At 44.0% G+C, this 144,179-nt stretch overlaps 1 protein-coding gene and 1 long non-coding RNA gene across 3 annotated transcripts; one reads left to right on the forward strand and one right to left on the reverse strand.

Annotated features, from left to right (window-relative positions):
- Nucleotides 1–10,395: 10,395 nt before the first annotated feature.
- Nucleotides 10,396–45,041, reverse strand: LOC116978629. 2 transcript variants are annotated; one of them, XR_004413484.1, is made up of 4 exons: nt 44,876–45,041; nt 13,196–13,261; nt 12,578–12,753; nt 10,396–10,663 (listed from the first exon to the last, which is right to left on the reverse strand). It is a non-coding gene; the product is annotated as an uncharacterized LOC116978629 (long non-coding RNA). The 2 variants fall into 2 exon arrangements; XR_004413483.1 differs by lacking the exon at nt 44,876–45,041 and having other exon boundaries at nt 13,196–13,444.
- A 342-nt stretch (nt 45,042–45,383) lies between these two features.
- On the forward strand, nt 45,384–82,360 carry g3bp1 (G3BP stress granule assembly factor 1). The gene is made up of 12 exons (XM_033029915.1): nt 45,384–45,646; nt 48,981–49,097; nt 49,963–50,044; nt 53,410–53,583; nt 59,456–59,546; nt 73,779–73,872; nt 76,582–76,762; nt 77,155–77,256; nt 77,890–77,992; nt 79,291–79,419; nt 80,619–80,737; nt 81,186–82,360. The coding sequence occupies exons 2-12, from the start codon at nt 49,003–49,005 to the stop codon at nt 81,444–81,446; spliced, it is 1,431 nt and encodes a 476-aa protein (XP_032885806.1). The 5' UTR covers nt 45,384–45,646; nt 48,981–49,002; the 3' UTR covers nt 81,447–82,360.
- The last annotated feature ends 61,819 nt before the right edge of the window (nt 82,361–144,179 follow it).

Raw genomic sequence — 144,179 nt, forward strand, 5'->3', positions numbered from 1 at the left:
CACCACAATGAATCGCAGCATATGAGTGCACAGATAGGGTGGCAAAGAGTTCCACTTCACACACAGGGGGGTGCTTTCACAAGTATACTGTTGACGACAGACACTCTCCTTAGTTAATTGTCTAGCATTATTCATGATCACTTATGCCAACACTGCAGATATAATCTAATTATTTCTTCATGGGGTTGTTCAAGTCCATCTTCCATTGTTTATCATGGATGTAATCTAGTGTTGTGGCATCATCAGTTAGGCAATACATTTTAGGCATACGGTTGCCCACATGCTCTTCTACATTCTAAGGTTGAGTCTTGGCTTAATGGCAATGATAGGGCGAAGGGTATTACAGACCATGGGGTCATAAATTATGGAGGACTACAATTACGTTGTTACCTATAATCTGCATCAGTACACACCACCAGACCCAGGGCCAGCTTCTTCCCCTCTGCTATCAGGCTTCTGAATGGTCCTTCCATAATCTTGTTTTTTATCTTATTAACCTCTATCCCATTGTGGACATTGGACTTTGTCTATGGAACCAGTGCTCTGCAATACTGAGAACTATATTCTGCACTGTATCTTTCACTTTGCTTCATCTATCGTACTTGAGTTTGACTTGATTGTACTTATACATAGTGTTGTGAGCTGATGGATAGCATGAAAACAAAGCTTTTCACCACCTTTTTCACTACGTGTCAATAAAAGACCCAAACCTATCTCATGAAAGTCATGTTTTGAGCAGCTACATGCATTCGAAATATGTCCCATTTAGCAGCAGGGGGTGGGTGTGAATAACCCGGGGGGGGGGCGAATAACCCGGGGGGATATTGACTGCATTTTTGAGGCAGCGGGGTGGGGGATGGGGTGGGGGGTGTGAATTACCCAGGGGAGGTGTTGGCTGCCTTTTTGAGCTGGGGTTGCCACTTCTTCTCCACGCTGGCTTTGGGCCTGGGGTAACTCACACCCTTGCTGTTCTCGCCACACACATACTTACCCATCTACCTCGATTTCTTCCCTCGCTTTGTTCACTTTTCCATCACCCTACCCCCACACCTTGTTCATTCTGTCCATTATCCCCTTCCCATCTTATTCCACATATCATTTACCAACTTCTATCGCAGATCCCCATTGTATGACTGAACGCTGGTACATTCTCCTCTTCCCTTTCGGATCTTGTTCCCTGCTGATACTACTAGATCTGTTGAGTTTTTCCAGCATTCCAATTTTTGTACCAGGTTCCAGCATCTTTGTCTCTTTTGCCTTGGTATTTCTATACCCAGTGGTGACAGCATGTGGGAATCAGGAAACTACCAAATCCCATTGATTCAGCAGTATCACATTCACACCCATCTTCACTTTCATATTCAGCTAAATCCATGCAGGTACCTTCAGGTTTCCAGTTCTTCTGAGAATTCAAATAAACTTTATAGAAAAAGATACACTGAGCCAAAAAATATAACACAATTTCTATAACTGAAAGAGTTTACTCTTAGTGGCATTGCATTTTGAATTAAGAGTAAATTATTGACACTCTTGGAATAATGCCAACTATTGGAAATATTACTGAATCTATTAAATGCACATTCAGAATAAAGGCAAACTAAGAAAAAACATATAATTCCTCACAATCCAATGTTTTATCCAGAAATCTGTACAATCACATACCAATGTTTAATAACCTCACAAAAATACAAGATACAAGATACATGTATTTGTCACATGCACCAATTGCTACAGTGAAATGTGTTGTCACCATACAGCCATACGAATAATAAAGAGCACAGAACACGATAGTCTTTAACACAGACATCCCCACACAGCGGGATCAAGGTTTCCCACTGTGAGGGAAGGCTCCAAAATTCAGTCATCCTCCTCTGGTGTCCTCCCGTGGTCGGGAGGCTCCCAAACCCCCGATGTTCAGGCCCGCTCGACGGGGTGATGGAAGTCCGACGTTGGGACTGGACATCCTCAGCGGCTTGGGCAACCGAAAACGGCCACCTCCTCCGTTGTCCACGGCTCCCGAAGACCACAGGCTGCGCCGGGCGGAGATTCAACGCTGGCGGCCCTCGGCAAAGGGTCCCAGGTCTCCGCGATGTTGAAGACAGCACCGGCCACACTGGGAGCTCTGCAGCCCACAGCTCCGATGTAGATGCAGCAGGCTCAACACTCCGGAGCTTCAATGGCAATCCCAGGTAAGGCATCCCCCCCTCCGAGGTGAATCCAGCGCTGCGCTATCGCAGCTGGAGCTATGGTCCGGTCCCCGGCAGGAAAGGCCGCTCCAATCCAGGTGATAGGCCGCGAGGAAGCGGGCGATAAGGGGGGCGAAGACGCGACTCAGAGAATAGTCACGTCCTCGCCAGGAAGTGACTGGGAAACGGTTTCCCCCTTACCCTACCCCCCTCCCCCACATGGAAAAGTTAAAGAAACTAAAGAAACATACTTTTAAACTAATAGACACAACATATGCAGGTTCATTCATATTGATAAAAGTTATATGAATGAAAAGTTAGCTATCTGTCTATCTGTCTGTCTGTCTGTCTGTCTGTCTGTCTGTCTGTCTGTCTGTCTGTCTGTCTGTCTGTCTGTCTGTCTGTCTATCTATCCATATCTATCTATACTATTACTAAAACTCTCATCTTGATCACTTCTGGTCTGCGTTGTATTTAAATTTGCGCAAAAACGGTACCTTATATCGCTAGGATTTTTCGCCACCTTACTCGCCGTTCTCCTCTGCTGCAAGCGCACCAAGTTTTGTTCCGATCGGTGGAATATTACAAAAGTTATGAAGGTTTAAAGTATCGTAAGATGAGCAGTTTGGTCTTATTGTTTGTCAGTCACCATGAAGGTAATGGCCGGTTCTCACGGTGCGACCTGACGCAAGATGTCACCAGAGTGAAGTGGTCGTGGTCCAGCACGAGTTCCGCACGATATAACGGGGGGTAGATAAAGAGTTCCCACGGTACTCGACAATTCTGTCATTTGTGCGAGTGACTTGTCCGTCTCCCGATCTTTCCCGTTAATCGTGAATGAACATCGTGGACTGTAGTGTAGTTAATCACGTGGCACAAATGATGTCACATTTTTTCACACACTATATAAATATCCTCCGTTCGTAGAATTGGCTCATTTGCAGACATGCCTATACAAAGTTGGTTCGAGTACAGGCTGGTTGTTATTTTCATTGACGTGCTGTATGCATTAGCGCAACATGTGCATCGAAAACGCTTGCGTGAAGGCAGAAGGGTGAGATTAATTAAAAAGAGAATTAAGAGGAAGTCTCACTGGGTTAAGCCCATGTTTCAACGGAGACCTCAATTAGGACAATATGAGCAACTGCTTAATGTGCTGTGCGAAGAGGATAAAAGTGCATTCAAAAACTTTGTCAGAATTTCACCCGAGCTCTTTAATGAGTTAAAGAATAATTTGGGACCTCTGCTGAAGAAGACTGACACTGTAATGAGAAAGGCACTGGAACCAGGGTTGCGCATAGCAATCACCCTCCGCTACTTGGCCTCAGGCGATTCTTATAAAAATCTATCTTACAACTTTCTTGTCGCCACCAACAGCATCTGTGGTATTGTCCGAGAAACCTGTGAGGCGATCATCCAATTTTATTCAGCTGAAGTGATGGAATGCCCCAGTACACCAGATGCGTGGAAGAGAGTTGCACTGGCGGTGGTTGATTATAACTACAACTTCCTGTATGTGGATGTGGGCACACCTGGAAGTGTTGGTGATGGCCGGATTTGGAAAGAAACCTGGCTTGGAAATAAAATGGAAGGTGGAACAGCAGGCATGCCTGATCCAGAACCTCTGTCAGGAGAAGACAGCCCGGACATCCCATATGCGATGGTTGCTGATGAAGCCTTTGCACTACGGCCCTGGATTATGAAGCCATATCCACAGAGGAATCTAACTAGGGAACAGAGGATCTTCAATTACAGGCTGTCAAGGGCCAGGAGGGTAGTAGAAAATTATTTTGGCATCTTGGCAAACAGATTTAGATGCTTGCTCAAGACAATGGAGCAGAGGCCCAAGAATGTGGAGAGTATAGTATATGTAGCATGTGTTCTGCACAACCTGATCTGAATGAGAGGTGCAGCTGCTGGATCAGCAACATCCATCCAGGACGGTGACATAGTGGACAGTGACACAGGGGAAGTAACACTAGGTGCTTGGAGAAGTGGTGCGAACAAGTTGAAAATGGTCTCACTGCAGCGTTTGAAAGGTAACTCGGGGACATCCAGTGTGAAAGAGCAAAGAGACCATCTCTGCGCTTACTACAATTCACAATTGGGGAGTGTGCCGTGGCAGGACAGCTATATTGATGGGTAGCCGACCACAGGAACACTACTGCATGTTATAAACTGACTTCCTAGTGTTGTCCTCTGAAAAGTGCTTCCTATAAGATGTTCGTCCGCAAAACCTGCCGTTTAGAACATTGCATTGTCCCTTTAAATGCCTGAGTTCACGCTTGTAGCGGAGGTTGATGGATATAATGTGTTTTAAATAATCTCGCGTGCCTCATTTGTTGTATTTCGTGTTTGCGAGGCCCTTTTACAGACAAATGTTTTGTGTGATGCATCTCCTCTCAATATGTGACAGAATTCGTCTTCTTATATTGTCAAATAGGAATAAAGACTTTGTATCACATTTACCGTGCTGATTGTCTTATTTCATTTTCTACCAAGAGGTGAAGAACACGTTTAAATAGCTGAACATTTCAGGGTCCTGCACACCCAAAAATGTAAATGAGTGAAAATGTGATTATATCACCTCCATTAAGGTATTTTGTGTTTCAGCATGAGAGGGATTATAACATTAGAGACATTCATCTTGTAGTGATGTATTAATGACGATTGGGGAGGCAATCTCAAATCCACCTTGATCACCCTCTCCCTGCTCCAAGGAGCCCACAGGCAGTGGTATCTCTGGCATCTCCTCTTGCCTCTCCACCTGTCTCTCTTGCTGAGTCTCCTCCTCATTTACCTGCATGGCTAAAAACTTTCTGACTTTCTTTGACCCCTTTCTTTGCGCTTTTCTGAGAGGCATCTCTGCAAGTCTTACTGTGAAAAAGATTCTCAAACAATGACAATTAGGTGGGACGTCCTCGATGGACACATGGTCCATTGGCGATATTGAGACCACCTTTTTTATTCACCTTATGTCCCCTCTGTCAAGCTTCCGGGTTTACCGTTCGCAGGAGTTCCCACGGTACCCGCAAGAGTCATTACGGATATCGCACGGATATCGCACTGGCATCTGCGTTCATACAATGTTGCAACGCTCACCAAAAAGTGCTCAAGTCACTCTTGGAGAAATTCAAAAATGTTTGAATTTTCTCCCGACCTTACAAAGTTACACGACTACCTGCCGTTAGCGCCACGGAGGTCCTCGGTGGTCCACGAATGCCGTACTGTTATTGCAGGAGGTTCCCACAATGTTAAACTCTTGTTAAGTCTTGCGTCAGGTCGCACCGTGAGAAAGCCCTTTTTTTAAATTTTTTATTATTTTTATTAGAAGTACGGTAAATTACAATAATACACAACACATATATCTTAATACATTTTTTGTACCGCTTCATTTTTTTGAGCTTTAAGAAAAAGATAGAAGTAAGGAAAGTAAAGAAAGTGCGCAAGAGTCGTGAAGTGCAAGAGAGTGTTGGGAAAAGAAAGCCCCTTAGAAAAGAAGTTAGAGAAGGAAGTAAAGTAAGAAAGTAGACCCTAGAAAAGAAAGAGAAAGAAAGTAGGAACAATCGCTCTATTATAACATTAAACTCCGCAGAAAGGGGACTACCAACCAAGTCTGTTTTTGTTGTTTTACCTCCCATTGCCAGGTCCTGATGCCATTTATTTATTTCTTTATTTTTAAAATTACTATTGCACCTCATGCTTGTAATAGGTCCATAAACGTAGACCACGTCTTTTGGAATTGGTCTGCTTTACCTGCTAAGAGGAATCTCATCTCTTCCAGATGTAATGTTTCAAACATATTTGATGTCCGCATTTTTACTGTTGGTGTAGGTATGTTGCAAAGCCTACCTGAAGCGTCGCTGAAAATCTGTCGCTGTGGGTGTGCACGATTTTGGCGCCGTTTAGAGGGGACGGGTTTAAAACGCGATTTTCTCTAGGCTGTTCAAATCGAAGATGTTCAGCCTAGTTAATTATTAATGAAAAATCGCTGAAAGACCCCGTCGCAAAAGCTATTATTAGTTTTAAAGGCCTCGTATAATAGTTATAGTAGTTTTAAAATCAATCTCTAAACCCGCGACCACCAGAAACCGCAGGGTCTCATAAAGCAAACCACAGAAGGTAGGCTGTATATTTTTACATTAAAAAGGGCTTCTAAAGATCCCTTTATACAAAGTTTAATATTGCGAGCAGCTCATTTTGGGCCCATTATATCCCGCAGTATTTTTCTCGGCATTTGGGGCACAAATCTACCGCAATGTGAACGTTCCAAACCAGCGCGTTCCACAGGGACCCACTGGAAAGCTGATTTAAATGGGCATTTATTTACAGCAATTGAACACTAAATTCCTTCCATTTGGTCTATAAATTAATGTAAATGAGATTTAAAAATCATGTTTTATTGTGAATTATTTGTGAATATTATTTGGACATTTAGGCTATTTAAAAATGTTAATCATTTATTAAGAAATGGATAGATGTTTAGATCTAGTAATTGAAGTCTGAAATTAGCTACAATTAGGTAACTAACTAATTATATGCTTTAATTTCAGGTCATCCAAGTAAGATTATTTTATATTTGTTTCAGAATGCTTCAATCTATGATAACTGAAAATTTCATTCAGTTCTCTTAATTTTTAAGAAAGTTATGGGCTTTTGACTGTTCACGATCACAGCTTTTTTGTTATGTCCATAGAAAATCAATAGGGAACAAGATGCTCATTTCCCAGTATGAAAATGGCCATAACTTTTTAAATACTTGAGATATGAAAGTGAATTAGGTGTCAAATTAAACTTATTTTTATGCTTTATCTGATGGGATAAATTGCAGACTTGATTTTTAACATCTCAAAATTTTGTAACATTGCTAGTTGGTGTGGGCGCATTTTTCCAGAATTTAAGTATGAGCTTTTTTTCCCATTATTAGCCCGTAATTTAATAAATTCTTCTGATACACGTTTAATTCAGGAATACCTTCCGATATTCCAAAAATGATCCATTCTGGTTTTGGTACCAGTTTTATTTTAATTAATTTTGAAAAAATATCAAATATTCCATACCAGAATTTTTGGATTTTTGTACAAAAAACAAAAGCATGCGCTATGGTAGCTTCTTGACACAGACATTTATCACAGATTGGTGAAACATTAGGAAAGATTTTATTTAATTTAGTTTTTGAATAATATAGTCTATGTAATGTTTTGAATTGGATGAGCGTATGTCGTACGTTGATCGAACATTTATGCACCTGTAGTAAATGATTATCCCAGCTCTCTTTTGAAATTTTTATAGCTAATTCTTGTTCCCAGATTCTTTTAATTCCATCTGTTGTGGGTATTTCTATGTTTAAAATGATATTATATAAGTACGATATTAGATTAGCTGATTCCGCCTTTGTCTTCATTGCTTCATCCAGTAAGTCGGAAGGCATATTATGATAGTCTTTTGTGTATTTTTTCAGATAATCACGAATTTGAAGATATTTAAAATATTGGTTATTTTTCAAATTATATTTCAGTTGTAGTTGTTGAAATGATAGTAATTTTCCCAATAAGGTATTTTGTGTTTCAGCATGAGAGGGATTATAACATTAAAGACATTCATCTTGTAGTGATGTATTAATGACGATTGGGGAGGCAATCTCAAATCCACCTTGATCACCCTCTCCCTGCTCCAAGAAGCCCACAGGCAGTGGTATCTCTGGCATCTCCTCTTGCCTCTCCACCTGTCTCTCTTGCTGAGTCTCCTCCTCATTTACCTGCATGGCTAAAAACTTTCTGACTTTCTTTGACCCCTTTCTTTGCGCTTTTCTGAGACGCATCTCTGCAAGTCTTACTGTGAAAAAGATTCTCAAACAATGACAATTAGGTGGGACGTCCTCGATGGACACATGGTCCATTGGCGATATTGAGACCACCTTTTTTACTCACCTTATGTCCCCTCTGTCAAGCTTCCGGGTTTACCGTTCGCAGGAGTTCCCACGGTACCCGCAAGAGTCATTACGGATATCGCACTGGCATCTGCGTTCATACAATGTTGCAACGCTCACCAAAAAGTGCTCAAGTCACTCTTGGAGAAATTCAAAAATGTTTGAATTTTCTCCCGGCCTTACAAAGTTACACGACTACCTGCCGTTAGCGCCACGGAGGTCCTCGGTGGTCCACGAATGCCGTACTGTTATCGCAGGAGGTTCCCACGATGTTAAACTCTTGTTAAGTCTTGCGTCAGGTCGTACCGTGAGAAAGCCCTTTAACGCCCGTTCTGGCACCCGCTGTCTCGCGGGGAGAATAAAGCTGAAGCGGACTGCGAGCGAGGGGCTGTGTTCTGCGAGCGAGGGGCTGTGTTCTGCGAGCGGGTGCGGCGACCACCACGAGGACCCGGGTGCCGATGTGTGCAGCGGGGACGAGAGCCGGTGAGTGAGTCTGGAGCCGGTGAGTGTGGTCAGAGCCGGGGCTGGGAGCCACTGAGCCTACAGACCCCACACCTCCCCCCCCCCACCAGCACCACCCCCTCCGCCCCCACACCACCCATCCCCCCCACACCACCCCCTACCCCCCCACACCACCCCCTCCCCCTCACAACACCCCCTGCACCCCCACAGTACCCCCTCCCACCCCCCTCCCGCATCCCCCCCCCCACCGGCCCCGGCCCGAAGCCGTCCCCCTTCCCCCAGCTACAGAACGCTCCCGCTGGCCCCCACCTGAAGCCTCCCCGTCCCCAGCTGCAGGACAAGCCCAAGAATCTATTCAGCCCTCAATGTCCATACTAGCCCTCTGGAAACCAATCCCTTCGGCCCTCAACACCCATAATAGCCCTCCTGAAAGCCCCCACCCCACTGGCCACTGCCTGAAGCCAGCTGCAGGACACTCACCCCACCTGCCCCCGACAGCCCCTGACTGAAGCCGACCCCCTCCCCTGGCTGCAGAACGCAACAAGGGACGCAACAAGAAAGAATGGACTGAATAAATCTCTTTAACATTTAAATTGTTGTTATATTTTAAGAGTTATTTACATTTTAAACTTTTATAAATCCCTTTGTCACTTTCCGTGCCCGTCAGCTGCACCTGTGCAGTAATACCTGCGTGTTCTACGTCACAATGGGAACCCAATGGGAGGGAATGGCTGCGCCACCGGAGAGCCACTAAGAGTGGATGGGGGGGGGGGGGGGTTTGAGGGGGGCATGGAGTGAGTGCTTGGGGGGGGGCGGAAGGGCAAGGGATGGACTGGAGGGGGGGTGATGGGAGGAGGGGGGATCAGGGGCGTCACAACGGGAACCCGTCAGCCGCGCCTGCGCAGTTGGGGGCTATGCGTGAGTGGTGGAATATTAGAATTGGTGAAGAGGTGGAATATTGCGTTTGGGGACCCAATGTGTGAGAATGGGACCCAATGGGTCCCACAGTCTATGTTCCCATAAAATTACACTTTTTGCTACAACATAGCACTACATCAAACTCTGCAGAACGAAGAAAGCCCAAAAGGATTATGTTGTGAAGAATACAACACAGTCTCCTCCCATATGACGTCACCTCACCCCTTTTAAAGCTCTTAAAGATAGCAGAGTCAAGGATATGGGGAGAAGGCATGAACGGGGGGGGGGGGGGGGGGGGGGGGGGAGGGGGGGTACTGATTATGGATGATCAGCCATGATCACACGGCTCAAAGGGCCGAATGGCCTACTCCTGCGCCTATTGTCTATTAACATATCCTACTAGTCATTTCTCACTCATAATAATCTCTGTAATGCATTTGCACAAACTAACTAAAATGTTCCAAGCAAGACCCACATCATCACCTGTCTTTAGACTTTAGATACAGAGCGGAAACGTTACAGAGACGTTACAGCCCACCGAGTCACTATCCCACACAATAAGGACAATTTACTATTTTACTAAAGCCAATTAATCTACAAATCTGTACATCTTTGGAGTGTGGAGGGAAACCGGAGCATCCAGAGAAAACCCACACGGTCACAGGGAGAATGTACAAACTCTGTACAGACAGCATCCGTAGTCAGGATCGAACCCAGGACTCTGGCACTAAGGCTGCAACTCTACCGCTGCGCCACTGAGCCAGTAGTCCTTATTCGCAGTCCATGTGAAAAAATGATTCTGTTTCTTTCTGTGCTTAATGGATTTGTAGATCTAAAACTTACAGAATGTATCAAGACTCAATAAATACATAAACATTTCATGCCTCTGAATTTGCCATTTTATTTTCACAGTTGTGGAAACAAGAAAGTTTGTTTATTCAGAGTAGTCTTGATTTGTTGCTACATCAGATGATGGACAATGTCAGGGAGGTATCATATCCGACAACATGATGAAAAATTTCAGTTAACAAATTGTGACAAGTGTCCCAATACCAGACCATGATTTCTCAGAATTTTTGCTTTCTTATTTAAATGATGGTACCATTCTTGTGTCATTCCTGGTGGTATATTTTCATATGCTCGTTGCAAGGTATTTCTTTTGGGCAATCTATAATGGACAAGAATCAAAACTTAACAGAAGATAAAGCAATAACAACATTTAGTTGGCTACTAAATTTTAACGTATGGTATTTCTTTCCTTTTCCAACTTCATGCTCTTGTGGTTAGATCGGTGTAAATACCAAAATATAACAAAATTGATGTTCACTTTCCAACTCTAAGCGATTTTAAGTCCATTTATCTATACTTGTTAAAGCTTACAACTGCAGATATTGGAAATCTAAAATTAAAGGGAAATGCAGGGCAGTTAAGATTTGTGGAGGGAAGGAAGGGATTTTATGTTGCAGAGGAAACCCATATGGGAAGATGAACTTTCTGCCCCATTGTTCTGGACTTCGCTGTGCAGGAACTGAGGTTTTTCTCCGTCTACATCAGCGAGTCTTTCTCCTTCGTAAATGCCTCAGTCAGATCTTCGGTTCATTTTCCATAGGCACTGGAACATAAAAAGTCTAACCAAAGCTAAAGTCTGAATAATATAACTTGTCTCAAATAATTTATGTAGATCAGGATATTCGTGAATTCTTGCTATTTTTGCTATTGAGGGAATTCTTGCTATTGAGGGAGTGCAGCGTGAGTTCACGAGGTTAATTCCCGGGATGGCGGGACTGTCATATGTTGATAGAATGGAGCGGCTGGGCTTGTATACTCTGGAATTTAGGGGAGCTTATTGAAACATATAAGATTATTAAGGGATTGGACACGCTAGAGGCAGGAGACATGTTCCTGATGTTGGGGGAGTCCAGAACCAGGGGCCAGTTTAAGAATAAGTGGTAGGCCATTTAGAACAGAGATGAGGAAACACTTTTTTACACAGAGAGTTGTGAATCTGTGGAATTCTCTGCCTCAGAAGGCAGTGGAGGCCGATTCTCTGGATACTTTCAAGAGAGATTTAGGTAGAACTCAGTCAGGGGATATAGAGTCAGGGGATATGGTGGAAACGGGGTACTGAATGTTGGTGATCAGCCATGATCACAGTGAATGGTGGTGCTGACTCGATGGGTCGAAATTCCCAAATGGCCTACTCCTGCACCTATTGTCTATTGAAGTTCACTGTATTCACCTCAAGAATATTTTAGCTTTCCTGAATCGCTATTCCCAGAAATGAATGAAATGGGCCAAATGCGGTGTAAGCAATACAGCACGGTAGCATAACTTCTATCACTTTGTATTCTAACTCCTTGAAATTACTTTTTTTTAAAGTTAAATTTGTACTAAATTTTTAATACTACATGTATAAAAAGGGATACCTTATACTTTTACACAAGGAACTCCACATACATTTTTCCATGAGCTACTTACTACTTTAACCTTTAGAAACTGTCTAGTCAGATTTTTAGCGTGCTTAATTCCTAAGAGAAATATTTTAATTATGTTAGAAAATGACATTATTGACTCATGAATGGATGCCCAGTTTTCTGGGGGTGGGTAAGGGTTTATTTGCGCGCACTACAAGTTTATACAAGGTTCTCCTCCATAGTGAAAAGGGAAATTGTTAAAATTTGAACATTCTGGGTACTCTTCTATTATCAAAGATCAGTTGAATCAGTGGAGTCCTGAGAAGAGCTGGATTTGCTTGTGGCTTGAATAAATTGTTGGTATCCAAAAATGAAGAATACCAATATTGCCAATATATTGTATACCAATATGCTATAAGCAGGAAGATACAATGGGGCTCCAGGTTCAAAATTCTTTATGTCGCTATCTTAAATATTGCAAACATCTAATTTAAAATGTGCAAGTCAAAGCTCAACCTAAATTAGATATTTTATATCCCTATTCATGTTGTGCAGCAAGGAGATATGGCTTCTTCTATCTTTTTATTAAATCTTATAATACAGAACCAACCTCCAATTTTCTTTAACATCAAATTATACATGAACCTTTCTGTTGACATATTCCTGACCTAGATTTGAAATCTTTGTTGGGTACTGCTTCTGTCTTTTTGCTGAGAGGTGTGGATCTTTCTGAAATTTCTGAAGATAGAGTTGAACAGAATGTTGTTGCTTCTGTCCCGCCACTGGTCTGTGAACTCCCGGTAGACTCTGAAATGCTTGAACCGTCATGGGACCCAGATTGTCTCTAGAAGGAAAGGAATTTCTGAAAACATGGCAATGTTCTCCCAGAACACGAGGATCACATTAGTTTGATTCTTCACACTGACGCGTGTAATAGCATATAAAAATTAAGAAAAGTTACATGGTATGTTTGTATGAATATTGAATTATCTCCAGATAACTAATCAATGTAATGTTTTTTTCTTTTTTTAATTTGGTAAGTGAACCACACGGTCTTTTTCCAATTTTTTTATTTATTTACTTCTTTTTTTTTCCCCCCTATCTACTTATTTTTTAATTTTGATTGCTGTTTTTCTTACTTATTTTTATTCATGGTGATGGTGTTGCACTGTTTTGTATAAATCTCTTAAAAATCAATAAAAATTTAAGTGAAAAAGAAAAGTTACATTTTAAGATAGTACTGTATTGTATATTGAGCCCGAGTTACAGCACACAAAATAGTTTACCTTTGTCTGACATATCCCAGGTACTTTGCTTTGCGATTTATCTTTATTGAAATTGTCTGCAAAATTCTGCACAGAAAACAGATAATTGGAACAACATTAGTGAGGTACCTCAATGCTAATTATCACAAGGATGATTTTTGGCAGTTCTTTGTTTAAATTATTCATTTATTAGAATGTGTGATTTACTATCAAAGTCAGTACTGATTATCCATTTCTAATTGCCCTTGAGAGGTTGGAGGTGAGTTGCCTTTCTTCAACTGCCAGTCTTTCTGACAAAGGTATGTACACAATGCTATTTTGTTTAGTTTACTGACTCCAATAGCTATTTAGACTACACTTCTTCCCACCCTGCTTCCTGTAAAGACTCTATCCCCTACTCCCAATTCCTCCGTCTATACCGCATCTGCGCCCAGGATGAGGTTTACCATACCAGGGAGTCGCCCTCATTCTTTAGGAAACGGGGGTTCCCATCTTCCATTATAAATGAAGCTCTCACAAGGGTTTCCTCAATATCCCGCAGCTCCGCTCTTGCTCCCCCTCCCTCCATTCGTAACAAGGACAGAGTCCCCCTTGTCCTTACCTTCCACCCCATCAGCCGTCGCATACCCCAACATGTTCGCCACCTCCAACGGGATACCACTACTGGCCACATTCCCATCTCTACCCCTTTCTGCTTTCCGCAGAGACCATTTCCTCCGCAACTCGTTGGTTAACTCGTCCCTTCCCACCAAACCACCCCCTCCCCAGATACTTTCCCCTGCAACCTCAGGAGATGCAACACCTATCCCTTTATCTCCCCCCTCGACTCCATCCAATGACACAGTCTTTCCAGGTGAGGCAGAAGTTCACTTGCACCTCTACGAACCTCATCTACTGTATCCTCTGTTCCAGGTGTCAACTTCTTTAGATCGATGAGACCAAGAGCAGGCTCGGCGATCGTTTCGCTGAACACCTCCGCTCAGTCCATCTTAACCTACCTGATCTCCCGGTTGCTCAGCACTTTAACTCCCCCTCCCATTCCCAATCTGACGTTTCTGTCCTGGGCCTTCTCCAATGCCAGTGAGGACCAGCGCAAATTGAAGGAACAACACCTCATCTTTCGCTTGGATAGCTTACACCCCAGCGGTATGAACATTGACTTCTCTAACATCAAATAGCCCTTGCCTTCCCCCTCTCTATCCCCTCCCCCTTCCCAGTTCTCCCACCAGTCTTACTGTCTCCGACTACATTCTATCTTTGTCCGGCCCATTCCCGACAACTCTCGTTTCCCTTATCCCTAACCAGTCTGAAGAAGGGTCTTGACCCGAAACGTCACCCATTCCTTCTCTCCAGAGATGCTGCCTGTCCCGCTGAGTTATTCCAGCACTTTGTGTCTACCTTTGTTTCGTTTAGAGATACGGTGTGGAAGCATAATCCTTCGTCCCACCAAGTCCATACCAACCAATGATCACCCGTTCACACTAGTTCTAGTTTATCCTACTTTCGTATCCTACACACTAGACAATTTACAGAGGCCAATTAATCTACAAATCTGTACGTCTTTGGAACGTGAGGGAAGACTGGAGCACCCAGAGAAAACATTCATGGTCACAGGGGGAACGTACAAACTCTGTACAGGTAACACCCATTGTCAGGATTGAACCCGGATATCTGGCACTTTAAAGGCAACAACTCTCCTATTGAACCACTGTAGTGATCTGTTGGCTCAGGAGTTCCAGGATTTAGAACCAGTAATAATGAAGTACTACAATACATATTTGAAGGAAAACCTACAGCTCCTACGTATAAACTGCCCTTGGCCTTCCAGCTGGTATAGGCACGGAGATGCTGTAGAATGTAATTAAGTACATTTTGAAGGTGGTACACAGTGCACCCCATATATGCCAGCGATGAAGGGATTTAATGTATAGGATTGGAGATGTGTTGTTTTGTCATGAATGCTGTTGAATTTCTTGAGAATTATTGAAGCTGCACTCATCTGTCTGGTCCAAGTATCTGATGGGGTCTGGAGTAGAGTGGTCTGATAAAAACAAAACTGGGCAGTAGTGAGCAGATTATTGGTGACCAAGCACTTTTGTTGATGATTGACAGTAGACTGATGGGGTGGTAGTTAGCTGGAATGGATTTGTCCTGTTTCTTTTGTATAGGAGCCTATGTTGTAAATGTATGGGAACATCTTGGTTAGCGATTCTGATACCAGACAGTAAACCCTCTTTATAACGGACCACGGGAGGGAGGGGTGTAGGAAGGATCTGCAGATGCTGGTTTACACCGAAGATAGATACAAAATGCTGGAATAACTCTGAGTCGGGCAGCATCTCTGGACAAAAAGACCAGGTGACGTTTCAGGTCAAGACCCTTCTTTATACTGGGAGTTAGGGGAGAAGGAAACTAGAGGTATGAAAAGGAACAGAACAAGTCAGAGCCGGCACCGATGACCCAGGATCCCACAATGGTCCACTGTTGGCTGTGGAGGAAATGATAAGGAAGAGATACCAACAGTGAAACTAGTAGGATGACTGGGGTGGGGGAGGGATGGTTAGAGAGGGAATGCAAGTTATTTGAAATCCAAGAAATCAATCTTCATATCGCTGGGTTGCAACGGAATGGTGTCCGTTATTGCCGACTGTCCGCTCTAACTGAGTAAGTTATTATCAATGTTTAAGTAGTGGAAACAAACTATTGCAGTTGTTGGTTTATAGGACAAAAGTATTGCAGTGACAGCAGGTCAGGCAGCACCTCTGGAGAACATAGATAGGTGAAATTTCAGGTCGGGACCCTTCTTCTGACTCTTTGTCCAGAACTGGGCCTGGTACCCAGGTGGGTTGACGGCCCCAGCTTGTTGGTAGCTGGGGGAGGGGCGAGGATTGGCAGAGTCATTGGTCATGGCCCGCTGACGACCAGAATTCAGGTAAGGGTTGCCGGTGGAGGAGGCAGCAGCAGCCGGAATGGGAACAGCGGCAGTGGTGACAGAGGCAGCAGCAACATGGGCGACATAAATAGGTCCATTAAAATGTGGGTTTTACTGTATTTACTTATGAGTTTCTGCAAAAATTATTTAGAATAATATTTCAGCAGTAAAGCCTCCTTATACATTAAACTCTCAACATGGGATGCCATTTCCAATCAAAAGTTTAATTTTGTCCAGCTGAACTTTCAACTTAGAATTTTGTGTTAGTGGCTACTGATGGTTGTTACTCAATGTATCTCTTTTAACTAATCAGAACTTGGTTTGGTAATAGTAAATAAGAGAGTGAACAATTATTTTGCTCACTAGGACCATTGCTTTCCTTGTAACAAACTTAGATAATGGGGCACTATTTCAACATTTGCGATGGTAGTAAATGTGGATGGATAGCGATAAATAAGTTGGTAGAATGGGCAAAAAGGCGCCAAATTACATTTAATAGAGAAATGCGAGGCCATAACATTTATAACGGGGGTGGCGCAGCGGTAGAGCTGCTGCATTACAGCGCCGGAGACCCGGGTTCGATCCCGATTACGGGTGCTGTCTGTACAGAGTTTGTACGTTCTACCCCTGACCACGTGGGTTTTCTCCGAGATCTTTGGTTTCTTCCCACACTCCAAAGACATACAGGTATGTAGGTAACATGGCTTGGTATAAGTATAAATTGTCCCTAGTGTGTGGTCAGCAAGGACTCGGTGGGACAAAGGGTATGTTTCCACACTGTATCTCTAAATTAAAACTAAATTCAATAAGACCAATGATGATTAGCAATATAAAGGATACAATTCTGAAGGGACTTAAGAACAGAGAGATTTGCATAGACATGTACATATATCTAAAGGCAGGACATAAACCTAAGGTTGGTGTTTACAAAGAAAAGCACTGAGTATAAAAGTAAAGAATTTACATTGAACATTACAATGATCACAATCAACATAGTACATTCAATTCTGGTTATTTTCTTGAAAGCCTAAAAGAGGCTGTACAAAACATTCAGTGATGATGAGGGACTTCAGATACATGGATAGATTAGAGAACATTTGATTGCTTTCCTTAAGGCAGAGATATGATTTCAAAAAGTGTCAAAAATAAGGTTTCTAGACAAAAATGATTTGAATCAATAAAAGATCGAGAATTGGACGGGTTGCACTTGAACTCGAGGGGGACCAATATCCTGGCGGGGAGATTTGCAAAGGCTACTGGGGAGACTTTAAACTAGAACGGTTGGGGGAAGGGCTCAAATTGGGAAAGCTAGCCGTCAGTGTGTGAGGCAGGAGCCAGAGAAGGGTAGCACTCTGACCCAAAATGTAGGGGAGAAAGAAGAAAAAGACAATAAACAGAGAATAAGAGAGGGTAGGTTTCTTAAATGTGTATATTTTAATGCTAGGAGCATTGTAAGAAAGGTGGATGAACTTAGAGCCTGGATTGACACCTGGAAGTATGATGTTGTGGCGATCAGTGAAACATGGTTGCAGGAAGGCTGTGATTGGAAACTAAATATTCCAGGATTTTGTTGCTTCGTGTGTGATAGAATTGGAGGGGCAAGAGGTGGAGGTGTTGCATTGCTTATCAGGGAAGATATTACAGCAGTGCTTTGGCAGGATAGATTAGAGGGCTCGTCTAGGGAGGCTATTTGGGTGGAACTGAGAAATGGGAAAGGTGTAGCAACACTTATAGGGGTGTATTATATAGACCGCCAAATGGGGAGCGAGAATTGGAAGAGCAAATATGTAAGGAGATCACAGGTATTAGTAGTAAGCACAAGGTAGTGATTGTGGGAGATTTCAATTTCCACACATAGACTGGGAAACACATTCTGTAAATGGGCTGGATGGTTTGGAGTTTGTAAAATGTGTGCAGGATAGTTTTTTGCAGCAATACATAGAGGTACCTACTAGAGACCTCCTGTTAGGAAATGAGACGGGTCAGGTGGCAGAGGTATGCGTTGGGGAACAGTTCGGGTCCAGTGATCACAATACCATTAGTATCAATATAATTATGGAGAGGGTCAGAACTGGACCTAGGGTTGAGATTTTTGATTGGACAAAGGCTAACTTTGAGGAGATGCGAAAGGATTTAAAAGGAGTAAATTGGGACATTTTGTTTTATGGGAAAGATGTGGAAGAGAAATGGAGGCCATTTAAAGGTGAAATTTTAAGAGTACAGAATCTTTATGTCCCTGTTCGGTTGAAAGGAAATAGTAAAAATTGGTTTTAATGGGAAATTGGACACTTGGATCGGAAAAAGAGAGAGATCTACAATAATTATAGGCAGCATGGAGTAAATGAGGTGCTTGAGGAGTATAAAGCATGTAAAAAGAATCTTAAGAAAGAAATTAGAAAAGCTAAAAGAAGATATGAGGTTGCTTTGGCAAGTAAGGTGAAAGTAAATCCAAAGGGTTTCTACAGCTATATTAATAGCAAAAGGATAACGAGGGATAAAATTGGTCCATTAAAGAGTTAGAGTGGACAGCTATCTGCAGAGCCAAAAGAGATGGGGGAGATATTGAACAATTTATTTTCTTCGGTATTCACCAAGGAGAAGGATATTGAATTATGTGAGGTAAGGGAAACAAGTAGAGTAGCTATGGAAACTATGAGATTCAAAGAAGTGGAAGTACTGACACTTTTGAGAAATATAAAAATGGATAAGTCTCCAGGTCCTGACAGGATATTCCCTAGGACATTGAGGGAAGTTAGTGTAGAAATAGCAGGGGCTATGACAGAAATATTTCAAATGTCATTAGAAACGGGAATAGTGCCAGAGGATTGGTGTACTGCGCATGTTGTTCCATTGTTTAAAAAGGGTTCTAAGAGTAAACCTAGCAATTATAGACCTGTTAGTTTGACGTCAGTGGTGGGCAAATTAATGGAAAGGATACTTAGAGATAATATATATAAGCATCTGGATAAACAGGGTCTGATTAGGAACAGTCAACATGGATTTGTGCCTGGAAGGTCATGTTTGACTAATCTTCTTGAATTTTTTGAAGAGGTTACTCGGGAAATTAATGAGGGTAAAGCAGTGGATGTTGTATATATGGACTTCAGTAAGGCCTTTGGCAAGGTTCCTCATGGAAGGTTGGTTAAGAAGGTTCAATGGTTGGGTATTAATGGTGGAGTAGCAAGATGGATTCAACAGTGGCTGAATGGGAGATGCCAGAGAGTAATGGTGGATGGTTGTTTGTCAGGTTGGAGGCCGGTGACTAGTGGGGTGCCACAGGGATCTGTGTTGGGCCCACTGTTGTTTGTCATGTACATCAATGATCTGGATGATGGTGTGGTAAATTGGATTAGTAAGTATGCAGATGATACTAAGATAGGTGGTGTTGTGGATAATGAAGTAGATTTTCAAAGTCTACAGAGAGATTTATGCCAGTTGGAAGAGTGGACTGAAAGATGGCAGGTGGCGTTTAGAAACATAGAAACATAGAAATTAGGTGCAGGAGTAGGCCATTCGGCCCTTCGAGCCTGCACCGCCATTCAATATGATCATGGCTGATCATCCAACTCAGTATCCCGTACCTGCCTTCTCTCCATACCCTCTGATCCCCTTAGCCACAAGGGCCACATCTAACTCCCTCTTAAATATAGCCAATGAACTGGCCTCGACTACCCTCTGTGGCAGGGAGTTCCAGAGATTCACCACTCTCTGTGTGAAAAAAGTTCTTCTCATCTCGGTTTTAAAGGATTTCCCCCTTATCCTTAAGCTGTGACCCCTTGTCCTGGACTTCCCTAACATCGGGAGCAATCTTCCTGCATCTAGCCTGTCCAACCCCTTAAGAATTTTGTAGGTTTCTATAAGATCCCCTCTCAATCTCCTAAATTCTAGAGAGTATAAACCAAGTCTATCCAGTCTTTCTTCATAAGACAGTCCTGACATCCCAGGAATCAGTCTGGTGAACCTTCTCTGCACTCCCTCTATGGCAATAATGTCCTTCCTCAGATTTGGAGACCAAAACTGTACGCAATACTCCAGGTGTGGTCTCACCAAGACCCTGTACAACTGCAGTAGAACCTCCCTGCTCCTATACTCAAATCCTGTTTAATGCTGATAAGTGTGAGGTGCTACATCTTGGCAGGACAAATCAAAATAGGACGTACATAGTAAATGGTAGGGAATTGAAGAATGCAGTTGAACAGAGGGATCTGGGAATAACTGTGCACAGTTCCCTGAAGGTGGAATCTCATGTAGATAGGGTGGTAAAGAAAGCTTTTGGTGTGCTGGCCTTTATAAATCAGAGCATTGAGTATAGAAGTTGGGATGTAATGTTAAAATTGTACAAGGCATTGGTGAGGCCAATTCTGGAGTATGGTGTACAATTTTGGTCGCCTAATTATAGGAAGGATGTCAACAAAATAGAGAGAGTACAGAGGAGATTTACTAGAATGTTGCCTGGGTTTCAGCAACTAAGTTACAGAGAAAGGTTGAACAAGTTAGGTCTTTATTCTTTGGAGCGCAGAAGGTTAAGGGGGGACTTGATAGAGGTCTTTAAAATGATGAGAGGGATAGACAGAGTTGATGTGATCAAGCTTTTCCCACTGAGAGTAGGGACGTTTCAAACAAGAGGACATGACTTGAGAATTAAGGGACAGAAGTTTAGGGGTAACATGAGGGGGAACTTCTTTACTCAGAGAGTGGTAGCTGTGTGGAATGAGCTTCCAGTGAAGGTGGTGGAAGCAGGTTCGATTTTATCATTTAAAAATAAATTGGATAGTTATATGGACGGGAAAGGAATGGAGGGTTATGGTCTGAGTGCAGGTAGATGGGACTAGGGGAGAATACGTGTTCGGCACGGACTAGAAGGGCCGAGATGGCCTGTTTCCGTGCTGTAATTGTTATATGGTTATATATGGTAATTGGAGGATACATATTTAATTTAATTAACAAAAGAACCAAAGTTAAAAGCGGAAAACCTTAACACTCAGGGGGTCATTACGATCGAGAAATCACTGCCTGAAAGAATCGTGGAGGCAGATTCTATTTCCCATCTCAATGAGGTTTGGATAACTAATTGCAGGAAACAATGCAAGACTATAGCAAAACAAGCTATGGTTTGGGATTGACAGTGTAGCTCAAAAGGCTGAATAGCCTCCTTCTGTGCTGTAACAAATCCATGATTTTGTTATATTTTTATGGGATATCAGTGACTGTTAATTGAACAGGATCACTGACTCTGCAACACTATCTACAAATATTGCAACATTTTGACTGGCATACCAATTCTTCACTTTCAGATTTTTTTAAATGCGTATTCTAATTCTCTTGTGCTGTAGAGATGTTTGGGTTGATATTATCTGGATAAATAACCGACATTTAACCATCATTAACTTTGATGAACTGTCTTCACAACTCATTTACCCATGTATAGTTGAAAACATATCCAATTTGGCATTATCAATCCCTATTGGTATATTAACATGAATGCGATTGTTACCTTTATTTTTTTCCTGGGATTATCCATGTTTATCTTGTATCTAATATACTAAAGTTTTGGTGAAAAACTGCCCTTACATTTTCTTCTGAAAAATTCCCTTTTGCAATCTTCTTGTCAAGAACCCGTTGTCTCCTTAAAGACTCCATGTGGAATGCTGCCATTCTCATTCAATGGGGCAAATAGATCTGGACATGAGCAGAGATGAACTGTAACTTTAACTGCACATTTATTAGTTAAGTAACTGTTAGCTACTAAATCCAAGCTTTGTTACTCTTGCTTATTTTCAGATATATGTAGTCTCATGGCAACTTATCAGTTTAAACAGTTCTCCAATGTGTGTTTGATTGTTTGGCTATAAAGGATTACAGTAGTGTTGCTGAATGCCTGCAAAGTTCATAGAAAATACAGCATCAAATCAAGCCATTCTGACATTATGTACATGCTAATTATTTGAAAGAGTTATCGATTAGTAACACTCACTTTAATTTAACAACGAAGCTCTACATTTTATATAACGTTCAAAAATTGTGCATAAAACGTCTTTGATGGAACAGAAGATAGTATGTAGAAAATAAAAGAACTGTAAATGTTGCAAATCTGAAATTAAAACAGAAAATGCTAGAAATACTCAGCAGGTCAAGTCTTATCTGTGGCAGAAACAGCTATGCTTCAGGTTGTCAGAATATGGTCGCAATTGCCTATCATCCCCCCCCCCCCTTATCTAGCTCTACTTATCATCTTCCAGCCTCTATCTTTACCTTCACTCTCCCTCCACCAGGTTCCATCTGCATATTTGTCTCCCTTATCTAGTCCCACTTATTACCTTCCAGCCTCTATCTACTTCCTCCCCCTCCCGGCTCCAACTGCTCATCATCTTCCGTCTCATCTGGTTCTACCTATCGCCTACCAGTCCCTAACCTGCTCTCTCGATTCTCGGTCCTGATGCAAGGTCCTAATCCTGAAATCTTGATCATTTCTTTTTCCTCCACAGGTGCTGCTTAACACACTAAGTTCATCCAGCAGTTTGATTTTTTGTACTGAAAGAAGAATCTGCATTCAACAGAACAAGAACCAGGAGACCCTGGAATTAAGGTAATGGTCAGAACAATTAAAAATGTCAGGAGGAAAATGTCTTGTTACGCAGCAATGTTTTGGGTCTGGAATACAAATGTTAAGGGTAGTAATGGAGACTTTTCTACAGAAAGGACAGAAAGGGAACGGGTGGCCACTAGCCAGCGTAGCAGTAGGCAGGTAGTGCAGAAGTCCCCTGCAGTCATCTCCCTCCTAAACAGATATACAATTTTGGATACTGTTGGGGGAGATGGCTTATCAGGGGAAGGCAGCAGCAGCCGCCAAGTTCATGGCACCGTGGGTGGCTCTGCGGCACAGGAGGGGAAGAAAAAGAGTGGAAGGGCTATAGTAATAGGGGATTCAATTGTAAGGGGAATAGATAGGTGTTTCTGCGGCCACAAACGAGACTCCAGGATGGTATGTTGCCTCCCTGGTGCAAGGGTCAGGGATGTCACGGAGCGGCTGCAGAACAGAACATTCTGGAGGGGTAGGGTGAACAGCCAGTTGTCATGGTGCACATTGGCACCAACGATATAGGTTAACATTTATAGTCATCTTTTTTTTATATTATGACATTAACTACACTCAAATGCATCATTAATTGTAAAAACTTTGGGATCTGAATGGGTCTAGAGTGAGGGATCTTTAAGAAAGACCGTCAAAGATTATCGTAGAGGGGAAGGGGCTGGTCTAGTTGATATGCATGTTACACAATGTAATGAAAATGAAAATCTTCCAAAAAAAAGTTTACGGCACTCGGAAACAGAATCACGAATGACAATCTTCACATTACTCTCCTAGTCATGAATTGGAATAGGTAAGATTAGGTAACTAATATGATTTTTTAAAAAGAGTGATGTCAGAAAGAAGGTTTGGATGACAATAGCTACATTTGTCAGGAAACTGGGATTTTTTCTGCAGAGTCGGGTTACATCTGAACAGGAATAAAGCCAACCTACCAGTGAAATTGCTGCACAAAAAAGTGCAAAGTCATATAAACCCAGATGGAAAGGAAATGGGAAATTAAACTAATCAGAACAAATCAATCACAGAAGGTAGCAACGAATGAGGTTAATTTGTTAATAATATGAATTTAGTACAATGAATTGCATGTAGAAGAAATATGAAGTAGAGGAATAAAATTAACTGATAAATTAGAAGACCAAGATAGGCACACAATCTATTTATTTGGACAAAACAATAAAAAAGGTGCAGCATTAAGTTGATCAAATAAAGATGAAAACGCAAGTATTAAAATCCTCATTCTGGAAAATAAATCACAGAAATTAGACACAATTGTTTCACAGGAAGATTAAGATTTCCTTCCTTGAAGGGAAACTTGGCTATAACTTGCATACATGTACTTTTTAGGAGGGGCAAAGTACAAATAATGAAGCTGAGAATGTTTGCTGTAGGATGGGCTGTATTAAACTCTGAGCCTGCTTATTAATCACACTCCAAAATATGAATCCTTTTGCAGCCTGTTCCTGCCTGACCAAGCCAATTTATTTTCATCTTAATTCTATGCAGTATCCTCTCTTTCCATCCACATCCTGTTAATCATTTGTCACTTCACTAAGAATGTAAAGGCCCTGCATATGTTTCTTCTCCACGAGGACAACCATGGGTTCACTATTTCATCTTCAAGAGGCTCAAATATTCCCATTTACCATCACCCTCCTTAAGATCTGATGTTGCAGATCTCCTTTCATTTTTAAGAGTCCCCATTTACCACCAGCCTCTTCCACCCATATGACGATCTGATGTTGAAGATCGTTTAAGGTATTCACTACCTACAAATGAAAGGTTCCAGGCACCCATGTAAATCTTAGATGTGACTTGTCTAAATGTGACCAATCTTAGCCACTTTTCTGCACCCTCTCCTTTTTTGGCGAGTTGGATATTGACCAATATCTATCATAAGATCACCAACAACCAAAGCTACTTTGATCATAATAGTTGGTAAAATTAAATTCCATTCTCTCAGTTTCTCAGTATTCATTGCATCTCTTTGATGATGCTATCACCCACATCAGTATTTCAGATTTGTTTTCATTTTCCTTTGGGGTCCTGAATTCTGCTTGTCCATTCACACGTCAGGTCTCTCCCTCATAATTCGATACTCTTCTTATCCTCAGCTACTAATCCATCAGCCGCAGAATTCAATGCCGCACCTTCTGACATTTCTGTCACTTCCAGAATGAAAACAGGATTTAAAAAATCTTCCCATTCCCTCCTCTTGTAACACTCCAGAGAGATTATTCTCTTTGAAATATTTTGTCTATTCTTCAAGCAGCCTCAACAAGCACGTTACCTCTCTCTGCACCTATAAGACCAGAAGACACAAGTGCAGAATTAGGCCATTCGACCCATTGAGTCTGCTCCATCATTCAATCATTGCTGATCTATTATTCCCTCGCAACTCTATTCTCCTGCCTTCTCACAATAACCTTTGACGCCCCAACTAATCAAGAAAATAACAATCTATACTTAATAATACAGGAAGAGATGAGGGTTGAGCCCTTTCAACTCCTCTCTTGCAAGAAAGTAAAAATGCTTTCCATATTCGGGAAGTATTTATTTCCTTTTCATTTGATTTAGTATATTTTATTCACTGCTCATAATATGGCATCCCACTAGCAAGATCAACTGCAGAGTAGTTGATTGCTTTGCCAAGTACTTCTGAGCAATCTTCAATAGTGAGCTTCAGGCAGCTTATTTCATTTTGAAGCACTCTGTCCTTGGAAATTCCAATTAGCTAAAAGGAAGTCTGGGAAACTGCATTTTGCCTTTCCTTTAGGCATCTTCTGATTACACAGATCGTCCAATTAATGTTGGTAACTCCGTGTGAACCTAACTGTATCTCTGTTACAATCAGTGAAATCATGGGAAGCCGTGTGAATATGCATACATCTCAAACTTCCTGAGAGGAGCAAGTGTGGAAATCCCAGACTTCCTGCGAGGTACTTGCTGGGAATTTCCTGACCACGGTCTCATGTTGGATACCTAAAAAAAATACAGAGGTTAGATTTGGCACAGGTTCATCATTAATTTCAATAGAGGGAAACAGCTGAGATCTCATTATAGGTAACCTTGTCAAGGGCAAGTAAAAAAGAACAAAAAGTACCCATCACCAAATGGCAACATCATGTGAATGAATTATTGAAAATAAACAATTCATAATAGCTGAACTCATGATCTTCAGTCTTGTACCAATAAATATTAAACTATTACATTAGTATATCTTAAAAAATAAATCACAACCCCAGATTTACTGAGCAACTAAACACCAGAGCTCTCCTGGGTAGAGAATGTAGACGTTTTATTTTGTTTTTTTTGCGATACAGCATGGAAACAAGCCCTTCGGCCCACCAAGTCTGTGCCGTCCAACAATCACCTGTACTTCTTTGCATCCCTATTCCTAACGGCTGATTCAAGACACCATAGCAATCAACAACTCTTCATCACACCAGTGAAGTTTATGTTGTTGTATTTATGCTGTTTCATTGAGAATCAGCAGTTTCATTGAGTTCTTTATCTTGTTTCATTGAGATCTCCTCTCCTGAGCTCTGGAGAGTAGCATCCTAGCCCGCTTATCCTGTCCGCACCCAACAAACCCGACATCCCAGGAATTAATTTAAGCTATTACAGCATTCCCTTTATTAAAATAATATACTTTCTTTGCTAGAGAAGCCACCACAGCTGTAACAATATTCGAGGTGCAGACTTACTAAGGCCTTACATAATTGGAGCAAGGCATCTCCACTATTGTACTCAAATCTTCTTACAATAAAGACCCATGTTTGGCTGAACACAAACATCTATCAGTCTCTCATCATTTAAAAGAATTCAAACCTTTTACTTTACCTACCAAAATGACCTGACAATCTTCCATATTATATCCCAGCTGGCATGTGCTTATCCATTAATCTAGCTTTTCTATAATCCACCGATACTTCCCTTCATCCACAGTGCCACCCAGTATCATCTGCAAACTTTGATATATTATAAAAGAACACAAAATGCTGGAGTAACCCTGTGGATCAGGCAGTATCTCTGAAGAACATGAATAGGTGACATTTTGGGTCGGGATTCTTCTTGATGTGGGGGGGGGGGGGGGGTAGGAAGGCGGGAGAGAGAAGAGGCAAGACTAAGCGTGGCAGGTAATAGGTGGAAACAGGCGACGAGGTTTATTGATGCAGATGATTGGAACAAAGGCCAGAGATAACAGGAGAACATCTGAGGCAAACTGATTGAAGAGTTACAAATTGTGAAGCCAGGAGGAGGAATGACGGGGGAGGGGAGATATAGGTAGAAGTCTAGATGGGGTACAGGGGAGGTGGGAGAGAAAGGGGGGATGTGGGGGAGACACTTGGTCCCCTCATCTAAGTCACTGACATAGATTGTAACGGCATTTGTAACAGATTGATCAGATTTCCAGCATCCACAGAGTTTAAAAAATATATGTTTTATCATATCCTCTCATTTTGTTTAACAATCTCTTATGTGACACTTTATTGAAGGCCCTCTGAAAGACCAGGTATACCATTATCAATTGTTTTTCCCACCCATTCTGTTAGCTATGATCTCAAAGAATTTTAATAAATACTAGACCAAGTGGGACCTGTTGGGCCCGGTCCCCCAAGGCAATATTGCACCACTGCTCCTTCGCCCCAACTGCGCAGGCGCGACTGATGGGTTCCCGTTGGGGGGCCAGAGATCCCCATTGTGACGTGAGTAACAGCAACCTTCCCCCAACTGCGCAGTTGCGGCCGGCAAGTGGGAGCGCGACTGTGACGTTTTTAAACTTTAAAATGGCAATAACTTGTAAAATATAAAATCAATGTGAACGCATCTCACTCTCACTCTTCAGTCCCCTATTCCCTTCCTCCATTATCCTCCCTCTCCTCACCCTCCACCAACCCTCCTCTGCTTTTTCCACTCACCCCCTCCCTCCCCTCCTCTCTCTTCCCCCAACTAATCGACCCCACGTTGGGGGGCGGCGCCGGCGCCGACGCTCTCCCCACATGGAATCCGGACCAATCGGGCGTTGAGAAAATTGATTTTTTTTAAACAATAAAATCAAACTTTAAAATAACCTAAACACAATGTTAGTTGTCAATGAATACGGAAGAAATGGATCAAAATGTTGTTTTTATATTTGAATAAAATCAATCTCAATGATAATCGTGTTGTCTATACATGACTAAAATTTGGATCTTGTGCTCTTCCGGTTTACGTGGTTTTTCTATTTTCACAAAAACGGTACAGGATAGAGCTACGAATTTTCACCATCTTACTCACCATTCTCCTGTGCTGCAAGTGCAACAAGTTTTGTTCCGATCGGTAGTATATTTTAAAAGTTGTTACGGGTTTAAAAATCTTAAAATCACGCATGCGCAGATTGTTCTCGTCTCCTGTCAGTCCACGCCATGCAGATTGGTCTCCTCTTCTGTCAGTCAACGGCACACCCGAGTGTGTGTGTGTGTGTTACTCAAACTTCGCTCAAACTGCTCGGCCACCTTGCAAGCCGACCCTCCCTCCCTCCCTCTGCCCACTCCGGCTCAGCCTCCACTCGGCTCGTCCCCATCCTGCCCGACTGTCCACTGCTGCCGCTTGGTCCATTCCCGCCCTGCCCACCCGCCTGCCTGCATGCCTTCCTACCTGCTCACTGCCGCCGCTGGGCTGCGGGGGGGGGGGGGGGGGGGGGGGGAGGGGTGGAGTCGGTGTTCGTCACGAGTTTCGACAAGCTGGTGGAGAAGATCTCCTCCAAGAGGGCCGTGAGGGTGAGTTACTGCAGCGGCGGCAGAGGAGACGGATGGTCGCAGCTATTCACCCGGGGGGATGGGTAGATGGGACCGTCATTACAGCAGGGGGCGTGCGGGGAAGAGGAGTGAGTGAGGGAGCAAGAAACGGGACCAGAGCCTCCACTAAACTCCTGTCCCCCCCCCCCCCGGCGGCCGGTGGTGGGGGAGATGGTAGGCAAGTAGTACTGTGAGGAGGGGGGAGAGGAGGTTGTGAGTGAGGCGGGAAAGGCCGCGGTGCAGGAAGGGGTGTCGCCATCCCGGCCGTGGCGTTGATTGCACTGGGGGAATGTGTTGCGTTGGGGGAACGGATGAGTGGTGGAATATTGCGTTGGGGGAGCAGACCGAACGGGTCTGCACTTAATCTAGTTTTTTTTTAATGCAATTCTAAATGAAAATTCTGTTTTTTCTTTAAAATAAGCTAAACACAATGTTAGTAGTTAATGAATCAAATGAATCCATTTGATTAAAATGGATATTTTTTAATAATAAAATCAATCGCAATGACAATTGTGTTTTGTTAAATGAAATAAATCTTGTCTTTAATGATTTGGCAGTTTATCCCCTCAATCAATCCGCAGCAGCAGCAGCTCGACGGGAAGAAGGACTGGGGGACAACAAGCTCGATTTTATCTGGAACAGCGACCAATCAGGTGTCGAGCTGTGCTCGCCCCATGTGGGACCCGGACCAATCGGGCGTCGAGCGTGAGGTCGGAACTGTAAAATGACTTGCTTGTCACACAAAGTCTTTTACTAGATAACTTTATTATAAGCACTACACACACTATGCACTAGCTGTCCGTGGTCATCACTGGAGCTAGAGAGCGAGCTGGAGGTGGGGAAGCTACAATTATACAAGAGACAATGGGGAGTGGTTAGTAGTGGTGAGGTCACTATGTTAAAGGAGCATGCACTGATCTACATCCTTCCTCTTGGAAACAAAAGCATTGCACTTGCACAGAGCGACCACGGCTCATACGCTAGAATTAGAAACCGCGCAGGGAACAGTTAAAACATATCCTGATACAGGCTACTCAAACACCCCGTAACGGACAGGCGGCTTGACCAACCGCCCAGAGCGGGTGCGCAACCCGCCTTCCCCCTCAACCGCAGGAGCCGCAGGGACAGAGACGGGAGATCCGGGTGAAGAGCGCCCAGGGGAAGGAGGAGAACGGGGAGGCGAAACAGGTACACTCGCAGGTGAGGCAGGAGAAGGAGGCTGGCGTGAGCGGGGCACAGAGAGCTGAGAGGGCAGTTTCCGGGGCATGCGAGGAGTGACAGGGGCAGGAGGAGTTTCGGGCAGGGGGAAGGGACAGGCGGTGAAAACGGGTCTGCGGGAGGCGGAGCAGGCTCGTTGACAAGCAGCAGGTACTGGCGGGACCGACGGTACACGGTGCCCTCGTAGTCAACCAGGTATGACCGGGAGAGTCAGCATTGCCAACGACAACGGCCAGCCGGTGGTGACCGGAGGGGGACTGCATCCGGACAACCTGGCCCGGGAACAGACGGGGAAGGAGACGGGACGACTTGTCTAAGGAGCGCTTCTGGATGGCCTGCTTCTCGATGATGCGCTCCTTGACAGCGGCAGGGCTCCGGACCGTGGACTTGAGGGATTGCTGAGAGACCGGGAGAGGGCGAGTGGTGCGGGACATGAGGCGCTGGGCAGGCGAACCGAGTGCGGGATCCCGGGAAATGTTGCGGAGGTTGAGGAGGGCAAGGTAGAAGTCAGAATGAGAAAGCCAACAATGTTCCAGCAGCTCCTTGGTGCTGCGGACAGCGCGCTCCGCAAGGCCATTGCTTTGCAGGTACTCGGGGCTGCTGGTGATATGGCGAATGTTCCAACGGGCGGCGAAGGCACGGAACTCTGCGCTTGAAAATTGGCTGCCGTTGTCGGATTGGAGAGTCACCGGGGACCAAAAGGTTGAAAAGTGGCGGCGAAGCTTCCCGATGACGGCAGCAGACATGAGGGAAGGCAGCTGGTCCACCTCGAACCAGCTGGAGTAGGAGTCCACCAGGACCAGGAAGTGTTTGCCACGCCATTCGAATATGTCAGTGACGACAGTCATCCACGGCAACTCGGGAGCCGGCTGCTGCATGAGAGGTTGGCGCTGTTGATGAGGCAGGAGACTGTTGCAGGCAGCACAGGCGGAGACCCTGTCCCGGATGTCCTGAGCCATGCCCGGCCAGTAAAACTGGCTTTGGACCTGGGACAAAGTGGCCTCAACCCCGGGGTGGCCGTTGTGGGCGGTTTGAAAGTAATGATCCCGCAGCGAGGCCGGCACCACGATCTTGTGACCCTTCACCACCACGCCGTTGTGCAGCACCAATTCATCCCGAACCAGGAAGTAGGGCACGGCACCAGCCGGCAGGGAAGAGCGTCGGTCAGGCCAGCCACGGTGGATGACGCCTGCAAGCTGTTGCAGGGCAGGATCAGCGGCAGTGTGTTTGACCAGGGACTGCATCTGCTGGGAAGGAACAATGTTAACGTTCAGTACCATCAGGTCAGATGATTCGTATGGATGGCGGGCAACGGAAGGGAGCGGCGCACGGGACAATGTGTCGGCCACGAACATATCCTTGCCCTTGCGGTACACAATCTGGAACGTGAAACGCTGGAGCTGCAGCATCATCCGCTGCAAACGGGAAGAGGCAACATGGATGGGCTTGTTCAAGATAGAGACCAGCGGCTGGTGGTCAGTTTCAATGGTGAAGGTGTTGCCCAGAATGTAGTCCTTGAATTTGGAGCAGGTGAACACCACGGCAAGGAGCTCCTTCTCGATCTGAGCGTAGCGCTGCTCAGCAGGGGTCATGGTGCGAGAAGCATAGGAAACAGGCAGCTGCTGGTCGTCATGGAGCTGCAGGCAGGCGGCACCGAGGCCGAACTGAGATGCATCGCAAGTGAGGACAATTGGCCTGTTAGATCGAAGAACTTGAGAGTCGGGGTGCGTGCGAGCTTGAACTTCAGGGCCACGAATGCCGACTGGTGATGCGGGAGCCAGACCCAGGCATTGTCCTTCTTGATCAGCTCCCGCAGGGGAGCACTGAGTTCGCTGAGGTCGGGTATGAACTTCCCCAGGTAGTTGACCATGCCCAGAAAGCGCTGCAGGCCGGGCACGTCGGTGGGAGCGGGCATTTCGGTGACCGCTGCCGTCTTCTGGGGGTCTGGCTTTAGACCCCCGGCCGTGAAAACGTGGCCTACATAAGTGACTTCCGGAACGCGGAACCGACACTTCTTCGGGTTGAGTTTGAGATTGATCTCACAAGCCCTGTCCAGGACTTGGCGGAGGTGCAGGTCGTGCTCAGCGACGTCCCTCCCGTACACCAGGATGTCATCCACGATTATAGCACATGGCAACCCGGCAAACAGCTGTTCCATGGTGCGCTGGAAAACCTCGCTTGCTGAGTTGATCCCAAAAGGCATGCGGAGATAACGGAACCTGCCAAAGGGTGTGATAAAGGTGGTCAGGAAGGAGGGACGTTCATCCAGGGGGGTCTGCCAGAAGGAGCTCTTGGCATCTAGGACCGAGAAGACTGTGGCCGGACCGACCTGTGCAGCGACGTCCTCCACTGTCCGCATGGGGTAGTGCGGGCGTTTGATGGCAAGGTTCAGGTCTTTCGGGTTGATGCAGATCCTGATCTCGCTCTTGTCCTTCTTGGCAGCGACGACCATGGTGGAGACCCACTGGGTGGGAGCACTCACCTCCTTGAGGATGCCCGTGGCCTCCATGTCACGTAGTGTGGACTCCACGCGGCCCTTCATGGCAAAAGAAATGCGGTGGGCCGGTCTAATCACCGGGTTGACCCCCGGGTCAACAACGATTTTGTAAGCACAGGGCAATTTGCCCAGAACGTCATCAAAACGGTCGGGGTACTCGCTCAGGGGGTCCATGGGGGCCTGCACCAGGTGGATGTCGCGGTGGAAAGAGACCAAGCCAAAGTCCTGGCATGCACGGGCGCCCAGCAGGGTGACGTTTTCAGAATCCAGCAGGAGAAAAGTGAGGGGCCGAGAGGTCTCAAGAACTGTACAGATAAACATGGGCTTCCCCACAGGGACCAGAGCACCTCCCCCATAGGCATGAAGGCGGGAGTCATCGGGAGTAACCCTCTCCCCAGATCTTATCTGCTTGAAGAGGCTAACAGACATAACATTGGCAAAAGCACCAGTATCGACCTTCGCAGGGAAGGAGTGGCCATTCACAGTAACATGTACAGAGGGATCCGTTATCAATGCAGGTGCACCCAAAAGCGAAAACACAGTTGAATCACCATGGGAGGAGCTCGTATCAGAGTCAGGGAGTTCATCCGACTGGTACTGGGAACCAGGCGCGCTATCAGAGTCCACAAGGTTGTTTAGGCTCCTTCTTGGAGCAGGGACAGGTTTCCCATGGGATCGACATGCCGCAGAAAAGTGGTTCAGCTTCCCGCAGAAATTACAAGTTTTACCCTGCGCTGGGCAAACGTTGAATTGGTAGGAAGAGAAATTGCAATTTGGGCAGCGACGAGGGGTGACCTTAGCGGGCGCAGCGGCGGTGCCCTGGCTTGGCGGGCCATTGAACCGGCGGCGGCCAGCAGCACCGGTGAAGTTGATGTCCTGGGACACCGGTTGAGATACGGAGCCAACAGCAGAGGCCATGCGAGCGGCATGCATAGCTTCCCTTAGCATTAGATCAGGCTTCATCAGGAGCTCGTCACGCAGCTTAGAGTTCAGGAGACCGTTGACCAGGACATCCCTGATCATTTTGTCCGGGGTTATCGTTTCAAGGCGGCACCGCCGAGCCATATGACGCAAAGAGGCAATGAAAGCGTCAATATGCTCACCGGGAATCTGACGCCTTTGGAAGAACTTAAAGCGCTCATAATGTTATTGGTAGGGATATCGCAGAGGGCAGTGAATTTAGCCATTAGACATACCGGGTCGCGACGGTCTTCACCAGGGGCGAACTCGAACGAGGCATAGTGTTCCATGGCCTCCGGACCAGCCAGGTTGAGGAGCAGGTGAGCCTGTACAGCAGGAGTGGCATCAGGATGAGCGATTGCAATATAGTGTTCATAGTCGTGCTGGAAGACAGTCCAGCGGTGGACGATGTCCGTGTCAAAAACGAGCGTGTCGGGATGACGACACGAGTTGGACATGATAAAAAACAGGGGGGTGGGGACACAACTGGGAGAAAGCAAATAATAAAAATAAAGCCGATGAATAGGAGACGCGAGTCTACCGCTGTGACACCATGTAAAATGTGGTGGAATATTGTGACTTGCTTGTCACACAAAGTCTTTTACTAGATAACTTTATTATAAGCACTACACACACTATGCACTAGCTGTCCGTGGTCATCACTGGAGCTAGAGAGCGAGCTGGAGGTGGGGAAGCTACAATTATACAAGAGACAATGGGGAGTGGTTAGTAGTGGTGAGGTCACTATGTTAAAGGAGCATGCACTGATCTACAGGAACCAATCAAACGACCAAAGGTGGGGGGGATGAGGTAGATCAAATCATATCGACCCCACGTTGGGAGGTGGCGTCGGCACTCCCCCACTTGGAAACTGGACCAATCGGGCGTTGAGCGGGATGTCGGAGCCAGTCAATAAGCCCCATGTTGGGGGGGGGCGGCGGCGCTCAACTCTCCCGTATTCCCCCCCCCCCCCCAACCTACGATGAAAATAGTGCTATTGTGTACTGTTTTGGCGTAGTTTCGGGATCACACTCATTACGCACACAGACAAACAAACAAACAAGATGAGAGTTTTAGTAATATACCAGACCAAGTGGGACCTGTTGGAACTCACTGCAAGTAGCCCATCCCCCCGACACACTGGTCTGTGAGATGCCATTGTGACGTCATCCCTGCAACTGTCCGAAACCTCTCATAGCACAGTAATGGGCCTGACCCACTTTGGCGATTTTTCAGTGGATTGCCGGCGATTGTCAAGTTGCCGGCAGTCGCCTGAAACACCAGGAACTGGAACGGCGACTGTCAGAGTTGAACACACACACACACTCGGGGGAGGAAGGAGCATGGCTCCGGGCCCTGTCTGTTTCCGTGTCTGTGTCCAGCATGCTTTAATCGGGGACAGCAAGTTTTTCTATGTAAATGAGACACCATTGTGACGTGTCGGCGCTCACCTACCTGACATTGTAGCTCTATCATGTACTGTTTTGCCGCAATTTTAGGCCATCACCGAATCAGAGATCACAAACACGCAGACAGGCACACACACATAGTAACAAACAAGATGAGAGTTATAATAATATACTAGACCAAGCACTGACCCATTAGCTCTGCCTCCCTTAACGCAATATTCCACCACAAAAATGGCGATCCCAGCCTGGCAACCCTCCCCCAACTGCGCAGGCGCGGCTGACGGGTCGCCGTTGTGACGCCAGAGATCCCTGTTGTGACACGTGTCCCAACTGCGCAGGCGCGGCTGACGGGGCCCGCAAGTGGGAGCGCAGCGGGTCCGGGGGGGGTAGAAAGTAAATTAATGTTTTTAAAGGGAATTACTTTGTCAAATCAAACAAAACTTGCTACTGCACACCCCAGTCGAATGGTGAGTAAGGTGGACCTAAAATTGTTGCGCTATCATGTAGCGTTTTGGCTGTATTTTGGGAACATGCATATATACAAACAAATATACATACAAACAAATATACATACAAGATGAGTTTTAGTAATATATACTAGACCAAATGGGACCCGTTGTGTCCAGCTCCCCCAAAGCAATATTCCACCACTCACCGATTTCCCCAACACAACCCGTTTCCACCACTCACTCATTCCGCCAATGTAACCCGTTCCCCCAACGCAATATTCCACCACTCACCTTCTTCTTCTTGCATATGGCGTGTGCACAGCCTAAAGTTGTAGGACAACTTGTTCTATTTGATCTTATTTGATTGTGCACTCCAGGTTGATTGCATTCGTTGAAACAGGGCGGACCATGTGAAGGTTGCAATTTCCCACCCCCACCGCTCACCCATAGCCCCCAACTGTGCAGGCGCTACTCATTTCTCCTCATCCCCCATCACTCCCTCACTCTCCTCTCCCTTCTCCTCCTCCCCTTCTCCACTCACTCCCTCACCTCTCCCTCCATCTCCTTTCCCCTACCCTCAGTCACTCCCACCCACCCTCCATAACCCCTTAACCCTCCCTACCCCGACCCTTTGTGCCCCGTTCCCCAACGCAATATTCCACCACTCACCCGTTTCCCCAACGCAACCCGTTTCCACCACTCACCCATTCCTCTAACACAACTCGTTCCCCCATCGTAATATTCCACCACTCATCCATAGCCAACTGCGCAGGCATGGCTCACACATTCCCTCCCCCTTCTCATCACCATCCCTCTTCTCTCCCCTCTTCCTCCTCTACTCCCTCCCTCACCCTCCCTCTCCTTTTCCCTACCCTCAGTCACTCACTACTCCCCCCCCTCACCTCCCCCCTACCACACTCCCCCACTAAACACAATGTTTAAATAACATTTCTTCTCCTCGCCTTTTCCACTCCCTCCGTCCCTCTCCTTACAACAATGTAACACATCTCTCATTGCATTGGGTGGAACACTGTTGATTGGCAGCTTATGTAAATGAATCCCATTGTGATGTCATTGTCCGCTGGAGCACTGTTCATGGCAGCTTATGTAAATGAGACCCCATTCTGACGTCATAGCTGCATAACTGCCTGTATCTGCCAGCAACCTCCACAGCATATTGTTCTCAAAGTTTGGTTTTGTAAAGTTTTAAATGTCAATAACTTGTGAAATATAACATCAATTTGAACAAATCTTGACACAAACCACCACAGGACAATTGTGAGTAAGGCGGTGCAAAAACTTTAGCACTATCATGTACCGTTTTGGCATAGTTCCGGGGTCACTCGAACAGACACGCATGCACGCTCACAAACACACACACACACACACACACACACACACACATAGAGAAACAAACAAGATTAGTGTTTTAGAGATAGATAGATAGATAGATAGATAGATAGATAGATAGATAGATAGATAGATAGATAGATAATCAAACAGGATTTCCTTTTTATAAATTCCCACTGAAACCTCCCCATTTTATTAATTTCTGATTGTTTGTTTCAAGCAGACTCATTTTTAGTTCATTGTTTTTTCTCTCCGTTTATTGGATACTGGTGTTGAATTTGTTACCTTCCAATTTGATGTGATTGCCTTTCAGTCCCACTAATTGCAGCAATTTTTTTTACTGGTGCTAATTTCTCTGAGTGCTTCAATTGCTCTAGACCTGTAGTTTTCCGTTATTTTTGGAAGGTTTATTATGTCCACAAAGAAACAAAATGTTTGCTTAATTCCTCTGCAATTCCCTTATTTTGCGATGTAATTTCTCCCATCATAGCCAATCTTGCCAACATTTTAATCCTACTTTACCTTTCTTTTTCAATACCTTGCTCTCCCCTTTACTGAATTCTGATTTTTTAAACTCTTGCTTTTTTCTTTATCATTTATAATTTCTCTTAATAGTCAAGTCTGACACATTTGTTCTCTTTGTTTTTTTTCTGTGCATGGAACAGGATACATATTACTTATGGGCTACACATTGATCCTTTACACATTGCCCCAAGGCAGAAAATGGAGATGCAGGCAAGCAACAAGAAAACACACGTGGCTGTGGTAGCAATTCAAATTTGCTTTTCAAAGATCTGAAATTAATATTCTTATGGTTCCTTCCAATGAACTCTAACAGCTGGCAATTTACCAAATAACTTATGTGACTAATGTCCCTTTGTAAACTAAAATCAAAACCAAAAAAATGGAAGTGCAGGAAGTTTTCATCAGAGAAGACCGTATATGTGGAGGGAGAAATAGAGCTAATGTTTTAGGTCAATGATCTTTCCAGCTTTTCTTTAGTGTTACCTTTGTAATGTCCTGCCCATCTATGCAAATGACTGAGTTTCCTAAATATATCATATGGACACTTAACAGAAATCCAATGATAACACAAATGTGACTGTACTTTATGAATATTGCATAACGGTTATTCTTCTTGTAATATCATTAGGTCATTGTTGCCTGACCTGATTTCAATAGCTGTAAAGCATTTTGGCTCATGACAAGTGGTATTTAAGTGTAATACCTTTCTTGCTCTTTAGGATAGTTAAATGATTTAATAAATACATAATAAAGGAGAGGGAGGGAGTGGGAGGATTGTTGTTTAATGCTATTTAAAAACAGAGAGGAGGGGAGTAGGGAAGGGAGAGGAGGGGAGCAGGGATAGAGTGACTGAAGGTAGGGGAAAGGAGAGGTGAGGGAGGGACTGGGGGAGGGTAGAAGGAGAGGGAAAAGAAGAGGGAGGAGGTGAGGAGGGAGAGTGGGGAGGAGGGGGAATAGAGGGAGGGGAGGGGGAATAGAGGGGGGAGTAGAGGAGGTAGGGAGTGGGGAATAGAGGGAGAGGAGGGAGAGGAGGGCAGTGAGGGAGGTGAGATGGGATAGTGGGGGGGATAGGGGAGGTAAGGAGTTATGGAGGGAGGGAGTGGCTGAGGGTAGGGGAATGGAGAGGGAGAGAGAGGTGAGGGAGGGATTAGGGAGGAGAGGGGGAAAGAAGAGGGAGGGTGAAGAGAAGGGGGAGAGAGTGCAAGGGATGCCTGTGCAGTTGGGGACTATGGGTGAGTGGTGGAATATTGCGCTGAGGGACCAAGCCTCCTGTGTGACAGGGACCCAATGGGTCCCACCTCGTCTAGTTTTTTTATATAGTTATGAGAAGCAATGCTGGTGACTTAATAACTAGTTAATTAAGCACAAGGCATTGGCTGCATAACATATGGCACAGGAATGGATGGCGGCTGCATTCAAGTATAACAGTACAATCAGTATGAGGCCATTACAGTAAACATTAGCAATGAGAAAAGGAAGCACTTCTAAACACCAGCTCCAAAAGCTAACGCCACCATTAACTTGAAAAGGAAGGTGGCAAATATGGAATAATTGAAAAGTTAAAAAATTGCAGATGCTGAAAAGCTGAAATAAAAATATAAAGTGCTGGACACACTTGCAGGTCATGCAGCATCCATGAGAGAAAAATATAGATAACATTTCAATTCAATGTTCTTTCATCAAATCTGGCTTTTGCGATCTTTGATGTATTTTAGAACATAAACCTTTTTTTGAAACATCAAATGTGGTGGCGGGTAACGTGGAAATGCGAACCAGGAACACTTTGTGATGTAGTGAGTTGGTTTGTTTGGGCGGAGAGACCAAGAGCGTTGACAAATTGAATTAACCATGGATCTCAGGATGAACTCCGATCACACATGGATCCTGAATTCAGTGTTGAAAACTTAAGTGGTATCCACATGGAATAAATTGGACCTGTGTAGTGGCGCCTGCTGGTGCACACAGGTATTAAACCCGGCGTTCAGAAGCAGCGGTCACGTGACTCGGGAGGGGTAGCTAGTTTTTGCGCGGTTGTGGCCAGACGTGTTGTAAGAACCTGTGAGCTAAGAAGCTATTTGAGAATAAAATAAGTTACAAAACTTGCGACCGCCAAATTGGTGACCCCAACCTGTCTAGCCATCGTTAGACAAGCAAAAGATCATGCAGGAAGACTACGTTCCCGCAGAATCGGCCGGCACAAGGCAAGGCTCACCGGGCTTCAAACCTCCATCATTTCGGCCCGATCAACCTCAGGTGTGGTTCGCCCACGTTGAGGCACAGTTTCACCTGCACCGCCTAATAGCGGATGACACCATGTATTTCCCTGTGGTTGAAGCTCTGCCACAGGACTGTGCCTCAAGGCAGTTACTTTGCATCAGGGACCCGCCGACGATCGCCAAATATGAAGGACTGAAGGCCCTCCTGCTCCACACCTTCGCTCTCAGTCGCAGAGACAGGGCTGCAAAGATTCTACATATGGACAGCGTCGGCGATCGGCAGTCATCCACCATCATGGCAACGATGTTAGCCCTGATGGACGGGCACCGCTCATGTCTGCTTTTCGAACAGGCGTTCCTGGAGCAGATGCCCGACGAAGTTCGCCTGATGCTCGCCAGAGCTGATTTCAGCGTTCCCCAGCACCTCGAGGAGAGAGCTGACGAATTGTGGGCCCACAGACGGCGGGACGTTTGTGCCTTCACCCGCTCCCCTGTCACGGCGCGGGTGCAACCGAGACGGCATCGGGAGGAAGAGGAAGTCCAGCCCAGCGCCGAAGAAGCATCGCCGCTTCCAGTGGTCCACAGCCGATGACGTTGGTGCTACTACCATCAGCGCTACGGCACCGAAGCTCGAAGATGCTGAAGCCCCTGTTCGTTTCAGGAAAATGCCTCGGCCGATCGTCCATAGAGGCGAACGTGATCGGCCCAAACGAACGCCTCTACGACCATGATCGCCACTCCGGCCACCGTTTCCTGGTGGACTCCGGTGCCATAGCCAGCATCCTGCCGCCGAACGCCCGAGATACCCGCGTCGATAAGGTAGGACCCATCCTCTCGGCCGTCAACGGGAGCGACATTCGCACTTACGGTACGCGGACCCTGGATTTAAATTTCAACTCCCGCCCGTATAGGTGGGTTCACCGTTGCTGACATCGCCCAACCGATAATGGGGGCCGATTTCTTGCGCGCATTCTCCCTGTTAGTCGATGTGCGAGGTGGACGCATGGTTCCAGTGTCGGACCTGTGCCCTGCCAAGCTGCGTAATCCGTCCACGCCCCTACAGCAACTCGACGAAGTAGCTGAGATCCAGCAACCATTCGCAGCTCTGCTCGCCGAATTCCCCGGTTCGACAGGGCCGCGCCCCGTTATGGCGTGGTCCATCACATTCCCACCGGGGGCCCAAAGGCTCCCGCCCACGCGCGGCGCCTACCACCCGATAAACTGCGCATCGCACGAGACGAGTTACAGCTTATAGAGGACATGGGGTTTGTCCGGCGGTCAGATAGCCCTTGGGCTTCCCCGCTGCACGTGGTATCCAAAGCGTCCAGGGGTTGGAGACCTTGCAGTGATTACAGGCATCTTAACGCCGTAACCACGGCAGATCGGTACCCAGTCCCGAATATCCAGGATTTCTCGGCTCATCTGGAGGGCGCAACTTTTTTCTCGAAGGTCAAATCCAGGTCCATCCCGACGACATCCCTAAGACGGTCGCCATTACCCCTTTTGGCCTTTTCGAATGGCTAAGAATGCCTTTTGGCCTGAAGAACGCCGCTCAGGCATTCCAAAGGCTAATGGATCAGGTCGGTCGGGGATTGCTGTTCATATTCTACCTCGATGATATCCTGGTGGTCAGCAGCTCGCAGGCAGAGCACGTTAGGCACCTCCACCTGCTCTTCGAATGGCTACGCAAACACGGGTTGGTGATGAACCCTGCGAAGTGCCAGTTCGGATTGCGTTCCATTTCCATTTTGGGTCACAGCATTACCTGCCACGGCGCACAGCCGCTGCCCGAGAAGGTCGACGCTATCCGTCGCTTCCCGAGGCCTCTATCCGTCAAGGGCCTGCAAGAATTTATTTAAATGGTCAATTTCTACCAACGATTCGTCCCGTCAGCAGCCGCCATCATGCGGCCGTTGTTCCAGTGTCTGGCCGGTAAGCCTAAGGACCTGGTCTGGTCCAAGGAGTATGAGATGACTTTCGAGGGGGCTAAGACAGCGTTGGCCAACGCCACTATGCTGGTACAACGTAGGGCGTCGGCCCTAACAGCCCTCACCCTGGACGGGTCTGACGTCGCGGTAGGTGCTGTCCTCGAACAACGAGTAGGTAGCTGCTGGGTGCTGCTGGCATTTTTCAGCAGGCAGCTGCGGGCCCCCGAGGTTACGTACAGCGCTGTCGATCGGGAGCTCCTCGTGCTTTACCTAGCGATCCACCATTTCCGTTATTTCCTGGAGGGGCGCACGTTCACTGCATTCACGGACCATAAGCCATTCACCTTCGCTTTAACCAAGGTGTTCAATCCCTGGTCCGTCAAGCAACAGAGACACCTCGCCTACATATCCGAATTCACATCTGACATTCGACATGTGGCGGGGAAGCTGAACGTAGTGGCTGACGCGCTGTCCCGTCCGGCAGCCCCCGAGGTTTCCGCTTTAAGCCTAGGTGTGGATTATGCGGAGCTGGCCGCTGCCCAGCAGGCTGATGTCGGCATGGAGGTTTACCGCAATGCTGTCGGGCCTTAAATTGGCTGAGGTGCCCTGCGGCGCCGCCGGCGTGTGGGTCCTTTGCGATGTGTCGAAGGGCAAAACCCGCCCCATTGTCCCGATTACCTGGAGGCGTCGGATTTTTGACACCATCCACAGCCTAGCTCACCCGTCCATTCATGCCACCTCTGTCCTGGTCACGGCCAAGTACGTCTGGCATGGGTTACGGAAGCAGGTTGCAGCATGGGCCTGTTCTTGTATCCGCTGTCAGACTTCCAAGGTGCAGAGGCATGTGCGCCCGCCCGTGCAGGATTTCGCTGTTCCAGACGGCAAGTTCCTGCACATTCATGTCGACCTGGTAGGTCCCTTGCCGTGTTCGCGCAGGGCCACTCACTTACTCACTATCGTGGACAGGTTCACCAGGTGGGCGGAGGCAAAACCGTTAACTGATACCTCCGCTGAGGCTTTTGCGCGGGCTATTGTCTTACATTGGATCGCTCGTTTCGGGTCCCTTCAGATATTACTACCGATCGAGGGGCCCAGTTGACGTCCTCCCTGTGGGGTGGTATGGCGCAGCTGTATGGTGCGAAGCTGCACCAGACCACCGCGTATCATCCAGAATCAAACGGTTTGGTTGAGCGTTTCCACAGACACGGCGTTGAAAGCTCAGCTCACCGGCCCCAATTGGGTTAACCAGTTGCCTTGGGTTCTCCTAGGCATCAGAACCACGCCTAAGGACATAAACCCCTCCTCGGCCAAGCTGGTTTACGGCTTGGTTTTGCGGGTACCTGGGGATTTTTTGCCCGTCCCCCGGGATCAGGTCCCGGCTTCGGTGGTGTTAGCTGACGTTCGCGAACGGGCGCGCACTTTGGTCCCGGTTCCCACTTCCCGACACGGGTCGTCCGCGGTGCATGTGCCTACTCTGTTACGGGATTGTGCTTATGTTTTCCTTCGCAGGGATGCTCACCGCTCGCCATTACAGCGGGTGTACGAAGGTCAGTCGTACAGGGTGCCGAGGACTGGTACCTCGACGTTCACGTTGGACATGGGTGGCAAGGAGTTTGTCTCCGTCAGCCGTCTTAAGCCAGCATACGTTGACGAGGATAGCCTGGTGGCAGTGGCCACTCCACGGCGTAGAGGACGTACGCCGGCCGTTTTGCCACCCTCTGCACCTGTTACCCCCTGTTATGTTTCACCGGTCCCCTGTTACGCCCGTCCCTCATTCGCGTTTGTCGCGCCCATCCGGTTCTGTTTTGCCAGCCCCTACTGTTACGCTCACCCCGCGACCTCGGACTACGCGTTCCGGTCGAACCGTCCGGTTACCCATGCATTTCCGTACCGCGGATTCTGGGGGGGGGGGGGGGGCATGTAGCGGCACTTGCTGGGGCACGCAGGTATCGAACCCGGCGTTCGGAAGCCGCGGTCACGTGACTCCGGAGGGGCTGCTAGTTTTTGTGCGGTTTCATTTTCGCTCGGCAGTTGAGTGCTGACCACCGTTGTGGCCAGACGTGTTGTAAGAACCTGTGAGCTAAGAAGCTATTTTGAGAATAAAATAAGTTACAAAACTTAGTTGTCGTTCTTGCGACCGCCAAACCTGCACAATTTATTCCACATGGTACAGCATGGAAACACCGACCTTTGATTACCAGTTCCATGTTATCCAACTTTCTCATCCACTGCCTATACAATAGGGGTTATTTTTTTATTTTTTTAAACAGAAGCAAATTAACCTACAAACTGTACACTATACATCTTTGGGATGTGGGAGGAAACTGGAGCACCCGGCAGATCCCCACTTGGTCACAGGGAGAACGTGCAAACGCCACAAAGGCAGCGTCTCTGGCGCAGTGAGGCAGCAGATCCACCAGCTGCCCCAATGTGACACGTAAGGAAATTTGTTCAGGAATGTGATGTGGTTTTGGCAGTGATCAACTGCTTGGCTATAAAGGAAAAGCAACATATGTCATGTCATGTAAAATGCAAAAGGTGAGCAATGTAAGAGGCAGAAACTTCATTGGAGAGAGAAGCAAAGCCTCATCAAAGTGGGTGCTCCTAAAAGAGAAATGTAGGTATGTTGCAAAACCTACCTTCAGCGGCGCTGCAGATCTGTCGCTGCCCGTGTGCGCGATTTTGGCGCCTTTGAGAGGGGGGCGGGTTTAAAACGCGATTTTCTCTCAGCTATTCAAATCGAGGTTGTTCAGCCTACTTAGTTGCTGACGAAAAATCGCTGCGAGGTTCGTTCGCTGCAGCTATTTTTAAACTTAATTGGTTAATTTAATTGTTATAGTAGGTTAAAAATGATCCTCTAAACCCACGACCGCCGACAACGGGACGGATCTCATGCAGGGGACAACGGAAGGTAGGTTGTTTATTTTTACGTTAAAAAGCGCTTCTTAAAATTCCTTTATACAAAATGTTATGTTGCGAGTAGCTAATTTGGGGGCCCATTAAATCCCACAGTATTTTTCTGGGCATATGGGGTACAAATCCACCGCAATGGGAACATTCCAAACCAGCGCGTTCCACAGAGTTCCACAGGATCCCACTCGAAAGCTGATTTAAATGGTCATTAATTTACAGCAATTGAACACTAAATTCCTTCCATTTGGCCTATAAATTAATGTAAATGAGATTTAAAAATCATGTTTTATTGTGAATTCTTTGTGAATGTTATTTGGACACTTAGGCTATTTAAAAATGTTATTCTTTTCTTAAGAAATGGATAGATGTTTAGATCTAGTAATTGAAGTTTGGAATTAGCTACAATTGGGTAACTAACTAATTATATGCTTTAATTTCAGGTCATCCAAGTAAGATTGTTTAATATTTGTTTCAGAATGCTTCAATCTATAATAACTGAAAATTTATTTTAGTTCTCTTAATTTTTAATAAAATTATGGCCATTTCACTGTCCTCGATCACAGCTTTTGTGTTAAGTCAATGGAAAATCAATAGGGAACAAGATGCTAATTTCCGAGTATGAAAATGGCCATAACTTTTTTAATACTGAAGATATGAAAGTGAATTAGGTGTCAAATTAAACTTATTTTTGCGGTTTTTCTGATGGGATAAATTGCAGACTTGAATTTTAAAATCTCAACATTTTGTAACATTGCTAAGAAATGGGAGCCAATTGAACCATAATTGCCAGATGCTAGAAATCTAAAAGGAAGCGATGAAAATACTAAGCGGGTCGCACAGGATCTGTGGAGAAGAAACCATTTCAAATCAAGGATCCTTCTTCTGAAAATTGAATATCTACATCAATTAGCATACAGTTACTAAAAAAAAGTTACCTTCAGAACAGACTTAAAGTAGAAACAGCTATGACTTTCACCCAGACACGGCAAGACTTGCTGAACATTGAGGGGATGTTTAAAATAATTTAGCAGTGACGTTAAGCAGCATTTATGACATAACTAACCCCCCTCCCACTGATCACCTTGAGGTGAATAAAAAAAACATGGCAATCTTCTCCAGAAAGGGGGTTCACAACTGCCTCGTTTCTAGTTTATTGTTGTCATAAGTTGTAGAAGTCACATTTACTCAATACTGTGATTTTGTAATCCACATATACACAATCCTAATTGGGGAGCGGGGAGCGCTGAGCCAGCCAACCCGCCCTTCGCCGGCCTCGCCCAACGCCCGCCCCCACGGGGTCTCCCGCCTCACCATCGCTCCTGGAGTCTCGCCGGCCAACCTAACCTGCTAGCCCGCAGAGCCCGCCCCCTTCCCCCCTTCCCGTTGGCTTACCTTTGCGAGACCTCGGGTCGCCGCGGCCGCCGATTGACCGCCGCCGCTGTCAATCACCCGGCGTGCAGCCATCAAGTTAGCGTGTTAACCGCCGGCGCTGTGAATCGCCCGGCCTTTCGCCATTAAGTTAGCGTTAACCCTGCCGGCTCTCTTCGCGGCGCGGGGGGGTCCTTTTTTGTTGTTGAAAATACATATCTTAAACGGTGAAATAAAACTCTTCCCACTCCCCCCCCACCGGCGCTGACAGGGTGACGCAGCCCTCAGTGCTCGCTGGAACTATCGGAGCAGCCAGACCCCTCTGCCGGATTCCTGCGGTGAGTGAGTGCTGGAGACGCCAGGGGAGTGAGGGGAAGGCCGGGCATGGGCTGCAGGAAAGGCCGGGGATCCGAGTGGGCGGCCAGGCCTTGCCGAAGGCCGGGGACGGGCCCGGGCTGCCATGTTAACCACAGGCCGGCCCCTCCGTCTGGCATTCGCCGCTGCTCCCTCGGGGCGGGGGGGTGCGCGGTTTTTTCGCGGCATCCCGCCTCCGGTCGGTTTCTCCCTCTCTCCCTTCCTCGCCGTGTCTGCGAACTCGGGGTCTGGGTGGGTTGAGGGCAGGTTGTTCAGGCCTTTTGTTCCTGTCGGGGCATCGGGTTGGAACCGCTTGAGGAGCGGGTGGGGAGTTGAAAGTGAGAGGGTGGTCACCCCGGGTCTTTCTTCATCACTCCCTCCCTCCACACTCCCCATCTCCGGGGTGGGGTGTGGGGGTTGTGTCGGGCCCGGCGCTGGATCGATGTGAACAGCCAGAGCCGGCGATATCCCACGTTCCCCTCCCACCTCCCCGGGTCTCCATGTTTTGCGGCCTTGCTGCCGCTCCACGTGTTCGCCTCGGCCGCAGATGCTGTCTTTCGCCCGCCCAACTGATCCCTCGGCTGGAATCCACAACCCTCTGTTCCTCATGTGGCAGGGTGGATGGAGGGCGGGGGTGGGGAGGGCAGGCACCACACCACACATAAGCCTGTCCCCACCCCAACCCCTTTTCTGTGAATTGATTCCCGGTCAATGGTAAACATTTCAGCTCTTTTAGAGAAGGTACTTTTGGATTTGAACGTCCCTTTTAAAACGTAATTGGGAATGGATCCAACACACTGTTATCAGTTAAATTAGCAAGAGAGAACAATGCCTGGTCCTCTATATCATTTCGCAATTAAGTACGAAATCGAAGGCCCTATTGTTTGACGTGCCGCCTTTGATAAAGTAGTCAAACAGCCCTTTTAATCTTCTCTTTCTTCCGCCTCTTTGTAAATAAATTATTGGGTTGAAATTTTTTGGTTCTTGCAGTTCTGTGTGACACGGTAAACAAAAAAAATTTGAAATGGGCTTTCGCAGTTTCTGCGCCGTTTGCTGAGTTACCCAGAATGAAACTAGAAAGACCTGCTCCAATCTGTCATGGTCATTTGGTGAGTGGGGAAACAAAAGGGAACCGGCATGCAATAGAACTGTTGGATTTGGCTAGTGAGCTTTAGATCTAAACATATTACTGCACAATTCCCGCTACTGAAAGACGACAGAAAAAGCACAACAGGTTTTTGATAATCTTGTTGAGTCGGTTTAATTGCTTCCATTTCACTTTCTTGTTTTTGAGTGATGGGTCTCGAAGGATGTTGCTCGTACGTGATATGGGTAGCTATTTTTAAAAAGTATAAAGCATAAATAGTGCAAAGCATTTTTACTGAGCTATTCTAGTACAACATTTCTAAACAAATAGACAGAATAACTTTACAAGAATGTCAGTGAAAATCAAAAGGTAACCTTAAACTAACTAATTTTAAGTACAGGTATCATGAAAAGCATATTGTAGAGATAATTATATCACAAACAAAACAGGAATGGAAAAATTGGTGTGCCTTCAAATAAAAGCACTCTGGATACCTTATTGGCATTCCCTTTCCCAAAACTTGGAAAATTATGTGGGCACACAACCGAAAAAGGGCCCCCACCGAACACATCATGTGCCCATACCCTCCACAGATGCTGCCTGACCCACTCCGTTCTTCCAGTACTTTGTATTTTGCTCAAAATTATGTGGGCTGTAGCTCTGCTTTGTGCCCGAAAACTTCCAATCCTGTCTTCCACAGTTTGTCATGCTCAACACTGCATTAATCACTGCATGGGTGTATTATGAGAATGTGATACCCAAGGCAACTTTTGGAATTTGTAATATTGTCAAGCTTGTTGTTTTCAACTTCAACTTGCTTAAAAATTGATGCGGTGTTGGTAACTGCTGCATGTATGTGCCGAACACAACTGATTTTACAGATCTTAATTCAAAAACAGTTGGGCTGATACATCTTTAACACAGACATGTCCTAGAAATGTACGTAAAACATACAAAGTGCTGGAGTAACTCATTGGGTCACGCAGCATCTGTGAAGGACATGGATGGGCGACATTTTGTATCGAGACTCTTCAGAATTAAAATTTAACTGTTTATATAGAAATTGCAGCACAGAAACAGCAGTTTGAGCCACTGATTCAAGCAGTGTTTATGCTTGGGCTTCCATGGACCCTTTATGTGACCATAGAAGGAGCCATCCATTCTAGTATTTTCTTATCGAGACTTCCCGCTAGGACACCTGTGGTAATTGTGTCAGCTATTAAGTGTGATGCTCTCTGGATAACAAAGTTACTTCAGAATTCCCAGTTGGATTTATTTGTCTCTAACTTTTTGGTTTGGATTCACGAGCAAATGCTAAATAAATTAAACAGTAATGGGTACTACACGACTCAAGAGTGTTTAACTGGTAGACACAAAATGCTGGAGTAACTGAGTGGGTCAGGTAACATCTCTGGAGAGAATGAATAGGTGGCGTTTTGCGTTGAGACCCTTCTTCAGCCTGAGAGTTGGGGGAGGGAAACTAGAGATATGGAAGGGTGCATTCTTGCAAGACTGGAATATGTACTGGGTCTGGAACAACAACAAATCTTTCTTGCTGCAGCTTTACAGTCCTGTGGGTGAAATTATTTTTTGCATGCATTTGATAATGTTTTGTTATAATTTTATATTACAATCTTGTTTTTCCTGACATCACGATAAAATATGGAATTGGGTGTAGAGCTCCAATTAACTTCTCAGATGTTCCTTCACTGTTGAATCAATCTGTTTTTCATTCTTGGGTAAATATCACTCTAAGTTTCAAGTTATTGGTCAACATTGGTTAGTGCCGAGGATAGACACAAAATGCTGAAGTAACTGCGGGACAGGCAACATCTCTGGAGAGAAGGAATGCGTGATGTTTTGGGTCGATACCCTTCTTCAGACTTCCTAAACATTGGTTAGTATTTGGCTTGAGATTTCCCTTGAGCTTTAATGCTCTCCCATCAGTATCCATGAACTCAAGTTGGAAGAAGTGAGCACGTAATGGTCACCAGCAAATTGTGATTTTTAAAAAAACTTGTAATGAGAGCTGCTCGAGCTGGAACATTTGGTGTGTTGGGCAGCACCAGTTTGGAATTTGCACACTTGCTCATGCATCTTTCTTGGAACTATGTTTTACATTTCCAATTTATTGGTGAAGTATGCTTTTGTCTCCAACCTCCAAATTTGGTTGGGCACTTTGGTATTTGTAATATATATTTTGTTATTATTTATTTTCTGGATTTTTGCAGAAACTTTCGGTTGACCAAAGAGATGGTGATGGAGAAGCCAAGTCCCCTGCTTGTCGGGCGGGAATTTGTGAGACAGTATTACACACTGCTGAACCAGGCCCCTGACTATTTACATAGGTAAGCTGGATTTCTTTGATTCAATCATGTGTTTTTAATGTGAATGAATTGAGTGTCTTTTCAATTGAGTTAAATGATGACAGAACTTTGACTCGGTCTAAATGAGAAACACTTCTTTAATCTGTTCTTGCAAGTTGCTTGTTATTTCTTGACACATCACCATGTGTCAGTTAGCTGGTTGATGGCTAATATTTAAAACATTGTTATGTTTATGTTTACCATGGCAACTGTATTCTGAAACTTAGACATGAACTGCAATATCTTTTTAGTGTCTGAACCTTTAGTTAATACTGACGTTGCTCTTCATTTGCCACTTCTATTTTACTAGTTACTTGGGTTTTTGGTATAATAACTTAAAAGATTTAATGAGAATAATTACAGGTTTAAATTGCGATTAAGTTTATAAAGTTAAACATTTCAAAGGCCCTGGAATGTATTACAATGTTTAATACATTTTGTTTGCCATTATGAATTGTATAATGCACTTTTTTTTTTTTTACAAGAACCAGAGAAATGTCATGAGGTTTAACATACTCCATGTTAAACCATTGCAGTATCTGTTCTTCCACTGCAGAAAAGTGAATCGAAATCTGTCTCTTGTAGCTAGTAGTTCTTTCCTTGAAATGTTTTCGTGTTATTAATGCTGTTGCATGCAATATCCTTTCATTTTGTTGTAAAACACAAGACAAAATGTTAATTTAAAAGCAACGCACATGCTTATAATTGTCAATTTCTCATTATTGTGCTATATATTAAATACATCTGTGATATTTGCCAAACAACATTCATCTGTTCACAATGACATGTATTTTCTCTTTTACCTACATTGGTGGCATATACTACTTAAAAATGTTTTGTGTTGTAGGTTTTATGGAAAGAATTCTTCATATGTTCACGGTGGTTTGACTTCAAATGGAGATCCAGCAGAAGCGGTGTATGGACAAGCGGTAATTAATCCTGGCTAGTGAATGTACAAATGTATAAAATTGCAAACAGAAGCATCTGTTTATTCCAAGCATATGAGATTTGCAGCTGTTTGCTGCAATTCTGGATTAAAACCAGAATGCTTTCAGCATTGGTTGAAATTCAGAGGGCGACTGCAATTTAAGCTCTGGCACATGAAATAAGACTCTTGTTATTGTGACACTTAGGACTCAATGTTATAAAAACCCTTAGCAGACAGCAATCTCCCTACCCTATCACAGGGTAACTTAATGTCAATAGTTGATGCTTTCATATTCTGTTACCTAATAATCCAACTGCTAACATGAGCTAGTCTGAATTTTCTTAATCTTCCTTTAGTTAACAACTTTAACTATTCCTGTAATATAAATGCTGCTAGAGGTTTAAACAGTTATGTTTTCTTTCGTGAGGAACCGCTGTAGTGGATTTTTATGTCAGTTTTTTATGTAGTTGTGTGTGATAGAATTGGAGGGGCAAGAGGTGGAGGTGTTGCATTGCTTTGTCAGGTCTAAAAGAAGATATGAGGTTGCGTTGGCAAGTAAGGTGAAAGTAAATCCAAAGGGTTTCTACAGCTATATTAATAGCAAAAGGATAACGAGAGATTAAAATTGGTCCATTAGAGAGTCAGTGGACAGCTATCTGCAGAGCCAAAAGAGATGGGGGAGATATTGAACAATTTATTTTCTTCGGTATTCACCAAGGAGAAGGATATTGAATTATGTGAGGTAAGGGAAACAAGTAGAGTAGCTGTGGAAACTATGAGGATCAAAGAAGAGGAAGTACTGACACTTTTGAAAAATATAAAAGTGGATAAGTCTCCAGGTCCTGACAGGATATTCCCAAGGAAATTGAGGGAAGTTAGTGTAGAAATAGCTGGGGCTATGTCAGAAATATTTCAAATGTCATTAGAAACGGGAATGGTACCAGAGGATTGGCGTACTGCGCATGTTGTTCCATTGTTTAAAAAGGGTTCTAAGAGTAAACCTAACAATTATAAACCTGTTAGTTTGACGTCAGTGGTGGGCAAATTAATGGAAAGGATACTTTGAGATAATATATATAATCATCTGGATAAACAGGGTCTGATTAGGAACAGTCAACATGGATTTGTGCCTGGAAGGTCATGTTTGACTAATCTTCTTGAATTTTTTGAAGAGGTTACTAGGGAAATTGATGAGGGTAAAGTGGTAGATGTTGTCTATATGGACTTCAGTAAGGCCTTTGACAAGGTTTCACATGGAAGATTGGTTAAGAAGGTTCACTTGTTGGGTATTAATAGTGGAGTAGCAAGATGGATTCAATGGGAGATACCAGAGATTAATGGTGGATAACTGTTTGTCAGGTTGGAGGCCGGTGACTAGTGGTGTGCCTTGGGGGTCTGTGTTGGGTCCGCTGTTGTTTGTCATATACATCAATGATCTGGATGATGGTGTGGTAAATTGGATTAGTAAGTATGCAGATGATACTAAGATAGGCAGTGTTGTGGATAATGAAGTAGATTGTCAAAGTCTACAGAGATTTAGGCCATTTGGAAGAGTGGGCCCAAAGATGGCAGATGGAGTTTAATGCTGATAAGTGTGATGTGCTATATCTTGGCAGGACAAATCAAAATAGGACGTACATGGTAAATGGTAGCGAATTGAAGAATGCAGTTGAACGGAGGGATCTAGGAATAACTGCATAGTTCCCTGAAGGTGGAATCTCATGTAGATAGGGTGGTAAAGAAAGCTTTTCGTGTGCTGGCCTTTATAAATCAGAGCGTTGAGTATAGAAGTTGGGATGTGATGTTAAAATTGTACAAGGCATTGGTGAGGCCAATTCTGGAGTAAGGTGTACAATTTTGGTCGCCAAATTATAGGAAAGATGTCAACAAAATAGAGAGAGTACAGAGGAGATTTACTAGAATGTTGCCTGGGTTTCAGCACCTAAGTTACAGAGAAAGGTTGAACAAGTTAGGTCTTTATTCTTTGGAGCGCAGAAGGTTAAGGGGGGACTTAATAGAGGTCTTTAAAATTATGAGAAGGATAGACAAAGTTGACAAAGATAAGCTTTTTCCATTGAAAGTAGGGAAGATTCAAACAAGAGGACATGCTTTGAGAATTAAGGGACAAATGTTTAGGGGTAACATGAGAGGGAACTTCTTTACTCAGTGGTAGCTGTGTGGAATGAGCTTCCAGTGGAAGGGGTGGAGGCAGGTTCGATTTGATAATTTAAAAATAAATTGGATAGGTATATGGACGGGAAAGGAATGGAGGGTTGTGGTCTGAGTGCAGGTAGAAGGGACTAGGTGAGAGCAAGTGTTCGGCACGGACTAGAAGGGCCGAGATGGCCTGTTTCTGTGCTGTAATTGTTATATGGCGTGTCTTGTTGCTTTTGACTATGGCAAACCAAATTCCTCATATGTTGCAAAACATACTTGGTTAATAAATTATGATTATGATTGTTTATTTAACCATTGGGTTAGATTACAAAATGACTAAGCCTACTCTTTTAGCTTCTTGAGAGACTGCTAAAGCCACAAAGGGTTTCTAATTATTTTTCAGTAGTCTTGTGTTTAAATCTAGATGAAACTCATATCATTTTAGTATAGCTGTAGCAACAGAGTTGGTATCACCTAGACTAACACAAAATTTTAGTGACTACGCTTTATAAGTTTCATACTGACAGAAAGTGAGTCAAGCTGTGGGGACAAAATTGGATATTTTATGTTTGCCTCCATTGGAAAAATAACTTTTTGGTACTCGCTATTTCTGTTGCATGGTTGCTGGTGCACTCGCCAGGAAGATGCTACTGCTTCCTTCTATACCTTTTATGTCTTGTACACTAATGCTGTAGATCTCTTTTGTTCCAAACAATTGAATATTCTGCCACGCAGGATTGCTTTTATAAGACTGGTTTGTCTATTAATTGAGTACCGAAGTACATTCACTGGATGGCTTCCTTCCTGAATTGTGCTTTCCTCATTACCATATGGTAATTCATCCATCTCCTCTCCTGGCTAGAGCACGAGCAGAGTTCGACCCCAGCTTCGATAATCAACTAATCTTTCTTTGTTATTTCTGCCACACAATCTCGCAACGAGACACATTCAAGTTTACTCCCTTTTCAGCATTTCGAAGAGATTTTTCTCTTTGACTTACTGGTCTGTTCTGTTCACACTGGATACTACTTGCCCTATGGCACTTTTACAGGCAACTATGGGAGAAATAACTTTATCCTTCCCACCGTCTAGAGACTCGAGCAGTCTTCATGATGAAGCAGCAGTTTGTTTGCTCTAAGAATGGTAGAAATTTGACACTTCAGGGTCTTGTTATTTGATAATTTAAGCTTGTTTATTTGTTCATTGTAGGAAATACACAAGAAAGTTATGTCTCTTCAATTCCGAGATTGCCACACAAAAATTAAACATGTGGACGCTCATGCTACACTAAATGATGGGGTGGTAGTACAGGTTATGGGTGAGCTGTCAAACAACAGACAGCCCATGAGGCGCTTCATGCAGACTTTTGTCCTTGCACCTGAGGTAAGCAGAACAATTGTGTAATATTCTAGTACATTTTCTTTACTTTCTTGCGGTTTATGAGACTTGTGATGCTGAAAGAGGCAGTATGGATTAAATAGGTCTTGTATGAATTGGATTTCTTTGCTTTCGTGTTACTTTTCTATTTTTAATTATATCTATATGTACGCATGATATTTTAAATAACTAAAACACATTGGGAGTTAAAGATGATGAACTTGGAGAATTTCATTGTGTTTTTTATCAGGCTGGCTGGTTATTTTCCTGCAGTCGTATGTTCTAAACTGTTTGGCAGCATGTGATTCACTTAAAATATTTGCATCTTGTTTTCAGTTGCTATTGAAAGTGTACCTCACGGTATAACGTGTTGGAAGCTTATGAGTCCAGTATGGACCTCTCTTAAAGTAGACTGGTTTGTAGTAATGTTTGCAAGTGAAAATTTGTCATTTGGGTGGAGTGATAGCAGTTTTAAAAACCTGGCGTCTCAAACTTTAAAATTACATAGAAGATTTACTGCTTAAATATGATTCCAACAAAGCTCACTGTATAACACTTCACCCTTGCATATACACCAGGGTGCACACAACTATACAATGCCCTCCATAATGTTTGGGATGACCCATCATTTATTCATTTGCCGCTGTACTTCACAATTTGAGATTTGTAACAGAAAAAAATCATATGTGGTTAAAGTGCACATTGTCAGATTTTAATAAAGGCAATTTTTATACACTTTGGTTTCACCGTGTAGAAATTACAGCAGTGTTTATCCATAGTCCCTCCATTTCAGGGCACCATAATGTTTGGAACACAGCAATGTCATGTAAGTGAAAGTAGTTATGTTTAGTATTTTGTTGCATATCCTTTGCATGCAATGACTGCTTGAAGTCTGCAATTCATGGACATCACCAGTTGCCAAGTGTCTTCTCTGGCAAGGCCTGTATTGCAGCCATCTTTAGCTTATGCTTGTTTTGGGGGCTAGTCCCCTTCAGTTTTCTCTTCAACCTATAAACAGCATGCTCAATTGGGTTCAGATCGGGTGATTGACTTGGCCACTCAAGAATTGACCATATTTTAGCTTTGGAAGAGCTTCTTTGTTTGTTTGGCAGTATGTTTGAGATAATTGATTTGCTGGAGAATGAACCGCCGGCCAGTTTTGAGGCATTTGTTTGAGCTTGAGCAGATAGGATGTGTCTATACACTTCCGAATTCATTATGCTACTACCATCAGCAGTTGTATCATCAATGAAGATAAGTGAGCCAGTACCTTCAGCAGCCATACATGCCCAAGCCATAACACCCCCATCACCGTGTTTCACAGATGAGGTGGTCTGCTTTGTATCTTGGGCATTTCCTTCTCTCCTCCATACTTTGCTCTTGCCATCACTCTGATATAAGTTAATCGTCATCTCATCTGTCCACAAGACCTTTTTCCAGAACTGTGGTTGCTCTTTTAAGCACTTCTTGGCAAACTGTAACCTGGCCATCCTATTTGCAGCTAATCAGTGGTTTCATCGTGTAGTGTAGACTCTATTTCTGTTATGAAATCTTCTGCGGACAGTGGTCATTGACAAATCCACACCTGACTCCTGAAGAGGGTTTCTGATCTGTCGGACAGGTGTTTGGGGATTTTTCTTTATTTAGCAATGTTACAAAATTTTGAGATTTTAAAAATCTTTAATTTATCCCATCAGATAAAGCATAAAAAGAAGTTTAATTTGACACCTAATTCACGTTCATATCTTCAGTATTAAAAAAGCTATGGCCATTTTCATACTCGGAAATTGGCATCTTGTTCCCTATTGCTTTTTCATTGACTTAACACAAAAGCTGTGATCGAGGACATTTAAAAGCCGATAACTTTCTTAAAATTTAAGAGAACTAAAATAAATTTTCAGTTATTATAGATTGAAGCATTCTGAAACAAATATGAAACAATCTTACTTGGATGACTTGAAATTAAAGCATATAATTAGTTAGTTACCTAATTGTAGCTAATTACAAAATTCAATTACTAGATCTAAACATCTATCCATTTCTTAAGAATAGATTAACATTTTTAAATAGCCTAAGTGTCCAAATAACATTCACACAAGAATTCAGAATATAACATAATTTTTAAATCTCATTGTCATGGAGTGGGATTTTCTGGAACAGGACCATTTGGAACGTTCAGGATGCGGTGAATTTAGTACCCCATATCGGCAGCAAATACACTGCCGGTTCTTCGGGGGGAAAAATCACCGTTTCGCAACTTAAGATGTGAATTAAATACATCTTAAGAAACACTTTTATACATAAAAATAAACTACTTTCTTTTACCTGGTCCTCCATAAAATCCGTCCCAGTTGTCGGCATTGACGGCTTCAGAAGCTGATTTTAAAATCATTCCAGCGATTAACTTGTCGGGCGAATTTTTTTTTTAAACACACAGAACGGCCGTAGGAACGATCCTTTAGCAACATCTTACACTCCACCAAAATATAATTCAGGGCCCGGTCGGGAAAAAACCCCGTTTTAACCCGGCCCCCCCCCCCCCCTCAAACGCGCCAAAATCGCGCACACGGCCAGTGGCAGAATTGCAGCGCCGCTGAAGGTAAGTTTTGTAACATACCTACTTTATTATAGAGAGAATTCTTCTGTCATCAGCTGTGGAGGTCTTCCTTGGCCTACCAGTACCATTGCGATTATTAAGCTCACCAGTGCTCTATTTCTTCTTAATGATGTGCCTAATAGTTGATTTTGGTAAGCCTAAGGTTTGGCTGGTGTCTCTAACAGAGCTGCCAATTTTTGTCAGTTGTACGGAAATGCGATCAGAATACGGATGTACGGATTTGCTTTGTAAAATATGGATTTTATTTTAAAAATCAACCCGACTTTCTGTTTCATCTTGCTGCTTAAATGCAAGGATATAAAAGTCATACTATACCTCTAAAAATTCTAGCAGATGAAATCTATTAGTATGTTAAATTTCAAGATCTGCATGATTATTTTTGTAAGCTTTGATCTGCCTGTCCCGCCAGGTTTAAACAGCGCTGTCAGTTTAATGCGTGGGAATTTAAACGAACAGTGCTCCGAGTTCTAAAAATAGCGCTCCCAGCTGGAGGCTATTGCCTTTACACATAGCGCTATGGGCTTTACACATAGCGCTATGGCCACAGCGCTGTGGGTCAGACTGTTAGGGGAGGGAGAAAAAAAGGAAGGAGAGGGGGAGGGTGGGAGGAGGAAGGAGGGAAGGAGAGGGAGGCTTCCAAAATGGCTTCCACATCATCATCTGATGCTAAAAGCAGGAAGCAGCTGTTCAAAGATCAGTATACAAAGAGATGGCAATGAATGCACTGTCAAGTAAGGTGCTTAGAAGACATGTCAATTGGTACAAAGTTATGCATTCTTGTACTCTTACATGGGTATGATCGCACTTTTTTTCAGCAAAATTGCACCGCGTAAAAATACTGATTTCCTCAGCAAAATAATGATTTTCAGGTACTAGAATACTGAAATGCTCCGACAAAACTTGGCAGCTCTGCTCTAGCAGTTTTATTCGTGTTTCTCAGTCTCATAATTGCTTCTTTGACTTTCATTGGCACAACTTTGGTCCTCGTGTTGATAAACCAATAAAAGTTTCCAAAGTGATGGAAAGACTGGAGGAAAGACTAGGTGCTGAGAGCTCTCTTATACCTGCATTAAGGAGGCATTTAAACACACCTGAGCAATTACAGGATGGTAAAGAACGCAAAGAGAAGGTACAGAGACAAGATGGAGTTACAGATGGAGCAGCAGGACACCAGAAGCCTGTGGCAGGGGCTACGGATAGTAACCAACTACCGAAGCACCCCTCCCTCATCCGCAAGTGCCGGCACCTCCCTAGCTGATGACCTGAACTCCTTTTACGCTCATTTCGAAGGGGCAACACCACTCCAGGTCTGCCGACTATCGACAATACCGCCAGCGGGCTGGCTACCGAAGCTGAAGGGAGGAATGTGCACACATTCTCGCTGTCTGAGCACGACGTGAGGAGGGCTCTGACACGGGTGAACACGAGAAAAGCTGCAGGCCCCGATGGCATCTCGGGGCGAGTACTCAAGTCCTGTGCTACGCAGCTAGCTCCAGTGCTCACTACATTATTCAACCTCTCCCTGGACAAGTCCGTGGTCCCTGCCTGCTTCAAAAAATCCATCATTGTACCGGTACCAAAAAATGCCCCCCCAGCCTGTCTGAATGACTACCGTCCGGTGGCCCTTACCTCGGTAGTCATGAAATGCTTTGAGAGGCTGGTGAAGAAACACATCTGCGCCTTCCTCCCTCGGAATATGGACCCGTTGCAGTTCGCATACCGTCCGAACAGATCCACGGATGATGCGGTCTCCCAGGTCTTGCACACCGCTGTCTCCCATCTGGACAGCCAGAAGGGGGGCTACGTGAGGATGCTGTTCATAGACTACAGTTCAGACTTCAACACGATAGTCCCCACCAGACTGGCCGGGAAGCTAATGGAATTGGGGCTCAACACCTCCCTGTGTGGCTGGGTCCTGGACTTTCTCACCGCCAGGCCCCAGGTAGTCAAGATGGTAGGGAATACATCGAAGTCCCTCACCCTGAGCACAGGATCGCCCCAGGGTTGCGTCCTCAGCCCCCTATTGTACTTCCTGTACACACATGACTGTGTGGCTAGGTTCAGCTCCAACTCAATAATCAAGTTTGCTGATGACACTGGTGGTGGGCCTGATCTCAGACAACGACGAGAAGGCCTACCGGGAGGAGGTGGCTGGTCTAGCACTCTGGTGCCAGGATAACAGCCTCCTCTTGAACATCAAAAAAACGAAGGAGCTGATCATGGACTTTAGGAGGGCACATCATCCGAGGACGTACACTCCATTGAGGATAAATGGGGATCCTGTGGATAGGGTGAACTGTTTTAAATATCTGGGAGTCCACATCTCCGAGGATATGACATGGGCATCACACGCCTCAGCACTCGTGAGTAAGGCAAGGCAGCGCCTTTACCACCTCAGGCAATTGAGGAAATTCAGAGTGTCTCCGAGGATCCTCCAGTGCTTCTACGCAGCGGCGGTGGAAAGCATCTTGTCTGGGAACATTACCATCTGGTTTGGGAATTGCTCTGCCAAGGACAAGAAGGCTCTGCAGAGAGTAGTGCGTTCGGCCGAACGCACTATGGGAACTTCACTTGCCCCCCTGCAGGAACTATACATCAGGAGGTGCAACTCCAGAGCCAACAATATCATGTTATGACCCCTTCCACCCCTGCAACGGACTGTTCCAGCTGCTGCGGTCAGGCAAACGCCTCCATTGCCATACGGTGAGAACGGAGAGGTTGAGAAGGAGTTTCTTCCCTGAGGCCATTCGGACTGTAAACGCCTATCTCACCAGGGACTAACTCTACTGAACGTTTTTCCTTCCATTATTTATTATGTAAAAGAATATGTGTGTTATGATTGTGTTTATAGTTTGTTTGGTTGTTTGTCTTTTGCACAAAAGTCCGCGAGCATTGCCACTTTCATTTCACTGCACATCTCGTATGTGTATGTGACAAATAAACTTGACTTGACAAACACCTGTGAAGCCATGTCCCAAACATTATGGTGCCCTGAAATGGGGGGGACTATATAAACACAGCTGTAATTTCTAAATGGTGAAACCAAACTGTATACAAATACCCTTTAATAAAATGTGACAATGTGCACATGTGATTTTTTTCTCTTCTATTACAGATCTCAAATTGTGTAGTACAGAGGCAAATAAATGATGGGTCTCTGTCCCAAACATTATGGAGGGCACTGTATATACAATAAGTACAATGATGACCTCACAAAGATGAGAAAATATTTTTTTACTGTTTCCTTTTTTGTCTTGACAGGGTTCAGTTGCAAACAAATTTTATGTTCACAATGATATTTTCCGCTATCAAGATGAAGTCTTTGGGGATTCGGATACTGAGCCTCCTGAAGGTGAGCAAACATACTTTAATAATTTCTCTGGTCAGCGGTGTCCAAATTCAGTCACACTTTCCTTGGCCAAGAAAATGGGTTTTGCCTTCACTGCACTTTTAATTTGTAGTTTGTTGGTCTACTGAAAGGCAGTTGAATATCTGTAAAATACCTGGATATTTGTACATTTACTTATATTTTTGAATGTATTTACTGGAGTTGTGTCCAGTTAAAAATTGAGATCCTAATGTCGGAAAGCTTTGTGTTGCAGACGGTTAGTTTTAATAGGCCAGGTTTTGATTTTTTAAAATAATTTGGAATATTTTAACGTTGGATGATTGGTGGTTTTCCGTGCACTTCGACCAATGAAGTTTATCATTTGCATCCTCTCGTTTGGATCAGTTTGTTTAATGCTCTATGATGGTTCTGCAAAGCTGTCCGAACTGATCCATGTGATCAAGTTTTATATTTGGACTTTTTCGTTCTTTCTGATCTCAAGCCTTTCTGTGACCACCTCCATCTCCCTTTAACCGTTTAATCCTCTTGATTTCCACTCCCTTCTGAATCACTTCCCTCTGGAAGGCGACTCCGGACTGTCAAAGCTGCCACGGCCTGACATAAAAACAGTTTTTATCCACGAGTAGTTGCTCCACTCAACAGCCAAAAATCTGTAACCTCCCTCTGATCTGGTATTTTGTTGGTTCACATGCTTGATCAATGGTGTTTTATCATTAATGTTTTATTATTATTAATGTTTAGTGTTTTCCGTGTCATTCGTAACTGTCACTATGTAATGTTGTTACTTGTGGGCGGAGCACCAAGGCAAATTCCTTGTATGTGAATACTTGGACAATAAACTTACTACTTTGCATTCAACAAATGTCTCGCCTTTCTGCAATGTGACTTATTAAAGATTTAATATTCAAGATTGTCCATAACCTGGCCTTGCTTTTTGTCCAAAAGTAAACCTTGCTGCTATCAAAACCATGTTTTACTGATAAACATTTCTAATATTCTGAAATTTAAAGGGTTTAAATAAATTTAAATGATTTGCATTCATTCATGTCAGAATTAAATTTGTTGAAAAAATAGCAAAACCCTGATATCTCCTCCCATCCCCCCCGCCCTCGGGCTCCTCCTCCTCCCTTTTTCCTTCCTTCTCCCCCCCATCAGTCTGAAGAAGGGTTTCGGCCCGAAACGTCGCCTATTTCCTTCGCTCCATAGATGCTGCTGCACCCGCTGAGTTTCTCCAGCATTTTTGTGTACCTCCTGATAATCCACTGTTCATTTTGTTTGGATATCCCACTGCTTTGCATGTAAGTCACAAGATTTTTCCCGCAGTCCCTCTAAACGCACCAGGGTCCCGTCTCTCATACTGCCCTTAAATTCACTGGGAACATTGGAAAATGTATTATACTGTGGAAAAGCTTAAAGTGAATTTAAAGTATCCTAGTTATGTCCATGATAAGATCCAAACTTTTAGAAAGTCTACCAGTTTTGCATCACTAATGTCCTAAGGGCATCAGATTATGTTTTACTGTATACTCGGTTACTGCAAATAACTTCAATATAAAGAAATAAAAATATATGATAAACTTGGCTGTTAATGAAGATTACCAAACCATTGAAAAGACTTAAACCTTAAGAATCAAATACAAGGTGCATCTGCTCCTTCAAATCTGTATGATGAGGAAAGAGCTGTGCGATGTGAAATCGCCCAATGCCGAATCCAGTGGAGTGTTTTGATATGTCATCTGATCTCCAGCAAGTGGCTGATTAGAGCTTTGCAGTCCACATAAAAAAATAAGAACTAGAGGAGGTCATCCAGTCCTTCAAATCTAGTTCACCATTCAATATGATTATGACTAAACCTCCCTCTAAGACCAGATTTCTGTGCTCTTCCCATAACGTTGTGTTTCGAAGTTTTTCTGTCAATCTCCTCAAATTTATTCAGCATCTTGGCCTTCACAACTGTGGTAGGGAATTCCACATGTGCACCATCCCCTGACTGATGAAAGTTTTCCTCCTCAGACCCAGATGTCTTCCTCCATGTCCAGAGACTGATTGGTCCTTCATCCTAACATGTCCAGTCCCTGTCAGAATGTTGTATTTCTTTTGTGATATTTCCTCATGTTAAAGATTACTGAATACAATAGTCAAATCAATTTTTGTTTATTAATATTTACGGAGGGTATAGAAACATAGAAAGTAGGTGCGAGAGTAGACCACCAGGTCCGTCGAGCCCGCACCGCCATTCGCTCATGGCTGAACACTAAACAGACACACTTACCCACAAACAGTAGACACAAGACACAGAACACAAGACACTACCCTCCCCTTTATACCGCTATCACCCCTCTCCACCCCAAGAACCTCGTGATCTCCTGGGGGAGGCAAAAAAACGGATAAAAACCCAGGTCCAATTCGGGAAAAAAATCCGGGAAATTCCTCTCCGACCCCAATCCAGGCGATCGACACTTGTCCAGGAGATCACTCAGGTCTTACTATACTAACCATACCTAGGTCCATATCCCTGCCCTCTCCCCGTAGCCCCTTATCCCCTTGGCAGCTAAAAAACCATCTATTTTAGTCTTAAATATATTTAAAGTTTCTGCTTCCACTGCTCCCTGGGGCAGTGAATTCCATAAATTAACCACCCTCTGGGTGAAGAAGTTCTTCCTCATCTCAGTTTTAAAAGAGCCCCCCCTTATTCTGCAACTATGTCCTCTAGTTCTAGTTTCCCCGATCATTGGGAACATCCTCGGTGCATCCACCCGATCAAGGCCCCTCACGATCTTATATGTTTCAATGAGATCGCCTCTCATTCTTCTAAACTCCAAAGAGTAGAGTTCCAGCCTACTTAACCTTTCCTCATATGTCAATCCCCTCATTGCAGGAATTAATCTTGTAAACCTTCGCTGCACTGCCTCCAGGGCTAGTACATCCTTTCTTAAGTATGGACCCCAGAACTGTACACAGTATTCCAAATGTGGTCTCACTAATACTGTGTACAGCTGCAGCAAGACCTCCGTGTTTTTATACTCAATCCCCCTAGCAATAAAGGCCAAAACTCCATTGGCCTTCCTGATTGCTTGCTGCACCTGCATACTAACTTTTAGTGATTCATGTACTAATACCCCTAGATCCCTTTGCGTTGCATTACAACGCAGCTCCTCCTCATTTAGAAAATAACTTGCCCTATCATTTTTTTTCCCAAAGTGAATGACTTCACATTTATTAGTATTAAATTTCATCTGCCAAGTTGTTGCCCACTCACCTAGCTTATCTATATCCTTTTGCAGACTCTTCCTATCCTCCTCATCCCCTACTTTTCCTCCCATTTTTGTATCGTCCGCAAATTTTGATATATTACACTTGGTTCCCTCCTCCAAATCATTTATATAAATTGTGAACAACTGGGGTCCCAGCACCGACCCTTGCGGAACCCCGCTAGTTACCGGTTGCCATCCCGAGTATGAACCATTTATCCCCACTCTCTGCTTCCTATTTGTTAGCCAATCCTCTACCCATGCTAATATATTACCCCCAATCCCATAATTTTTTATTTTTAGCAATAGTCTCTTATGTGGCACCTTGTCAAAAGCCTTTTGGAAGTCCAAGTATACCACATCCACCGGTTCCCCTTTATCCACCCGGGTTGTTACTTCCTCAAAGAATTCGAGCAGATTCGTTAAACAGGACTTCCCCTTCACAAAACCATGCTGGTTCTGTCCGATGAAGTCATGTTTATCCAAGTGCCCCGTTAGTGTTTCTTTAATAATTGTCTCTAACATTTTACCCACCACCGATGTTAGACTAACCGGTCTATAGTTACCCGCCTTCTGTTTACTTCCTTTTTTAAATATAGGTGTTACATTGGCCATTTTCCAATCCACTGGGACCGTTCCTGCCTCCAGGGAGTTTTGGAAAATTATCACCAATGCATCCACAATCCCCACCGCTATCTCCCTCAAGACCCTTGGATGTAATCCATCAGGCCCAGGGGATTTATCCTCCTTCAGTCTCATTAATTTCCCTAATACCACCTCCTTGGTGATCTTAATAGTATTTAGCTCCTCCATTCCTACCGCCCCCTGTTTATCCAGCGTTGGAATATTTTTTGTGTCTTCTATGGTGAAGACTGATACAAAATACTCGTTTAATGCCTTTGCCATTTCCATGTTCCCCACCAACAACTCTCCAGTCTCACCCTCCAGTGGACCAACGTTCACCTTAGCCACCCTTTTTCTTTTTATATAGCTATAAAAACTCTTACTATTAGTTTTTATGTTGTTCGCTAAATTCCTTTCATAGTCTATTTTCCCCGTCTTAATTAATCTCTTAGTTATTTTTTGCTGACCTTTAAATGCTTCCCAATCCTCTACCCTCCCACTATCTCTGGCTACCTTATATGCCCTTGCCTTCAGCCGAATACTATCCTTAATAGTTTTACTGAGCCATGGCTGACTGTTCTTACCCTTACCCCTTTTTTTCTTCATAGGAATAAATTTTTCTTGAAGGTTATACAGTATACCCTTAAACGTACACCACTGCTCATGTACCGTCTTATGAGCTTCACAGACTGGCAATATTTGTTGCCCTTGAATGTTTTGGGCTGCTGCTGTTCTTGAGGTGGCGTGTATATCCATGATGCTCTCAGGAAGGGAGTTCCAGGATTTTGACCCAGTGTCTGAATGAACAGTGATATATTTCCACGGTGTGTGTGGCTTGGAGGGCAACGTTCAGCTGGTGGTGTTCCCCTGCTTTTGCAGCCTTTGTCTTTCTAGCCGATAAGGATAATAATAATAATAATGGATGGGATTTATATAGCGCCTTTCTAATACTCAAGGCGCTTTACATCGCATTATTCATTCACTCCTCAGTCACACTCGGTGGTGGTAAGCTACTTCTGTAGCCACAGCTGCCCTGGGGCAGATTGACAGAAGCGTGGCTGCCATTCTGCGCCTACGGCCCCTCCGACCACCACCAATCACTCACACACATTCACACACAGGCAAAGGTGGGTGAAGTGTCTTGCCCAAGGACACAACGACAGTATGCACTCCAAGCGGGATTCGAACCGGCCACCTTCCAGTCGCCAGCCGAACACTTAGCCCATTGTGCCTTCTGTCGTCCCGATAAGATGTGGGGTACGAAGTTCCTGTTTAGGTAGTCATGGTGAGTTGCTGCTGTGCATCCTGCAGGTACACAAACTGTTTCTACTGTGTGGAGTTATAGATGGGATGCTATGTCCTGTATGGTGTCGAGCTTCTTGAGTGTTGTAGCTGCATTCATCCAACCAAGTCCATTACAGTCTTAACTTGAGTTTTGTAAATTGTGCATATGCTAGAGGGAGTTAGGAGGCCTAAATGAACATTGCAATCCCTACTTCTAACCTTGCAATTAAAGGAAGGTAATTGATGAAACAATTGGTTCAAGGATGGTGTATGTCAAAGAGTACCCTGATGAGGTCCTGTGGAGATGGCTTGTGTCTGAGATGAGTGACCTTCATCCATCACAATCATCTTACTTTGGGCTAGGTATAATTCCAATCAGCGGAGGATTTTCCCAGGTTCCTATTGACTCCAGTTTAGCCAGAGCACCTTGATGCCATGCTCAATCAAATGCTGCCTTGATTTATCTTCGTACAGCAACCATTTGAGCCTTTACTACATTCCTTATGTGTATATAATTTTGGCGTTAGATCAAAGGGACATTCAATAATCTTGGTATGTCCTCTACCAGACCTTGGTAATTGTAGCAAGATCCTTGTAACAAGATATCCTTGCTCCTATATTCAAACCCCATTGCAATAAGATTAATATCACTTCAATATATATATCCCTGATGCTAAGCTTGTCAAATCACTTTTGCATCCTCATCAAAACATTCCCACCCAGTTTTTGTGTCATCAGCAATCTTGGACATAACTACTTTCAACCAATTAAGATATATTGTTAATAGCTGTGGCCCAAGCATCGGTCCCTGCAGTGCCCCACTAGTGATCAACTGCCTCGTTGTAAGTCCAATTTATTCTACACCTTGTATACTTTATCAACTATCAATCTATGCCATTATATTACCCACAATCTTGTGTGCTCTAATTTTGCACATAAACCTCTTAAGTGGGACTTTATCGAAGGCCTTCTAAAAATTCAAAAATACAATGTACTTTGACTGTCCTTTATGCAGCCAGTTATAACCTCAAAATAAAATTTCAAAAGCTTTGTCAAGCACATTCCCTTGTATAAAGCCCACATTGACTTTCTAACCCTGGTGATACTTTCAAAGTGTTTGTATCACATTTTTAAAATTCCTCCTTTAAAAATGTTGGGATTACGTTGGCCAATCAGGGGGAGCTGTCCCAAGCCGATAATAGTTATTGTCTTAACTATGGTTAACTACACTATATGGAAGATTTAGCATGTATGAAATATATGAACATCCTAAATTTCAACTAAATGCAGAGAAAGTTGCAAGCACTTGTCATATGTGTCAGTATCTATGGGTAAATAAAAGACAACTAATATAGAATATTAATAATTTATCAGGATTCCAGTTTAGTATATGTGTCATTTTCTCAGATATGCAGAGATGGGTATTTCGTCCTTGGGGGAGTTTCCTCTCCTCACAAGTAGCTATAGAAGCCAACAGGTGCAATTCCAACTTTCTAAACCTATTTGGACAGATGTATGGATAGGAAGGATTTAGAGGGAAATGGGCCAAATGTAGGTAAATGGGGCTACCCAAGAATGACGATTTAAACACAAGGAACCGCAGCTGATGGAAGCTTGCATAGTGCTGGAGTAACTCAGCGGGCTAGGCAGCATCTCTGGAGGATATGGATGGGCAATGTTTCAGGTGAAGATCCTTCAGAAGAAGGCTGTCTGACCTGCTGAGTTAATCCAGCCTTTTATGTAGAATGTGAAACGCCACTTATCCATGTTTTCCAGAGGTGTTGCGTGACCCCCTGTGTTACTCCAGTGGTTTTTTGTTTGTTTTTGAATAGCCCTATTCACTCTAGTTACCCCATTTCACTTAAAATACTTAAAATCACTTTTGGATTCTCCTGAATCTTGATCTACCAGACCTATCTCATGTCCTCTTTTTGCCTTCCTAATTTCTTCCTTCAGTTTGCTCCTCAATCCACTTTAATCCTTCAGGGATACATTCAATCCCATTTGCCTATACCTGACCCATGTCTCCTATTTTCTGACCAGAGCTTCAATTTCTATCATCTTCCACGAGTCCTTACTTAAGTTCTAATTCCCTTGCACATCCCTCTAACAGATACATGCTCTCCACTCTTGCTGTCACACTTTTAAAAGCCTCCTGCTTTCTGGGCTTCTCTCTCCCTGCATAGAACATATGCGAACTTTTGCAATCTCCTGTCTATAATACCATCAAAGTTGGCCTTGCACCAGTTTAAAACTTGTGGGAAAATGGATGGATGAATTACAGAAGGAATGTGGAGGCTTTGGAGAAAGTACAAAGGAGGTTTATCAGGATTCTGCTGGATTAGAAGGCATTAGCTATAAGCAGAGGTTTGTTTTCTCAGGCTGAGGGAAGAACTGATAGAAATATATAAAATTATGAGAGGCATGTCACCTTCTTGAGTATGGCGTGCACAGCCTAAAGTTGTAGATCAAGGGTAGACATCCAGGCCAGGACAGCATCAGATACTGAGTAGATGGCTTTGATGCCACCAGGGAAAAGTCTCAGTGAACGATGTGTGGAATGGCCTGGTCTGCAAGTCCGCAGTCGCAAGCAGGGCTGTCTGTCATCCCCCACTTATGCAGGTGATGGGCTGTTCTTGCATGGAGGGTGAGGATTCCGTTCTGGGTTAGCCATTGCTTGCGATGGAGGTTAAATCCCGATGGTGTCACTGTGGGGACTGTGATGACCTTTCCTTTGTTGGTGTTGGCATCTTTCCAGGCTCTGCGCCACTCAGTCTTGGAGTCAAAGTCTTCCAGGGATTTGACTGAAGACCAGAAGGGTTTGTGGGACTACAGGTGCAAGTTGGGCAGATTGTTCAAGTCAGCATGGATGGGAAGGTCAGGGTTAGCCCCGATGGTGCTATGATAGACAGTCAGAACCATTTACCCAGGGTGGAACTTTCAAAGATGAAGGCCTAGCTTTAGGGTAAGAAGAGCAAAGTTTAAAGGAGATGTGAGGGATAAGCTTAATTTTACACTGAGTGACATTTAAGAGGTTTTTGGATAGACACATGGATATGCAGGAAATAATGGGATATGGATCACCTGCAGGCAGATATTATTTTAACGGCATCATGTTCGGAGCGGACATCGTGTGCCAAAGGCCTTGTTCCTATGCTATGTTATAACTATTTTGAAGCTAATAGAATTGTGGTCACTTGTCCCAAAGTGCTTACCCACTGATACTTCAATCACTTGTCTTGCCAATTTCCTAAGAGTTGGTCAAGCTTTGTCCCCTCCCTCCCGTAGCCTGAGGAAACTGTCTTGAATAAATGACAAATTCCACTCCATCTTAGCCCTTGGCAATATGGCGGTCCCAGTCTATATTGGGGAAAGTTTAAATCTATAAGACATGGGGCAGAATTGGGACATTCAGCCTATCGAGTCTGCCTCACCATTCGCTCCTTTTTTCCCCCTCAACCCCATTCTCCTGCCTTCTCCCTGTAACCTTTGTAATCATTATTAATCAAGAGCGTGTCAATCGCTGCTTTAAAAATACCTTATGACTTGGCCTCCAATGTCGGTGGCAATGAATGACCCTAGTAGTATTGTAGCAGTCTGCAGTCTCCCAGCATATCTATTCTTCTAATTCCCGTTTAGTGCAATCTTAACCAGGTGACCACCCACTTTTTATTTCTCAGCTCTACCTGTATAGCTTCACTGGACAATCCTATAACGCCATCTGGAACTACTGCCATGATGTTCAGTAAATCAACTTGCCCCTCTTTTACCCCTTGCCTCTTTCAACTGTGGCACCTGCACCCTGAAACATTAAGCTGCTAGTCCTGTCCCTCCCTTAACCGGGTTTCTGTAGTGGATATAGCATCCCAGTTGCATGATCATACCTTCAGTTCGTCCGCTTTACCTGTCAGGCCTCTTGCATTGATATAATACAATTTAATCCAACTATTTTTCTTTGCTCCTAGCCATTCCCAATCAATCCTGTCGACTGAAGTAGCTATCGTTGACTTCTATATCAACTTCTGTTTCCCACCTACCTCAATATTGCATTGGATTTGTAAACTTGTCCGTCAGGATATTGGGGCCCCTCCAGTTCAGTCACAAACCCTCGTGTGCAAAAGAGATTCCTGTCCAAAAATCTGAATGTCTGTCCCTTGTATGAACTCCTCAGCCACTCATTCATATGTCCTCTCTTCCCATCTCTACACTCATTTGCACATGGCATTAAGAGTAATCTGGAGATCACTACCTTTGCCCCTGCTTTTTAACCTTTTCCCCATCTCTAGTTTCATTCCATAGAACTCAATCACTTTTCCTCTGCCTTAGAAACATAGAAAATAGGTGCAGGAGTAGGCCATTCAGCCCTTCGAGCCTGCACCGCCATTCAATATGATCATAGCTGATCATCCAACTCAGTATCCTGTACCTGCCTTCTCTCCATACCCCCTGATCCCTTTAGCCACAAGGGCCACACATCTAACTCCCTCTTAAATATAGCCAATGAACTGGCCTCAACTACTTTCTGTGGCAGAGAATTCCACAGATTCACCACTCTCTGAGTGAAATTTTTTTTTCTCATCTCAGTCCTAAAAGACTTCCCCCTTATCCATAAACTGTGACCCCTTGTTCTGGAGTTCCCAAACATCGGGAACAATCTTCCTGCATCTAGCCTGTCCAACCCCTTAAGAATTTTGTACGTTTCTATAAGATCCCCCCTCAATCTTCTAAATTCTAGCGAGTACAAGCCGAGTCTATCCAATCTTTCTTCATATGAAAGTCCTGCCATCCCAGGAATCCGTCTGGTGAACCTTCTCTGTACTCCCTCTATGGCAAGAATGTCTTTCCTCAGATTAGTAGGAGACCAAAACTGTACGCAATACTCCAGGTGTGGTCTCACCAAGGCCCTGTACAACTGCAGTAGAACCTCCCTGCTCCTATACTCAAATCCTTTTGCTATGAATGCTAACATACCATTTGCTTTCTTCATTGCCTGCTGCACCTGCATGCCTACTTTCAATGACTGGTGTACCATGACACCCAGGTCTTGTTGCATCTCCCCTTTTCCTAATCGGCCACCATTCAGATAATAGTCTACTTTCCTGTTCTTGCCACCAAAGTGGATAACCTAACATTTATCCATATTATACTGTATCTGCCATGCATTTGCCCATTCACCCAACCTATCCAAGTCACCTTGCAGCCTCCTAGCATCCTCCTCACAGCTAACACTGCTCCCCAGGTTCTTGTCATCCGCAAACTTGGAGATGTTGCATTCAATTCCCTCGTCCAAATCATTAATATATATTGTAAATAGCTGGGGTCCCAGCACTGAGCCTTGCGGTACCCCACTAGTCACTGCCTGCCATTCTGAAAAGGACCCGTTTCCTCCTACTCTTTACTTCCTGTCTGCCAGCCAGTTTTCTATCCACATCAATACTGAACCCCCAATACCGTGTGCTTTAAGTTTGCATACTAATCTCTTATGTGGGACCCTGTCGAAAGCCTTCTGAAAGTCCAGATATAACACATCCACTGGTTCTCCCTTATTCACTCTACTAGTTACATCCTCGAAAAATTCTGTAAGATTCGTCAGACATGATTTACCTTTCATAAATCCATGCTGACTTTGTCCAATGATTTCACCACTTTCCAAATGTGCTGCTATCCCATCTTTAATAACTGACTCTAGCATTTTCCCCACTACCGATTTTAGACTAACTGGTCTGTAATTCCATGTTTTCTCTCTCCCTCCCTTTTTAAAAAGTGGGGTTACATTAGCTACCCTCCAATCCTCAGGAACTATTCCAGAATCTAAAGGGTTTTGAAAAATTATCACTAATGCATCCACTATTTCTGGGGCTACTTCCTTAAGTACTCTGGGATGCAGCCTATCTGGCCCTGGGGATTTATCGGTCTTTAATCAATTCAATTTACCTAACATCACTTCCCGACTAACCTGGATTTCACTCGGTTCCTCCATCTCATTTGACCCTCGGTCCCCTGCTATTTCTGGCAGATTATTTATGTCTTCCTTAGTGAAGACAGAACCAAAGTAGTTATTCAATTGGTCTGCCATGTCCTTGTTCCCCATGATCAATTCACCTGTTTCTGACTGCAAAGGACCTACATTTGTTTTAACTAATCTTTTTCTCTTCACATATCTATAATAGCTTTTGCAGTCAGTTTTCATGTTCCCTGCCAGTTTTCTTTCATAATCTATTTTCCCTTTCCTAATTAAGCCCTTTGTCCTCTGCTGGACTCTGAATTTCTCCCAATCCTCTGTTAGGCTGCTTTTTCTGGTTAATTTGTATGTTTCATCTTTTGTTTTGATACTATCCCTTATTTCCCTTGTTATCCACGGATGCACTACCTTCCCTGATTTATTCTTTTGCCAAACTGGGATGAACCATTGTTGTTGTTCATCCATACGGTCTTTAAATGCCTTCCATTGCATATCCACTGTCAACCCTTTAAGAATCAATTGCTAGTCTATCTTGGCCAATTCACATCTCATACCCTCAAAGTTACCTTTATTTAAGTTCAGAACCCTTGTTTCTGAATTAACAATGTCACTCTCCATCCTAATGAAGAACTCAACCATATTATGGTCACTCTTGCCCAAGGGGCCACGCACAACAAGACTGCTAACTAACCCTTCCTCATTACTCAATACCCAGTCTAGAATAGCCTGCTCTCTCGTTGGTTCCTCCACATGTTGGTTTCGAAAACTATCCAACATACATTCCAATAAATCCTCTTCCTCAGCACCCCTGCCAATTTGATTCAACCAATCTATATGTAGATTGAAGTCACCCATTATAACTGTTTTACCTTTGTTGCACGCATTTCTAATTTCCTGTTTGATGCCATCCCCAACTCCACTATTACTGTTAGATGGCCTGTACACAACTGCCACTAGCGTTTTCTGCCCCTTAGTTTTTCGCAGCTCTACCCATATCTATTCCACATCCTCCAAGCTAATGTCCTTCCTTTCTATTGCGTTAATCTCCTCTCTGACCAGCAACGGTACACCACCTCCTTTTCCTTTCTGTCTATCCCTCCTGAATATTGAATATCCCTGAATGTTCAGCTCCCAGCCTTGGTCACCCTGGAGCCATGTCTCCGTGATCCCAACTATATCATATTCATTAATAACTATCTGCACATTCAACTCGTCCACCTTATTACGAATGCTCCTTGCATTTAGACACAAAGCCTTCAGGCTTGTTTTTACAACACTCTTACCACTTATACAATTATGTTGAAAAGTGGCCCTTTTTGATTTTTGCCCTGGATTTGTCTGCCTGCCACTTTTACTTTTCACCTTGCTACCTGTTGCTTCTACCCTCATTTTACACCCCTCTGTCTCTCTGCTCATGCTCCCTTCCCCCTGCCACATTAGTATAAATCCTCCCCTCCCCGTCTTTGGTGCCAAAGTGCACAACAACCACTGGCTGCTCCCCCTCTTGAGTTTTTTTTCTTACGTGATGTTATACATGTTCTTTTCATACAAAATCTTAATTGTTTCTAGATATGTGAAGAGAAAAAGATTTACAGATTGTCGTACATTTCCTGGACTATGTAGTAGTTTCACTTCACAGTAATAGGATTCAACTGTACTAAAAGTGACCATCATAGTGCTTTTCCGAGTAGCTTTTGGTTTAAGTTCTAAAACAGCTGCTCTGATCATGATGTGAAATTGGTTTCACATTGTAATCATGAGTTTGGGTTTTATTCAGATCTGTTAAGTTTCTCAGTAAAGTAATTTTGCCACCAAAGTTAGTGTTTTCTTTTCAGCCCCAGTTCAGTGTTTGATGAAAGTGGCCTGCTTAATTTTAGAAAGCCACTTGGTGAAAGCTTTCATTTCTACTGTGGAACAGAGTTCGGAGTGAAACCTAATTTACTTCCATGAGTTTGTGTCTGTGCCCTCTCTCCCTCCCAATCAACATTCTGTAGGAGAAATTATAGACTGTTCCCGACTTCTCACGTTTTTGTTAAGATTTGTCCAAACTGTGTAAATATTTTTATTGAAATTGAATTAATTCTCCACAAAAGTATCAAGGATTCTTGAGGGAATTGTGCATGTCTTTCACTTGCAAGGAAGGTTTGAAGAGTTCAGTGAATTGTCAAGAATAGATGGTAGGTTTGATGCCTAGTAATTTTGTGATGAAACTGTGAATGTGATTGTTACGAGAAGATGCCTGGTACATAGATGCCCAGTGGAAATTCTACTCCCCAGCCATTTAGTTGTCTCTTGATGCTCAGTTTGAACATTGGAAACTACATTTAGGTCCGACCTAAGGCCTGAACGGGTGCCTCCTGTTTAGTGATGAAGCGGACTTTGCTTCGGAGAAACTATCTGACTGGCTATTTGCAATTTCTTTCTATAACTTGACAATGGGATAGTTGCTACGGGAATGAACCATGATTATATTGAATAGTTGCTTTTATTGTTTCTTGAACTTTTACGGACTGTTGTACATTTCCTCAAATATATAGTTTGATATTTTACAATAATAAGATTTATCTTCAGTAATCATGGTGCATTTTTAAGTTTCTTTTGGCTTAAGTTCTAAAAATTCTCTGACCATGATGTGAAATTGGCTTCACATTTTAATCATGGGTCTTGGTTTTGTTCCGATTTATTTAAAAGTTTCTCATTAATGTAATTTTTACCACCCAAGTTAGTGTTTTCATTGTGGCTCCAGTTCAATCGTTGGTGTATATTGGTAGTCACTCATAGGAGACAACCCACTGCATGCACAAGAGCTCCCTGTGAACTGAAAATGAAATCATGGTGAAAATGTTCCAAAGATCAATGGTCCATGCATTACCATATTCCATGCGTAAATAAGATGAGTTTTTCATCAGATTTAAACATCGTTAATTCGGCATCACCTTGGTTTTTATAATTTGGATTAAAGTTCTGATATTTAATTGAATCAAATGACTAGTTCAGGATGTAGTCCAAGCTAGACATTGCATGAACAGAATTGAACACACGGTTGTTGGAGCACATGTTTTGGGGGCTTTGTACAATGCTGCTAGATGTTGCTGACTGGTTTGTTTATTGCAGAGTCTGAGGAAGAAGTAGAGGAACCGGAAGAACAGCAGCCATCACCAGAAGCTGTCCAAGATGATAGTGGAGTGTACTATGACCCAGCTGTGAGGTAAAGGAATATCCAATCCTCTTTTTAAAAAGAAATGCTGGTAGAACTCAACGGGCCAGGCAGGGTCTTGTGAAGAGAAATGGACAGTTGACAAATTGGATTTGCACGCGTCTTGAGACTGAGTCCTCCATCACACTTTTGCTCAAGATTCCAGCGTCTTGTAGTCTCCTGTGTCCCCGCTTTGCTTTTCTATGCTTTCAAGTTCTGGTTCGGCCTGTTTGGGATTCTCATTCTACCTTCCCCGTCATCAAATTGAATTGTGCAGCGAGGACTACCTTGCTCACAGAATAAATCATTTAGATTTAGAAATATTTTTTGTTTTCTCATAATTGAAATTCACAAGTTTAATTATTAGTTTAGTCTGTTGGTACATGTACCAAGGTAGTGAAAAACCTTTTTGGTGTGAACTATCCAGTCAGCGGAAATACTATTGGCATACATGATCTTCTCTTGGACGTTTATGTTCTGTTAATTTATGGCAGTTAATTGCATTTCTCTTTCCATATTGCCAAAATAATTTTGGAAAGATGTAGAACATTTTGGTAGTATAGTAGGAGAATTATGCCACTTGCTTTATTTACTGTTTGCAATAATTCTTTATTGCAAAGGGGATGGAGTTTAATAGCGGGGCTTCGTTATAGTCTTGCTGTTGGTCAAGTTGCACCTAGAATGCTGTGCACTAATTCTGAGTAACTGTCTCTAACTATATCACAATAATGCTGTAATGTCAAATTCTGCACTCTGGCATTCTCTCTGCACTATCTGTTGTTTTTATGTGTGCCTTGATAGTACTTGTGCATATACCGTACTTCCTGGCAATGAAGATGCTATTTTCACCCAAAAATAAGGCACGAAAATGTACCTGTGTCTTGGAAGCCGAAGGTTAGGTTGTTAGCCAAGAAAGACAGACTTGGCTATCCCTCATTGCTGGCAGCTGATGGGAAGCGGCTGTAAAAGGACAGCGCCGCTGGGGGGGGTTCCTTTCATAGCGTGTGGGGAGTCTGGCCCGGGTCAGCACAGGCAGGAGTGCTGACAAGGAGAGGGTCGAGGATCATGCCAACAACTCACTCGCTCACCGCTGCCGCGGAGACACCGCATTGTGGCCAGGGAGGTAAGTAGCTCGGGTGGCTGCGAGCGGCCGCTGTTCCTTAAATTTCCGACTGCCGCCGGGAGCAGGACATGGCATCACTTGCTGCTCTGGGTGACACTGCATGGCATTCATGCCGTGTCTTTCCATGTAGACCGGACAGTGAGGGGACCAGCTCAAGAGCAAAGATCATAGAGCGGAGCGGGTCAGTGGGCGATGGATAACAGGACAGAGGGCAGTGGAGCTTACTCCTGTGTCGGCGCGATCAAAGGGCCTACTCGCGCTGACACAGGAGTAAGCTCCACCGCCCGCTGTCCCGCTCCGCTCTATGATCTTTGCTCTTGAGCTGGTCCCCTCACTGTCATTGAAAGACACGGACCGGGCAGTGAATGCCATGCAGTGTCACTCAGCGCAGCAAATGAGGCCATGTCCTGCTCCAGGCGGCAGTCGGACTTTAAGGAACGGTGGCCGCTCGCAGCCATCCGAGCTACTTCCCTCCCCGGCCACAATGCGGTGGCTCCACGCCCGGAGCGCAGCGGTGAGTGAGTTGCTGGCATGATCCCCGGTCCCCTCCTTCTCAATGCTCCTTCCTGTGCTGACCCGGGCCAGACTCCCCACATGCTGTGAAAGGAACTTTCCCCCCCAAGTGGTTCCTTGAACTAGTATTGTCATTCAATAAGATCACAACTGTTTCAACTTGTCCCAGTGTGCTCTCGTTTTTCACACCATCTCCACCTGCCGTCGCCCTCCACCCCCCACCCATTCGGTCATTCAGAATGGAGGAGATCTGGACGCCTTGGGCAAATTGAATTGTCATTCTATTTACCTATTTATTTATTTATTTTTAGCGTGGGAAATTCTATGTCCCGCAACCCTTTTTTCAAAATTTAGCGACTCAAAATGGGGGTGCGTCTTCATTGCGGGGAAATATGGTAAAATGTTTAGACTAGAAAACATGCAGACAACGTTTTTTTTCACTGTGTTGTACACACGATAAAAAAAACAAATATCAGTATTGGTCCCCATACTTAAACAAGGACATGGTAGCAAAAGAAGCAATCCAGAGGAAACTGACCAGGCTAATTCTGGAATTAACACAATGTCCTGTCAGAGATTGGACCATTTGGGTCTATATTGGCCCCTTTTCTAAGGTTATAATAGGATATAAATCTTCTCTGGATGCGGGCAAAGGAATGGCAGATGGAATTCAACTTGGACAAGTGTAAAGTATTGCATTTTGGGAATTTAAACCAGAGCAAGGGGCACACAATGAATGCAAGAGCTTTGGAGACATGCTGTGGTACAAATTTATAGTTCCCTGAAATGCGAACATGCAGTAAGTAGATAGGATGGCGAGGAAAACGCAAGGCATGTTTGCCTTCATTGGTCAAGGCATTGACTGAGTAGGGATGTGATGTTGCAGTTGTACAAAACGTTGGAATGCACCTGTGTGCATTTCTGGTTGTCTCGCTATAGGAAGAATGTGATTAAGCTAGAAAGATTCACAACATGTTGCCTGGACTGGATGTCTTGAGTTATAATGAGACTGTTGTTGTGCAGATAATTAATTTTAAAAGTATCCAGATATGCTGTGTATTGACTCCTTGTGCTGTCAATTACAGTAATGGTTTAGAGGAGCCCTTGGAAGAGCATATTGTTGTATCGGAGCCAGAACCGGAGCCAACTGTGGCGGAAGTAAAACCTGAGCCTATTTTGGAAGAGGAAGTTACTGAGGAGCCTGTGGTAAAATCTCCATCCCCTCCCCCTGCTGACCCGGCACCTGTTGTAACAGAAGATTCCAGGGTAGGAGCATTTTACTTGTAATGTATTTGTTATGGAATGTCTGTATCCAGTTGTATTATCCACTGATTTACTTGTTTTCATTCTATCTATTAAATTTTATGTTTTAGAAACATAGAAAATAGGCGCAGGAGGAGGCCATTCGGCCCTTCCAGCCAGCACCACCATTCATTGTGATCATGGCTAATCATCCCCAATCAATAACCCGTGCCTGCCTTCTCCCCAATAGAAACATAGAATTTATTCAACTTTAATTCCATTTTGGAGAATAAATTGTAAAATATAGTTTGTTTAGATTAAATGTTGGTGCCCATTAATCAGGAAGATTTACTATGTATTTTTTAACTGATCCGATCTTGAATGATTTCTCATTGAATCTTATTTCTCCTTTACAGACTTTTTCCTGGGCTTCAGTGACAAGTAAAAATCTGCCCCCTAGTGGCATTGTTCCCACTACTGGAATTCCACCTCATGTTGTTAAAGCTCCTACACCGCAGGTAATTGTTACATGCTGAATAAAGTTAAAATATAAAGCAAATATGCACTTGTTATTGAATAGTAGCTTGCTTACTCCACTTGCAGTTCAATGTGAATTGCCTGTCCAGTTTTGACTTGAATTGATGTTCACTGTGTGGGGCTTTCTGGTAAACGAACAATAATTTTGTTGCATGTTTCCCCTCGACTTAATTAGTTATGTAGACTGATTGTATCTGCTGCGGCTCAATTACTTGAGTAATGGAGAGTCCAAACTATTCGGCTGCATGACTATGAAGGAGGTCGACAGTCTTGAGGTCTCATAGCATTTATATACTTAATCTTCCCTGAATTGTTTGCATTGGAAAATTATTTATAAATTTGGCTCCTAAATAGAAAATCGGAATATTGCAGATTTTAAAAGTCTGAATTGCACAGAACATGCTGTAAATATTCACTGGGTTAGGCAGCATCAGTGGAGAGTTAGTGTTTTGGGTCGATTCTGTGAAAAATAGTTCTATAATAAATAGTCTTGTAACTTTTTGGAGTAAATTATATTGTTGCAGAATAGCCCTTGTGTAGATTTTGAATCGTGGTTTTGAGAAATTTTTAACTAGAAGAGAAGAACAGCTGGTTAATTCTTTATTTATTTACAGCCCCGGCCAGAGACAAAACCAGAAATACAGATTCCAGCCCCTAGGCCTCGTGATCAAAGGATTAGGGAACGGCAAGGTATGCCACCACGAGGCCCCAGGCCAGGTAAAGTTCTGTTATACATGATGTTTGTGTTGGTAATACCCGAGGGTCCCTACTAGCCTGCACCACCAAGTCCTCACCAATCTATCTATGAGACTAGTCTATTTAAAACACTTAAGCAAGTGCAAGGACTGCATTGCCTTTGTGGAGGCATTTTCACAGTAACAATATGCTTTATTTTATGTGGTATTTTCTCTGCTACGCTTGGTAGATGAGAACGTGTCCACAACTGAGCAGAGCCATGCAATTGGCCATATATTAAATTATGGGCTCATTTGCATAAATACTGCACGTGTTAGGTTAAGCTGGGGATATTTTGTGTTTCCAAAATGGAAGATGAATATTGCTCATTAAGTTTGCAGATGATGCATTGTAGACGGTGCAGATTGTTATCAAGAATGGCAGCAGGATCTTGATCAGCTGGGTGAATAGGCCGAGGAATGGCAAATTCAGATAAGAGTGAGCTGTTACATTTTGGGAATGTAAACCAGGGAAGTGTCTGGCCCTGTAGAGTGTTGTAGAGCAGTTCAATTCCATGAAATTCAGTCTGAATCACTTCCCACAGCACTTTTTTTGTTGTTGCAGGTAGATAGGTTGGCGAAAAGACTTTTGGCACCCTGGCCTTCATCAGTCAAGGGAATTGAGAATATAAGTGGAAATGTTATGGTTACAGTTGGTAGGCCACATTTGGAGTATTTTGTGCAGCTTTTGGTCATAGGAAAGATGCCAAAGCTGGAAAAAAAGTACAGAGATGTACAAGGATTTTGCCATGGCCTGAGCTATAGGGAAAAGTTGGCATGAGACTGATCTTATAACGGTGACATGATCTTATAAAGGTGTATAAAATCATGAGTAAAAAATAGGGTGAATGCACAGTGTCTTTATCTAGGGGAATCGAGAGTTAGAGGTCATAGATTTAAGGTGAGGGGAAAAAGATCAGAAGGGCAACTTTTCCCACACAGGGTGGTGGGTATATGGAACGAGCCTCCAGATGCAGTTGGTGAGTCACATACTGTAACAACATTTAAAAGCTATTTGGACAAGCATATGCATAGAAAAGGTTTAAGAGGAATATGAACCAGGTGCGAGCAGATGCAACTGGCTTGGCTGTGGCTTCTTGGTCTGCATGGACGTGTTGTGACAAAGGGCCAGTTTGTGTGCTGTATGTCTCCAGGACTAATTGTTCAAGTAATGTATTCAGTATTTTGTAGAGGGTCCAGGACTGTCCTTGTAATTTTCGTACTTTAACAGGTCCTCAGCGAGATGATTGTAGGTCTTGAAAGAGAGTTTTCTTATTTTAGGTCGCAGTGAAAATGAGACGGGTGAAACAGAACCACGGCGCACAATCCGATACCCGGACAGCCATCAGTTATTTGTTGGAAACCTACCCCATGATATTGATGAGACGGAGCTAAAAGAATTCTTCACAGGTTTGTGGAAGTTTGAGTTATAATCCATTATAGTGTGCTATGAAATGGATTTATTTAAAATATCCTTATTGGGTTGGTCGTTTTCTTGTCGCCTGCAGCTTAACATTCTACACAGAAAATAAAGCTAGCTTGCAGTCTTAAATCGCAGCGTTTATTGTATTTGTTCAAACTTCTTACTCCCTTAAAGGCGCTGACTGATGCTAGAGCGTATGTACAGAAAATTGCCCAAGTCTTGCACTGAAAGTGATTTTTGTACCACTGGCGCCAATTCCATTTGCCTTCCCTAGATGTGTTAAATTTCTCTTGTTTACTCCCTTGGCGAGCAAAAACTGATCCCTCCATATTATCCATCATCATTACTATTTTTAGTAATGTGAGCTTGGTACTTTTGGATTTTCTATTGCAGTTATTGATTGGTTTAATATTTTACCCATGTGTTCTAGTGTCATTCTTACGTAGATTTAATAGAATGCTTTGTTTCCTAAGACAGTTGAGAAAAATTCCACATCAATATGACGAATGTCTTTAATTGCAAACATAAGAGCATAAGAAAGCAGGAGTAGGCCGTTTGAACCCTTTTGCTTGTTCTACCATTCGGTGAAATTTTGGCTGACCTATAATTTAACGCTGTGTTGCTAAATTATCAATCTCATTGTTGAATATATGATGGCTGAGTATTCGTAGAATTTTGGGTAAAATGTCACCACCATATCTACCTACCATCCAAGGGATCAATATGGTGAATATTTGTTACATTCCCTCTCTCAACCGTAGTCTTCGGAACTGAAAACGTTATTCTAGATAATGGCAACTTCAGACACTGCACAGTAATGGTACTTGCATTAAATTGGGTTTGTTTATAAATTGGGACAAATTTACTTGAAACTAAACTTATTGAATGCTGTTGCCTTGCATCTGAAATATTTGCCCATCCTGCATACCGTAACAATAGCATGTGCCATCTGAAATGCACAGAGCAGCAAAAATAGACTTATTTAAAGGTGTAGGTTGTGTTCTTAAGATTTTTAAAGTTGACCACAGAGAACCAGATATGTACGGTTTGGTGTTGGCAGTTAATCATTCCAGAGAGTACAGAGAATTAATTACCTGAATTGAATAGTGCCTTTGGAACTTGTGACATGCATAATGAAATCAAAACTATATTGCATGTAACAATCTGTCAATCTATTTCCTTGCAGGTTATGGCAATGTGGTGGAGCTCCGCATTAACACTAAGAGTAGTGGTGGAAAGTTGCCCAACTTTGGTTTTGTTGTATTTGATGATCCTGAGCCTGTTCAGAAGATCCTGAGCAGCAAGGTAATGTATAATAATAACACCCTTCCAGCATTGCCAGAACTTGCTTCACTGTTATTTTTGTGTGCTAATTTTGTTTCTTTAATCCCAAAATAAAGCTACGGTTTTATCATAGGCTATAAAATAGGGAATTATAGGAGGCCTAATCCATTTGTGCTTAATTTCACAATTTGATACTGTAGAATGCAATTTAAAAAAAAATTTAATGTAGCAAATAGTGCTTCGTAACTTTAATTTTTTTTTAAAAATTGAAAAAAAAGTGCAGAGCCAGGCTGAAACCCAAATGTTACACTCCTTTGCAATATGGGTTGGTGTTGAGTATTTCATACTTGTTTCAAAATTTGTGGCTGTTTTTTGCTCATCAAAATGGCCTGCTAAGTAACTGGCATTGGTTGCACGAATTAAACAAAAACATTTTCCCAATTGGCTGCTTTTCATTCCTCCCTTGCAGCCCATTAAATTCAGAGGGGAGCTGAGACTAAATGTGGAGGAGAAGAAAACACGACCTATTCGTGAAGGTGAACGTAGAGGTGACGATCGACGGGAAAATAGACCAAGAGGTGGACCCCGTGGTGGACTTGGCGGTGGAATGATGCGGGATCGTGAGGGTCGGGGTGGCCTATCCAGAGGAGGCCTAACGCAGAAACCAGGACCAGGAACTGGAAGAGGTGGTGGACAAGGAGAGTCCCGTTTCGCTGGCCCACGTCACTGAGAGTACCTTCACTGGCTATTGGTGTGAGCTGATGGTACTAATGTTCTCTCTCATGCTCTTGTGATGCAGCTTTGTTTTTGGAATGTGATTTCGACCTGTACAGATTTATTTTTTTCAGTACAGAAAATGGCCTTTGTTTTTTTTGTTCTCGACATGTGTAGTAGTCATCGTCCCACAAAACACCCAATCTGAAATTTTTAATTGTTTTTAAAAAGGATTTTAAAATCAGAATCTCCTGCTTGAAGACCGATTCTGACTGCAGTGGATTGGGGTGACTAACAACTATGAACTGGATTTTAGTACCTGCTGCCTCCCAGCTGCTCCGGGAACGTGTTGGCCCTTAATGACTGAAATTTGGTGCAGAATTTTTAAATTGGAAACCTGGTTGCATTTTTTTTTCTTCTACACAGACATCCATCTTCAGAAAAAACTTGTTATGTAGCACTCAGCAATTTTTAAAACATTATCTACGTGGCACAATATTCTCCTATTTGTTTGTGGAGGATATAGTGCATTTGGACCGGAACCAATGTGATTACTAGATGGTTGGTAATAAGCTACAATGCTGTAAACTGGAGAAAGCTGCCAGTTCCTATTCAGAACTGCTGTGCTATTAAGATCAGACGTGGACTAATACAATAGATGTGAGTCATCAACATTTTTCTCTACAATCTTTTAGTTTTCATCATTGGAGGATCTCTTTCACAGTGGGACTTTTAAAACATTTAACTCTGACATACTTGACATCAAGACACGTTTCCTCTGGAATTGTGAATTTTTTTTAAAACTGTAAATTGCAGAAAAACTTTTCTGGTTTAGTTTGTATTGTAAAGCGTATGGTTGTGCCTTCTATTTATCTCTCATTCCAATCTTGGCAAAGTTGTACAAATAAATGTAGATTGCTTTATTCAATATGTATGGCTTTGTGGTGTTTGTTCAGAGAAGGTGCCTTTTTAAAATATTTAATTGGCTGACTGAGTAAAACATGTAATAGAATATTAGAAATTGGTTATTCTAGGTAATTTACCACATGATGTAGACCCAGGTTTCTATTGAAACTTACCAATGAGAGAGGTAAAACAATGGTTCAAAACACTCCTGTTTTAGGCACAGAAATGGCAGTTACAGCTTATGATCATGGAGCCATGGTCATAAATAGTATTTTGTTCTTGGCTGCACCCATTATCATTTGATTACCATCAACAGTAGGCAATTGACAGGTAAGAGGGAAACTTGTTTTTGATCTTGCTTTCTTTAGTAGAAACTTGCTCTATACATACTTTAGGCATTCTTTCAGATTTGGTTCAACATTCACTCAGTTTGATTACAATTTATTTTAGACCTGGAGCTGCAATTGTATTTGCTATTAGAATGTGTAAAACAAATTTATATTATTTGGGTGCTTTTGTTTTACACAGCAGTTTATAATTTGTTAGGCAAGAATTAATCCGTGCTTGCTTTGAACTTGTTAGACAGAGGTTTTTTTTTAATGTACTATGGTGAGATCACGGATGTTGGTGATTTTATTTTCTTGTATTTTTCCCTTTGTTTCCCAATTGACAGGACAAACTCAAAGCAAAGTAGTCAAAAGGGAACTGCAGATGCTGGAATATCGAAGGTACACAAAATTGCTGGAGGAACTCAGCGGGTGCAGCAGCATCTATGGAGCGAAGGAAATAGGCGACGTTTCGGGCCGAAACCCTTCTTCAGAAGGGTTTCGGCCCGAAACGTCGCCTATTTCCTTCGCTCCATAGATGCTGCTGCACCCGCTGAGTTCCTCCAGCAATTTTGTGTACCTTCAAAGCAAAGTAGGACAAAAGTTAACATAAAGTGAATATCAGCTTTATTTCGTAACTTTGCATTGCAATAAATGGTTTAGAAATGCATTTTAAACTGACAGTAATTGCAAATTTGGCATTCAATTTAGGTACAGAGTTACTGTTAATAATCTGAAAGGGGAGGAAGAGGGAAATGTTTTTGAATTCAAAATTAATACCTTTTGTTAAACTGATTAACTTGGATATGTGTAAAACTGACTAACGATTCGGAGAAGGAAATGCTTAAGAAGCTGACAAAAGATAAAATAATTTGAATGCAGAATAGGAACAGTATGTCAAAACGTCTTTCAAAGAGTGAACATCGGCAATGCATGTCAGATGGCATGTAAAGTTGTAGGATTCCACATTGATGGGCTAAAATATAACCTAGTTACACAAAAAATATTGATTTGGAATACTGAAGGCTTATTGAATCTCTTTGCTATTGGATGATACTTGAGCACAAAGCGCAAAAATGATTGCATGTAGCTTTTTGCCTAGTCAATGGAGAATTAAACCATCAAGGTTGGATCAGCGGAAGGAAAAAAAAACAGATCAAAAGGCTGACAAATTTTATATATTTTCAAACTCCAAAAGTGGCCATTGATAGCATAGTCGCCCTTTTCTCTTGCTGGTGGCTTTTCATGGATTGTGTATTTGGGATATGATTTCTGAGTTGCAGGTTTATTTCCTTAATAGCTGTCATTGACATGCATCTGAGTCTACACCAGAGTTAGCAAATATCACTTGAAATCACAGCTAAGGAAGAAAATAGATGGTTTACAATAAATTAAAATACGTTTAACATTGATTAAATACTAGTTCCATTCCCCAGTTAGTTAGTTGAATATGGTACCTGTACCTGCATATCTTTTATAGTTACTATAGAGCACGTGCTCCACTTGAAAGGCCACACTCAATTTTTGTAACAGTGTTCTGATCTTGTGTTTTAAAATGTGGATTTTCCAGATAAAAGTTCTTTAAGTGACCAGGAGCCAATGAGTATCTGTAATCTACAATGACCAGTTCGGAGATTACCAACTTGTACGGATGTGCGATGCTTAATGTTACGACTTCAAGGAATAAGGGGTTAGTGTGAGAATGTGTCAATGAGATGGGTAGTGCATTAATATATCAAATGTAATACTGGCAAATGCAAGGTGACACATTTTTGGAAGCCAAGTAGGGGTGACACATGTATAGTAAATGGTAGGGTGCTAAAGAATGTTGATGAACACGTGAACTTGGTGTTCATGTCTATAGTTCCTTGAAAGTGGTGATGCTTGTGAATACGGGTATATGTCATGCTTGCTTTTGTAAAGCTAGGACATACAATATAAAAGATGCAATGTTATGTTGTAATTTAAAACACTGGTCAGGCGTGGAAGGATCAAGTCAAGAGTGTTTTATTGTCATATGTCCCAGATAGGACAATGAAATTCTTGCTTGCTGCAGCACAACAGAATACGTAAACATAGTACATAACGGGAGTAAACAAAAAGTTCAGTGTGTGTGTGTGTATACACATGCACACACTCGATAAATAAACAAATGTAGTGCAGACCTATTATTGGCAAATGGAGTTGATATCGATGGGTAGAAATGTCTGTATGAAAGTGGCAGTACAAAGGGCACGTTTCTATGTTGTACAGCTCTGAGATAAAAAATGACCTGTGATCTTAATGGCTGAGCAAGCACAAGGGGACGAATGGCCTACTGCAGTTTAATTCTGCAGGAATTCCATTTAACCCTGAAAACGGACATTTTTGCCATTGTATCTTCCATGTACAAGAAAGAATGAATGTTTTTTCTTGTGTGGCAATGGTGATGCTGGCCAGGCTAATTATAGCCATTAATTACAATTGGTGAGAACTTAAAGACCTCCAGTAAAGTGGATACGTTTTTTAATGTTTCAGTGAAATAGGGATTCATCTTACAATTAACATAGAACATAAAGTGCTATATTCTAATGACACATATAAGCAGGATGGAAGCTTTAAGTAATTAAGACAATTCAGGCAGCAACAAATGCAAATGTAATGTCATCTACTTTTAGACCTTAAATAAAAAGCTAGTAGCTTTAAGGAGAGGTTTCACAAAGTAGGGTTGTATTCCCAAATTTGAGGAGTTTGTAACTTTCAAGTTGGTTACATCCAGTGAAAATGACTAAGATTGATTTTATGTTATTGGATGAAACTCCAAATCTTGGTGCATTTTCTGGAGAAATTAAACTTGCCTTTTCTGGGAGTTGTTGCTTCTGTTTTGGCATGTTTTTCATTTCCCTTCTTTTAAATGGATATTCATCAGTAAATGTTTGCTTGTTGTAATTTAGATTTACACAACTTTAGAAGAATGAGGTGATCTCAAGGGTTTGTTACTGATTTTGTCAGAATATTTACTCTCTTTGGGAAGTCTATAAAAAGGGGTCAGAAAAGGGAAGTCCAGAAAAAGGTGGTAATCTTCCTTGTAGTTTACATACTTGGCTAATAAATTAATTGCAATACAATAAGAAATCAGTAATGGAAGTATAAAAAATGTAGAGAGGCCTAGGTGGGGTACACAGAACATTTTACTACGATGGAAATACATAAGACTAGAGGGCAGAATCTTAAGTTAAGGGGACAAAATTGAAAGGAGCTGTGCGGGGCGGGGCAACTTTTTTCCCCCCATAATATGTACCTGGAATGCAATGCCTGAGGAGCGGGTTGTCGAGGCATATACGATAATGGTATTTCCGGTTTTTAGACGGGCACATGGATCTGGCTGGCAGAGGAGATTAGTTTTACTTGGCACCATATTTGGCACGGACATTGTGGGCCAAAGAGCCCGTTCCTGTGCTGTTCCCTTCTAATTTAAAATTTTCTTACTGTGCATACGTACTCTCGAATATATTTAAGACTGAGATGGGTCTTTGGATAGGCAATTCTGGGATTGTGGAGATTGGACATGGAGGCGAGGCCAATCCTCAGAAAAGCTACTGTTTTTTTGAATGTCAGCCGGTTCAAGAAGACTATATGGCTCAATCCTCCTGATCTGATGTTACTACAAGCCCATTCAGATGCCTTCACTTGCCTTCAGCTCATTGACTAATGCAGTCAATAATGGATGCTCGTATTTCAAGCCATTAAGGGGAGCTAATTGGGTAGATAGAAACTACTGTCAAATGATCATAAACTTGTAATAAATAATGGATCCAGGTCTTTCAGAAGGCAGAGAAGGTTCCAGATTAGTTTCAAGAAGATGGCTACACCAAAGACCATCATGGCAAGCAGACAGCGGGAGTGTCCATGGGCTACCTCACTATTAGACAAGTATATCATTTTATCTTCTGTTGAATGGTATGGCCTCTGGGAACAACAGCAGAATAAATCAGAACTGTGGCAGTACATCTGGCTCTGACCAGCAGTGTAGGATTAAATCCAGACTAACAATAGTGAGAGGGATCTCTGTAAAGTCTGGGATACAAGCAGGAAATTCTGTAGCTGCAAGCGAGTGCTATTTGGGAGGGTTTCAACGGGCAAAGGTTTGTGGACAAAAGTAGCAGGTCATCAAGTGGAGGAATTGATGAAAAGGTAGAGCTTATGAAACAAGCAAGAGTGAGGAAAAGCGAAGCAAAAACAAGGAGGAACAGACTAAGGAAGATAGTAAGACTGATTGCTTGAAATGTGTTTATTTCAATACAATTCAATTTTGTGGGTAAAGCAGGTGAATTTAGAGCATGGATCAGTGCTTGGATCTTTGATGTTATGGCCATTACAGAAACTTGGTTGTAGGAGGAACAGGAGTGCCAGTTCAACATTCCAGGCTATCAAAGTTTCTGACGTGATATCAAGGGAGGTAAAAGAGAAATGGACTGGTGTTTCAGTGGGAGAACATTTGGGGGTACAGTCATCACACCTCCAATTTTTAAGTAGACGTGATATGCTGGAGAAACTCAGCGGGTGAGGCAGCATCTATGGAGAAAAGGAGTAGGCGACATTTCGGGTCAAGACCCTTCTTCAGACTGATGTCGGGAGGGGGGGAAGAAAGGAAGAGGCGGAGACCGTAGGCTATGTGGGAGAGCTGAGAAGGGGGAGGGGAAGGAGGCAGAAAGCAAGGACTACCTGAAATTAGAGAAGTCAATATTCATACAGTTGGGGTGTAAACTACCCAAGCGAAATACGAGGTGTTCCTCCAATTTATGCTGGGCCTCACTCTGGCAATGGAGGAGGCCCAGGACAGAAAGGTCAGATTCAGAATGGGAGGGGGAGTTGAAGTACTGGGCAACCGGTAGATCAGGTTGGTTAGTACGGACTGAGCGGAGGTGTTGGGCAAAGTGGTCGGCGAGTCTACGCTTGGTCTCGCCGATGTAGATAAGGTAACACTTACAACAGTGGATGCAGTAGATGAGGTTGGAGGAGGTGCAGGTGAACCTCTGCCTCACCTGGAAAGACTGGGTCCTTGGATGGAGTCGAGGTGGGAGGTAAAGCGAAAGGTGTAGCATTTCCTGCAGTTGAAAGGGAAAATACCAGGGGTGGGGGTGGTCTGGATGGGAAGGGACGAATTAACCAGTGAGTTACGGAGGGAACGGTCTCTACGCAAAGCAGAAAGGGGAGGATTACATTTTGTATGCAACGGCTGATGGGGTGGAAGGTCGACTCTCCTTGTTACGAGTAGGGGGATGGGGAGGTAGAGCAGAGCTGCAGGATATAGAGGAAACTGGTGGGAGCCTCCTCTCCAATTTTTAAAGATAGTTGTGAATAGGGATAAGTCTTGACCTTTGGGGAAAGTTGGAGGGCGAAGTACAGCATGGTTAGGCAGGGGCTAGAGAGTAATTTAGGAGCAGCTACTACTGGGTAAGTCCATATTTAACATGGTGGTGATTTATATGCCTGCAGGTCAGAATTCAAGGCAGCATGTTTCAGTAAGGAGTAGAGAAAGGTGTGGCCAGGTAAGGGAACCTTGGATGACGAGAGAGGTTCTACAGGAGCATGGGTAAGGTTTAGGCAGACTGAGGAATATAAAGAAAGCCGGAAAAAACACGAGCAGGGAAATGAAGAGCCAAAAGGGGGCATAAAATGTCATTGGCAAGTCGGAAAGTAGGAGAATCGTATTGTATGTTATGGTCATTGAAAACGAGAGGATAACTAGGGCAAGAGTGGGAATACGCACGGATAAAGGTTTGTAAATGTGATTTAAGTTCATATGACTTAAAGTTCATGGAAGTTTTTTTGGAGTCTGGGGGCAGAGGAATATAAAATAGATTTCTGCTTGGAACAAATGTGGGTATTTTGGAAATTTACAAAAAAAAAACAATTTTCATCAATCAGTTTGTATAATTATGTAATGTCCTCTGAGTAATTAGTGGCAATGTTTAAAGTAATTTTGAAGTATAATTATGGGAAAGTTAAAATTTGCTAAGCAAAAAACCATCTTGCATAATCAGCACTGAAGTGGTCACTACAGGCTAATTATGGATAAATGATTAATGGGAGAATTTCTGTGACACATGGTGGAATTATAAAGCCATTTTGTTTAATATTGTATTTCTAATTTTTTACAATTTGTTTTTTCCCCATTCCACCGACTGCAAAATCTGAGTGAGAAACCTAACTGCTTAATGTTCCTCCTGGCTATCCTTGATGTACTCCAATGTAATGTGCTCCAGCACCTGTTCAGTGTATAAATACTGCTGGTTAAATGCTGGCACTGCAAGATTATAATTAAAACGAGCCATTGTTGGGATTTTTGCCAGATACGTGGAGTACCAGTTCAGGGAAGTGAGATCGCTGTACTGACTTGTGTGTATATACGACATATTTAAGGCTCTGAAATAGAAGATCCTTTGTTAGACCGTGAGAGCATGGCAAATGAAGCTATGTTAAACCTTTAATGAAGGGAGCATGATTAAAACGGAAATTAATCAAATCTGGAAGATAAAATCAAGGCAGTGGGGTTATCTAGCAAACTGTTAACTTTTATGTACAAAAATCTAAAAGTTTTCAATTTCCTAGAATAATAATCTGCATCTAATCTAATCAAAGCCATAATTTAAGATGGGAGGAAGACACATAAGACTGGGTTGCAGTGGGAGGGTGTTATTTTAATCTAGCTGGAGACCTGTAACCAGTGGGATTCCACAGAGATTTCTGCTGGGATGTCTTGTTTGTGTTTATTTAAACGACTTGGATGTAAATGAAGATGTGTTGGTTAGTAAGTTTGCAAATTATGCCAACGAGGGAGTTGCAGACAGTGAGGAGGCTGTTAAAGTATACTGCAGGATGTAGATTAACTACAGAAATGACATGGGATTTAATCTGAGCAAGTGTGATGTGTGGCACTTTGGGAGGTTGCATTTAAGGGGTAAGTATAGAGTTAACGGCAAGACCCTTCACAACATTGAGGTCCAGAGGGATCTTGGATCCAACTTCATTGCTTGAAAGTGCTATGGAAGTATATATGGTAAAGAATGCGTATGGTATCTTTGGGGCATTGAGAATGTGTGTCAGGAAGTCGTGTTGCAGCTTTACAGAACTTTGGGTGGGCTCCATTTGGAGTATTGTGTGCAATTCTGGTTGCCTTATTACAGGCAGGATGTGGAGTGTTTGACAAAGATACAGAAAAGACTTACTAGAAAGCTGCCTGGTGTGGAGAGTATTAGCTATAAGTAAAAGTTGGATAAAGTTGGATTGTTTTCTCTGGGGCATTGGCAGCTGAGCGGCGACCTGACAGAAGTATATAACATTATGAGAGATATAAATAGGGTAGACAGATGGACCTTTTTCTCAGGATGGAAGGCATAGCTTAAATGTGAGAGGCGTAAAGTTTTAAAAAGGATGTGTGGGCAATTTTGGAATTGCCCACACATCCATTTGGAATGTGCTGCTGGGCTGGTGGTGTATGCAGATTCATTAGTGGCATCTAAGAATCTTTTAAGTAGGCACAATCTGCAGGGAATGGAGGGATATGGATCACATGCAGTCTGAGGAGATTAGTTTAACTTGGCATAATGTTCACCATCGACATTGTGGGTGGAAGGTTGATGTGCTGTTCTATGGAAAGAACGAATGATGTAAACTTCGGTACAGTGCACAATAATTTGATGGGGTGCATGTGGATGGAGATATTGCACTCTTCTCCTTCCCCACCAACTGAACATTAAACCGATGGAGTGTGCTGAGATAAGCCTGTGATCAGAATACACACTTTACTTTCTCCTGGGAAACATTATAATAACCCTTCACCAGAACCTCTTCTCCAACTCAAAATGGGCAGGCCGAAGAAGGTTTAAGAAAGAACTGCAGATGCTGGAACCATCTTCTGAAGAAGGGTCTCGACCTGAAACGTCACCTATTCCTTCGCTCCATAGATGCTGCCTCACCCGCTGAGTTTCTCCAGCATTTTTATCTAGGCTGAAGAAGGTGGTGATCCGCTGGGGAAAGTGGTGATTGTATGACTCTGAGGTAAAATTCCAAATAAAACCATTAAATTGCCAATGTGGTACAATTTCCTCTGCTCTACATTGTTACTGAAAATAAATTGACCACATCCAGACTGAGAAAGAATGCAAGTAGTCTAATGGGTGCTGACTTAATACTAATGGATGGTTAGTTTTTCCTACAAGTAGTAGATAGCCTTGTGTGCTATGTATCTTACATTAGTTTATTGTTGGTGGTGCTGGCTCGAAGGGCCGAATGGCACCTATTGTCTATTGTTGACAACTATACTGAGATACAGTAAAAAATCTTTCAGGCAAATCATACCATACATGAGAACCTCCTCTAAAAGACAAACAACTGCAGAAATAATTTTATAGGTGTAGAATGTACAGTTAAAAAGGTGCAAGGACTGATGAGAGTTTGGTAATGAATTCCTAGTTTATGAAAGGTCTGATCAAGAATCTGATAAATGGGGGAAGAGCCATTCTTACAACTGGTGGTATGTACTTAAGTTTTTGCATGTTTAGTTTAGAGATGCAGCACGGAAACAGGCCCTTAGGCACACTGAGTCCGTGCCGGCCAATGATCCCCACATTATCCTGCGCACTGGACAATTTTTACATTTACCAAGCCAAGTAACCACCATACTTCAGCACCTCTGATACAGACTGGGGTATGCATTCCACCCTGCTTCCTAAAGTCAATGACCAGCTCATTTGTTTGACTGACATTGATGTAGTTGTCTTGACACCATGCTATGAAGCTCTCCAGATTCTTCCTGGACTCCTTCTCATCATTGAGATCTGATCCATTCTAGTGTTATCTGTAAACTTGTAAGTATAGTTGGAGCAGAATTTGGCTGCACGATTGAATGTAGATGGAGTGTCATTGGGCTGAGAGCAGCGCGTCCTTGTGGAACATTAGTGTGCTCCAGAGAATTATCGTGGAGGATGTTTTGTCACCTATCCTCACTGATTTTGGTCTAGATCAGGATGTTGTGAAATCTAAATTTACTGGGACTGCCATTTACCATGGTGCAACCCTCATCTTGTCAAAGAGATAAACCTTTCATCACGTAGCCAATTTTTATTTATAAACTCATCCCAGGCATCTCAAATTACACGAGCTGGAATAAATGCATTTCCCTGAAACATTTTTCCTATTACCACCGATATTCAACTAAATCCCATGCATATTCCATCAGGACAGAACCAGCACTGGTGGTGGTTCAGTCAACTGGCAGTAGCTCACTCTCAACTGGTCCTCCAACTTGGGGGCCGCCGAGAGGAATACAAAGAGTGTTAGTGGCCGGACAAACTAAATCTTTGCTGTCACCTTCTGTTCTTGTTGGCACTGCAGAAAATAGCCTGGAATTTAAGGCAGATTCCACATGCAAGTAATCCTGGTTCTTATAGATCATGTAGCTCAGCTGCAACCTTCCTGTTTATGGATGTACCAGAAACATGGGATTGAATTACAACGCTAACTTACTGCCAGACAACTGGTTTGTCATTTGACACTGAACCGCACAATACAAAATATAAAAACAATACCGCTTCATGTTGATGAATGAAAATGACTCGCAAATAAGATTTACACGTTTAAAATGAAAGCATTAGCGTCGGAGCAATACGTAACATCTGACCAAAGATGGAGAGAGTTACAGAATTGTAAGTGAGTTACAGCTTGCTGTTATCTAACACAAATAGTGCATCAGCTACAGGATTACAAATAACTAATTCTGCCAGAAATATACTAAGTAACATCTTTAATAATCGTAGGAATATAATATGCACTTTAATGTGTTGAATATTAGATCCCACAAGAGAGAGAAGAGTATATATATTTTTGTGTATGTGTATATTTATATTTGTCTGCGTCTGATGTATGTGCATTCGTATGTACGTGTATTCCTGGGTCATACCCAACCACCTGCATGGCATTTGCAGTATCGTCACAGACCAGTGGTATTGCTCATGGATGGTCTTGGATCTACAGAAGAGTTTGTTAAAGTATTTTAGAGGAGGAGGCATTATCCCTGTGAGAGGTTCATGCCACTTTCATCTTGCCCAGCAGTGGCTTGTCTGCAGATCCCAAGGAATAAAGAACATTGGAGCATATGTACACAGTAAGGTCTGTCAAGGCTCTCTGGAACAATAGTAGTACCTTCCACATTTGATGTAGATAATGGCTGATTTACTTACCTTTGACTGGTATCATTTCACCTGATGTTTTCTTTTATATTTTTCATCATCAAATAAACTTGAATTCAGTCTCGAAATTTGGAAATGACACGGTATTAACGGTCTTCCAGATGAGAGTTCAAAGTTGTCATTGACATTCGTGTGACGTATGCTGAGAGAATGGAGCGGCTGGGCTTGTATATTCTGGAGTTTAGAAGGATGAGAGGATATCTTATTGAAACATATAAAATTATTAACGGTTTGGACACGCTAGAGGCAGGAAACATGTTCCCGATGTTGGGGAAGTCCAGAACTAGGGGCCACAGTTTAAGAATAAGGGTTAAGCCATTTTAGAACGGAGACGAGGAAACACTTTTTCCCCACAGAGTTGTGAGTCTGTGGAATTCTCTGCCTTAGAAGTGGAGGCCGGTTCTCTGGATACTTTCAAGAGTGAGCTGGATAGGGCTCTTAAAGATAGCGGAGTCAGGGGATATGGGGAGTAGGCAGGAACGGGGTACTGATTGGATATGATCACATTGAATGGTGGTGCTGGCTCGAAGGGCCGAATGGCCTACTCCTGCACCTATTGTCTATTGTCCACCAATCTTCCTTTTTTTTCATTCCACAGTTTGAATGGATTTTTATGTGTTTGTGGTAGAATCATAATTTCAGACGAGGTGCCATTTGGCCCATCACATTCATGCTGGTTAATTGACAGCAATCCAATGGGTCCCATTTTTCCTCCATGGCCTTGCAAATTATTTTCCCTCAAGCGTACTTCCAATTCTTGAAAATCCTGATTGGATTCTGTTTCCAGTGGGATCCGAATCATGACAATTCCAGCACAGTAATTTTATGCAAGTCAACTCCAAACTATCCATTCATTGGACCATGTTCTATCTGTGTGTATCACAATCCCAACATGTACGTTTTTTTAAATCTTTCCTCAACTTTCTTTACCTCAAGGAAATCAACCAATTCTAACCTTGTGGATGAAATCCCTCATCCTTGGAACCTATTCTTGTTTGTTTCTTTAGGTTAGATTAATTTAGTTTAGAGATACAGTGTGGAAACAGGCCCTTCGGTCCACACCAACCAGCAATCATCAGGGCACTTGTTCTATCCTGTGCATTAGTTCTATTCTACACACTAGGGGCAATTAACAGAGGCCAATTAACTGAAAAGCCTGTATGTCCTTGGAATGTTGGAGGAAACCGGAACACCCGGATAAAACCCATGTGGTCGCGGGGAGAACGCCTATCTCCAAGCTCCATGACAGCACCTGTAGTCAGGATCGAACCCGGGGCTCTGGCGCTGTAAAACAGCAACTCTACTGTTGCGCCATTCTGCTGCCCCTGATGCTGTAATCTCAACCAAAAAGAGCAAACTGCCTTGGACTGCCACTGAGTTCCTTCAGATATAGTGTGGATAGAGTCCATAGATAACCTGGTTACATTTGTTTTGTGTTATCCTACTTTATCATCCATTGGGCAATCTGCAGAGGCCAATTAGACTACAACCCCCCCGCCCCCCATCTTTGGTATATGAGAGGAAACCAGAGCATCGAGAGGAAACCTATGTGGTCACGGGTAAAACATGCAAACTTCACACAGACAGGACCTGAGGGTAGAATTGAGTGCGGGTCTCTGGCACTAAAGCAGCATCTCCACAAGTTGCACCACTGTGCTGGCATTTCTGAATCTTCCCTGAGAGTTTTGCATCCCTGTTATAATGCGATGACCAGATTTAGATGCGATATTCCAGATGTACATGACAAGATGGCCACAGCACAGATTAATTGAGGATAATTCAGCTGGGTTTTAGGGTGGAAATCAGTCTTGTTTAGTTTATCCAGCCTAGTGTGGCTTGTTTAGTAACTATAACTGTAAGAGGTTCTGCAAAACACTCAGTTGTATTAAGCTGCGACAAATGAGAACTTTGCGGAAGTGCCTAAATCACACTGATGTGCAGAGTTAGTATGATTTTTGTTATCAGATCATTAATCATTAACTTGCTGGAAATTAGATTACAAATGAACAAAGTTATAGTCTGAGACCTTTTTTTGGGTATTGATGCTTATAATCCGGTAGCAGCTTGATAGATCAAGAAAGCCACATACTTATATGGGGGAGAGGCCAAGAACAAAAGAAATTGTGTGTTATTTTTAAACTCGAGTGATTTCATCTTAAAAGGTTTTCATGCTCTCCAGCGTGAAGCTCTCAGAAATTGCCCAAGGTCAGTCCCATTCTTTGCAAAGATAAGAGAGCACAGTGGAATGCAGACAAATGGTAGAAACCTTGTTTCTTGTCTGTCCATGCAGACAGAGACAAGAAAGGCAACATCTAAGGACCCGAAAGATGGTGAACTATGCCTGAGCAGGGTGAAGCTGGAGGAACTTCTGGTGGAGGCCCACACAGCGGTACTGACATGCAAATCGGTCGTCTGACCTGGGTTTTGTTGCGAAAGACTAATCAAACCATTTAGTAGCTGGTTTCTATAAGGTCATATGTGATAGGAGCAGTGTTAGTCCATTTGGCCCATCAAGTCTACTCTGCCATTCAATCATGTCTGATCTATCTTTCCCTCCTAACCCCCATCTCCTGCCTTCTCCCCGTAACCCCTGACACCTGTACTAATCAAGAATATATCTCTGCCTTAAAAATCCTCCGAGGTTTCCCTCAGGATAGCTGGCACTCGTTCAGTAATAAGGGTGGCACAATGCTAGAGTTGCTGCCTTATAGCGCCAGAGACTCAGGTTCAATCCTGATTATGGGTGCTGTCTGTATGGAGTTGTATGTTCTCCCTGTGACTGCATGGGTTTTCTCCGGAGCTCTGGTTTCTTCCCGCATTCAAAATACATGCAGGTTTGTAGGTAAATTGTCCCTAATATGTAGGATAGTGCTGGTGTATGGGGTGATCGCCGGTTCGGTTGGACTTTGGCCGAGGGGCCTGTTTCCATGCTATATCTCTAAAACTAAAAACTGAACTAATTAGATTGAGTTCTTCAAACAAAACAGGGTGAGGCAACCTGAGCAGGTAGACATGATCATTACCTTACTGTGAGGCCTGTTCCCTGGTGAACTAATTAGAATTGTAATGGGCAGAGCAATTACCAACCCTTACATTGGAGGGTGTGTTGGTTGGTGAATGAATGGGTCAACAAGGCAGTAAACAATTTGAGGCGAATACTATGGCCTGTCTCGTTGATGATACATTTCCCCCTACAGATACCTGATGACTGGTTACTTGGAGACCACGGTAAAAACTGACAATTGGATTTCCATTAAATTTTGGGATATACCTAGTAACCATTGACTGATATACCATCGCAACAGCCTATAATCTGATATGCAGAGCCGTAGTGTGCAGTACTACCTGGAGCTCAATGCTCTTAAGACAGTGGAATTGATTGTAGACTTTAGGAATCTCACCCTCACCCTACTCACCTTCAACAACACCACCACAGTCACACCTGTGGAGTATTTTAAGTTCCTGGAAACCATAATCTCCAAGGACCTTAAGTGGGGGGCTACCTTCGGCTCCACAGTCAAAAAGGCACAACAGAGGATGTACTTCCTGCGGCAGCTGAGGAAGCACAATCTACCACAGGCAATGATGGTCCAATTCTATATGGCCAACGTAGAGTCTGTCCTCAACTTCTCCTTCATGGTCTGGTTTGGCTCAGCCACCAAGCACAACACCCAGAGGCTGCAGCGAATCATCCGATCAGCTGAGAAGGTTATTGGCTCCATTGACGAACTGCACACTGCAAGGGCCAGGAAGCGAGTGGGTAAGATCATCTCTGACCCCTCTCACCCTGGCCACAATCTCTTTGAATCACTTTCCTCTGGAAGGCGACTCCGGACTGTCACAGCTGCCGCAGCCAGACATAGAAACACCTATTTTCCACGAGTAGTAGCTCTACTCAATAACCAAAAATCTGTAGCCTCCTTTCGCTCTGGTATTTCATTTAATTCACATGCTTAATCAATAATGTTTTATTATTAATGTTTAATGTTTTATGTATCATTCTTAACTGTCACTATGTCATGTCACTGGCGGGCGGAGCACCAAGGCAAATTCCTTGTTTGTGAATACTTGGCCAAAAAACTTATTCCTTCATTCAGATGTAATTGGTAGCCCCTAGACACACACACACACACACACACACACACACACAGAGGCCCTTGCCAATTGATTGCACAGAAGCAACCTTTAAATTTGGAACAAATTTGACTCTTTACTTCAGGCCTGACAAGAACTTAGAAGTGAAGGGAGAAAAAATGGGGAATAGAAACAAAACACCAGAGAATCATTCATCCCCTTGTGATTGTTCCACCATTGAATAAGAACCTTGCCAGTATTTTTACCTCATTGCCACATCTCTACACATCCTTCTATCCCATAGATCCCTTAAAATCCAAACTCCTATTAATTTCTGTCTTAAATACTCTCCTTGAATACACTGCATTTGAATCTCCACGGCCCTCTTGGGCAGTGAATTTCAAAGGATCACTGCCATCCAGTTGAGGGCATTTCATTTCTTCTCGGTTTTGCACTTTGTCGAAACAAGGAACTGCTGGTTTACACATAAGGTCACAAAGTGCTGGTGTAATTCAGTGGGTTAGGTGGCCTCTCTGGAGATCATGGATAGGTGCCGTTTCAGGTCTGGACCCTTCTTCAGATCAACACTTTATTTTCCAACTGTGACCTACTTCTGGACACCCCAGTCAAGGGAAACATTCCCATATTAATCCGAGCAACCCTGTAAAAAATTGTATGCTTCAATGAAAAAATTCAATGAGATCTGTTGTTCTTTTAAACTGGGGAAGTACCAAGTACATCTGCTTAATCTCTCCTCATTGGATTAAACACATCTAAACCCAACCCTCTCTGGTCAGGAGACCAGCACTGTAGAAACAATGTAGAAACAAGGAACTGCAGATGCTGGTTTGCAAAAGAAGACAAAATGCTGGAGAAACTCAGTGGATCAGGCAGCATCGCTGGAGAACATGGACAGGTGACATTTCCAGTCGGGACCCTTCAGACTGATTGTCGGGGGGGTAAGCAAGCTGGAAGAGAGGAGGGGCAAGACAAAACCAGAGTGAGATCACATGCAAACTGGAGGAACGACATCTTGTATTCTGCTTGAGTAGCTTACAACCCAATTATACAAGCATTGAATTCTCCAATTTTAGGTAACTACCTAAGGAACAGGCCTTTCACCCCACAAAGTCCAAGCCGAATTTAAATTAATCCCCTCTGCACGTAATCCATATCCATTCCATGCACGTGATGTGCCTATCCAAAAGCCTCTTAAATGTCACTTGCACTTATCTTTTCAATTGTGCTCCTTTAAAGATATGCCCTGTAGTCTTTGACATATCCACCCTGGAAAAATATAGTGGCATGTTGGTGCAGTGGTAGAGATGATGTGGGATCCCCCTGGCAGCATCTGCAGCTGGCAGGGTTTGTATCCACTACCCATTTGGATACACTGAGAATATATACGGAATATACCCAATAAAATCATTTAATAACCTCTCGCGCTGAATTTCATCAAACGTTTGTCAAATATGAACATTTATAAGTGCCACATACACGGCTTTCTATTTATTTTGCTAGTTACAGCCTCAAAACATTTGAACATGTTTGTCAAACCTAATTTATATTTCAGATATCCTTGTTGCCTCTGCCTGATTGTTGTTTTTAACTGACCTGTTTCCACATCCTTAAAAATAGATTCAAGCAGTTTTCCTTCTACTTCCACCAGACTAATTGGTCTGTGGAGATGTTGGAACACCTGCAAGAAGGACATTGGCTGATTCTTCACATTACTTTCATGTGATCTGAAGCTTGTGATACTTGTTCCATTAGCACACACAAACCACAGCATTTTGTTCGTTCTCACAATGTGCAATAGAAATGCATGCCTGTCTCGTTGGTGTGACACTGCCCCCTACAGATACCTGATGACTGGCTACTTGGAGACCACTGTAAAAACTGACAATTGGATTTCCATTACATTTTGGGAGGTACCGAGTAACCATTAACTAGTGAAGGACCATTTCTTTTCTGTAATCTGCAGATCAACATCATTACTTCAGGGGACAAGCAAGATGGGTGTACATTAACTGCCACAACAAATGCTGGCAACTGACAGGAAAGTTGAGTGGAAATTAATGGGAAGCTGTACACGACGCACACGTAACACCAACGTCATCCTAAAATGACTTCATTGTTTTCAGCGCTGATGGTAAAATGTATCTCAGAAGCAGATGCAAGTTTAGATTTCATCCTCTCAACCAAGCACTGAAGGCCAAGTACCCAACTGGAGAATTGATCGCCAGGGAAGATACGTTGACAGAGTGCAGTACGGTTTTGCCTGATGCCTTGACTTTGTGGTCCTTAAGTGTTCCTTCCTCCACAATATCCAGTAATACCAGACAGTACACAGTACACAAACCTTTGGATGTGGCAGGACAAATTAAGGTTGTCGGAAGCACACATTTAGGGTGGCACAGTGGCGCAGCCATAGAGTTGTTGTCTTACAGCGATGTAAGACAGGTTCGATCCTGACGACAGGTGCTGTCTGTACAGAGTTTGTACATTCTCCCTGAAACCATGTGGGTTTTCTCTGGGTGTTCCGGTTTCCTCCCACACTCCAAAGAAGTACAGGTTTGTAGGTTAATTGGCTTGGGTAATGAACTCAATATCTGTCTTAATGAGCATTAGTGGAATTTGTTTTCTAAGCTAAACAGGATAAAAAGTGGGAAAATAAATAACATCTTTTACACAGTGTCTGTCAAGACCTGAGGAAGTCCCAGATCACTTTATAAACACTGAACTACCTATGCAGTGGGCATTGGAGTAATGCTGGAGAAAAAATACAGCTAATTTGCACGCACTAAAACAGGAACCTGGAAATCTGTTTTAGATCAGATTTTACCTGGGACAGTATTACCTCAATGGGTCAAATGGCCTACTCCCTACCTGTAACCGTATATGATTCTGCAATTCCCTTTTGGAATTAAACAGCTCCTTGGTTATGTCACACTTTGGAGTGGCACCTTTGAATATAAATGGGATGGGAATACAGGGGTGCAATGATCCCAGCGTAATCCTTCCTCATAATTGCTGGCTGTGCCTTCATCCTCCTGGTTCTCAAGCACTGGGACTCTCTCCCCCAACCTCCCCATCTTTTGTCTCCTTAAAAACCACTTCAATCCCTAACTCACTGATAACACTTATGGTTACCTGCCACAACTTTTCCATTAGACCAAATTTTTTTTTAATTACCCTCATGAAGTAAAAAAAACCCCATGTGGCCAGGTACATGGATAGGACAGGATTAGAGGAATATGTGCCAAAATGCAGACAGGTGGGACTAGTGTAAATGGGGCATGTTGGTCAGCATAGGCAGGTTGGGCCGAAGGACCTGTTTCCATGTTGCATGACTATAACTTTATGGATCTAAGTGTCTTGGGACATTTTCACTGTTAAATGCATTTCTATAAATGCAGGATTTCCTAGGGCAGATCAATTACTGTATGAAAATGAGAAACTTTAACGACTCTCCTAATTTAGCACAGGGCATGAGCGTTATTGATGAGAATCCTAACATTGATTCACGCCACAGGAGAATAACATTGCCGGATAAAAGTAGTCGGGAGCACGACAAGTTTTCCAAAACCAGTCGCTGAGTGAACTTATCAAGTATTTTTATGAGACTGATCACAATGTTGCTATTGATTCCACAGTAATCAAATCCAGTGTAGAACAAGCTGGGAGGCAGACTGTGTTATGAGGGTTTAATGATTCTAATAACTATAATAGGTTAGGGGACTGACTGTTTTTTTCCCCTGCTGGCAGTGAGAAAGCTCATGGCAGTGAATGATGGGATTAATAACACACTTAAATGAATAATTTAACACTGACCACTTGAAGCTGTCTGCAATTAAACGAAAGAGATCCAAGGGATTACCTGCTCCCCCACCATAAACCCAATCTCATAACTGTCCATCCTAATCAGCATTAGTGGAATATGTATTTTAAGCTAAACAAGAGAAAAAGTGGGAAAATAAAGAACTTATTTTTTCCACAGTATCGTTCAAGAGGCCAGGAAGTCCCAGGTCACTTTCTCACCAATGAACTACCATTGGAGTAATGCTGGAAGAAAACACACGTAGGAAGGAACTGCAGATGTTGTTTTGCACCAAAGATAGACACAAAATGCTGGAGTAACTCAGCGGGACAAGCAGGATCTCTGGAGAGAAGGAATGGTTGGCGTTTCGGGTCGAGACACTTCTTTACGGTCTCAACCCGAAAGATCACCAGTTCCTTCTCTCTGGAAGAAATACAGCTAAATTCTACAGACCAATCAGCAACTCGACAATGGCCAGATAATCTGTTTTAGATTTTGAGAGAATATTAATAACCAAGATATTAGTATACAGCCACAAAATATAATTTCAAGTTTTCAATGCTTCTAATGATGCAGCATCCCCTCCCAGTTCCCTGGACTCTCAGTCTTGTCATGCCTTCCTCGATGATCTTGATCTTAGAGGTGAGTTTGCCATCACTGCACCCCACCAGACACTTAAAGCATGACATGCTGCTTTTCATTTCACAGTTCGCTATAGGCTTGAGGTAATAGGACGGCATGGTGGTGTAGAGCTACTGCCTTTAAACGCCGGAGACTCGGGTTCAATCCTGACTACGGGTGCTTGTCTGTACGGAGTTTGTACGTTCTCCCCTTGACCTGCGTGGGTTTTCTTTGAGATCTTTGGTTTCCTCCCACACTCCAAAGCCATAGAGGTTTGGGATAATATGCCTTGGAAAAATTGTGAATTTTCCCTAGTGTGTGTAGGGTAGTGTTAATATACGAGTGATCGTTGGTCAGCGTGGTGGGCCGTAGGGCCTGTTTCCACGCTATATCTCGAAACTAAACTAAACTAAAAATAGTTATGAGGTAGGAAAAGTTTAGAGGGAGACGGGGCAAATGCAGGCAAATGGGACTAGCTCAGGAATGCACCTTGGCCAGCATGGACAAGTTGGGATGAAAGGCCTGTTTCCATGCTGTCTGAACATGACTATATCTGCCTTGGGAGAAATTACAGGCTATTATTAATGGCGTTATAACTGGGCACTTGGAGAAGAAATGGTTGTCAGCGTGCAGTCAACATGGTTTTATGAAAGGTTTTATGAATGTTTCACCAATTTATTTGAGTTATTTGAAGAAGTAATGCATGTTGTGATGTGTGGGAGCCAGCGGATGTGCTAAATTAGATTTCCAGAAGGCATTTGATAACATGCTGGATCAAGGTCTTTCAGAAAATAAAGGTTCATGGTGTAAGGGATAACATCTTGGCATGAATAGAAGACTGCCTGGCCAATTTTAAATTAACTAAATTAATCTTCAGAAACAGCAATGGATATCAATGGATTTATTTTCTGATTGGCAAGACATAACAAGTGAAGTGCAACAGTGATAGGGGCTGCACCTCAACTCTTAAAATTTATATAAATGACCTGCATGAAACCAGTGGAAATATGATCGCTTAATATGCTGTGGACAGGAAGATAGGTAAAGTCATAGAGTTACAGTGCATTCAGAAAGTATTCAGATCCCTTCACTTTTTCCACATTTTGTTACGTTACGGCCTTATTTTTAAATTGATTAAATTATTTTTTTTATCATAAATCTACACACAATACCCCAGAATGAAGAAGCAAAAACAGGTGTTTAGAAATGTTTGCAAAGTAATTAAAAATAAATATAACTTTACAAAAGTATTCAGGCCTTTTGCTGTGACACTCAAAATTGAGCTTGGGTTCTTCCTGTTTCCATTGATTATCCTTGAGATGTTTCTACTTTAACATCGCGGAGCATGGCGATCCCTTACTGGGATCGCCAGAAGAAGTGCTCCGACCGCCGGCCTGCGGCCTATAACATCGTGAAGCCGCGGTCTGCGGAGCTTCTAACAGCGTGCGTGGCGTGGACTTTCCATCACAGAGTGGGGCGATTCCTTGCTGGGGATCACCAGAAGAAATGCTCCGACCGCCGGCCTGCGGACTAAAACATCGTGAAGCTGTGGTCTCCGGTAAGAAAATGGCCGATTCGGGAACTCCAAGCTGCGGAGTGTGTGTTCCAATCCATCCCGACGTCAGAGTTTCGATCATCCCGACGAGAGGGCTTGTACATCGGGCCATCCGTAGCGGCGACTACGGAGGGTTCATGGCCCCGACCACGGGTGAACAAAGGAGGAAGATGACTGAACCTTATTGCCTTCCATCACAGTGAAGAATGATGATACCACTGTGGTGGATGTTTATGTTAAATTCTATTGTGTATTGTATGCATTTTGGTTGTATGGCTGCATGGTAACTCATTTCACTGTACCTTAATTGGTGCATGTGACAAATAAACTTGAACCTTGAACCTTGATTGGAGTCCACCAGCGCTAAATTACATTGATTGGACATGACTTGGAAAGGCACACACCTGTCTATATAAGGTCCCACAGTTGACAGTGCATGTCAGAGCAAAAACCAAGCCATGAAGGCAAAGGAATTGTCCGTAAACCTCCAAGACAGGATTGTGTCGAGACACAGATCTGGGGAAGGGTATAAAACAATTTCTGCAGCATTGCAGGTCCCGAAGAGCACAGTGGCCTGATGGGGTGCAAGATGAGGACAAGGGTGACTCTGTCCTTGTTACGAATGGGGGGAGGGGGAGCAAGAGCGGAGCTGCAGGATATCGAGGAGACCCTGGTGAGAGCCTCATCTATAATGGAAAGGAGAAGAGGTAGGTTGTGTGCTAACCAGTCAGTGGAAAGACTATACATGGTTACAATCAAACCATCCACAGTGTGCAGGTGCACCATAAAGGGAATAGCGTTTAGTTCAAGATAAAGCCAGTATAGTCCAATTAAAGATACTCTGAGGTTCTCCAGTGAGGTAGATACTAGCTCTCTACTTGTTGATAGGATGATTCAATAGCCTGATAACATCTGAGAAGGGAACTGCAGATGCTGGAATATCGAAGGTACACAAAATTGCTGGGGAAACTCAGCGGGTGCAGCAGCATCTATGGAGCGAAGGAAATAGGCGACGTTTCGGGCCGAAACCCTTCTTTAGACATCTGAGAAGAGTCTGTCCCTGAATCTGAAGGCGTGTGTTTTCACACTTCTGCACATCTTGCCTGATGGGGGAGGAGAGTAAAAGGAGTGAGACTCAACGTTGATTATGCTGGTGGCCTTGTCGAGGTAGCGTGAAGTGTAAGTTGTGTCAATGGAAGGAAGGCTGGTTTGTGAGATGTTCTGGGCTTCAGCCAAATCTGGGCTGGGAATTGGATATGCTGTATAGGGCAAGTCCACATGTGGAGTACTTTACGGGACTGATCTCCTTATTCGAGGAAGAATGTGGGAAGCAGATCAGAGGAGATTTTCAATACTAATGCTGGAAAAAGTGGATAGAGTTATGCTGAAAGGCTTGACAGACCAGGCGAGGTTTGGAATGTGAGAGGCGACTTGATCTAATCATACAACATGCCGAGGATGCTTGATGGGATTACTGTGAAGATGGTGCATCCTCTTGTGGGAGATTCTGGAACTGGAGGGTCATTGTTTTTAATTGCTGAATGAAGACAGAGATGAAACACATTTTTTTTCTCTCAGACGTTTCATGGCTTTTTGGAATTTTCTTTCTCAAGGGCTTGTGGAAGCAGAATAATATTAAGGCAAGGCGGATGGATACTCGATAAGAAGGTGATGAAAGGGTACTGTGGTGGATGGGAATGTGGACCTGAGGTTACAATCAGATCGGCCATTCTACTGCTCCTGATTGATGTTTTCATCTAGATGCAAGGGTTTGCAAATGCTGGAAACTTGAGCAAAAAACTGCCGGAGGAACTCAACGGGTCAGGCAGCATCTGCGGAGAAAATGGACAGGTGATGTTTTGGGTCGGGACCATTCTTCACACTGAATGATAGGGGTGTGGGGTAGGAGTGTGAAAGCTGGAAAAGAGATGGGGGTGGTCCAAAACCTGGTACGTGATAGGTGGAAAGGATGGGCAGATGGGTGGAGTAAGTGACAAAGACTGTAAATTAAAAGGAGACAAGAGGATGACAGATAAGAAGAGGAGTGAAAAGTAATGACAGGGGGAGGGATATAGGTGCAAGATGATAGGGGGAGGACAAAGGGGAGCCGGATAGTGTGGGAAATGGGTGCGCACTGGTTGGGGAGATACAGGCAAAAGAAAGGGAGAAGGGGAAGGCGATAGTTACTTAAAATTGTAGAATTCAGTGTTCATACTGTTGGGTGGAAAGTTACCCGAGTGGAATATGAGGTGCTGTTTCTTCAGTTTGGGAATGACCTCACTCGGTTAATGGAGGATGCCCAGGACAGAAAAGTCAATATGGCAATGGGAAAAGGATTTAAAATGGTTAGCAACCAGAAGGTCCAGCATGAGTCCCAAGTCACCCAGTTTGGCTTCCCTTACTGCTCTGCTCTTGGTCCCGGCTACTCTCTTGCATGGTCCATTTTCAAAGTGAGAGATTATAGAGGGCATTGCTTTAAGTTGGGAGGGGCAACATTTAAAGAAGATGTGTGGGACAAGTTTTTTTTAAACAGAGAATGATGAGTGCGTGCATAGTACTGCCAGGAATGGAGATAGATACAATAGGGACATTGAGGAGGCTATTAGATAGGCGCATGGATATGCAGGGAATGGAGGGATGGGGATCATGTGCAGGCAGAGGAGAGAACATGAATTCAACTTGGCATTGTGTTCAGCGCGGACTGCTCTATGGAGGATGATCCCTTGTTCTCTGCATCAACAGGGAACAGATTTTGCAAACATAGCACGTAAGACCATTTAAAGATTTTACGATGATCCCCTTATATCTCTGATGGTGTAGGGAACAAAAACCTAGTTCATGCAACCTGTTCCCACAATATAACCCACAAGCAGTGTGTGACATTGGGCCAATGACTAAAGCAGGACATGGAAATAGAGTTTGTCTATATACAGGAAAATCAAATTAAACAGTGCGTCAGTGAAACAAAGACAGCGTTCTTTAAAATCCCTTTCATCACTGACCCAGGGTGTTGTCCCCAACTTGCCTCAAGACATCAACCATTGTGCCAGTGCCCAAACAATCAGCTACAGGGAGTCTCAACGATTTCCACCCAGTGGCACTCACCCCTGTCATTGCAAAGTGCTTTGAGCGGCTGATCTTGGCTCACCTCAAAGCCAGCCTCCCCCCCACACTGGACCCCCATCAGTTTGCCTACCGGACCAACAGGTCTACAGAGGACGCCATATCGGCGGCCCTACACTCTGCCCTGACCCACCTGGACAGCAATAACACCTACATCAGGATGCTGTTCATTGATTTCAGCTCTGCCTTTAACACTGTCATCCCCGCTAGCTTGATCACCAAACTCAGCGGACTTGGCATCTCCACCTCCCTCTGCAATTGGACACTGGATTTCCTCACCAACAGCCCACAGTCTGTTAGGGTCAACAACTTCACCTCCTCCACTATAACACTGAACACCGGCGTGCCACAGGGCTGTGTGCTCAGCCCTCTCCTCTACTCCCTCTTCACCCATGACTGCATCCCTAAGAATGGCTCCAACGCCATCATAAATTTGCCGACGACACCACGGTGGTAGGACTGATCAGTGACAACGACGAGTCAGCCTACAGAGATGAGGTCCAGCACCTGACAACCTGGTGTGCCAACAATAACCTCGTCCTCAAATCCAAGAAGACGAAGGAAATTATTGTCGACTTCAGGAAGATCAGAGGGGGCAGACATACCCCCATCCATATAAACGGGACTGAGGTGGAGCGCGTCTCCAACTACAAATTCCTCGGGGTACACATCTCGGAGGATCTGTCCTGGTCCCTCAACACCTCCAAGCTGATCAAAAAGGCGCAGCAGCGCGTTTACTTCCTGAGGAGGCTCAAGAAAGCTCACCTGTCCCCCCAGATCCTGACCAACTTTTACCGCTGTACCATCGAAAGCATCCTGACCACCTGCTTCACGGTATGGTACAGCAGCTGCACTGTGGCGGACAGGAAGGCACTACAACGGGTGGTGAAAACCGCGCAGTACATCATCGGTGCCCCGCTCCCTGCCATGGATGCCCTCCATTGAAAACGGTGTCTGAGACGGGCCGGGAAGATCATCAAAGACCCCTCCCACCCCAACCATGGACTGTTTGCCCTCCTCCCATCAGGGAGGCGGTACAGGAGCCTCAGGTCTCGTACTAGTAGGATGAGGAACAGCTTCTACAACAACACTATCACATTGCTGAACTCGGAGTCCCGCCGATAGATTTCTCCAGCCACTCTGTCCACATTGTTTGCTTATTCTGTATTTTTATTTCTATATTGGACTATTACTACGGACTGACGCTAAACTGCATTTCGTTGTACCCATACTTGTATCTGTGCAATGACATTAAAGTTGAATTGAATTGAATTGAATTGAATCACCTCAGGGCCATTGAAGTGTGGGCACTGTTGCAATGCTGAAAATACTGCAATGGGTTCGCACACAATGATGTCTGACAAACTGCAATACATTCATGATGAGGTGAGCATTTTTGGAAAGACTGTTTGGTCAAGATTTTGGGAAGAATTTATGCATTCTTCAAAATAACAGTGTGGACTCTTAAACACCCATTGTGGTGCCTTGATTTAAGTTTCATTCACAAAACAGCATAGTACAGCGATTACTGGTCTAGATTTTTGTGTTTGTGCCTTCTGGAGAGGATCAGAATCCACAATGTTTCGTGACGATGCTCTCAAAAAGAGCCATAGCTAAACTGAATATGTTGAATTCAGTTTCAAATGATTAGCTCCAAGTGCTGCATTGACAATATAGTTGGTACAATGTCTCCTGTTTCAATACACTGCTTACAGTTTACTTAAATATTTTCCGTTCTATGTACTCAAGAGACATTGTATATCAGTAGAGCTCAGTATAAACACAATTCACAGCAAAATACATAGTTACCAATGGATAGGCAGCAGCACCGTGTCACAATAGACAGAGCACATGTGAGCGACCTTCCAGCAAATGAGTAATTTGAGATTCCAGCTTCTTCTTCTTGCATATGGCGAGCACAGCCTAAAGTTGAAGGACAACTTGTTGTATTTGATCTTATTTGATTGTGCACGCTGGGTTGATTGCATTCGTCGAAACAGGTGAAGGTTGCAATCTCCCACCCCTGATTCCAGCTCAATATTCTACAATGTTTTGTGGCTTAGGGGAAAAAACCCAAAAAGAAACACTTCTTCCATTTACAGGGGAAGAAGTTCACCTTTGGTTTGTAGCATCAAATGTACGCGAGCATCTCTTCCCTGATATACACAGGTCTGGGGTTAACGGAAATGAACGTTAGGTAGGGTTGTAACTTGGCCAATGGTTTCATGTATGCAACCAACATCAATTTTCTCGCCTATTGTCTCTACCTTCACTTCTAATATTATTGATCTAAAACACAGGTTCCACTCCCTCGACAAATATACCCGTGGCTTCACATCAGAGACTGATTGACGATTCAATGACATAGTTTGTGTGGTGAATTCACGGCCACTGAGTTAGGATCATGTCCGAGCCTGGCCACGCGCACAAATGATCAAGATTGGACTCAGCAATTGCTTTGCGGATGTGACCAATATTGAGATCGCCTTTATTTTTGTTCATTATTTCAGGATCTGAACAACATGTCCAGCCATGATGTGGCAGCCTACTCTCCTTGATAACTCAACATGTCATAGCCAGTTCGTAGAGGCATTGAGGGATAGTATTGTGGTTTATAGACATGTGCAGGCCAAACTAAATATGGTAGCAGGTTCCCTTACCCAAAGGGACTTGGGTGGGCTGGTGCAGGATTCCCAAAAAGTTAATTTGCAAATTGAATCAGTAGTAAGGAAGGCAAATGCAATGCTAGCATTTATTTTGAGAGGACTAGAACACAAAAACATGGATGTAATCCAGAGGCTCTATAAGGTGCTGGTCAGACTGCATTTGGAGTATTGTGAGCAATTTTGGGCTGAGCTGATGCTGGAGAAGGGCCAGAATGATTCCAGGAATAAGTGGATTAACATTTGATTAGTGTTTGAAGGCACTGGGCCTGTACTCACAGGATGAGGGGGTATGTAGGCCCTGAAGGCGCTGGGCCTGTACTGAAAGGATGAGGGGGTACCTCATTGAAACCTACTGAATAGTGAAAGGCCTGGATAGAGTGGATGTGGAGACAAAGTTTCCATTAGTGGGAGAGTCTGGGACCAGAGTAAAGATGCGCGCCTTTAGTAAGGAGATGAGGAGGATTTTTTTTAGTCAGAGGGTGGTGGATCTGTGGACTTAATTGCCAAAGAAGGCTGTGGAGGCCATGTCAATGGATATTTTTAAGGTGGAGATTTCTTGATTAGTACTGGCGTCAGGGGTTATGGGGAGAAGGGAGGAGAATGGGGTTGAGAGGGAAGATGGATCGGCCATGATTGAATGGTGGCGTACAGTTAATGGGCTGAATGGCCTAATTATGCTCCTATCACATATGAATTTATGAATTTAGGAACCTCTGAGTAAATCAGTTGAAATATTGTGACAAGCAATTGGTGGTTTTAGTGTATGGTTTTCCTAGTATTAGCACGAATATTTGCAGATACAATTTTGAACTCAATTATTGTCTCAAGATTTTGCACCTCATATTTCTGGATTAAAATTTTAAAAATACAATGTCAAAGCATTGCTTTGAATGATGCACAGAATGTCTTGTGTATCCAAAGAAAATAGTGACAGGTGTAAAGGATCATATTATTTACAGTTGAAAATATGATAGGCTGGTAAACAAGCAATAGATACTCAATTATCTCCTAGCTATTAAACTACTACTCTCTAAATAGTGATTAATCTACAGTCAATTATGCCACAGATTCAAATGAAATTTATACCAACGCAAATGAAACAAGTCAGCAACCAGACTGTACTCCACTGACCTTTGTTAATAATTTCATTTTGATGTGGTTTTAATACAAAAAAATGTTCAGCAGCTAATGTTGGTAATTGATCTTTAGTTAGTAGAAGCCAAAGCGAAAGCAATCGCCAAAATAAAAGACAAAATGATAGCATGGTCAATCATCCCCTCACAGATCACCCACTGGGATTGCTTTTGTGTCACACGTGTTCAATTGATTGATTGATTGGCTGATCGATTGATTGATTGATTGATACAGCATGAAACCAGGCTCTTTGGCCCACGGAGTCTACACCAGCCATCAATCACTCGTTCACACTAGTTTTATGTATGCTACTTGTGTATATATTCCCAAAACACTGGGGGAAATTTAGAGGCCAATTCACCTACCAATCTCGACTTTTGGGGATATGGGAGGAAACCCACACGGTCACGGGAAGGACATGCAAACGCCACACAGGCAACACCCGAGGTCAGGATTGGACCCATGTCTCTGGTGCTATGAGGCAGCAGTTGTTCCAGCTGCGCCACAGTGGCATCTTAAAAGAAAATTGATGAGGAAAATTGAGATTGACCCTGGGACAAAAGATTACAATGAGGCGCTGGTGATGCAGCATCTGGTCAGGTGCCGGAGCGGAGCTTGCTGAGGGGTGCGGGAAGAGAACCAGGAGCTTCAATGGAGCAGGAGATGGCAACAGTGGAAGGAGGGAAAAGGAGCCATCTTACCCAGGCCTTACAGGTGTGGTAGGTTGAGGAGAACGAGAGGGAGAGTGTGGGTATGTGAGAGAGAGGGAAAGAGAGGCAGTGTGTGTATGTGTGAGAGAGAGAGAGTGTGTGTATGTGTGTGTGAGAGAGAGAGAGAGAGAGAGAGAGAGGGAGTGTGTGTACGTGTGAGAGAGAGGGAGGAAGAGAGGGAGTGAGTGTGTGTGATATAGAGAGAGAGGGAATGTGTATGAGAGAGAGAGAAGGGGAGGGAGAGAGAGATGGAGTGTGTGTGTGTATGTGTGATAGAGAGTGTGTGTGTGTGTGAGAGAGATATGGATCAGGAGGAGCATAGATGGTCACAGTTGTTTTCCCAGGGTGACGGTCTAAAACTAGAGGGCAAATGGTAGACTGATGAAAAGATCAGGGATTTATAAGATGCCACACAGAGAAGAACAAATCTGTGAAGGAACACTGAGTCTTTTACTATTGTCGACAGTCAGAACCTTTTTTCCCCAGGGTGGAAATGTCTAACACTAGAGGGCGTAGCTATAAGGTGATTGGGGGGATAGTTAAATGGAGATGTGCGGGCAAGTTTTTACAGAGGGTGGTGATGGAGGCAGATACAATAGTGGTGTTTTAGAAGCTTTTGGATAGGTACATAGAAGTGCAGGGAATAGAGGGATATGGATAATGTCCAGGCAGATGAGATCGTGTATAGGCATCGTGTTCGGCATGAACATTGTGGTTGGAAGGGTTCGCTCCCTGTGCTGTACTGTTCTATGTTTCACATACTGCCAACCCTTCATAATTCTGGTTATTTTGTCAAAAGTCTATTTTATTAATGAATCACGAGTAGAAATTTTAAAGAGACCACCAAATAACTTCTCGGCCTGCCCCTAACTTTAAAGTTGTTGAGCATCCTTTATAAATAATTAAATGTACATTTCCCCACACAAATTGATGTATGATTTCAATTACCAAGCTAATTGAGTTATAAAGTGCTCTACATATCATAGCAGACTTTTGCCCTCAAGCTTCCATGCACAAATTCATTTAAAAATCAGACAGGCTGGGCACTGCTTGGCTGGAAGTCAGACACTATGCACTTGCTGATTGATGTAAGCTCAGTAAATAGAGAATGATGTAAGCCCAAGGTCTGCTATCCATAGTCCTGATGCAAAAATGGTTGCTTATTAATCAGTAACTTCTTCCCAGAGTCGTTACAATTCACCCGTGTGTTTGGTTTAGTTTAGAGATACAGTGCGGAAACAGGCCCTTCGACCCACCGAGTCCGGGCCAATTAGCGATCCCCGCACACTAACATTATGCTGCACACACTAGGGACAATTTTTACATTTACCAAGCCAATTCACCTACAAACCTGTACGTCTTTGGAGTGTGGGAGGGAACCGAAGATCTCGGAGAAAACCCACGCAGATCACGGGGAGAGCGTACAAACTCTGTACAGACAGCACCCATAGTCGGGATCGAACCCGGGTCTCCGACGCTGTAAGCGGTGTAAGGCAGCAACTCTACCTCTGCACCACCGTGCTACCTGGTGAACACAAGAAAATGGTGCAGTTAGCACCACCGGAAATTGGCAGAACAGCACCTCATATTCCGCTTAGGGAGTCTGCATCCTGGTGGCATGAACATTGAATTCTCACAATTCTGTTAGCCCTTGCTGCCTCCTCCCCTTCCCATCTCTCCCTCAGTCCTCGGGCTCCTCCTCCTCCTTTTTCCTTTCTTCTTACCGCCCCCACCCCCCCATCAGTCTGAAGAAGGGTTTCGGCCCGAAACGTCGCCTATTTCCTTCGCTCCATAGATGCTGCTGCACCCGCTGAGTTTCTCCAGCATTTTTGTGTACCTAAGAAGGTGCAGTTATCTGTCTTTTGCCCCCGCCCCCCCCCCCACCCCACTACAAATTAGAGCAAATTGTTCAATTTAATTTCCTTTCTTTAAAAACATTAAATTAAACAGATTTGCAAGATATTGCCTGCAACCAAGTACAGAGAAATCCCAATAATCTGGCTCCGATTGTTCAGAAATACTGATTGTTCATCGTCTGGCTTCCTCAGTCATCCAGAATGCGAGGCAGCGGTCTTGATTCATGGATAGACACAAAACGTAGGAGTAACTCAGCAGGTCAGGCAGCACCTCTAAAGCAGTTTCCGCAGCATTGTGTGTCTATCTTTGGTGTAAACCAGCATCCGCAGTTCCTTTCGATTGTATTTCCTTTCTAATGAGTTTATCCTTTGCTCCTGTTGAATGGATGGGTGGCATTTTGTGTCGGGACCCTTCTTCAGACTGATTATAGTTGAGGGAAGGAGGTGGGGGGGGGAACTGGAAACGAGAAAAAAACAGGACAATATGGGCCGGCAACAGGTTAATGGAAGTTTGATTAAAAAAATTCAGCAGGACAGGCAGTATCTCTGGAGAGAAGGAATGGGTGACATTTCGGGTCGAGACCTATCTTCAGACGTCACCCATTCCTTCTGTGCAGAGATGCTGCCTGTCATGCTGAGTTACTCCAGCTTTTTGTGTCTATTTGCGGTTTAAACTACCATCTGCAGTTCCTTCCAACAGATTAATGGATCTGGAATGTGGTCGGGGCCAGGTTTGGGGGGTCGGGTACATAAGGAGTTAGGAAGATGGTAGAGGCTTGTGGTTGGAGCCAGGGTCCCGACACCTTCGGATTTTCCTCTTCCCTTGAAATTCACTGGGTTGCCTAGAAAATCCATTGTAAGATTTAAAAAAAGTCAAATTATAATGTGTTTGGGTATTATTACCAGAAAACGTTCTACAATCTGGAAAATCTGCGAGCAACGTGCCACTGAATCCCAAGGGTGGCAAATGATTAGAGTTTTTACTGCAGTTCAAGTGTTCACACCTTGCCTGCCCCCAGTCAGATATACAACAGAACTCCAGTCTACAAAATGGCCCTTGTCCGAATTTGCTAATTGGATGGTGGAATTTTAACCAAGTGCACCATCTGCTTAAAAGTCTCTCGCAATCTGAATGGGGTTTTTTTTAGCAGAGTTCACTACACTAAAAACATACCTTCAGACAAAGGTTGTAAAACAGTCACATCAATTATACACTTTCACCAACATTAAAGAGTAACAAACCTTAAGATTGCACAGATAGTGAATGAAGTGATTTCATAAGTTCATAAATTCATGTTATAGGAGCAAAATTAGGCCATTCGGCCCATTAGGCCTACTCCACCACTCAATCATGGCTGACCTATCTTTTCCTCTCAACTTCATTCTCCTGCCTACTCCCCATAACCCCTGACACTGATACTAATAAAAAGTCTATCAATCTCCGCCTTAAAAATATCCATTGGCGGCCTCCACTGCTTCCACAGATTCACCACCCTCTGACTAAAGTAAATCCTCCTCATCTCCTTTCTAAAGGTACATCCTTTTATTCTGAGCCTATGGCTTCTGCTCCTAGACTCTCCCACTAGTGGAAATATCCTCTCCACATCCACTCCATCCATGTCTTTCAATATTCACAGGCAAAACTTTGTTTGCAGTTCAATCTGTAATATTTACAAGATTTTATGGAAAAGGGTGTTGTCAATGTTGTGATAACCACATGAAGGAAATATTCATTTTTAATGATTCTCCATATTATTTGTTCATCAAAACCAACCTCCACAAACTGTCATTTTGTTCCTGGAGGAAGGAGCAAAACAGATGAACACAAGAAAATAAACAAAATACTGGAATAACAATGGGTGAGGCAGCATCTCTAGAGAACATGGATGGACTGAGAGGATTAGGGTTGAAGTCCTGATTTAATGTACTATCCAGACCAGTGTACAGCAGGAGCAGTTGAGATGGAGCTGACTCAAATACAATAGCGCTCCGGAATGCAATCAATCTAAAATTATTTGGTGGATTTACGTTCGTACATATCCTCCCCACATTTCGGGTCAACACCCTTCATCAGGACCTTGCATCCCGACTCAGACTCTCCACCCAAAATGTCAACCATCCTTCTGCTTCCACAAATGCTGCCTGACCTGTTGAGATCCCCCAGCGGTTTGTATATTAATGCTGTTAATACCAATCACACCTCATCTCTCCTGTTCAACAGGGTGTCAATACATCCGTACACATAGAGATGGAAAGTGCGATGTAATCCCCAAATCTCCATGTGCAATGCTTCATTATAAGGATGGTCAGAGTCACGTGGGCAATTCCACAACTGACCCTGGTGCTACATTTCAGTGAATCTCCCTCGGCCAATTTTGATTTTTGAACCTTCAAACCTGGTACAACATAAAGTGCTGGAGGAACCCAACCCGACAGCATCTGTGGAGGGAATGGACAAGTAACATTTCTGGTTGGCACCCTTCTTCAGACGGATTAAAAAGTCCCAACCCAATATATCACCTGGCCATTCCCTCCACAGATGCTGCCTGACCCACTGGGTTCCCCCAGCACCCTGTGTTTCACTCAGGATTCCAATATCTGCAGACGTTTGTCTCTCCATTAGAACCTGCTGATCCATTCTTCCAACAACTCCTGAGAACTGATGAACTGAAATGCTGTTTCATTACGAGACGCACTGTCACTCTCTCTCGCCAGTGAGCCTGCCCCCATCTCTAATTGTAGTCCTGTAGGTCTGTGTCCAAGATGGCTGCCGTGAAGAGAGAGTGGACGCTGGCGCGCTTTGGCTGCCGCTGCTCTCTCTTCACACTGTGTTTTTGATTTTCTGTTTTTGGATTGAATTCTGTTTTTAATTTGTGTCTCTGTGATGTCTTTATTACTTGTTATATTCCGATTATATGTTATTCCGATTACTATGTAAGGTGTCCTTGAGATGTCTGAAAGGCGCCCATTAAATAAAATTTATTATTATTATTATTATTATTATCTCTTCTCCTGCGCCACCTCTTTCTCTGGCCCCACCACCAACTGCTGTCACCACTGCAGTTGGTGAAGAAGCACAGAGTGCTTGTAATTACTGCACTTTTTTATTGCTGTACATTAATTTAATTAACCATTAATTTGATAAATCATGTGTTTACGCGGCAGTGACAAGATGCCTGAGCATCCCAGACCATCAGAAATTCAATGAATTGATTCTCATGAGTCACATTTACTGGAGTTGATGCAGACAGATGGAACATCCCCAGAGAGCAGTGTAAACTCTGGTTTCCTTCCAGAATCGTTGTGTTTGCTGGTGAAATGTAAAGCAGCATTGCCAGTAGGAGACTCCGACACTGACTGAAAAATGTGTCCTCTGGGAACGTGATGAAGCCCGAGGTAGTTTCTGAGGATGTGGTATCAAACAACAGCAAGAGGACGATACTCTTTGGGACTGTATCAGATATGGCTCAGTGGCGGATCCCCTGCCTCTGCTCCGGGAGGCTATGGGTTCAATCACCAATCCAGAGATAGACACAAAATGCTGGAGTAGCTCAGCGGGTCTGGAGAAACAGGATGGGTGACGTTTTGGGTCGAGACCCTTGTCCAGACTTCCTAAACATTGGCTTGAGATTTCCCTATCTTATCGGCGCTGGAGCTTTAATGCTCTCCCATCAGTATCCATGAACTCATGAAACATAGAAACATAGAAAATAGGTGCAGGGGTAGGCCATTCGGCCCTTCGATCCTGCACCGTCATTCAATATGATCATGGCTGATCATCCAACTCAGTAAGTATCCTGTACCTGAAGATCCATGAAGATTGTTCTTACAGAATCAATCACAATCACAGTAATGCTTTATTAGCCAAGATACAAGGAATTTCATTTGCCAAGTCAGTCATACAAATAAAAAACAACGGAACACACAAAATACATTTTAACATAAACATCCACCACAGTGACTCCTCCACATTCCTCACTGTGATGGAAGGGGGAAAAAAGTTCAAATCTTTTCCCTTTCAAAAACCACTACCCAAAAATAGGGAACAAAACGCGGAATTTACATGAAAAAAATGTTAAATAAATAAACAGCACTTTTCCTTTCAACTCATATTGATGGAAGTGTAAATTTCACGCCTTGGCGTTACAGAGAATCGCGATACAGACAGTTTTCTTGGAATACAACCTACACACACCCTCACCCCCACCTCTTAATGCAGGAGTCACCTCCAATTAAATTGTGTCTGATTTGGATCCCACGTTGACTTCAGGAAGTATAGGACCAAATGTAACAGATACACAGAATATAATGTAGCAAAGTGTGGAGTCATGCATTATGGTAGTAGGAAAAAGGGCTGTTTTCTAAATGTGGAGAAAATCCAGAAATCGGAGATGCAAAGGGACTTAGGAGTGCTGGTGCAGGATTCCCAAAAAGTTAATCTGCAAGTCGAATCGGTAGTAAAGAAGGCAAACACAATGCTAGCATTTATTTCAAGAAGGCTAGAATACAAAACAGGATGTAATGCTGAGGCTCTATAAGGCTCTGGTAAAGCCTCATTTGGAGTATTGTGAGCAATTCTGGGCACCATATCTGAGGAGGCCCAGATGAGGTTTACAAGAATGATCCCAGGAATGAGTGGGTTAACTTATGATGAGTGTTTGACAGCACTGGCCCTGTACTCGCTGGACCTCATTGAAACGTACCAAATAGTGAAAGGCTTGGATAGAGTGGATGTGGAGAGGATGTTTCCACTAGTGGGCTTGTATAGGACTAGAGGTCATAGCCTCAGAATTAAAGTACGGTCCTTTAGGAAGGACATGAGGAGGAATTTCTTTAGTCAGTGTGTGGTGAATCTGTGGAATTCTTTTCCAAAGAAGGCTGTGGAGGCCAAGTCAATGGATATTTTTAAGGCAGCGATAGATAGATTCTTGATTAGTACGGGGTTATGAGGAGAAGGCAGGAGAATGGGGTTAGGAGGGAGAGATAGATCAGCCATGATTGTATGGCGGAGTAGACTTGATGGGCCAAATGGCCTAATTCAGCCCCTATTAGTTATGATCTTATGACCTTATGAGACCCAGGTTCAATCCTGACCTTGGGTGATGTCTGTGTGGAATTTGCATTTTCCTCTGCTGACCACGTGGGTTTCCTCTGGATGCTCCACTTTGCTCCTACATCCCAAAGATGTGTGGGTTGGTTGGTTCATTGGCCTCTGTAAATTCCCCCTAGTGTGTAGGGAGTGGATTTGAAAGTGGGATAACACAGAAGTATTGCGAATGGGTGATTGATAGACGGTGTGGACATGGTAGGCCATAGGGCCTGTTCCCATGCTGCATCTCTAAACTGAACTCTAAACTGGAACTCCTCCAATATATTTCTTGTTAAATTACTTAATTTTAAACAATTTGCATTTCACTTTTCATCAACATTGAAAGACTGCAGACCATTGTATGATATGAAGAGACAAAGGTTACCAGCATTGGAATCCATATCCTGACACATAACAAAACCCATTTGTCGTGATATTGATTCTCATTTTCAAATTTCCACATTATGTACACAGCCCTGGTCCTTCTGTGAAGCTGAGTGGCCTCCCTGTCTCTGCAGCCTCCTGCAATCGTGCTGTCCTCTGAGATCCCTGTGTTTCATTACTTTGACCCATTGTATCCAGTTGCCTAAGCTCAGTAATCATCCTAAGCCCATTCCTCCTTAAAATTGACCCCTTTGACCATTGTGTTTATTTATGTATCCTATGGTCGGTCTTTAGTTTAGTTTCATTCAGAGATACAGAGTGGAAACGGGCCCTTCGGCCCATCGAGTCCGCGCTGACCAGCGATCTCCGTACACAAACACTAGGAATAATTTACAATTGTTACTGAAGCCAATTAACCAGCAAACCTGTACTTCTTTGGATTGTGGGAGGAAACCAGAACACCTGGACAAAACCCACACAGGTCATGAGGAGAACGTACAAGCCCCATACATTCAGCACCCGTAGTAAGGATTGAACCCAGGTCTCTGGCGCTGTCATGCCCCTGTCCCACTTAGGAAACCTGAACGGAAACCTCTGGAGACTTTGCGCCCCACCCAAGGTTTCCGTGCGGTTCCCGGAGGTTGCTGTTGGTTGCCAGAGGTTGCAGGTAGTGGAAGCTGGTAGGGAGACTGACAAAAACCTCCGGGAACACTACGGAAACCTTGAGTGGGGCGCAAAGTCTCCAGAGGTTTCCGTTCAGGTTTCCTAAGTGGGACAGGGGCATAAGGCAGCAACTCTACCGCTGTGCCACCGTGCTGCCCCTAATGTCTGTTGGCATCGGTCGCCTTATGTCTGGGTGTTAAACTTTGCTTGACAGTAAATCCGCAAAATGCTTGGGAATGTTTTACTCTGTTAATGGCGCTTTATAAATGTGTGGGAAGGAACTGCAGCTGCTGGGTTACACCGAAGATAGACACAAAGCTGGAGTAACTCGGCGGGACAGGCAGCATCTTTGGAGAGAAGGAATGGGTGACGCTTTGGGTCCAAACCCTTCTTCACACTGAGAGTCAGGAGGGAGGGATTGCTTCCGATCTTCTTGGGTTAGACGGGGACAAACACCAAAGCATCCCACAATTGATTGCTTTTAAGTTGGACAATTGGTACTGATCTGTGTTGGAAGGAACTGCAGATGCTGGTTTACACCGAAGATAGACACAATGCTGGAGTAACTCAGCGGGACAGGCAGCATCTCTGGAGAGAAGGAATGGGTGACATTTTGGGTCGAGACCCTCCTTCAGGCAATGGTAATGGTAAGGACAAATTTGAACTCTGCCTCTCAAAGCCATTGAGGTTAAAAGTCACCTTAGGAATTCACAGCTCTGTTAGGAAATCATAAAGAAGGTTAAAGAAATAATGACAATAAGCATTGGTAGATAGAAATTAAACATTATTTAATGGACAAACATCGAGGAACTGAATAGAGAGATAGAAACATAGAAATTCAATATGATCATGCCTGATCATCCAACTCAGTATCCTGTACCTACCTTCTCTCCATACCCCTTGATCCCTTTAGCCACAAGGGCCACATCAAACTCCCTCTTAAATATAGCCAATGAACTGGCCTCAACTACATTCTGTGGCAGAGAATTCCAGAGATTCACCACTCTCTGTGTAAAAGATGTTTTTCTCATCTCAGTCCTAAAAGATTTCCCCCTTATCCTTAAACTGTGACCACTTGTTCTGGACTTCCCCAACATCGGGAAAAATCTTCCTGCATCTAACCTGTCCAACCCCTTAAGAATTTTGTAAGTTTCTATAAGATCCCCCCTCAATCTTCTAAATTCTAGCGAGTACAAGCCAAGTCTATCCAGTCTTTCTTCATATGAAAGTCCTGACATCCCAGGAATCAGTCTGGTGAACCTTCTCCGTACTCCCTCTATGGCAAGAATGTCCTTCCTCAGATTAAGAGACCAAAACTGTACGCAATACTCCAGGTGTGGTCTCACCAAGACCCTGTACAATCTGTTCTTCTACCCTATAGGTTTGGCACATTTTTATTTCTCATTCATCCCTTCTGAAATGCACCTGTTAAATATATATCCTCATTATATGAAATTATTTACATCCAGAACAAACATTTTACTCCAGGAACAGAACAGTGCCCAGTTTCATCACTGGGCAGATACTGGCCGATAAATTGCACACTCTAGCTGCCCAAGTGAATATCTTTCACACAATCACTTTTAAGCACACTCACTCCAAAGCCAAGCAAATCAGTTAATTCTCTGACCTCCGCCACTGTTAATCACCTTTGCCCTGCGGTTAGCATTAGGCTTTGAAGGCCAGAGCCCCATAAAACCAGCAGATTAGGATAATTGCAGTTGCAAGGGTGATGAGCAGTCTGATCATTAGCATTAGTGCTGAATTACCTAATCCCTTTAAAAACAAAATGCAGCCTCAGAAACCACCGTTAACACATTAAACCAGCTCTCAATCTCTTTGTTTCACTCCACACTCTCCTCATCTGTTACAGGAGCATTTACCACCGGCGAATTATCATGAGAGGCGATAAATTATCTTTATGCAGAGGCTGGTGGACAGCTGTTAGTGAATTACATGGCTTTAATCCAATCGAGGGGCTCAGTGACAATACAAATCGTGAAGGAGAATGCTTGATTTACGCGTTCCGAGACATTGCCTTAATTACTGCCCATAATTCACTAACAGGAATCCCATGCTCAGCTATAATATTTATCCGATAATATTTATTCTGGCCCAGCAGTGATGGCCAATCTTGCAGTCATTATCACTCAGTGTTCAGGAACTCCACAATACCATTCCACTATACTTCTTCTTTAAGCAAAGTCTCTTAAAAATATTCCTCTTTGACCTTGCCCTGGGCTGCTGACTCACAATCCTATATTCCTGCTAGGACGGACTTTTTCTTCTCGTTATCAGGCATCCTCTGAGACTTTGCTGTAAAAACAAGAGCCGTTAGATGATTAATATTTAGTGATGGTGTGGATTACATGGACACTGGCTGATGTCATAGAACATAGATCAGTACAGTACAAGAAAAGACCCTTCGTCCCACAATGTTTGTGCTGAACATGATAGCAAGACCATCTCTTATCAGCCTGCGCATAATCCATATCCCTCCATTCCCTACATAGCCATATACCTATGTAAAAGTATCTCAAATGCCTCTATCGTGTCTGCCTCAACCACAACCCCCAGCAGTGCGTTCGAGGCACACACCACCATCTGTGTAAAAAATGTACCCCACACATCTTCTTTAAACTTTATCCCTCTCACCTTAAAGCTACACCTTCTATGTTAGATTTTTCCATCCTAGGAAAAGGGTTCTGACTGTCCACCCTATCTATGCCTCTCATAATTTTATAGAATTCTATCAGACCTCCTCACAACTTCCATCGTTCCAGAGAAAACAAACCCAAATCTGTCCAACCTCTCACTATAGCCAATACCCTCTAATCTAGGCATCATTCCCATAAACCTTCTGTGCACCCTTTCCAAAACCACACGTCCATCCTGTACCAGGGCGATCAAAACTGCAGGCAATACTCCAAATGCGGCCTAACCGAAGTCCAATAAAGCTGCATCATGACTTCCTGTCTCTTATACTCAATCTGCCAACCTATGAAAGCAAGCATACCAAATGCCTTCTTCACCACTCCATCTTGCAGGGAGTTATGGACTTGAACCCTGAGATCCATCAATGCTGTTGAGGACAATGTTGTATATATTCCCCGTACTTTTGACCTCTCAAAGTGCCAACACATCAATTTGATCAGATTAAACTCCATCTGCCATTTCTCCACCCATTTCTGCAGCTGATCTATATCCCGCGGTATACTTTGACAGCCTTCTTCACAGTCCAAGTCAAGTCAAGTTTATTTGTCACATACACATACGAGATGTGCAGTGAAATGAAAAGTGGCAATGCTCGCGGACTTTGTGCAAAAATACAAACAACCAAACAACCAGACAAACTACAAACAGAATGAAACAGAATCACATATTCTTTTACATATTAAATACTGTGGGCGGAAGGAAAAAGGTTCAGTAAAGTTAATCCCTGGTGAGATAGGAGTTTACAGTCCTTATGGCCTCTGGGAAGAAACTCCTTCTCAACCTCGCCGTTCTCACAGCATGGCAACGGAATCGTTTGCCTGAACGTAGCCGCTGGAACAGTCCGTTGCAGGGGTGGAAGGGGTCTCCCATGATTTTATTGGCTCTGGAGTTGCACCTCCTGGTGTATAGTTCCTGCAGGGGGGGGCGAGTGAAGTTCCCATAGTGCGTTCGGCCGAACGCACTACTCTCTGCAGAGCCTTCTTGTCCTGGGCAGAGCAATTCCCAAACCAGATTGTAATATTTCCGGACAAGATGCTCTCCGCAACCGCTGAGTAGAAGCATTGGAGGATTCTCGGAGATACTCTGAATTTCCTTAATTGCCTGAGGTGGTAAAGGCACTGCCTTGCCTTACTCACGAGTGCTGAGGCGTGTGATGCCCATGTCAGATCCTCAGAGATGTGGACTCCCAGGTATTTAAAACAGCTCGCCCTATCCACAGTATCCCCATTTATCCTCAATGTTGTGTACGTCCTCGGATGATGTGCCCTCCTAAAGTCCACGATCAGCTCCTTAGTTTTTTTGATGTTCACGAGGAGGCTGTTATCCTGGCACCAGAGTGCTAGACCAGCCACCTCCTCCCGGTAGGCCTTTTCATCGTTGTCCAAGATCAGGCCCACCACCACAGTGTCACCAGCAAACTTGATTATCGAGTTGGAGCTGAACCTAGCCACACAGTCATGTGTGTACAGGGAGTACAATAGGGGGCTGAGGACGCAACCCTGGTGGGATCCTGTGCTCAGGGTGAGGGACTTCAATGTATTCCCTCCCATCTTGACTACCTGGGGCCTGGCAGTGAGAAAGTCCAGAGCCCAGGCACACAGGGAGGTGTTGAGCCCCAATTCCATTAGCTTCTCGGCCAGTCTGGTGGGGACTATCGTGTTGAAGGCTGAGCTGAAGTCTATGAACAGCATTCTCACGTAGCCCCCCTTCTGGCTGTCCAGATGGGAGACAGCAGTGTGCAAGACCTGGGAGACCGCATCGTCCGTGGATCTGTTCGGACGGTATGCGAACTGTAATGGGTCCATGTTCCGAGGGAGGAAGGCGCAGATGTGTTTCTTCACCAGCCTCTCAAAGCATTTCATGACTACCGAGGTCAGGGCCACCGGACGGTAGTCATTCAGACAGGCTGGGGAGGCATTTTTTGGTACCGGTACAATGATGGATTTTTTGAAGCAGGCAGGGACCACGGACTTGTCCAGGGAGAGGTTGATTATTGTAGTGAGCACTGGAGCTAGCTGCGTAGCACAGGACTTGAGTACTCGCCCCGAGATGCCATCGGGGCCTGCAGCTTTCCTCGTGTTCACCTGTGTAAGAGCCCTCCTCACGTCGTGCTCGGACAGCGAGAATGTGTGCACATTCCTCCCTTCAGCTTCGGTAGCCAGCCCGCTGGCGGTATTGTCGATAGTCGGCAGACCTGGAGTGGTGTTGCCCCTCTCGAAACGAGCGTAAAAGGAGTTCAGGTCATCAGCTAGGGAGGTGCCAGCACTTGCGGGTGAGGGAGGGGTGCTCCGGTAGTTGGTTACAACCAATCTTGGTGTCATCTGTAAACCTGTTAATCGGCCTGTCCATGTTTTTGTCCAAGTCGTTTATGTTTGTCACAAAAAGCAGAGGACCACTGGCCGCAGACCTCGAGCCTGAATATTGTCATTCCACCACAACCCTATGTCTTCCATCACTAAGCCAGTTCTGATTCCCTACAACCAGTTACTGTTAATTCCATGCATGTTAATCTTCTGGATCAGCATACCATGGGAAATGCCTTATTAAAATCTATGTAGCCATCATCCACAGCACAGTCATCATGATTATCCATCATCTCCTCAGCAACTCCAATCATGTTAGTAAGACACAACATGTGTACAAATTTATGTCCCTAATTAACCCATTCTCTTCCGATGGGAGTAAATCTTATCCCTAAGAATCCTCTCCTTTAGTTTCCCTATCACGTGATGCTCACCAACCTATAATTCCATGGATTCTCTCCACTTCCCTTCGTAAATAAAGGAACAACATTAGTTCTTCTCTGATCCCCCGGGATCTTGCCTGTGGGTAGAGAAGCTGAAAAGATTTCCGCCAAGACTCCCGCAATCTCCTCTCTTGCCTGTCTTAATAACCTGGGATAGATCCCATTAGGTCCTGGGAATGTATCCAATTTAATGCTCTTCAAGAGCTCCAACATCTTCTCATTCTTAATCTCAAACTGGCCTTGCATATTAGAGTCAAGAGTGTTTTATTGTTTTTTTTTGTCCCAGATAGAACAATGAAATTCTTACTGGCTGCAGCACAACATAACTTAGTACTTTATCCTGACCTTGGGTGCTGTCTGTGTGGAGTTTACATGTTTTCTCTGTGATCGCATGTTTTCTCTCCGGGTGCTCCCATTTCCTCCCACATACTAAAGACGTGTGGGTTGGTAGGTTGATTGTCCTCCTTAAATTCCCCTAGTGTGTAGGGAGTGGATGGAAAAGTGGGATTACATAATACTAGTGTCAACTGGTGATCAATGTGGTAGATTTGCTGGGCCAAAGAGCATAGTTCCATTCTGTTTCTTTCAATCAATTAATAATCAAAATGTCTGTACCTACAAGAAATGATGTAATCGATGACTTATCAAGGAATCAGTATGATATGAAACGTAGTTTGACATCACTGGATCGTCAACGTTTCCCACCTCCTGTGTACTGGCACTGAGCACACTGTAGTTTGTTCACTACCACAATCACATATGGATCTTGACTGGAAAGATTCACAGCTACTCAACAACAGTAGCGATCGCAATTCTCACCCCGAAGATAGACACAAAAATATGGAGTAACTCAACGGGTCAGACAGCATTTCTGGAGAAAAGGAATAGGTGACATTTCTGATCGAGACCTTCGTCCTGAAACGTCACCTATTCTTTTTCTCCAGAGATGCTGTCTGACCCGTTGAGTTACTCCAGCTTTTTGTGTCTATCTTTGGTTTAAATCAGCATCTGCAGTTCCTTCCTATGCAATTCTCACCCCATTCCTTTGCTTCTATCCACCCATGCAAACAGCTGTGCATGCACACGGCTCACAATGCGCAGGGAAATACAGTTGCAGTTGCATGCAGTTCCAGCAGAACATTACTGGAAAGCAATCAATTGTAGGATGCTTTGGTGTTTGTCCGTGTCTAACCCAAGGAGATCGGAAGCAATCCCTCCCCCCTGACTCTCAGTGAGAAGAGGGGTTTCGACCCAAAGTGTCACCCCATTCTTTTTCTCCAGAGATGCTATCTGACCTGCTGAGTTACTCTCGCATTTTGTGTCTTTCTTCGGTGTAAACCAGCATCTGCAGTTCCTTCCAACACAGGTCAGTAGCAATTGTCCAACTGAGATGCATCAACTTGGCATAGACAATAAACTTAATTTAGGATTTTCACATATATTAATGGTTCATCTGGAGTAAATAATTGATTGCTGAGGGGCCTCACATGGATCACAATGTTCATGAGGTACATGGAAGCTGTCTAGCGCCAGTTATCAATGAACTATTTTATTTTACATGGTGTGTAATGTACATGTACCGCTACCAGCACTGAGCCAGCAAGTCAGACAGAACCCTGAAAAACAAAGTTCCCTTTACATGAGAGGCACAGTAGCGCAGTGGTAGAGTTGCTGCCTTACCACACCAAAGACCCTGGTTCGATCCTGACTGCGGGTGCTGTCTGTACGGAGTTTGTACGTTCTCCCCGAGACCGCATGGGTTTTTCCCAGGTGCTCTGGTTTCCCACACTCCAAAGACATACAGGTTTGTAGGTTAATTGGCTTCGGTAAATATTGTAAATTGTCCCTAGTGTGTAGGATAGTGCTCGTGTGCGAGTGATCGTTGGTCGGCATGGACTCAGTGGGCTGAACACCCTGTTTCCATGCTGTATCTCTAAACTAAACTAAACTTGGCATGTACAATAGGTGCAGAACAATAACATTGAGGTGAACTGCTTCATTTTACTACATCCCTGTCCTGCAATAAATGCTATAACACAATTAACACATAGGACACTAGGCAGGAATAATTTATACCCCTGAAAGTTAGAATCCTGTTGCATGTGAGGTTGTGGTCTTGGTGAGCGTGTTCTCATGAGGAGCACAAATGAGTAATGCAGTCGTACTTCCATTACAGTCAGGGAGCAGAGTCCCCTGTGGTCCTCAGACCAATGTGCGTGGAAAGCTGTGGTGAAGAAACCAAAGATAGAGACAAAATGCTGGAGTAACTCAGCGGGACAGGCAATGGGACAGGAGAGAAGGAATGGGTGGCGTTTCGGGTTGAGACCCTTCTTGAAACCAAACTCCTCATTCAGTTGGTGCTGTGCTTGACATTGACACATGGAGTGAACACGCCTACAGGCAACGGCATCTGTCCAGTTATAATGGACGAAGAGGTCTTAGGACTTCTGCAGTCTGAGGAAGGGACCCGTCCTGAAACGTCATTTGTCCATTCCCTCCACCTATGCTGCCTGTCCCGCCAAGTCCCTGAGAACTTGTTTTGCTGGAGATTCCAACATGTGCCTTCTGAGGACGTGCCTTCTGAGGACGTGTGCAGTGGGATTCTTTAGGCATGTGGAATACAAGTGGGTACACGTATTGTATAAGGGGGAGTAGGGAGGGTGCACGCAGGTGACTAGGGATAGGAATAAGCTTCTCGGCCTGTGGTGGCTCCAAGCTTGCCCCAGGGAACCCAGACCCACGATTACTTTCATGAGCTTCCAGCAATGTCAAACACAAAGAGCTCCCGACTACATGGACTGCTTCTCGCTCACCCTCCTGCAGCCTGTGTATAAATAAATCAAAGACAATGGCAACACCCAGCAAGCAACAGAGGTGGCCTCTTTCACTCAACCTTGCAGTTTGCTCGAGTTGATGAAAGGGTTAGCATTTTTTTTTTTTGCGCAGTTTTTCCTTATAAGAAAAATTATGCCCCTGAATTTGATAAATGTGGTATATTTGAGAAGCAGCATGCGGCGTGATTGGTACATCTGTATCTGCTGCCATGGCCAGCAGTTCCCAATGATTTCCTGCTGCAGCCAGCCTGATGTATATTGAATTTTCACTAAGCACAGCCCTGGGCGTTCAATGGAAGAGCACCGAGCACAGGGAGTGATTGCATTGCTATCGATCGCAGCGACACTATTGTCCCTTCCACTGTAATGAACTGACTCGTGCATTAACGGTAATCAGTCCCTGCCCGCAGAGAGAGCCTTTTACTTCCATCTCTGCACCAGCCTAATGTCATCAAGCATCTGTCGGGAGAAAGATTTTCTTTACTTTCATAACAAGAGGATTATCAAATTAAAGCCAAGCTAATTCCAAACCCATACAGGACCTCATCCTATTCTCTCAGGGGTTAGGTAGCTGCTGATTTGTCTCTCCAACTGTCACCTTTGACCTCAGTCCAAGCACTAGCCAGTTCCTTCGACAGTCATCTGTTGGCACCTTGTGCTTCGAGCCTTTACGCAAAACCTCCCCAGTTGTTCTGGGGCAGCCAGACCTCTTGATGTCAGGAAGCTGAGAGGGTTCTGGGATCTCATCCACGGTGAAAACCTATACTGTAGAACATTCAAAATCCTGCTGGAATTTCACCAGTTCTTGCTCCTCCTCCCAGACCCACCTCCTCATCCTAATCCATGCTCCTATTCGCAGTTGCTGCTCCTCTTCCCAATCCACGATCCTCATCCCAGTCCCATCTCCTCTTCCCAGTCCTATCTTCTCATCCTAATCCATGCTCCACTTCCCAATCCATGCTCCTCATCCCAGTTCCATCTTCTCATTCCAGTCCCATCTCCTCTTCCCAGTCAGTGTCCCTCATTCCAATACATGCTGCTCACCTCAGTCCCATCTCTTCATCCCACTCCCTGTCCTCATCACAGTCTCTTTTTCTCATCCAAGTCTCTTTTCCACATCCCACTCCCACTCCCGCTCCTCGCCCCAGCCCAGTCCCTGGTCCCCAGCCCAGTCCCTGCCCTCATCCCAGTCCTTGGTCCCCCCGCCAGTCACTGCCCCTTTATCCACCAGCCACTGGTTGTCACCCACCACTCCCTGCGCCTCATCCACTGCCCGCGTCTTCACCCTGCTTCCACTCTACATTCTGATGATGTGGGAACAGGAGTGTCGCAGAGTTAGGGAAGGAACAAAGGAAGCAGCCAAGGTAGCTAATGCATGGGATGGTCACCATCTCAGTGGCAGAGCCAGGACCGGAAGATCTGTCAAAGTACTGAGGAGTTCAGTGGTGGATATGATAGAATCTTCACCTGACCGTCACCAGAGTTGAAGAGCTTCCGTCCCTGCACTTCACAGAAACAAATTGATTGACACGTACAAGAAGATGGTGGGGGGAGAAAAGTCAATGCAGGCTGAAAAATCTATACAAGATCTTTTAGATTTAATAACTTACAGGGGAATGAACGGAGAGAACACTGCTTGCACTCCGGCTGAACAGTGCAGTGAGTGTGATTCACATGGGAGGTGGACAAACAACAGTGCTTGACACATGGAAATTGTATTAATTTGCTAGTGCGCTACAAAAAAAAGATCTCTATACATCAGTATAAGACAGCGTACTACAATAGGGATTTCTACACATGGGCACTATTACACAGGGGAGATCTCCAAGCAGTGCAGGCTATAGAATAGGGTGGGCTATCCAATAAATTTGTAATCCTTGGGAATTTTTACTAGCCCGTTATATTTCTATGAAGTAAACAATTGTTATTCTAGTACACACACCCCTCGTAAGTCGAATATTATGTAAGTCAGTTATGGAAATGTTACTGTGCATTTGTAAATTTACTGTTTGACACAGGGACCATGTGGGAGCTCCGAGGTGGAGACCACATGAGAGCTCCAACACGGAGCTCCAAAGTGGAGACCACACTGGAACTCCAAGGTGGAGACCACACTGGAGCTCCAAGGTGGAGACCACACTGGAACTCCGAGATGGAAACCACATGGAAGCTCCGAGGCGGAGACCACAATGGAGCTCCAAGGTGGAGACCACACTGGAACTCCGAGACAGAGACCACATGGGAGCTCTGACGCTGAGACCAAGTTGTCGTCGGTGGGCTGCAAGAATTGCTCATGTAAGTGCGAGTTTACATGTCACGTATAACATAAGTTGGGGAGTGCCTGTAGACTAAATCGAAAAGTAGCAGTGAATCATTATTTCATTTGGAAAGGTGTTTTGGTGCCCTGGAAGGTAAAAGAGCAGGTGTTATGTCGATTGTACTTTCATAGAAAGCGGAGTGGGGTTAGATCATGGGGTGGATGGATTGTAAATGATAAATGCACCAGAGTGTCGGAGGGGGAATGTCCTTTTGGAGTGGGAGGAAGGTGGATGTGTCTGATGATTAGGCACTCAATAGATGTTGAAAGAGGTAGATATATTAATCAGAAGGATGATGCAAACTAGGGTGAAAAATTAGGACAAGAGAAACCATATTCCAAGATGGGAGGAAGGGGAAAAGGTGAGGGCATAACTTAGGGACATGGAGTTCACAACCCAAGATACAGCAGAGAGTGAGTAGTCAACAGTGCTGGAGAAACTCAGTGGGTGCGGCAGCATCTATGGAGTGGGGTTAGATCTTGGGGGGCGGCAGCTTCGACCACCCCCGGGCCGCGGAGTTTGAACCGGCCCGTTCGCGGAGCTCGGTGAGCCGCGGGACTGACTTACCATCGCCCGGTGGGGAATCGCCTCAGCGCAGAGGGAGAAGAGGAGGGAAGAGACAGCAGCCCTAAGATTTTTGCCTCCATCACAGTGAGGAGGTTGACATGCTGGACTCACTGTGGTGGATGTTAATTTGTGTTTACTGTCTGTTCTGTTGTTTACTATTGTATGTATGGCTGCAGGTAATGACATTTCGTTCAGACGGTAAGGTCTGAATGACAAATAAAGGATCTAATCTAATCTAATCTAATGGGCAACGTTTCAGGCCGAAACATCGCCTATTTCCTTCGCTCCATAGATGCTGCCGCACCCGCTAAGTTTCTCCAGCACTGTTGTCTATCATCGATTTTCCAGCATCTGCTGTTCCTTCTTAAACATACAGCAGAGAGTAATCCTCAGTGTAAATGGAAGGAAGAGTGTTTTCCCCCAAAATTAAACTTTATTCAGAATAATAAAACATATATACAAACCAAGAACAGTGGGAAAATGCTTCCCCCATTCTCAGCATCATAATACAGTACATGCATTAGTGTTATTTTTGTTTGTGTTCACAAGCTATCCTTATATTAAGCACCCCTGCCACTCATGCAGCCCTCTGTGTAGATATCCCTTCCCTTGTTCGAGGGGCATCTCCACCAGACCTTGCCCCCCAATGTGCAGCAGCGGAACGACCCTAGACTGGGTCTTTATAGAAGACGATTTTGGTAAAACATATATGACCAAGGAACTCAGAGAATGAAATGGAAACAGGGTGTGACAGAATGCTCTTTAGGTAGGTGCAAGAGCACATGGGCTTTGAGGGTGGCTGTGCAAATTGCACAAACCATTACAATGAGGGAGCTGTACAAAGTGCACAGATGGGGAAAACAATGGTGGGTGATTGATCAGAACATTGCATTGAAAGAGAGGAGCTATATAACACTAATCGTATTCTATAGGAATACAGGGAGGAGTTGTATGGATTTAAGAATGGCAAGAAGGACAGGCACACAATGGGAGCCCGTTGCACTGGGGACTGGACAAAATCAATGAGTTGCAAATTGGGAGACGTGAAATGGTGTTGTACCAGCAAAGGAAGAGAAACGCGGGTAAAACTAACCGCCAAGCAAACCAAGTGAGCAATCAATAGGAATATGCTGAGCAGGTGAGAATGAGCCTGGTAATGATTTCAAGTGCTCTGGATATTGCAGATTGCTATAGTTTTATTCGTTGTTAATGCCATGCAAAAAAGAAAATTGAGGGCTGTAAAATGTTATTTCCTCGACTCAGCAGCTGGGAGTATTGACTCTGGAATGAATGAGTTTTTAGTGTAAAATCTGTGCGCACTTTCCACTGTGAGACAAGCAGCTTTTGCAGCATAATCATCCAATAGATCTGCTTTATCACTGAAGCAACGAGCAATGGTACCAAAGGTCAGCTCACAGTCACCGACAAAGGGTGTAACAAGCTTAAAGATTTACATCAGGTAACATGGCTTATCACGATAACTAATACAGTATGACTGGCAAGTTCCAAAGAGATTAGTTTAACTTGCCATCATGTTTGGCAGGACATTGTGGGCCAAAGGGCCTGTTCCTGTGCTGTACTGGTCTTGGTTCCATATTCAAAGTATATTTACTGATTACAGTGGTTGAGTATGATGGCTATGAGGTGTAAAACTATGTGTGTGTAGAAATATTCCTCGTGCAGTTTTCCTGTAGGATCAAAAACTCGACTCTGGGCACTCAACAACCTGATCAGTTCTTTGCTCTAGCACAGTATAAAACATGGAGGAGATTCCTTATCTCAGCATTTGCACTATTTTCTCTTCCCTACTTTTGCTTCTTGTGTGCTGAATTACGGGATGTGACTGAACATTGCAGGTCAGGCCCCATTTATTGTCCATCTTTAATCAGGTAGTGATCAAGAGTGAATCCATATGTATCATCTTGGCCATCTCACAAGCCCAATGATCAGGCTGCTTTGTACGGGTAATGGTGCGGTCCACATGTTTAGATGAGTACAAACTGGAGAAAACTGCAGAGGACAGAGACTAGACGAGAATCTGCTTTCACTAATCTATTTATGCATTTATATTTAATGTGGCTTTAGCTCAGTGAAAGGAATAGAGAACATTAGCATCATTAGTGGTGGTTTGGTGGTAGTTTTGGACAGGAGGTTTATGTACTGTGGCGTAGAATAACACGGGGAGATGATTAGATTCTGTCTTGTTGAGTCAGGTTAAAGCCTGGGATTTGCATTCCACAAATGCTAGCTGCTACTTAGAAACTCCACTCATGATGTTTTCAAGTATTGCCGCATATAAGTGCAAACTGGCTTATGAACCAAGGCTCTGCTATAGTTTAGTTTAGTTTATTGTCAGGTGTACCGAGGTACAGTGAAAAGCTAACCAGCCGGCAGAAAGACAATACATGATTACAGGCAGTGACTAGTGGGGTACCGCAAGGCTCAGTGCTGGGACCCCAGCTATTTACAATATATATTAATGATCTGGATGAGGGAATTGAAGGCAATATCTCCAAGTTTGCGGATGACACTAAGCTGGGGGGCAGTGTTAGCTGTGAGGAGGATGCTAGGAGACTGCAAGGTGACTTGGATAGGCTGGGTGAGTGGGCACATTTTTGGCAAATGCAGTATAATATGGATAAATGTGAGGTTATCCATTTTGGTGGCAAAAACAGGAAAGCAGACTATTATCTAAATGGTGGCCGACTAGGAAAGGGGGAGATGCAGCGAGACCTGGGTGTCATGGTACACCAGTCATTGAAAGTGGGCATGCAGGTGCAGCAGGCAGTGAAGAAAGCGAATGGTATGTTGGCTTTCATAGCAAAAGGATTTGAGTATAGGAGCAGGGAGGTTCTGCTCTAGTTGTACAGGGTCTTGGTGAGACCACACCTGGAGTATTGCGTACAGTTTTGGTCTCCAAATCTGAGGAAGGACATTATTGCCCTAGAGGGAGTGCAGAGAAGGTTCACCAGACTGATTCCTGGGATGTCAGGACTGTCTTATGAAGAAAGACTGGATAGACTTGGTTTATGCTCTCTAGAATTTAGGGGATTGAGAGGGGATCTTATAGAAACTTATAAAATTCTTAAGGGGTTGGACAGGCTAGATGCAGGAAGATTGCTCCCGATGTTGGGGAAGTCCAGGACAAGAATTCACAGCTTAAGGATAAGGGGGAAATCCTTTAAAACCGAGATGAGAAGAACTTTTTTCACACAGAGAGTGGTGAATCTCTGGAACTCTCTGCCACAGAGGGTAGTCGAGGCCAGTTCATTGGCTATATTTAAGAGGGAGTTAGATGTGGCCCTTGTGGCTAAGGAGATCAGAGGGTATGGAGAGAAGGCAGGTATGGGATACTGAGTTGGATGATCAGCCATGATCATATTGAATGGCGATGCAGGCTCGAAGGGCCGAATGGCCTACTCCTGCTCCTGCTCCTAATTTCTATGTTCTATGTTTCTAATCAATCCATTTACAGTGTATAGATACATGATAAGGGAATAGTGCAAAGTATCATAGTTAAAGTAAGAAATGTTACATAGAAACAGAGAGACATAGAAAATAGGTGCAGGAATAGGCCATTCAGCCCTTCAAGCTAGCACCGCCATCAAATATGATCATCCAAAATCAGTACCCCGTTCCTGCTTTCTCCCCATATCCCTCGAGTCCATTAGCCCTAAGAGCGATATCTACAACTGTAACTCTCTCTTGAAAACATCTAGCAAATTAGCCTCCATTGCCTTCTGTGGCAGAGAATTCCACAGATTCACAACTCTCTGGGTGAAATGTTGCTGTAGGATTAGAGATTTAATAGAGTGGAGTGATTGTAACATGAGTTGGGAGAGTCCAGAACCAGGGGCCACAGTTTAAGAATAAGGAGTAAGCCATTTAGAACGGAGACGAGGAAACACTTTTTCTCACAGAGAGTGGTGAGTCTGTGGAATTCTCTGTCTCAGAGGGCGGTGGAGGCGGGTTCTCTGGATGCTTTCAAGAGAGAGCTAGATAGGGCTCTTAAAAAATAGCGGAGTGAGGGATATGGGGAGAAGGCAGGAACGGGGTACTGATTCGGGATGATCAGCCATGATCACATTGAATGGTGTTGCTGGCTCGAAGGGCCAAATGGCGACTCCTGCACCTATTGTCTATTGTCTATTGTCTATTGTCTATTGAGTTTGTAGATCTGCTTGTGATTAGCACATAAATATTCGCCTGGGTTGGGCGCCATCTTGGAACAAGTCATCATAAAAAGTTTAATCTGCCTTTGGAAATCAATTGCAAGCAGAGATTTGAGTGAAGATTCAAGATTCAAGAGAGTTTATTGTCATGTGTCCCAGATAGGACAATGACATTCTTGATTTGCTTCAGCACAACAGAATATAGTAGGCATGAATACAGAACAGATCAGTGTGTCCATATACCATTATATAAATATATACACACATGAATAAATAAACAGATAAAGTGCAAATAAACAAATAATGGTCTATTAATGTTCAGAGTTTTGTTTCAGTTGAGTTTAATAGCCTGATGGCTGTGGGGAAGCAGCTATTCCTGAACCTGGACGTTGCAGTCATCAGGCTCATGTACCTTCTACCTGAAGGTAGCAGGGAGATGAATGTGTGGCCAGGATGGTGTGGGTCCTTGATGATGCTGCCAGCCTTTTTGAGGCAGCGACTGCGATAGATCCCCTCGATGGTAGGGAGGTCAGAACCAATGATGGACTGGGCAGTGTTCACTACTTTTTGTAGTCTTTTCCGCTCCTGGACTCTCAAGTTGCCGAATGAAGCCACGATGCAACCGGTCAGCATGCTCTCTACTATGCACCTGTAGAAGTTAGAGAGAGGGTACACAAAAATGCTGGAGAAACTCGCGGGTGCAGCAGCATCTATGGAGCGAAGGAAATAGGCAACGTTTCGGGCCGAAACCCTTCTTCAGACTGATAGGGGGTGGCAGGGAGAAGGAAGGAAAAAGGAGGAGGAGGAGCCCGAGGGCTGGGGGTTGGGAGGAGACAGCCCGAGGGCTAAGGAAGGGGAGGAGACAGCAAGGGCTAACAAAATTGGGAGAATTCAATGTTCAAGCCCGAAGTTAGAGAGAGTCCTCCTTGACATACCAACTCTCCGTAAGCTTCTCAGGAAGTAGAGGCACTGATGTGCTTTCTTTATAATTGCATCAGTGTTCTCGGACCAGGGGAGATCTTCAGAAATATGCACGCCCAGGAATTTGAAGCTCTTGACTCTCTCCACCACAGACCCGTTGACTCTCTCCACCACAGACCCATCCTACCCCTTCCAAAGTCCACAATCAGTTCCTTGGTTTTGTTGGTGTCGAGGGCCAGGTTATTGTGCTTGCACCATATGGTCAGTCGGTCGATCTCTTTTCTATACTCTGACTCGTCCCCATCAGTGATACGTCCCACAACAGTGGTGTCGTCAGCGAACTTGATGATGGAGTTCGCACTATGACCGGCTACGCAGTCATGAGTATAGAGTGAGTACAGCAAGGGACTGAGCACGCAGCCTTGAGGTGCTCCCATGCTGATTGTTATCAAGGCTGACACATTTCCACCAATACGAACATTCGGTGGTCTGTGGATGAGGAAGTCGAGGATCCAATTGCAGAGGGATGCGCAGAGACCCAGATCTGAGAGCTTGGTAACCAGCTTGGAGGGGATGATTGTATTAAATGCCGAGTGAACAGATCCAGGCTGATATTCCACGGGAATGCTGGCCACAACGTCAGAACTCCCATTCTTTGGACAAGACGGCAATACAAAATACGTTTGTCCTCCATGGTGAATATAGTAGATGCTTGAACAAGTACGATATCCAGGAAGAACAAGTAAGTTATCCAAGAGTACCAGCCAGTTTTAATTCTTCAATTCAGTGGTTATTATTTACACCATCTCCTCATGGACATTACCCAATCCATCACAGGTACTGACCTCCCTACCGCCTAAGTGATCGTCAAGAGGCACAGCCTCAGTAAGGTTGCCAATGTCATCAAAGGCACACACTTGGACACAAAGTGCTAGAGTAGATCAACGCAACAGGCAGCATCTCTGGAGAGAAGGAATGGGTGACGTTTCAGGCCGAGACCCTTCTCCAGTCTGAAAAAGGGTCTCGACCCGAAACGTCACCCATTCCTTCCCTGCACACGTGCTGCCTGCCCCGCTGAGTTACTCCAGCATTTTCCGCCCATCTTTGGTTTAAACCAGCATCTGCAGTTCCTTCATACACAAAGACACACACCTCCTGGCTATGCTGTCAATTCATTGCTGTCATCGGGAAGAAGGTACAGAAACCTGAAAACCATGACCAATTGGTTCAAGAACACCTTCTTCCCAGCAACCAACCTCGTGAACACTGCACAGCACTAACCTCTACCTCAACAACTACACTGTGTTTTTGGTTGCGTTATTATGTTCACCCAGTATTATTGTTATTAATTTATTGTACTATTCATTCTTATATGTTATTTGTGTTTTACAGTGTCGATGGGCATGTTTAGCTGCAGCAAATAAGAATTTATTTCTGTTATACTGTATGACAATTAAACTCTCTTGGCTTGCCTATCATGAGTGGCCACACCTTCAACTGAGTGAACCTTTAATTCTGAAGGCTGTGGAGGAATAAAGTGTTGAGGAGGTCAACAGGTATGGTCTAATGATGAGGGTGCTTGGGGCAGTGGCAGTCTCCACATTCATCCCTTCCTGCCATCTAATGATGTGCCCACGACCTTGCCCACAAATTCCTTACCCACTTTAATTCCCATTTTCATACTGACCATTCTGTCCTAGGCCTCCTCCGTTGTCATAGTGAGACCAAATGCAATTTGGAGGAACAGCATCTCATATTTCATTTGGGCTGTTTATGAATATTAATTTATCTAACTTCAAGTAATCCTTGCATCCCCCCTCTCTCTCCATCCCTCCCCCACCCAAGTCATATCACCTTCAAAGTCGGCTTGTTGAATCTAATTGGCCGTAACTCGTTTTCACCTAACACACAGCTAACAATGGCTTGATTCCTTTATCATCGTTCCATTTTCGCATATCTTTCATTCATATGTTCTATATCTCTCGACATCACCGTCTATATCTCCCGTTTCCCTTTCCCCTGACTCTCCGTCTGAAGAAGAGTCACCTATTCCTTTTTTTCAGAGATGCTGTCTGACTCCGCTGAGTTACTCCAGCTTTTTGTGTCTAGCCATGATTGAATGGTGGAATAGACGATGGCTTAATTCTGCTCCTATAACTTATGAACTTTTGAAACATAGCAAATGGGTGCAGGAGTAGGCCATTGGGCCCTTCGAGCCAGCACCACCATTCAAAATGATCATGGCTGATCATCCAAAATCTGTACCCCGTTCCTGCTTTCTCCCTATATCCTTTGGTTCCATTAGCCCGAAGAGCTATATCTAACTCTCTCTTGAAAACATCTCGAATACATGAACTTATTGTTCTGAAAGAAACAGGCACAATTATAAAAACATAATTCAAACATGAAGTGGAAGCTATTCAGTTGGATTTCCAGACAATAATACAAACAGGGCTTCCTTATACAAATTGTGATGTGTACATGAATCTAGCATCATCACCCCAAAAGTGCATGTAACCGCAATATTTTACGGTCAATTGTGTTCAGATAGAAAGGGCCTGGAAGACAGGTTTTCATAAACACCATAATTGCTGCAATTCTACAATAAATCAGAGGGAAATTAAATCTGGAGAATTAAGCAGAATGGGAAGATAATAAACCTCAGCCCTCAATTACCTGAATGGGAGGTAAAGCAAGAATGATACCTCATAGTGATTACTCTGAGAACACTTTTCTGCATAAATTCAATTCAATGATCCGTGCAGACTAGATTTCAGCCAGTTATAGCAACAATGTCTTATTGATTCTACACTGCCAGCACAGTGCATCTCAATCAAAGCCACAGAAAAGCTTTGCTCCTGCAAAGAGCATGCAATTTTGCTCCAGCTCATTAGGGATTCTTAACACCTTGACCCAGCATGTCTGAAACTTGGATCCGACGCGTCACCAATACAAAACAGGCAAGTTTCATCTATCTGACGTTCATTTAAGTGCACTAAATGAATTGGCTTTGGGCAACCTTAATTTAATTTTCCAATGGGCACAGATCCACAGTACAAAGGTGACATTGAATGAAACATCGGATAACTGTGGTCTCATTTACCGGAGTCATAAAGCATGTACAAATATCAGATTGTTGCAGCAAGAATAGAGAAAGCAAGTGTGCGCATTATCTCAAATGGTTGCTGGGTTCAGATATATCATCAGTTAGATCATTTATTTCTGTCTCCCAGTCAATTCTACTCACCAGCATGGTTGCTTGGATCCTTCCTCTTCTACAGCGAGATATTGGAGCTCAGAAACTGGATCATGCACTGCTTTTGGTGTGTGTGATCAACATTGATTTGTATCATTCACACCCACTCAGTTTACCTCAAAAAAACTTACATTCATTAAAGAGACATTTGAAACAGCAGTTGGATGGTTTATATCCAGAAACAGGAGCTACACACATCCTGATGGGATTGCACTCAGTTCAGCTCTGGTTCCTGGCAACTTGGTGTGGACCAATTTCAGAAGGTTATCATCTCTGAAAGGCACATTTCCCCACATACCATAAACGCCAGAGATATGAGAGAGGGGGAGGGGGGGGGAGAGCATGAGAGGGGGAGGGGAGAGGTAGGGGATAGAGGTGGGAAGAAGAGGGAGGGCAGGAGGGGAGGGGAGGAGGGAGTGCGAGAGGGAGAGAAGGAGAGAGGGGGAGAGAGAGGGAGAGAGAGATGGAGAGAGAGGGAGAGGAAGAGGGAGATGGAGTGGGTGAGAGGGAGAGGGAGAGAGAGAGAAAGAGAGAGAAAGAGAGAGAGAGGAAGAGGGAGAGGGAGGGAGAGGCGGAAATAAGTACAGAATGCCCAAATGCTCCAAGGGTATTTGATGCGAGGATAGATGTCCAATGACTGGAGGGCCGGGAGAGCAGCCAGGGCTTCCGTAAGGAGAATTAATCCAAGTAAAATCCAACTTGCATTGAGTAACGCTGAGAAGAAAGTATTCCCCGATCCAAATTCTAGGCACATTTTTTTCATTGTTAGGACGGTGACTATTTATGTTCTTCATTGATTTTCACTTGTAGTGAACCCATGATTTACAAAGCCGTGGGAAAGATGACCAATTGTGCATCGGATCCAACTGCACAAGGTAGCAAAGATCAATATCAAACATGATGCCACATGATTTGCTTGGTGAGACTCTGTTCGACATCCAAGTGATGACAAAGTCAAATGTAAACTGAAGAGGAGTGAGGGAAAGTGAGTTAACCGAGACCTCGATGAGCTTGCTTGTAAACACTGCCAATGTCAGATGCATTTAGTAGGATTTAGTGGAGTTTATGCAACTGTCCTCTGCACAGAGTGTATCTACATTATAATTGACACCATCATGACCTCAGAAACCTGTGATCTTTAAACCTCTTTACATAATTGAAATCAGTGGTTAAAATGCAGATTGTTTCTCGGTATCAAGGTTTCCCACATCAGCTTCAAGTTCGGAAAGACTTGGAAGGAATTCAGAATCAATACCGTGGGAACGAACGGCTTGTAGCCCTGCAAGAGCCCCAGTATCACAGGCAAATGTCCTTGTATTCAGGAGGGTGAGAAAACAATTCAAGCGGGGGGTTGGGGAAGTGGTGGGAGGAGAAGGCGGGAGGCGTGACTGAGATTCATCTACCATGTCTCCAGTGACACAGATAAGAATAATCGGTTTGAGGCCTTGATCTTCAGGGACTTGCTTAAGCAGGCAGTTGGGATGAGTAATGCTTTGTTTTGATAAACCGATCCATTCTGTCAAGAGCTCTTCAGCCTGATAAAAACTCACTTTGGCTGCTTAAATGTGAAAAAGCAATTTCCTTCTTGCAGTTTAGCAGAGATGGGATTACATTAAATAAATACATTATTGATGATGTGATTTTGGAGAAAAAAGATGGAGGCGCTGGAGACTACTGATGTTGTAGTCTTGAGCAAAAAAACAAACTGCTGGAGGCACTCAGCAGGTCGGGCAGCGTCCGTGGAGGGAGATGGACAGGCAGCACTTTGGGTTGGAACTCTTTTTCGGACTGTTGGGGTAGAGGGGAGATAGCTGATAGAAAGAGGTGAGGGGAAGGGATGGGGAAGGAACTAGCAAGTCATAGGTCGTAAGGAACTAGCAAGTCATAAAGTCTCGGCGTCATTCTGGACAGTACGCTTTCCTTTGGCCCCCACATCAGCAATATCACACGCTCTGCATACTTTCATCTCCGCAACATCTCCAGACTCCGCCCCTCCCTCTCCAAAGACATTACAAAAGTCCTCATCCACGCTCTGGTCACATCCCGCATCGATTACTGCAACGCCCTCCTCACTTGCACCTCTAATAAACTTCTTCATCGCCTCCAATGCATTCAGAACTCTGCAGCCCGGATCATCACCCGCACCAGATCATCGGACCACATCACACCCAACCTCACTCAGCTCCACTGGCTCCCTGTGCACCACCGGATTAACTACAAGATTTTACTGCTGACCTTCAAAGCCCTACACCACCTTGCTCCCCAATACCTCTCTGACCTGCTGCTACCATACACTCCTTCCCGGTCACTTCGTTCCTCCTCAGCTGCAATTTTAACTGTCCCCACATTTAGACTCAGCACCATGGGTGCCAGAGCCTTCAGCTGCTCTGCCCCACGTCCCTGGAACACTCTCCCACCTCCCATCCATCACCTGCACACTATTGATCAATTCAAATCACAACTCAAAACACACCTGTTTAGATTAGCATACCCGACATAACTTCCACCATGTTCACCCTGATTTTAATGACTTAAAATGTTTTGTGTAATTTTTGTTTTGTTTTTTGTTTTTTGATTTTAATCAACTTGATTTTAATATTGATAAATGTATTGTGATTTTATGTCCTGTAAGGTGTCCTTGGGTGTCCAGAAAGGCAGCAGCAAATAAAATGCATTATTATTATTATTATAGGTGGTTCCAGGCAAGAGGGACCAGATTGGCTGATGTAAAAGAATATGTGTGTTATGATTGTGTTTATAGTTTGTTTGGTTGTTTGGTTGTTTGTCTTTTGCACAAAAGTCCGCGAGCATTGCCACTTTCATTTCACTGCACATCTCGTATGTGTGTGTGACAAATAAACTTGACTTGACTTGACTTGACTTGACTTGAGTCAAGAGAGGGCGAGAAGGGTGGAGATAGTAACCAAGGCTGGAAGTGATAAGTGAAGAAGCCAAAATGTTGCAAATGGTGGAAACTGATAGGATGGAAGGTGCTGAGTGAATTTTGGAACATTAAAACATTTAGTTGTGGTCCGATGAATGGCATAGTAGCACTACCAATAGAGCCGCTGTCTTACAGTGCCAGAGACTCAGTTCGATCCTGACCATGGGTGGCGTCTGTATGGAGTTTACACATTCTCACTATGACTATGGTATCCTCTGGGCGCTCTGGATATCTCCCGCATCCCAAAGGCGCGTGGGTTCCTATGTAGACACAAAATGGTGGAGTAACTCAGCGGGTCAGGCAGCATCTCCGGAGAGAAGGAATGGGTCTCTGAAGAAGGGTCTCGACCCGAAACGTCACCCATTCCTTCTCTCCAGAGATGCTGCCTGACCCGCTGAGTTAATCCATCATTTTGCGTCTACCTTCGATTTAAACCAGCATCTGCAGTTCTTTCCTACACATGGGTTCCTATGTGTTAGTTACTCCAGCATTTGTGTCTGTCTTGGGTTTGTATGTTAATTGACCACTATGTGATATATGTTGCACTGAATGCTAAGGATGGATGTATCCTAAAATTACTTGCTCCAATATCTGACACTTCTGAATCAAATCCACCCAGAGGAGGATTGTGCTTTCTATGATGCCAGGATGTCCCAAGGCACCTCTCAATCAATGTAGTACTTTGGAAGTGAGATCAATATTGCCATTTAGGGAGATATGACAACCAATTTGAGCAATGCAGCCTCTTAGAAACAGTAATAAGATACTTGATCCAATCTTTTGCCGTACTGGAGCAGTTTTGAGGAATCAATGCTGGCAAGAGCTGTGATCATCAAACAGTGCTGCAGGATCTTGTCTTGCCATAGAATTCAAACAGTACAAAGCACCATCAATAGTGTCAGAGGTTATGGGGCGAAGGCAGGAGAATGGGGTTAGGAGGGAGCGATAGATCAGTCATGATTGAATGGTGGAGTAGACTTGATGGACCGAATGGCCTAATTCTGCTCCTATCACTTATGATCACTTATGATCGAGTACATGTGTAGAAAATGCAAGTTAATAATAATTGTGCTTATTTGTTGACTTTTTTTCACATCTTTTTTATGACCGATAGATTCCTTCGTCGCAAATTGTGAATTCTGTTACCTGAACTGCCCTAAGGCGAGAGTCACCCATAATAATTTAGACACGAAATGCTGGAGTAACTCAATGGGTCAGGCACCATCTCTGGAGAAAAGGAATAGGTGACGGTTCGGGTCGAGACCCTTCTTCAGACTGAGAGTTAGGGGAGAGAGAAACTAGAGATATGAAAAGTTACAAAACAAATCAGAGCCAGCACTGATGGCCAAGGAGCCCACAATGGTCTATTGTTGGTTGTGGAGGAGGTGATAACTATCAGGACGATTAGGCTGAGGTGGGGGAGAGAACATCTACTCTACAGATTGAGAGTTAAGGGCCTGTCCCACGAGTCATGCGACTGCATGCGACAAGCGCAACCAAACCGGAAGCGGGGGCCACGTGGAGGTCATGCGGAGGTCGAGTGATCCCCGTACAGGGCCGGTCCCACCAACATGCGACTGCATGCGGCGAGCGCGACCAAACCGGAAGCAGGAGCCACGTGGAGGTCGAGTGAATGACGTGAAGTTCGAGCGAAATCCGCGGGAAGTTCGCGCGTGACGTACGGCGTCAAGACGCTGCGTCCGGCGTCGAGACCCTGCGTATGCCCGTCGAGGCGGTGCGTACGGTGTCGAGGTGGCTGCGGGCCGGCAGGCCGTTGCCGCGCGGAATTTTTGAACACTGTCAGTTTTTCGGAGCCCCGCGCGATGTCGAGACCAGCTCCGCACAACTCCATACGGCTCCGGCGATCGAAGTGGGACCGGCCCCGAGAGACCGTACGACTCAAGCGACCACGTTAGGTCGCGCTTGCCGCATGGAGTCGCATGCTCGAGGGACAGGCCCTTTACTCTTTGCCCTCCGACTCCAGAGGCTGCCCAACGGTTACGGTGAGCTGTTGGTTCTGATCATTTCTCCAGCATTGAGCCTCAGTTGAAGTTCTCTGTGATGCAGAGATGGGCTGAGGAATATGATCTTCTTCAGGTCTCTGGCAGCCCCTGCAGCAGTCCCCATGACCGAGCATTTTGCAATCATTTTTCTGGATCTAAACAAGGCTAGTTCTGGCTAAGGCTTTATACCTTGGAGCACAGGAAGACGAGGAGAGATCTCATAGAGGTGTACAAGAACCTGGGAGGAACGGATATTAAGTTCATAAGGTTCTAATTCAGGTATGCTCATGTCGTCCTTAATCATGTCTTCACATGAGATATCAAACGTTTCAAACATCAATGAATTTTCCCAATGCAATAAATTTCAATTCCAGTTCAGTGACAGAACTCATAAACTGAGAAAGATTTTTAAAAAGCAGAGTCAAAACGAAAGTTTTCATCCACGACATACTCACCTCATGTGTCTTAGCTTGGCCTTTATGTTTCTATGGACATCCATATTAGTTGATGTTCCTTCTGATGTTGTATCGAAGGTTAATTTAATTTGGAGAGCTATAATTAGGGATGTATTCAGAACATCCACCAGAGGATAAAAGTAATAACAATTCCAAACTCAAACAATATATCAGAGGGCTATTTTGATGGAACAATTTGTCAGTGGTTCCATGACACAATCTCTCTGACGTATGATTTAAATTTAATTCCAGCTCCACAATGCCAGCTAGACTGCATCACTATAGTGCTTTGCACTATAACCTCGATCAAAGATTTCCGAATCAGTTATGCTCTGCCACCTGGCTCAATGCTCAGACATGTTGTGGAAATTTGTACCCACAATATGTTCAGTTCCTGGCATCAATTGTGCCATTGTGGCATATGCAGGTCAGGTATAACACAGAGTGAAGTTTCCCTGCTGTTATCCCACCTCATCTCAGACGATTTCACTACACTGCACTTATTAAATAGTTAGATTCGATATTGGGTAAATTCTATTATGTTGCAGAGGCTGGAACTACTATAGAGTCATAAAATCATACATTATTTTGTCTGCTTCCACAACCACCTGTGACAGCGCATTACTCTCTGTGTAATAACTGTGCCCCGCGCATCTCTT

This window comes from Amblyraja radiata, chromosome 11 (assembly GCF_010909765.2).
Source record: "Amblyraja radiata isolate CabotCenter1 chromosome 11, sAmbRad1.1.pri, whole genome shotgun sequence".
Lineage (NCBI taxonomy): Eukaryota > Metazoa > Chordata > Chondrichthyes > Rajiformes > Rajidae > Amblyraja > Amblyraja radiata.

Excerpts from the sequence above, each read along its gene's own strand:
- g3bp1 (XM_033029915.1), top strand. The coding sequence starts at position 49,003 with ATGGTGATGGAGAAGCCAAGTCCCCTGCTTGTCGGGCGGGAATTTGTG. Across the intron at positions 53,584-59,455 it reads CTTTTGTCCTTGCACCTGAG|GGTTCAGTTGCAAACAAATT; the intron begins GTAAGCAGAACA and ends TTGTCTTGACAG. Across the intron at positions 77,993-79,290 it reads ACCACGAGGCCCCAGGCCAG|GTCGCAGTGAAAATGAGACG; the intron begins GTAAAGTTCTGT and ends TTCTTATTTTAG.